Source organism: Primulina tabacum, chromosome 12 (genome assembly GCF_025594145.1).
Source record: "Primulina tabacum isolate GXHZ01 chromosome 12, ASM2559414v2, whole genome shotgun sequence".
Taxonomy (NCBI): Eukaryota; Viridiplantae; Streptophyta; class Magnoliopsida; order Lamiales; family Gesneriaceae; genus Primulina; species Primulina tabacum.
The window spans coordinates 39,401,667-39,545,845 of record NC_134561.1 but is presented as its reverse complement, the minus strand read 5'-3'; the positions used below and the strand labels follow the sequence as shown (position 1 = coordinate 39,545,845).

General features: G+C 35.9%; 1 protein-coding gene and 1 long non-coding RNA gene across 2 annotated transcripts; one reads left to right on the top strand and one right to left on the bottom strand.

Moving 5' to 3' along the window:
- Positions 1-59,236: 59,236 nt before the first annotated feature.
- On the top strand, positions 59,237-127,838 carry LOC142520732 (uncharacterized). Its single transcript, XR_012813978.1, has 3 exons — positions 59,237-59,310; positions 126,810-126,858; positions 127,580-127,838. It is a non-coding gene; the product is annotated as an uncharacterized LOC142520732 (long non-coding RNA).
- Positions 102,241-103,705, bottom strand: LOC142520777 (protein BIG GRAIN 1-like A). Its single transcript, XM_075623899.1, has one exon. It carries the CDS (start codon positions 103,480-103,482, stop codon positions 102,337-102,339), a length of 1,146 nt encoding a protein of 381 aa, XP_075480014.1. The 5' UTR covers positions 103,483-103,705; the 3' UTR covers positions 102,241-102,336.
- Positions 127,839-144,179: the final 16,341 nt, after the last annotated feature.

Sequence of the window (144,179 nt, the reverse complement as noted above, 5' to 3'; positions counted from 1 at the left end):
TATCTAATGGGAAAAAATTCTATGGACTATCATGGAGAGATATTTAACCAATAAATCATATGTATATGGTTCTTACAAACAAAGAGGATTTTATGAAAATCTTCTATTATCCACAAAAAGTGTTGAAATAACTCACTTTTATAGTAATACTCAGCAGAAAGGAAGTTATAACTTCTCAAAGTTTATTACTAAAAAGATTATATCTATTGAAGAATGAGGTATATCACCATTAGTTGAAAAAGAGTTTTATTCTCAAAGCCATCAAATAAGTTTTAAATTCAATTTTTTGGATTATGTTGAGAGTTTTAATAAAACTCTATTTTATGAAGCCAATGAATATTTGGTTAAATGTTTCTTCAAGTATTAAAAAATCCTTTTCTGAACATTGGATTGATGGAAAGACTTTATGTCTATTTTTTATGGAATTTGGAATTCCATGGATCTGGAGATGGCAACCAGAATTCGGTTACACTGATGAAGGCATTCCTTGTCTATGGAGAGTCAGTTCCACAAAATTTTGGGACAAAATATTGAGAGATGATCCAAATACTGGCAAGCCTTATGGCTATGAAACTCTTCAACAGATGGAGGAGAAAATTTCTTTATACCAGAAAGATTTTAATAATAAACAAGAACAAGAGAAAGATTTTATGAGTCCATTCAAGAGTCTGACTCAGAAATATTCTCAGATTTATTCCAAAGAAAAAATGATTGAAGTATACATTGAAGAAATGAATAAAGATCTTTATAAGAACATTGGATGTTCTGACTCCAGATCGGACAAATCAATGGCTTCCGAATCAAGTGAGAATCAATTTATTTATCTCATGCAAATGCAAGATGCACAAGACCCAGAGGATGATATTCCTAATTTTTCTCAAATTATTGATATTTTTGAAAATTTAAAAAATTCCATAAAAGATAAAATTAAAGATGATTAGAATATTCATCATTAATAAAGTTGATGGGATATCACAAGTTGGTGGAATATCACTGTAGAACTTTTGACTTTGGTAACCATGTTACTATTTACTTTTATAAAGCATTATACTGTTTATATTTTTAGTTGGAATCTGGGATTTCATGTCCGACTCTTCCCTCTATTAATAGGTTGTAGTTTGTTCTTTGTACGCACGGTTGAGTTTGCTCCCCTCTATTCTCTCTCAGCAAATAACCCTTCTGAATAAATAAAAGCTTCAAGTTTTCTGATTACAACTCTGTGAGTTTTTATTGTTTTTATTTTTTGTTTTTATTTACTATTTTAAATTTATATTTCTTAAATTAGCCTGAATGACATTCTAAACTATTCATGCTAAATTATTACCTTACTATGACATAATCTATATTTATTTGTAACTTGGAATTGAATTGAGATAATTAAAGATTTATTTAAATTTTTGGAATTTAATGTAATATAAGAGTCTTTGGTTCGAACATAATGTAAAAAGATGAACCAGAAAATGGTAAACACAAGGTTCGAGTTTAACAAGGAAATTATAAATTCATGTTGTAGTCCTTCAGCCTGCTAAGCCGAGAAATGGCGTTTATGGCGTTTATGGGTTATTTTTTTATTAATTTATGTTTTTGAGGTGGACCTCGGTAAAATCCTCTGTTGTTTAATTTCATTGGTATATCTTTAATAAATCCTTTTATGTTTTGTAAAAAGTTCCAAATAAGAACCTTATATTCATTATTATTCTGGAATTTAAATGTCTTCTTTTCTTAGCTCAGTATGAGTTGAAAATGGTATATAGGCTGGAAACCAATAACCTCAATGTGTGCAAAAGCCACTAAGGAAAAATTTGGAAAAACAACGCCACGTATCAGATTCAATTTGATTCTATTTTAGATAATAAATCAATATTTCAGATTTAGAAGAATGTGATAATTTTATACAAGGAAAATCTTGTATAAATCATATAGATGATAATAATAATAAAAATGATGATTTTTATAAACTCATGTCTCAATTTCAAGATTTAAATATTAATGTCTTAACTAACAATAATATTTTAGAATTTTTTAAAATGATTAAGGATCCAATATTGAAATCTACAATTATTGATCAAATGGAAAATACTGCTTCAACTAGTAATAATAATATTCTTGTTAAACAAGAATAAGCTTGTTCTATGTAAGAAGTAAAAAATCTTTTACAACAAAAATATAGTAAACAAAATCCAGTTATTATACAGGATTTAGTTAAAGAAATAGATAATCTTAAAGAACAATGTTAGGATCGGGAAAGAGTTTAGAGGCGGGTGAATGAACTCTTTCAAATTTTCTTATGTAAAAGATTGGTTTCAATCGTTTTTAGGCGGTTGAACAATTCTTCTCAAACGGTTGGAAATATAAACCACTATTTAGTGCGGAAGACGGTTCACAATTTCCAATAGAGACTTGAACACGTTAACAAGCTAATTTAACAATTTGAAACAAATCAAATGCTTGCGATAAGTAAAGTAACACAAGATTTTTTATGGATGTTCGGAGAATGAATACTCCTACGTCACCCCTTCTTCCTTCTTAGGAAGGTTTCCACTAAAAGGCTTTGGCTCTACAAATTTTTTGCAACAGCCCACTCCAATCAGGACTTATTACACTGCCTGTTGGAATTAGTGATCACTTTACACTTCTGGGTTTTGAGGATACTTAGTTCACCAGATACCGAAATTAAATCCAATAACCAAAAGGTTACTGATATGAACAATCAGTTTGTTTTGAGTAGCACGAAATTGATCCTTAGAAGATCGAATGTAATGATGTTTAAAGCGTGCTGAAAGAGCGATGAAGTATGTATGCTTTTGATAGCGCTTTGAGATCTTCGTGTATGCTAGCAATGAGATTTTTAGCTGTTGATCAAGAGGTAGTCTTAGCTAGCACACTCCTCCGTTAATATACGCGATCTTCTTAACGGTCGAAAAGGATGCAACAACGTTAACTTGATTCACTTATCAGATGTGTTGCTATCGTCTTTATGAGCATTAAATGATCTTTCACAAAAGCATTTAATGTTCCTTCTGCTCAGCGTAGTTCTGAAGTGCTTTTCTTGTGGAGTTGCCTTTTATAGTAACTGTCTTGTATCATCAGAACTTGAAGTTTATACTTGGTCTACATGTTCTGGGATACAGACATAAATGCAGATCATTCTTGGTCCTGATGTATGTATACGTTGACTTCAAGGCCGTGTAATACTTTGAATGTATTTAAGTCGGTCAGAGAATGTCTTTGAGCAATAAATGTTTCTCTTTAATGATCCGGTTCTGATAATCATTAATTTCCAAGCTGAATCTGCTAGCGGTCTTAAATAAGCGGTTGAGACTTCTTTGAGCTTTAGCTGGTTAGGAGGATATTCCATCTGTTGAGCCGAGCGGTTGAACTGATGCATATCTCATATACAAACCACAGCTATTTTCGGGCTGTCTTGTTTTTGTCATACACCAAAATTCTTGGGCATAATATTTTCTTAACAATTTCTCCCTTTTTGGTGATGACAAAACCTAGCTGTAAGGCTATGTAACATAATAATTTTGAAGATGATATATAAGAGCGAAAGTATTGTATTTCATTAAGTGAATGAAATTACAATATTCAAAATAACTAATTGTTGTAAGAAAATAAGCAACTAGTGTTTCGTTGGACCTTTTACTTTGTTCCATTGCTTTTGGCCTTGTCTTCTTTTTCTTTCAACTCATGCAATTCTTTCATAACAGATATTTCTGCTTCTTGAATTGCCCTTTGACGCTCTTTTTCTCCCTTTTTGATATCACCATGAACAAGGAACTCCATGATTTCTGCAAGCTGAGCACCTTGGGCATCGAGGCATTGTTCGAGATTTGTCTGAAGACGAGTCATTTGCTCCGATAGGCCAAGGCAGACATTAAGATGAGCAGAGTTATGTTTTGCTTGCGTGAGAGACATACTTGTTTCCATGGTGGAAAGATCGTTGCGGAAAGCAGTCTTGACTGAGCGAAAGTCCTCCTTAAGATCAAATTGTTTGCGATTGAGAGCCAGAATGGGTTGATCCATGGTGATTAGTCTGGTCAGAATCTGCTGTTGGCAACTCTCTTCTAGAGCTTCTTGTTCTTCAGGTACGTCGTCTTCAGATAATAACCTGTTCTTGAAAGAGACTAGTTGAGAGGAGGATAGCTTATTAGCATATTGTGATGGTTCAGGCTCATGGAGTTCATCCGTAATGCTCTGAATAATTTGATCAATGTCTTCAGTGGAAGTAGATGGTTTAGATATGGTGACATCTGTTTCATCTGGTTTTGCTGGCGGAGAACTCGGTGGAGGAGAGTGTACATACATCGAAGGATTGATCAGCTCGGTTTCATGCAATGTCTTTGGAGAAATCGATTGTTCTTGAAATGTGATAGCTTTATCAAAATCAGATAAAAACTTCTCTGCCTCATCAATAGAAATAGTTGGAGCAGCTGAAAGATGAAGTTGAGGCAGTTGTGCAGACGTATCAAGGACAGAGATTGTTGGAGACACAGATGGGATGTCGGAAGCAATCTGATGGCATTGTATTTCAGCACTTGGAAAGTCTTCTGACGTGATTTTTCCAGAAGGAGGCATAGTGTTCTCTTCATCAGTCGGTCGAGCTGTTACGGTAAGTACTAGTGAAGAAGGTTTATTGCTTGTACCGGGTGAAGTAGATGATGAATCCTTATTTGTGGGGATGGCTTGAAACTGTTCAGAGCTCAAATCTTCATGTATTTCCATCAGAGAATCAAATTTTCCATGTTCTCTAAAGGCTGGAAGATTGAGATCCTGTCGCAATAGAGCGACCCTCATAGCAAGCGACAATGCGTCCATCTCAAGTTGAGAGATGACAGCTGAATCATCTTTGGCCGTTGGACAAAAAAGATCAAAATTTTTCCTTTTCAATTGTATGATGACTCGGAGAGTGCTTTCTTTCATCTGAAGTTCTAGAAAGTCTCGTCGTCGTAGAGCGGTTTGGATATCAGATGTCACTGTCCATTCCAAAATGGACCGTTTAAGTTTAGTGGCTGCTTTTATTTTTCCGGTTTGAAGTAAGGAGTCAAAAGTTACAACAGTTCGATATTGAACCCACTTATCAAACATCTTCATTTTCTTCTGGACGGCCTCAGTGACACGCTCGTTCGTGAGTACTATGGCCGTATGAACTGAATTGCTCTGTGGCAGATTTTCAATCAGTACCTGTTTGCCCTTATCTGAAGAGAGAATAATAGGAACTCCTGAGTAAGAGGATTGAATCGCTGGTTCAGTAATTTGAATCCCTTTTAACTTTGTGGCTGAGATTGCAGGGATTGGGGCAGGAACGAGTGGTCCAAAAAGATGTTTGACCAGTCTGATCTTTGCTGGTTTTGGGTGTGCAGTTCTCTTCTTCTTAAAAACTTGAGAGGCTGGAACGTCATCCTTGGACTCATCATCGGAGCTGGATTTTAGAACCAGCTTCTTTTTGGTTTCTTTGGCTGTTGAAGCGGTCTTGGATGATTTCTTCTGTTTCACGAATTTTTCCCCGGTTTCAGTTTTAATGGGGACTAACTCCTCATCTGCCGGCTGATTCTTTTTGCTAAATTTTTCATTCGATACGCAATTGAAAAGCTTAGTTTTGCCAACTTCTATCATATCAACCAGTTGAACCCCGGCATCAATCAGCATATGGCAGATTTGAACCGTAAAACCTTGCGATTGATTTTATTTGTTGATCATGGCCACCAATATCTTGAAGAGAACGTCAGACCAATTTATCTGCAATTTAGATGAGATAGTGGCCATAACAAGAAATTTTTCCAAGGTGATTTTATCATAGGCACCAGCTTTGACAAGTAGTCCTTTTACAACGATATCTGCCAACAGTCTGAATTCAATCTTTAAGTCGCGTTTTTGACATTTTGGATGAGAAATTGGAGAAACTGTGTTTGAGAAGGCACTACGCCAAATGTCAATATTTCCGACCGGCAGTGTGGAGAAAATCAGTAATTCCTTCCGTGGGTAACTTGAACAATTCAGCAAACATCTTCTGTGTGAACAGGAGGTTCTTGCTTTGAACAACACAAAAAATTTCTCTGCTTTTCATGTACGCGGAATCAAAGAATTCCTTCAATAGTGTGTCGGAGTAACTGTAGCGGTAGCCCAGAATGTTCTATCGTGCGAAACATGGCTTTCATAGATTTGTTGGGCATGGCAAATATGGACGCAAAGTTGACAGCGACTGTGTTCTGAGCAATTGAGACAGCCATTTCCTTGATTTACCGAGAAGGTTTGAATTTAGCACCTGCAAGTTAAGTGAAAACGCGATCGAGTGTAATAGCAAGGTAATATCAACAAGGTTGCAAATGTAGAGTATATATGTGCGGTTCAGATAAACACCAGTCAGTCCATGTGGAGGACTGTTAGTGGAGAGAATTTACATAAGTTTTGAAAAAATTGGGCGGCGGTAAAATCATTAATTTGAAATTTCAAAAGTAAAAACCGTCACGTCAGTCAGACGCAGTCGAAAAGCTTGAGTAGTTTTTACGAAATGACGTGGAAGTATCGTGCCCAAGGAAAATGAACCATATGAATAATGTGATTAGGATGAGACGATTGAAAAGTCAATTTAATTAATGACTTAACCAATTTTCCCCTAAACATGTGGATTAAAGCTATTCTTGGGAGATGGACTGGCAGTAGCTTTGACAGAAAGCTTCTTCAAATCCTGGTAGAATTTATCATGAAAGAGAGACACTTCATATGGTTTTTTATCTATAAATACAGGTAGATAGGTTAGTTTTACAATTACTCGAAACATAAGGCAGATAACAGGATGGTGAAAGCAAGCAGTTCTCGTGAGCTAGACTTGGCTAAGGAATTTATAAAGTCGGTGGTGGCTACTCGCAAGATTGCTCTGGAGAACAGCGTCTCGGAGAAGACGCTGTCAACCTGGATGAAAGTCCAGGAGCTTCAGTCCTCCCTTGGGGGAGGACTAGTTGCTACCCCCAAGCACTGAAGAAATATCAGCGACGTCTTCACGTCGCTGATAGTGCAGACGTCTTCACTGATGACGGCGTCTACCTCCTCATGCTCCTAAAGGAGCAGAGGACTCTGAGAAGGATTGCCTTCTCAGAGGACTTTTTACGTACCTCCACCGGAGGGCTGACCACCTGGTTGGCCACCTGGAGGGAGGAGGTGGATGATGAAATTAGGGTTGTACGCTCCCGTCTTTTTTAATGAAATTCCTATTATGTATTTACTGATTGTCTCTTTATCTTTCTTTTCATTTCCTCCATTACAAACTGAACACACAGAAGAACTAATCATATTAAGATAAATCAATTAATCCAAGAATATTTCGGAAATGATAGAACTTAGCCTCCAGTAATGGTTTTGTGAAAATATCGGCCGTTTGTTGATCCATATGAACATATTCAAGCTGTATTTCTTTCTTCATGACGTGTTCTCGGGTGAAGTGGTGTGTGATGTCAATATGTTTTGTCCGAGAGTGCATAACTTGGTTGTATGTTATGGCTATGGCGCTGGTATTATCGCAAAAAATGGGTGATTCAGCAGCTTGGATGCCATAATCTTTTAATTGTTGTTGTATCCATAGCATCTGAGCACAACAACTTCCAGCGCAAGGTATTCTGCTTCAACGGTTGATGTAGCAATTGACGTTTGTTTCTTACTAAGCCATGATATTAGTCTTTCGCCTAAGAACTGACATGAACCGCTCGTACTTTTTCTGTCGACTTTGCATCCAGCATAATCTGCGTCTGAGTACCCTACAAGATTAAGACTTTAATCTTTGGGATACCAAAGACCCACATTAGCAGTACCTTTAAGATATTTAAGGATACGTTTAGAAGCAATAAAATTAGATTGCATAGGTTTAGCTTGAAACCGTGCGCATAAACAAACCGCAAACATAATATCCGGTCGACTTGCAGTCAAATATAGCAAAAAGCCAATTAATCCTCTGTACATTTTTGTGTCCACAGAGATTCCCCCTTCGTCTTTATCCAGTTTAATTGATGAACTCATTGGGGTGGAAGCTTGAGAGCAATTTTCCATGCCGAATTTCTTTAGCATATCTCGAGTATATTTGGCTTGATTGATAAATATACCATTTTCGGAATTCTTGACTTGCAGACCTAAAAAGTAATTTAATTCTCCAATCATGCTCATCTCAAATTGCTCTTGCATCATCTTAAAGAATCTCTCACATAGCTTAGGGTTAGTTGATCCGAAATTAATATCATCCACATATATTTGCAAAAACAGTGAATGATCATTTTTTGAGAATCTAAACAGCGTTTTAACAACCGTTCCGATTGTGAAACCGTGCTCAAGCAAGAATTTGGTTAAAGTGTCATACCATGCTCTCGGGGCCTGTTTTAGTCCATATAGAGCTTTGTCAAGTTTGTAAACATACTCAGGGAAAGTGTGATTAACAAAGCCGGGTGGTTGTTCTACATGAACTTCCTCATTTAACAATCCATTCAAGAATGCAGATTTAACATCCATTTGATATACTTTGAAATCTTTAAATGCTTCAAATGCCAAAAAAATTCTAATGGCTTCTAACCTGGCTACTGGGGCAAATGATTCATCAAAGTCTATACCCTCTTCTTGTCTATAGCCTTGAGCTACTAATCTAGCCTTGTTTCTTATAATTAATCCATTTTCATCATTTTATTCCTAAACACCCATCTTGTTCCAATCACATGAGTATTATTAGGCCGAGGGACTAGATGTCAAACCTTACTTCTTTCAAACTGATTAAGTTCCTCTTGCATGGCCTCTATCCAATTTGTGTCAAGTAGTGCATCATCGATTTTCGTAGGTTCTTTCTGAGATACAAACGCAGCATGCATAAATTCATTTATCATTTGATTTCTAGTTCTAAGAGGAGCAGTCGGGTTACCGATGACCAGTTCGAGTGGATGATCCTTTCTCCACTGGAGACATGGTCCATATGGATTTAGCTCAGTTGGTTGAATGATTTCTTCTTCTTGTTCCAGTGCTCCTTATTCTATTTGTATGTTTTGCATTTGTTGAATTTCTTCCGGTTCGTTCACCTGTGGAGTTTGTTCTTGAACGGTTGGATTTTCTTTTGCAATGTTTCCACCTGTTTTTTTCAGATCTACCTCATCATCACTGCTTGTTTCAAGGTTAGTAGCATCAAGATTATTTATTAAATCATGTATACTGCTACTACAATTGTCATGAAAAATAGAAGATTCATCAAATACAATATGTATGGATTCTTCAACAGTGAGAGTTCTTTGGTTATAAACTCTGTATGCTTTGCTCACTGCTGAATATCCTAAAAAGATACCATTGTCAGCTTTTACATCAAATGCAGTGAGATGTGTTTTGCCATTTATATGAATGAAACACTTACAACCAAAAATTCGAAAGTATCCAACTTCTGGCTGCTTGCCGGTCCAAATTTCATAAAGAGTCTTTTCATGACTTTTGTTGATCATGGACCGGTTTTGAGTGTAACAGGTTGTGTTAATAGCTTCTGCCCAAAACCTTTGTGAAATACTAGATTCGGCTAGCATAGTTCTAGCTGCTTCCTTTAATATGCGGTTTCTTCTTTCAGCAACTCCGTTTTGTTGAGGTGATCTAGCCGTTGATAGTTCATGCTTTATGCCATGATCTTCAAGATAGGATGACAGGAATTGGTTTAGAAATTCAGTTCCTCTGTCACTCCTGATTCTGTCAATGGCTTCGCTTTTCTCATTCTGAAGTCTTTTGAGCAGCTTGATTAGTTGATCGGCGGTTTGATCTTTGGAGTTTAGAAATGTTACCCATGTAAATCTGGAGAAATCATCAATTACTACGAGAGTGTATTTCTTTCCCCCTAAGCTCATTACGGGTATCGGTCCAAAGAAATCCATATGAAGAAGTTCCAGACATCTTGCTGGTGAGTTTCTTCCTCTGCTTTTGAATGTTGAGCGAACTTGTTTTCCTAATTGACAAGCATTGCAAATTCTGTCTTTGGCAAAGTCAATGTTAGGCAAACCAGATACAAGTTTAAGTCTGCTAATAGTAGCAATGGATTTAAAGTTGAGATGGTTGAGTCGTTTATGCCAAAGCCAATTTTTATTTCCATTCAAGGCAATAAAGTAGGTAGGTGAATTAAGATAATCATCATTCAATTTGACTTTATAGGTATTTTACTCTCTATGATCAGTTAACATGATATTACTAGTTGTGGTTTTAACAATGCATAAGAGTTTTTGAAACTCAACGATGTAACCTTTGTCACATAGTTGGCTTATGCTAATCAAGTTATAACATAGATTTTCTACAAGAAGTACATCTTTAATGATAACTTTACCGTGGATAATCTTACCTTTACCCACAGCTCTACCTTTAGAATTCTCACCAAATGTGATGGTTGGGCCTCTGTAGTTGACTATTTCTGATAGAAGATCTTTGTTTCCAGTCATGTGTCTAGAGCAACCACTATCCAGGAACCAAATGGATTCTTCCAACTCATTTTTCTTTGTTGCCTGTCATTATTGAAATAAGAGATTGGTACCCTTTTCTATTTGGGTCCTGAGTTTATAGTCCTTTACGAATCCACACTTGAATTATCCTGAAGGATTTTTCATGATGTGTCCTAAAGAAGTGCTGTTGTGAGCATAATCAAGTGGTGTAGGTTGTTTCGACCGTCTGTCATTGTCACTCAATCGATACCTCTTTTGAACAGGTCGGCTATTGTGGTAATGGTTAGGTCTAGTTTTGGAATGATTTTCTGTTGATCCTGACTTTCTGCTGGCCCAACCTGGACCCTTGTGAGCGGTTTATTTGGTCTGCGTCTGAGCCATTATCGGTTGGTTTTAGCATTCTCAATTTCGACGTATCCTAAACCACATCGCCTTCTATTGTTTTCAAGATTTACATTCTGAGTACCTTGATCTTTAGTCTTATTGTGGGGACCCGAACCTAATTCGTCTTCTTAATCATTATTAAAAATCAATATAACAATTACGAAATGTGGGACATAAATATTTTTTTTTTAAATGCAAATGCGGAAACGTAATGTACTCAATCTGATATACATGTCAATACAAAAGTACAAGTCTTGCACAACATTTATTCATCTCAAACTAAAGTTCAGTCACTATCTCAAGCACTGAAAATCAATCTATTCTACATCCGGATCTCCACGCTAATCGTAATCTCTCATCCTCTTCCTGATCCTGATCCTGCCCCACCTTTTGTCATGCACACATACAAACAAGACAACAGCAGGATAACTCCGGTGAGAAATACATCCCAGTATAAACAATGTAAACATGCAGTCATATAAAAACATATATAAAAGCATGAAACAGATATCAATATCATGTATCAAATCAGAAGACATGTATCGATATAAAACTGTAAATAAAACTCTGGACTCGTCATCTCAGACTCGACTCATCTCTAATCTAGGGATCCCGGTTCCTGGACATTGGTACGATATACCGAATTTCAGCGATAGGAATGAATCAACTCCTAAGCGACATCGATATAAAGCAAACATCCAGTGTCTTGGCGAATCAGCCGAAGACTTGGCACATCAGCCAATGACTAGGCACATCAGCCCCTGACTCGATACATGCTCTGCTATGAATCAATAGACTAAGCATATAAATCTCATGAATTGCCAATATCAATGCAATAACAATTCAGTATGTGATTTTGGGAAACTCAAGTTGAATCTAACTCAAGTTGTGCAATCCCGGATCAACATTAATTTATACCTTTCTTCCTGTCAATCTGACTCTATCGAAGTCTCGGATTCAATGCCTGTCAATACTCAATCTGGCAATGACAATATCGAGGAATACAATATCAATACCCCACTCAATCAATACTGGATATAATCAGAACTCAATCAAATTCTGTTTCAACTGCATAACTGTACAATCTCAATATACCCAGCAATACAAATCAACAGATATCGATTCTCACAACTCATAATCAATAACGATACAAATCTGATATCAAATCAATCTAATCATAGTCAATCAACTCTGAAAATTCATAACAATTTCATACGGTATCTGTTTCTCAATCCGGTTTCGATTATACGATGTTTGATATCACAAGAACGACATATATGAATTACATCCGATTCTGGCAATACTATAATTTCAAATCATGTCAAAAATTAGGAAAATTTACGTCCGTATGAAGTCTGCGTCGATAGGAACACAGTACTGAAGTCGGATTGAAATTCTGACGGGCGGATCTTTCACAATCACAAATCTAAAATGTAAAAAGGCGTAAGGATTTTTCGTAACTTTATCTGAAGCTTTCCTCGTTTCCTTTGCCAGCTGAAGGAATGAAATGAGTTATATATATATATATATATAAATATATATATATCTTGCATGTTAAGGGGCAAATGGCTTAATCTTTGCCCAACACGTCTCGCGCATATGCGCGACCTCAACCGGCGCATATGCGCGAGACCTACTGGTCTCGGCAATGACCTTCTCGGCAGCTCACGCATATGCGCGCACTTACTCAACGCATATGCGCGAGGTCCTTCAGAACTCTCGGGTACCCTCGCGCACATGCGCGGATACATGTCGCGCATATGCGCGAGGTTCTCTGCCTGCCTCGCGCATATGCGCCCTCTCCGGTCGCGCATATGCGCGAGAGGTCCAGTCCTCGCACATAATTCGGTCTTCTTTTCGCTTATCCCGGTCTGATCCATTCCGTCTATAATCACATCAATTTATCAACAAATCATATCAGATTACAGCAATCAAAATCTCGGGATTACACTTATCATGTTCATATACCGTACTAGATCTGACAAATTTAATTGGTTTTAAACTGTCTTTCTCTAGTAACGGTTGATTTGATCCTCCAAAGGTGCTGCATTCATTAATGCCATAACCTAGTTCGGTTCTGTCTCCGACCGGTTTCTGCATTTCATGCATCCTATTAAGAGAAACAGAAGACTTGTTCCAAGTGTTGATTGTATTTATCAACCGTTTATTTTCTTTTAACGTAGCATGGAATAATCTTCGTAGGTCATCGTTCTCAGCCGTTAACAGACTTAACTTTACTCTCAAACTATCAACCTCTTTTTGTTGTGAACAGCTAGAGAGAGTTAACTTGTTTTCCAAGTTTTGTTTTTATGTTTTGGCTTCATTGAACTGCTGTGATAGCCTCTTAAACTCATTTACCATATCGTGAAGTGCGGTGACAAGATCTTCTCGTGTGAATTCATCAGAGTTAAAGTCAAATACCATTTCATTGGTAGATTCTTGATCTTCTTTGGCCATGAGACATTTTACTTTCTCATCTTCGCTTTCACTTGAAGATTCTTCAGATATGGACTTTTCAGATTCTAATTCAGCCCATTTGCCTTTATCTTCTTCTGCAACTAAGACTCGCTGACTCTTCTTTTTGATGAATCTTTTGTTGTCTTTAACTCGTCTTCTGTCACTTTATTTCTTTTCATCTTTTCTTGGCTTGTTGCATTCTGCAATAAAGTGTCCTTTCTTTCCACAATTAAAACAAGCTTGACCATCATCAGTATGGTCCTTGTTGAAGTGAGGTTTATTTATCTGTGATTGATTCTTACGCATGAATTTACTGAATTTTTTAACAAATAAAGACATGGCTTCATTGCTTAATTTCTCGGCCGATTTCTTACTTGTGGACTCTTCGATCGGAAGAGTCACTGTGGTAGCTGACAATGCCTTCGTTTGTTGAGAGTTGGATGGTTCTTCTTCAGTTCGTATACAAAGCTCGAACACATACGCTTTAAGATCGGCGAAGAGATCATGAAGTTCCAGCTTGTTTAGATCTTTGGATTCTCGCATTGCTATAGTCTTTACGTCCCATTCTCTGGGAAGAGCTCGCATAACCTTCAGGGCAATTTCACGATTAGAATAATCTTTTCCTAATGAAATGAGTTCGATGATAATACCGCTGAACCATTCATCAAATTCTGCCAGAGTTTCTCCTGGCTTCATTTTCGCATTATCGAACTTCTAGATGGCGACAGTTAATTTGTTTTCTTTTGTTTGATCGTTGCCTTCACATTGTTGAGTGAGTTTTTCCCATATTTCCTTAGCAGTAGTGCAAGTTTTGATTTTGGCAAACATATTTTTGTCCAGAGTCTTGTAGAGGATGTCTTTTGCAACGTTATCCAGATTTGCCTTCTTTTTGTCTTCAGCTGTCCATTCGGATCTGTGCTTTTCTACCATCTGAGGAGAACCTTCGATTGTAGCGGCAGCTGTATTAACTTTCAAGATTTTCATCGGCCCATCAGTGATAATATATCACATATCATCATCTTGGGCTGCTAGATGTGCCTGCATACGAATTTTCCAATCATCATAATCTTCTTTAGAGAACATCGGAATTTTATTGAAAGAAGCCATAAGTGTCCAAAAAAGATATCTATGTTTGAGAAAACCCCGCTCTGATACCACTTGTTAGGATCGGGAAAGAGTTTAGAGAGGGGGTGAATGGACTCTTTCAAATTTTCTTATATAAAAGATTGGTTTCGACCGTTTTTAGGCGGTTGAAACAATTCTTCTCAAACGGTTAGAAATGTGAACCACTATTTAGTGCGGAAGACAGTTCACAATTTCGAATAGAGACTTGAAAACGTTAACAAGCTCATTTAACAATTTGAAACTAATCAAATGCTTGCGATAAGTAAAGTAACACAAGATTTTTTATGGATGTTCGAAGAATGAATACTCCTACGTCACCCCTTCTTCCTTCTTAAGAAGGTTTCCACTAAAAGACTTTGGCTCTACGAACTTTTTGCAACAGCCCACTCCAATCAGGACTTATCACACTGCCTGTTGGAACTCTTAGTGATCACTTTACACTTCAGGGTTTTAAGGACACTTAGTTCACCAGATACCGAAACTAAATCCAATAACCAAAATGTTACTGATATGAACAATCAGTTTGTTTTGAGTAGCAAAAAATTGATCCTTAGAAGATCGAATGTAATGATGTATAAAGCGTGCTGAAAGAGCGATGAAGTATATATGCTTTTGATAGCGCTTTGAGATCTTCGTGTATGCTAGCAATGAGATTTTTAGCTGTTGATCGAGAGGTAGTCTTAGCTAGCACACTCCTCCGTTAATAAACGCGATCTTCTTAACGGTCAGAAAGGATGCAGCAACGTTAACCTGATTCACTGATCAGATGTGTTTCTATCGTCTTTATGAGCATTAAATGATCTTTCACAAAAGCATTTAATGTTCATTTTGCTCAGTGTAGATCTGAAGTGCTTTTCCTATGGAGTTCTCTTTTATAGTAACTGTCTTTTATCATCAGAACTTGAATTCTATACTTGGTCTACTTTTTCTGGGATAGAGACGTAAATGCAGATCATTCTTCGTCTTGATATATGTAAACGTTTACTTTAAGACGGTGTAATACTTTGAATGTATTTAAGTCGGTCAGAGAATGTCTTTGAGCAATAAATGGTTCTCTTTTATGAATCCGGTTCTGATGATCATTAATGTCCAAGCTGAATATGCTAGCGGTCTGAAATAAGAGGTTGAGTCTTCTTTGAGCTTTAGCTGGTTAGGAGGATATTCCATCTGATGAGCCAAGCGGTTGAACTGATGCATATCTCATATACAAACCGCAGTTGTTTTCGGGCTGTCTTGTTTTTGTCATACACCAAAATTCTTGGGAATAATATTTTCTTACCAAACAAGTGAAATTTTTACAACATAATAAAAATAGTTTAAACTACCGTATTTCAGTTATTGAAAATAATAATAACAATTTAATTAATTCTGAGAGTTTTGATAATATTCAAGATATTTCATTTTCTGATCCAAATAAAAAATATTTATCTGTCTTAAGCATGATAATATCTCAAAAATCGTATACCAATATTACTTAATTAATTTAAAATTCTTATAAGAAAAATTTTATTGCTATGATATATAGTGGTACAGATTTAAATGTTATACAGGAAAGATTAATTCCTACCAAATATTTTCATAAAACTACTCATTCTCTTTCTCATGCAGGTGGAGAACCTTTAGAAATAAATTATAAATTACCAAAAGCATATATTTGCAAAGATAAAACTATATTCAAACCAGTTTTTTAATAGCAAATGATATTTCTATCCAACTTATACTTGGTCTTCCTTTTATTTATCAAATTTATCCTTTAACTTATGTTGATGAAACATGTATTATAGGAACTTTTCAAGGTAATCCTATTTCTTTTCAGTTTATAACTAAACATGTTCATAGAATTTTAAATCAATTACAAGAAAAGATTGAAAAAAAAACTTTTCAAATTAATTCTTTAAAAGAAGAAGTAAAAAATCTAACTATAGATGAAAATTACAAAATCTTAAATTACAGGAAAAAATTAAAATTATTTATAATAAATTTTCATTAGAAATATGTAATGATCTTCCAAATGATTTTTTGAATCGTAAGAAACATATTATTTCTCTTTCATATGAAGAGAATTTTGATGAAAAGAATATTCCTACCAAAGCTCGTCTTTGTCAGATGAATTTTGAATATTTAGAATTATATAAAAATGAAATTCATTCTTTACTAGATAAAGGTTTGATAAAGCCTTCTCAATCTCCTTGGTCTTGTACTGCCTTTTATGTTAATAAACATTATGAGCAGGAAAGAGGAGTTCCTAGATTAGTAATAAATTATAAACCTCTTAATAAGGTTTTACAATGGATTATGCATCATATTCCAAATAAAAAAGATTTATTAGATAGACTTGTAAATGCTATTATATTTTCAAAATTTGATTTAAAATCAGGATTTAGACAGATTCAAATAAAATAATCTGATAGATATAAAACTGCTTTTAATGTTCTAATATGAGATAATGAATGGACTGTAATGCCATTTGGATTAAAAAATGCCCCTTCAAAATTTCAAAAAATTATGAATGATATTTTTTAAAATTACAACAATTTTATAATTGTTTATATTGATGATATTTTAGTCTTTTCAAATTATATTGAAACACATTTTGAACATTTAGATATGTTTAAAAATATTGTCATTCAAAATGGACTTGTAATTTCAAAATCTAAAATGATTTTATTTTAAACCAATATTAGATTTCTTGGTCATATGATTGAAAAAGGAAAAATAATTTCTATACCAAGAAGTATAGAATTTGGTTCAAAATTTCCGATATTATAACTGATAAAACTCAGTTACAGAGATTTTTGGGAAGTTTAAATTATATTTCCCCTTATATTAAAGATCTTACTAAGGATTATGCTATCTTATATGATAGATTAAAGAAAAATCATTTATCTTGGTCTGAAAAACATACAGAAGCTGTTAAAAATATTAAGGAAAAGTTTAAAAATCTCGCTTGTCTTATGCTTGCTAATCCCCAATGGGATAAAATTGTTGCAATTGATGCTTTAGATATATGTTTTGGTGAAATCTTAAAACAGAAAGATCCCCAAACAAAACAAGAATATCATATTTGATTTTATTCTGGAAAATGGAATAAAGCCCAGAAAAATTACTCTACAGTAGCAAAAGAAATTTTGGCTATTGTGAAATGTATTTTAAAATTTCAAGATGATTTATATAATCAAAAGTTTATTATAAAAACTGATTGCAAATCAGCAAAATTTATGTTTACCAAATATTTTAAACATGATGTTTCTAAGCAAATGTTTTCAAGATGGTAGGCTCATTTAGCTCCTTCTGATTTTTATATCATTTATAAAAAAAGGTGAAGATAATCACCTACCAGATTTTTTAACTCGTGAATATTTATCTTAATAAACTTTTTACAGATATGAACTCTTGAGGTAGAGTAGATTCCTCTTACAGAGGAAGAGGTGGTAGGGGAAAACCCCCTAATATTATTGCACAGCATGGTAAAAAAAAGCTAATAGCTCAGAATATTTCTAGTTCATCAGCCAGTAATAGGGATGGCAATGGGTAGGGTATAGGTCGGATTTCATACATCCATCCCCATACCCATTTATTAAATTCATCCCCATACCCATCGGGTATTGAATTTCATCCTAATCCCCATACCCATCGGATTATCGGATACCCATACCCTACCCAAATACCCTATTATCATATACAATTGAATTTTTTCAAATTTAAATTGTTTCAATGAAGTTATGAATATTTAAAAAATTATTTAAATGAAAAATAAGAAAAATTATTAATGATAAAAATTTGCAAAATAAACTTTGTAGAAAAAATAACAAAACATTAAAAATAGCCCAAGTTAAAAAAAAAAAAACCAAAACCAAAACCAATAAAAAAACAAAGTCACGTACATTCCAAACTCTCAAAATTAATTGGTTAAAAAAACCCTAAAATGAATTGGGAAATATGCAAACAAAAAAGGAATACAATAAACCATAATCAAGAAATAAAATATTTTTCAATTTTTGAAGTCAAACATGGAAAAAACTTACCAGTGGAGAAGATGAGAAATTGAATGCAAAATAAAAGAGTGGTAAAACCTTGAAACGTAAAAGTGAAAGTGAAAGGGAAGATAAAAGAAAAAGTACCGATTTACTTTGATTTGAGAAGATGAATCTTTAATATAAATAAATATAATTAGTATATATATACATATATACATACATATATATCTATATATATATTTATATATATTAATTTAAACGGGTATTCGGGTCGGGTGTGGGTCGGATTATATCAAACCCGCCTCCATACCCAAACCCGAAAAGCCCCATATCCGATTACCCAATTATTTAATCGGGTCTAAAAATCCCTCCATATCCTCTTCTATTCGGGTCGGGTATCGGATCCTCCAACGGGTTCGGAGGAAATTGACATCCCTAGCCAGTAATACTGAGAAAAATGAATTATACAATGAATTTCAAGAATTCTTAAACAGAAACAGATAAATAATACATATTCTCAGTCTCAAGTATCATATGCTAACATCATTAAAGATGATGAAGGTGATTCAGCTATTTATACAGAGATAAAATATCGTGAATTAATTCTTCTCATAGAAGAGAAAGATATCCAATGGAAAAAAACTCCATGGACTATCATGGAGAGATATTTAACCAATACATCATATGTATATGGTTCTTATAAACAAAAAGGATTTTATGAAAATCTGCTATTATCCACAAAAAGTATTGAAATAACTCACTTTTATAGTAATAATCAGCATAAAGGAAGTTATAACTTCTCAAAGTTTATTATTAAAAAGATTATATCTATTGAAAAATGTGGTATATCTCCATTAATTGAAAAATAGTTTTATTCTCAAAGCCATCAAATGAGTTTTAAATTCAATTTTTGGGATTATGCTGAGAGCTTTAATAAAACTCTATTTTATGAAAATGAGAAAAGAAAACATACATGGTTTTTAAAAATCTGTGAAAATGTTTTCCATTATCCAATTCCAAATTGGTTTTTTATATGGTAGAAAATATTTAATCCATCATCAAAAATTTTCCCAGAAGCTTTTATAAAGCCAATGAATACTTAGTTAAATAATTCTCCATGTATTAAAAAATCGTTTTCTGAACATTGGATTGATGGAAAGACTTTATGTCTATTTTTTATGGAATTTTGAATTCCATGGATCTGGAGATGGCAACCAGAATTCGGTTACACTGATGAAGTCATTCCTTGTCTGTGGAGAGTCAGTTCCAAAAAATTTTGGGACAAATTATTAAGAGATGATCCAGATACTGGCAAGCCTTATGGATATGAAACTCTTCAACAGATGGAGGAGAAAATTTCTTTATACTAGAAAGATTTTAATAATAAACAAGAACAAGATAAAGATTCTATGAGTCCATTCAAGATTCTGACTCAGAAATATGCTGAGATTTATTCAAAATAAAAAATCATTGAAGTATACATTGAAGAAATAAAGAAGGGTCTTTATAAGAACATTGGATGTTCTGACTCTAAATCGGACAAATCAATGGCTTTCGAATCAAGTGAGAATAAATTTATTCATCTCATGCAAATGCAAGATGCACAAGACCCAGAGGATGATATTCCTAAAAAATTCCATAAAAGATAATATTAAAGATGATTAGGATATTCATCTTTAATAAAGTTGATGGGATATCACAAGTTGGTGGAATATCACTGTAGAACTTTTGACTTTGGTAACCATGTTACTATTTGCTTTTATAAAGCATTATAATGTTTATATTTTTATTTGGAATCCGGGGTTTCATGTCCGGCTCTTCCCTCTATTAATAGGTTGTAGTTTGTTCTTTGTAGGCACGGTCGAGTTTTCTCCCCTCTATTCTCTCTCTTTAAACAACCGTTCTGAATAAATAAAAGCTTCAAGTTTTCTGATTACAACTCTGTAAGTTTTTATTTTTTTTATTTTTTATTTTTATTTACTGTTTTAAATTTATATTTCATAAATTAGCCTGAATGACAGGCTAAACTATTCGCGCTAAATTATTATCTTACTATGACATGATCTATATTTATTTGTAACTTGTAATTAGATTGAGATAATAAAAGATTTATTTAAATTTTTGGAATTTAATGTAATATAAGAGTCTTTGGTTAGAACATAAGTTAAAAAGATGAACCATGAAATGGTAAATACAATGTTCGAGTTTAATCAGGAAATTATAAATTCATGTTGTAAACCTTCAGCCTGCTTAGCCGAGAAATGGCGTTTACGGCGTTTATGGGTGATTTTTTATGAATTTATGTTTCTGAGGTGGACCTCGGTAAAATCCTCTGTTGTTTAATTTCTTTGGTATACCTTTAATAAATCCTTTTATGTTTTGTAAAAAGTTCCAAATAAGAACCTTATATTCATTATTATTCTGGAATTTAAATGTCTTCTTTTTTTAGCTCAGTATGAGTTGAAAATGGTATATAGGCTGAAAATCAATAACCTCCATGTGTGCGAAAGCCACTAAGGAAAAATTTGGTAAAACAACGCCACGTATCAGATTCAATTTTATTCTAAGCCTCAGATCTCTGTTGTTTAATTTTTTTGGTATATCTTTAATAAATTCTTTTATGTTTTGTAAAAAGTTCCAAATAAGAACCTTATATTCATTATTATTCTGGAATTTAAATTTCTTCTTTTTTTAGCTCAGTATGAGTTGAAAATAGTATATAGACTGGAAACCAATAACCTCCATGTGAGCTAAATCAACTAAGGAAAAATTTGGTAAAATAACACCACGTATCAGATTCAATTATATTCTAAGCCTCACATTGTATCAGAGCCATGAATATAGTCAGGTTAATAATTTAGTACTTCTATTCAATGAATATTTTTGGAATGAAAGAAACTGTTCAAAACAGTTTAAATGAAGAATATGATTTACCTGAAAATTTAGATTTATTGAATAAATGGACCATTTCTAAGATAGAATCTAAAATGATATATAAATTAGGAACTTTTGAAAAAATTAGTTTCAAACAAGTAGTTAAAACTATAGAATCATCAGTACCTCTTCATAATGAAGAAATGGTTATTAAATTGTTAAACAATAAAGATATTTTAGTTTATAGGAAAAATTATAGATTTATTCATATATGTTTAATTCAAATTGCCTTTAGACTTTTAATTTTAGAAGGTTTACCAGAAAGCTTTATAGCAGCTTTAAGAGATGGTAGAAATTTGAATTGGAAACAATCCCTTATGGGAATAAATCAATCTAATCTGGCACATGGTCCAGTATATTTTGATGTTTATCCTAATTTATCTTTATCACTGTCTGACATAAATATATTAGATTCTTTAACATTAAATGTTAAAACACATGGTTATAATTATACTCCTGGAACAGAAGTTATATGTATCTGTTATCGTATTTATTATAAACCACAATTTACACTAAATCCTATGTGTAAAAGAATAGATAAAAAATTAAATGAAACTATTCTCATAGAAACTAATTTTAATAGATCTAATATTACAACCCGTAAATCTATAAAATGGTAAGAAATTGAATTTCCAGAAAATTGGATAATTGACCAAGCTGTTCCTTGAAATCCTATAATAAATAAGGATTTACAACAAGTCATACAAAATAACGAAGGATATGTTCAATAAATTTTAATAATGAACAAAGAAGATTATTACCCTATTCTGTTTATGCTAGATCAAGATCTAGTCATCCATTTATTTCACCTTTAGATTATATTGTGGATATTCCTCAAACTTCTAGAGCTTCTACTTCTCAAATAAGAGAAGAAATAGATTCTGTAAAAGATACAGTAGAATAGTTAATCATTAATCAAAATAACTATCAAAAAGTTAGAGAAACTGATACAATTTCAGAAATGAATTTTAGTATTTAATAAATAGTAAAACAAAAATTGATTTTACTAAAAGATCTCTTGCTAAAGCATAGATCAATGCAGAATTTTAGCAACCCAAATGGGAATCTTTCAGAGAATGGTATTTTAAAAGTTCTCTGAAAAAGATTTTGATTATATTGTTTCAGAATTTTATAAATATTGTGAAAATCGAAATAAATTAATAAATTTTGTTCCTTGGTTTTTTAAAACAATTATTATAAATTATATCTCAGTTCTTGAAAGAAATTATAAACTTCCTTCTAGACAGATACAAAAATCTGTTTATCCTCCTCAACAATCTTTTATTATAGAAAAAATAATAAAATTTTAAATTTTACTGCTTTTTCCAAATTATTTGATAATGAAATGTTACAAATAACTGTTAAACATATTATTCAGATAATTGAAAAACAGAATTATACAAATTTATATCTTACTATAATAGGAGAGAAAATAGTTTCTCTTAAGGATCGAATTGATAAAATAATTTTAGTCATTAATCAAATTAAATCAGATATTCATATGCAAACAAAAGAAGAAAATAACATTGTTTCTATTGCCACTTCTTCTATCCAATCCCCTCCAGAGATAAAAAATTTTAAATTTAAATCTTCTATTTCTGATATAAAAAAAATTATTAGAAGAAAAATTTAAAAATATTAATTTAAATACTCTTAATGAAGAATTTGAAAATATAAATAATCATTATGATGATGAAATAAATAAAATTAAATGGGCATATAAACCTACCCAAAATAAATATTTTATGATATACCCACTCCAATGGATGTTTTTTTTTTTTAAGAACAAGAATATATTTTCTCTAATAGTTATAACAGGAAAAGTATTTATGAGTGGAATATTGATGGTTTTAGTGATAAGCAAATTTATAATACTTCTCACAGAATGCTTATGTATAGTACTGTGTGTAAACCTTTAGGCAATAATGATAAAAATATTGCTAAAATGATTATAGTAGGATTTACTGGCCAACTTAAAGGTTGGTGGGATAATTATTTAAATCAATATCATAAAGATGAAATTCTTAACTCAATTAAAATTGAGAATCAAATTCAAATGGAGAATTCAATTTATTCTTTAATAATGACAATGATTGAACATTTTACTGGTAGATTCACATATAATGGTGAACAAATTCGTACTTTATTAAGTAATCTAAAATGTAAAACACTTACTGATTTTAGATGGTATGAAGATACCTTTTTATCTAGAATTTATGAGATATCTGACTGTAGAAAATGTAAAAAGCTATGACATTATGCTAATCAATGTTGGGCTAAAACTAAAATTAATAATTTAGATATTGATGAAAATCTAAAAGAAACATGATTTAAAATAATAATGGATCAAGATTCTAATAGTGAATCTGAGATTTCTTCAGAATCATATAATTGAGAATTATAGATAATGAATCAGTTATTTCAGATTTAGAATAATGTGATAATTATATACAAGGAAAATCTTGTATAAATCATATAGATGATAATAATGATAAAAATGATGATTTTATAAACTCATGTCTCAATTTCAAGATTTAAATATTAATGTCTTAACTAACAACAATATTTTAGAATTTCTTAAAATGATTAAGGATCCAATATTGAAATCTACAATTATTGATCAAATGGAAAATACTGCTTCAACTAGTAATAATAATATTCTTGTTAAACAAGAACAAGCTTATTCTATGAAATAAGTAAAAAATCTTTTAGAACAAAAATATAGTAAACAAAATCCAGTTACTATACAGGATTTAGTTAAAAAATAAATAATCTTAAAGAACAAGTAAAAATTTTACAACATAATAATAATAGTTTAAATTATCGTATTTCTATTATTGAAAATAATAATAACAATTTAATTAATTCTGAGAGTTTTGATAATATTCAAGATATTTCATTTCCTAATCTAAATCAAAAACATTTATCTGTTTTAAGTATGATTATATATCAAAAATGGTATACCAATATTACTTTATTAATTGATAATTATTATAAGGAAATATTTATTGTTCTGATAGATAGTAGTGCAGATTTAAATGTAATACAGGAAGGATTAATTTATACGAAATATTTTCGTAAAACTACTCATTTTTTTCTCATGCAGGAGGAGAACCAGTAGAAATAAATTATAAATCACCAAAAGTTTATATTTGCAAAGATAAAAACTGTATTCAAACCAGTTTTTTATTAGCAAAGGATATTTCTAGCCAACTTATACTTGGTCTTCCTTTCATTTATCAAATTTATCCTTTAACTTATGTTGATGAAACGGGTATTATAGGAACTTTTCAAGGTAACCATATTTCTTTTCAGTTTATAACTAAACATGATCATAGAATTTTAAATGAATTACAAGAAAAGATTGAAAGAAAAACTTTTCAAATAAATTCTTTAAAAGAAGAAGTAAAAATTTTAACTATAGATGATAAATTACAAAATACCAAATTACATGAAAAAATTAAAATTATTTATAATAAATTTTCATTAGAAATATGTAATGATCTTCCAAATGTTTTTGGAATCGTAAGAAACATATTATTTCTCTTCCATATGAAGAGAATTTTGATGAAAAGAATGTTCCTACTAAGGCTCGTCCTTGTCAGATGAATTCTGAATATTTAGAATTATGTAAAAATGAAATTCATTCTTTACTAGATAAAGGTTTGATAAAGCCTTCTCAATCTCCTTGGTCATGTACTGCTTTTTATGTTAATAAACATTCTGAACAGGAAAAAAGAGTTCCTAGATTAGTAATAAATTATAAACTTCTTAATAAGATTCTAAAATGGATTAGGCATTCTATTCATAATAAAAAAGATTTATTAGATAGACTAGTTAATGTTATTATATTTTAAAAATTTGATTTAAAATCAGGATTTTGGCAAATTCAAATAAAAGAATCTGATAGATATAAAACTGCTTTCAATGTTCCAATAGCACATTATGAATGGACTGTAATGCCATTTGGATTAAAAAATGCCCCTTCAGAATTTCAAAAAATTATGAATGATATTTGTTTACAATTACAGCAATTTTATAATTGTTTATATTGATGATATTTTAGTCTTTACAAATGATATTGAAACACATTTTAAACATTTAGTTATGTTTAAAAATGTTGTTATTCAAAATGGTCTTGTCATATCAAAATCTAAAATGATTTTATTTCAAACAAATATTAGATTTATTGGTCATATGATTGAAAAAGGAAAAATAACTCCTATACAAAGAAGTATAGAATTTGGTTCAAAATATTCTGATATTATAAATGATAAAACTCAGTTACAGAGATTTTTATGAAGTTTAAATTTTATTTTCCCTCATATTAAAGATCTTATTAAGGATTCTGCTATCTTATATGATAGATTAAATAAAAATTATTTACCTTGGTCTGAAAAACATACAGAAGCTGTTAAAAATATTAAAAAAAAATGTTAAAAATCTCCCTTTTCTTATGCTTGCTAATCCCCAATGGGATAAAATTGTTGAAACATATGCTTCAGATATAGGTTTTGGTGGAATCTTAAAACAGAAATATCATCAAACAAAACAAGAATATCTTATTCGATTTTATTCTGGAAAATGGAATAATGCCCAGAAAAATTACTCTACAGTAGCAAAAGATATTTTGGCTATTTTGAGATGTATTTTAAAATTTCAAGATGATTTATATAATCAAAAGTTTATTATAAAAACTGATTGCAAATATGCAAAATTTATGTTTAACAAAGATTTTAAATATGATGTTTGTAAGCAAATGTTTGCAAGATGTCAGGCTCATTTTAGCTCCTTTTAATTTTGATATCATTTATAAAAAAGGTGAAGATAATTACCTACCAGATTTTTTAACTCGTGAATATTTATCTTAATAATCTTTTTACAGATATGAACTCTCGAGGTAGAGGAGATTCCTCTTATAGAGGAAGAGGTGGTAGGGGTAAACCCCCTAATATTATTGCACAGTATGGTAAAAAAAGGCTAATAGCCCAGAATATTTCTAGTTCATCATCTAGTAATACTGAGCAAAATGAATTATACAATGAATTTCAAGAATTCTTGAAACAGAAACAGAGAAATAATACAGATTCTCAGTGTCAAGCATCATATGCTAACATCATTAAAGATGATGAAGGTAATTCAGCTCTTTATACAGAGAAAATTTCTTAATACCAAAAAGATTTTAATAATAAACAAGAACAAGAAAAAGATTCTATGAGTCTATTCAAGATTCGGACTCAGAAATATTCTGAGATTTATTCAAAAGAAAAAATGATTGAAGTATACATTGAAAAATGATGTAATGCCCGAATTTATTTTAAAAAAAATAAAAAAAATGTGGCAGTAGTTGTGATGGTTTATGGCTTTACGTTATGGTATGAATGGTAATGTATGTTATAGAATGGAATAAATAATGGATGGGTAGAATTTAAGGTTGAATTTGAGCTAAATAGGTAAAGGGAGTGCAGAAAAGATATGAAAAATATGGCAGTAGTTGTGGTTTTTAGCATAATGTTTTGTATATTGATCCAAATGATGTGATGCTACTTTCATTAGAAAGATAAGACATAAGGCTATAACTTTCATGTTTTGAGTTTTGGTCAAATCATTAGGGAAGACGAGACAAAAGTGACCCGAAGTGTGTCGTGTGTATCGTCGTTCCTGCACTGACACATGTTGGGAGATTTAGCATAACTCTATACTCAGACCTCCAAATGACATGAGGCTAATTGGAGATGCAAGCCAAGACATAGGGCTACAACTTTCATGTTGACCACTTTTGCAAATTCAGAAGTTAAAAATGCGTTTTTTGATAGAATGCGGCGCGCCCCTACGCCAGATCTCGCGCGATGGGGAGCCCAATCCTGAAGTTTTTTTGTTTGGGCAGAATGGGGCGTGCGGGTGCGCCGCATCATGCGCCACCGCGCCCAGGACATATTCCAAAACGTGTTTTGAGGTTGGGACTGAATAAATATAGTTTGGGAAGTGTATTTGTACCATTTTCTCTTCCTTTTTTCCTACTCCATCGGTTTAGAGCTAGGGTTCCTCATTTCTCCTTCAATCCAATTTCTTCGAAGACTTAATATTTGATTGAAGCCTTAATCTTTGCTTGGAGATTAGAAGTTCTTCTCCTCAAGAGTTTAGAAGCATGGTAAGAAAGCTTATTTTCTTGGGTTAGTGATTGAAGGGAAAACAATGGGTTGTTTGGTTTGAGTGTTGAGGTAAAGTTGTTAATATAATGATTGATGGTATTATTATTGATATTGTGTTGTAGGATTATTGTCAAGGTGTTAAGATTATTAAATCTTCAAGTGGTTGTAAGTAGATTCTTCCTTTGAATGCATTTCATGAGCTATGTTTATGATAAATGAAGATTCAATTGATTTTAGCTCCTTTAAATCACTGATTATGTATATTGTATGTATTGATATTTTGAAAAGAAATGGAATTGAAGATAAGGGCAAAGTAAAGGAGCTAACTCTTTAGCACGCACGCCACGTGTTTGATAAAATGATTCAATGAATGTTTTTATGGCATATTACGGTTGAGAAATGATACGGATTCTTTCTTTACACAATTGTTGGGATTTGAGTTTTCTTGAATATCCAATTTGCGGAACTTGATTTGAAATAGTATTGAATTAATTATGAATTTTGAACAGAAACTACTCTGCTTTGATAGATGATCAAAGTTCTTGAGTTATGGTAGAATTCAGAGGTTCAAGACTTCTCAACCATATATTTTAATCTTGTTGATAATATTTGAAAGGTATGTTACGGTCGGTAACATACGAGGTAAAAGTATCATTTTTATTTTAAATTGAAAATTCGTTGGCTTGATGAATTACTTGTGATTTGTTGATGATTGATCTTGTGAGATGAGCTTATTATGATATTGACTTGATGACATTGAAATGCATCATTACATTGCATATTGAGCCACTTATCCATTCAAATTTGATATGGCGGAGGTCGCCTTGATTTATTGATTTGTTGGACGTATGGGGCTATAGTTGAGTTGGTATAGTGTATGCGGAGGTCGCTGCTATGGCCTGAATACTCTCTATAGGCGCACCATAGTCCTGGGGATTGTAGAACACAGCACCCCTGAAACGTCTGCTATTCGTTTTTTTAAAACGTGCTAGATTTTTTTTTTAAAAAAAACTCACTTATCATCGGCCGAACCATAAAATATTTTTGACATCATTTTAAAAATAAACATACAACTGCCATTTAAAAATCCAAAGGAAAAATATTTTAAAGCATAAAATCGTCAAACATTTTACCAACCTAAAAACATTATTCGAAAAGTATAGCCCATACTATAACCTCTCAAAAATATCTCATAACATAAATAAAGACGTAAAAATATCTTTAATATTACTTAAAATCATAAATCATAACTAGTGCGGAAAACTAGCGTCGGTCCTCGGGTTATGTGCACCTTCAGTCCAGTCAGATCAACCATCAAGACCTCCACTCACATTATTATCATAATAACATGCATCAATCACACCTAGTGAGTCTAAAGACTCAACACATCATATTCTTGATAACAAGTAATACATAATACAATTAACATATAACAGTGAAAAATACTTGTACTTAAAATATCATTTTCATGAGATGCACAAACTTAAAACATAACATTTTCGTAACCATTTTCATGATGCATAAAAACATTTTCAAAAGACATAAACATATCACTTAAACATATTCATATTCATATCCATATTCGTATCCATATTCATGTTCGTGTTCGTGTTTGTTGAATTCAGATCGTGATTGTGACTCGTATTCTTGATCGTATTGGGCGATGGATCCATCTAAAGAAAACCACAGTACTGGGCGGTGGGGACTCCAGCGACACTCTCACCCGTCAACTGGGGCTTGGCCAACGTATTAACATATTCGTATTCGTATCATGTATTCGTATTCGTATCCGTATCCAAGGAAACACGATCGTCGGGCTCCCACTGGGACCATAACCCTCACGATATTTCCAACATGTGTTAGTCACAATTCCTTCACGTCCTTCAACATGTTATCATCACTTAATAAAAACATGCATAATATCATTTTTATTTTGAAACCAACATATCTTTTAAATGTCCAATTTAACCCTTAATAATCTATGACATTTAAAAATCATATTTCCACATATAAAAATTCATAAACATGTTATATAATCATATTAGCATATAAAACAGCAAATAGGGCACTGCCATGACGTTTACTAATATTCTGGTGTAAAAAGACCGTTTTACCCCTGGACGTAAAATTTCACGTTTTTGACTTTTTCTTAATTTCTTTGACTCAAACGTGTCCCAAATAATTATTTAAGCCTACATGAATTTTTTCATATTTTTATTTAGCTTATATCGAGGGCTTTTAAATTAATCTTTAAATATAACATATTAATACGTTTTAATCCCGAATTAAACCAAACCTTAATATAAAATTCCCAAATTAAAAACTTAGACTTATAATAATTATTTAAGCTTAAACCAAATTTTTCATAATTTTATAAAGCTTAAAACTAGGCGTTTCAATTAACTCGTTAATTAGCGTTTCGTGCGGCGATTAAATCCCGAATAAATCCAAAACTCGTTATTTTGAACCCAAATTTTTAACATAACCTTTTTATGATTTATTCTACCCTTCCAAGTCATGAGCCACCCCCGTGGACCCATGGATTCAATTTTAGATTTATTATTTTTGTTTATGACCCTTTATCGAACACACCGAGCCATCTCCTAATTTACTCGAGCCACGCCCGAGCCGTCTTGAACCAAAACCTAGCCAACATAGGCACCCTCCTAAACCATTAGGACCCATTGGACCTGACCCTAAGATCCAAAAACGAAGCAACACATGAGCTGCAGAAACTGCCCCAAAAACACCTAGGCACCCTTGAGCCAAACTCGTCTTTCCCTGAGCCAAGCTCGAACCCTCTTGAGCCAACCTTGACCCAGACCCCCTATGGACCCTACCGGACCCTTAGAACCTAAGGACTCGACCCCAGCCCCTGAAACCGAAGCTACACCAGTAGGTGCTAGCAGCAGCCGTGAAAACCCACATGAACATGGACCCTACGTTTCTGTTGCTAGGACCAAGCCAACCGACCCAAGCCCAGAACCATCCCCTCTAGCACCCTTCTAGGAACCTAAGGACCTAACCTAGCCCAGCCCAAGCCCCCTGGGATCTCAATTATTTCTTCTTCAAATTGTGGTGTTGGGTGCCGTGTATTTGGTGGGGTTTGGGAGATAAAATTCTGATTTGAGCCGTGTGATAGTGAGAAGGGTTTGGGGTGTTTAACATTTTAAATACTAATCAAATCTCTAAGCAAGGCTTTAGGCCCATTAGGTAGATAAATAGGTCCAATAGTGCTTGATTAGACTTTAATTAAAAATATAAAAATAGTTTTGTTAAAATAAGTTTGTGAATTTATTAGCCGGGTGGCCAAAAAGTTTGCATTTTTAATGAACACCCAACACCGATAAAATTTATGTCCCGGCGTATAAAATCACCTCAAAACTCCATATTTTTTTTAAATAAGAAAAAAACATCACCCTTAATTAAAATAATTAAAAACAATTATTTAATCAAAATATTTTCTATTTTTCAGCCATCGGTCTCCGTTCATCGATCGCAACTCGAAGAACCTTTAAAAATACATTTTAATGCAATCATGTAGAAGAATATATTTTAAACATGTAAATATGTTAAACATAATTAATTAATGCAATTAAAACATTTAATTAAAATACAAATAATTTAATAACTCAAATGCATGTGGTTCGCGTGCACCTTTAAATTTTCAGGGCGTTACAACCCCACCCCGAGCAGATGAGTCAGTGGATGTTGCTGGGGGATTTTCTTTCCTTGAGTACCCTATGACCAGATGATTCACTTGATCTTGAGATTTATTGACAGCCCACAGCTTCTGATCATACATTGCATTATATTGCATCTTTATGAGTTTATATGAACTATGTGAAATTAAATTTTCATATGTTATTGACTGTATCATACTGAGTTTATACTCACCGGCACGTCAGCTATGTGGGGCCCCGGGTCCGACATCTAATACTAATTATTAAAATTTTAACAGACCAAATGATTGAGTAAATACATAATTTATGGTTCACAAATCCACATAAACATCGTCAAAATAATTTAAATGTCTCAAATGTTTGAAATATAATTTTCAACATGCCAAAATAAAGTAGTGAACCAAAATAATACAAATATCATCAAATAGCTCCTAAGACCCGAGAATCCCACTCTAACTCGTATCTCCTCGCCTGGAGCTGGACTCTGGCATCCCAAGCCTCGCCTCACCTACCGTCAAGCACATGAAAACAAGAGGTAGCCGACGTGCCGGTGAGTATAAAACCAGTATGATACAATCAATAACATATGAGAATTAAAATTTCACATAGTTCATATAAACTCATAAAGATGCAATATAACGCAATGTACGATCAGAAGCTGTGGGCTCTCAATAAATCTCAAGATCAAGTGAATCATCTGGTCATAGGGTACCAAAGGGAATAGAATCACCCAGCAACATCCACCGACTCATCCGCTCGGGGTGGGGTGCTGTGTTCTACAATCCCCAGGACTATGGTGCGCCTATAGAGAGTGTTCAGGCCATAGCAGCGACCTCCGCATACACTATTCCAACTCAACTATAGCCCCATACGTCCAAAAAATCAATAAATCAAGGCAACCTCCGCCATATCAAATCTGAATCGAAAAATGGCTCAATATGCAATGCAATTATGCATTTTAATCTCATCAAGTCAATATCATAATAAGCTCATCTCAAAAGATCAATCATCAACAAATCACAAGTAATTCATCAAGCAATCGAATTTTCAATTTAAAAAAAAAATGATAACTTTTACCTCGTATGTTACCGACCGTAACATACCTTTCGAATATTACAAACAAGAGATCAAAATATATGGTTTAGAAGTCTTGAACCCTCGATTTCTACTCGATTCTCTATCAACCAACTTAAATTAAATAATCTTGAGGCAACCAAAGTCAATACTTCAACCGAATCTTCAATACATAAATCAAGAACTCGGATTACTTATCAACACAAAGCAATATTCGTACAAAATTCATAATTAATTCGTTACCGCTTCAAATCAAGATCTGTAAATTGGATATGCAAGAGAACTCAATGCCCAACAATTCTTCATCACAAACTTTTGTCAAATAAAGTCATTTACTCAGTCGTTCATAATCTGAAACATAGAACATAAGTTTCGAAATTCTGCATCAGTACAAATCTGGCATAGTTTAGTATTTCGAGCATAATTCCCTCAATACTCAATGAAATCAAACCCATTCTATATCATTTCGAAGACGAGACAATGTTCTATAACTTTCATTTGAACATCAAATTCAGATTCCCAACCAATAAATCCCAGAATTCGAATAAACAGAGGGCATGTACACAAACTCGGGATTCTAGACCAGGTTTAGTAAATATAGCATATCTCTTTCATTTCTTCATGGAATTGAGTGATTCTTGAACCAAATCGAAGCTAACTTGATTGTCTACAAGTTTGATGAAGACCATAACTCCAAAATCCAAACACAACTGTCCCATATACTCGAAATACAGTAGGTATAAAAACTGATCTTGGACAGAAACAAGAAACCATACTCATATCCATTTTAAATTCAAACCAACTCAAATACAACATCTTCAACATCTTAATATCTCAAATATCAACTCAAATATCAATTCTAAACTTCAACCCATTTCCAAACTTGAATAAAAATCGGAAAAACTTACATCCTTGTGAAGCCCGTGATGAGAGGATCACAAATATAACATCATTTCATAATTTTCTTGAACAAAAATCTCCCATAGATTGAAGAAAGAAATGTAGAAATTGAGAGGAGATGGAGGAGGATTTGCGTGGAGGAGAAGGAAATGATTGAGAATGAGTGGTGGAAGTCAAAGTGAGCTTAAAAAATCAATTTTCGCATCTGTTAGCGCCGCAGCGCCACTTTCTAACGCCTCCGCGCCAAATGTTCGCAAAACTAGCGCCTAGGAGCTACTATTCAGCGCCGCAACGCTTGAACAGTACTCATGAACAGTACCGTGAACAGTACTCGTGAACAGTGATTTTTTTTTTAATAATTTTTTTTTTAATTTTCAAGCATTACAGGCTACCTCTTGTTTTCATGTGCTTGAAGGTAGGTGAGGCGAGGCTTGGGATGCCAGAGTCCAGCTCCAGGCGAGGAGATACGAGGTAGAGTGGGATTCTCGGGTCTTGGGAGCTATTTTATGATGTTTGGATTACTTTGGTTCACAACTTTATTTTGGCATGTAAAATTTATATTTCAAACATTTATGACCTTTAAATTATTTTGACGATATTTATGTGGATTTGTGAACCACAAATTATGTATTTTATTCAATCATTCGGTCTGTTACAATTTTAATTATTAGTATTTGATGTCGGACCCGGGGCCCCACATTAGGTGGTATCAGAGCGTAAGATATTTGGGAACAGGGTAGATCGAGTCAGTTCGAATTTCTTGATCGTGTGATAATTTTGCTAGCATTTTCACTATGCCGTAATGTGAAATACATGATCATAATTGAGATACTATATTGTTGAGTTTTATTTGAGATTTTTGGGTCTCGAGAGCCAAAGATGATTGATACAAGATTGAGATGATTATGATATTGTGATTTTATATGTGTTGATCTATTGTATATCGGACATGGCTACTCGAGGTAGAGGTCGAGGTAGACCTAGAGAGAACATACCAGTGGCACAAGATCAAGGCAGTGCTACTCATACTCAGATGGATATAACTCCGACTCCGATGGAGATACTGTTAGCCAGATTTCAGTCTTTGCACCCACCGATATTGAAGGGTACCGAGAATGCATTAGAGTGTGAGAACTGGTTTGAGAATATAGATCAATTATTTGAATCTCTTGAGTATCCAGATGATCGTAGAATCAAATGAGTTGTTCATAAGTTATTAGATGTTTCTAAGAGTTGGTGGATCATGACAAAAAAAGCTTTAGATGGTCGAGGTACGATTGTTACCTGGGATATTTTTAAATCTGAATTTTATCAGCGTTTCTTTCCTACCTCTTACAGGAAAGATAGGGGAGCCGAGTTTGCAAATTTAAAGCAGGGAAATTTGAATATTGAGGACTATGTTTCTAAGTTCTCGAATTTACTGAGATTTGCTCCTTATGTAGCATCCGATGAAGAAGCTAAGGCCGATCACTTCATAAATGGTCTTAACCCCGATATCTTTACCTTGGTTAATACCGGAAGGATTATCACTTTTGCTGAGGCTCTTGATATAGCCAAGGGAGCTAAAATCGAGATCATTAGACAGAGAGGTACTCAGTATTCGCAACGACCCCAACAGCCACAGTATCGACATCAATTCAGACAGGGTAATAGTGGCAGTAACAGTGGCATCATAAGAGAGCAGTTTCGGGCTAGAGGCAAGCAATTTAAGAGGCATGGCAGTAATTTTTCGAGTTCTAGTGGACCGAGACAGTCTGGTTGAGTTCAGAGAACTGGTTATTCAGGCCCGACTTGTGGTCAGTGTGGTGGTAGACATTATACCGATCATTGTAGAGGAGTCTCGGGTGCTTGCCACTTGTGTAACCAAGTGGGACACTATGCTCGAGTGTGTCCTAACCGTGGCAGTGATATATCTCAGAGTGGGGGATCTTCGAGACAAAAACCTCACCAAAATCGTCAGACCCCTGCAGTTCATTCCTATCAGCAGTCAAACCGGTCATATAAAAAAAAACAGAGTGGTGACCACAGGGTAGGACAGCCACCTAGACAGCAGGACAGAGTTTTTGCACTCACTGAGGATGAGGTACATAATGCTCCAGACAATGTGCAGGTAATTGTTTTCTGTCTGGTTATCCTGCTTATGTTTTGATGGATACTGGTGCATCACATACATTCATATCTGAGGACTTTGTCACATTGCATTCGTTGCATTCTATGCCACAGGGCAAAGTGATGAGGTCAGCTGAAATGTTAAGTGGTTGTAAATTTCGTTATGAGAAAAATGTCATTGAGCTTGATTGCATTGTGTTGGAGATGTCTGATTTTGACTGCAAAGTTGTCATTGACATGTTGACAAGATACGGGGCTACTGTAGTTTGTTTTCAGAAGATTGTTAGGTTTAGGCCTTATATGACAGATCACTGGACGTTTTATGGTAAGGGTTCTCGAGCTAAGATTCCTTTGATATTTGTTTTGTCCATGACTCGTTTGTTGCAGAAAGAAGCAGAATGTTTTTTGGTTTATGCAATTGATATTTCAAGGTCAGTACCTAAATTGGCAGATATTCCAATTGTTAGTGAATTTTCAGATGTATTTCAAGATGAAATTCCGGGATTTCCTCCAATCCGAAAGATTGGTTTCAACATTGAGTTGATGCCAGGTACACATCCTATTTCTAGAGCTCCTTATAGGATGACACCAACTGAACTAAAAGAACTAAAGGAACAACTTGAGGATCTATTGGCTAAAGGATATATAAGACCAAGTGTTTCACCTTGGGGTGGTCCGATTTTATTTATGAAGAAGAAAGACGGGTCTTTGAGGCTTTGTGTTGATTATAGACAGTTGAATAAAGCCACAATAAAGAATAAATATCCTTCGCCAAGGATTAATGATCTTTTTGACCAATTGCAGGGTTCTTCAGTATATTATAAGATTGATTTAAGTTCCGGATATCATCAGTTAAGAGTTAGAGAGGCAGATGTGCCTAAGACTGCTTTTCGTACCAGGTATGGACATTTTGAATTTTTGGTTATGCCTTTTGGGTTGACCAATGCACCTGCGGTATTTATGGATTTGATGAACCGTGTGTTTCAAAGGTATATAGATCAATTTGGTGTGATATTCATTGATGATATTCTTATTTATTCAAAATCTGAATTTGAGCATGCCGAGCACTTGAGAGCTGTTTGCAAATTTTGAGAACTGAAATGTTGTATGCTAAATTATCCAAATGCGAATTTTGGCTGGATAGAGTGGTTTTCCTTGGACATGTGATATCGAGTGCTGGCATATCAGTTGATCCTAGTAAAGTTGAGGCAATCATCAATTGGTCTAGACCGACATCAGTTCCTGAGGTACGTAGTTTTATGGGTTTGGCAGGCTATTATCGCAGATTTATTGAAGGATTCTCACAGATTGCGAGGTCAATTACCCAGCTGACACAAAAGAATGTACCATTTATTTGGTCGCCGGCATGTGAGGCTAGTTTTGTTGAACTTAAGCAGAGATTGACTAGTGCTCCAGTTCTGACTATTCCATCAGGTGTAGGAGGATTTACAGTGCACACTGATGCTTCACATCAAGGACTGGGTTGTGTATTAATGCAGCATGGCCGTGTTTTTGCCTATGCTTCACGACAATTACACGAGTCTAAATACCCAGTGCATGACTTTGAACTAGCAGCTGTGGTTTTTGCCCTAAAGATTTGGCGTCACTACTTGTATGGGGAGAAATTTGAGATATTCACTGATCATAAGAGTTTGAAATACCTCTTTTCACAAGCGGAGTTGAACATAAGACAGAGGCGTTGGTTAGACTTGTTGATAGACTATGATTGCGAGATAAAATATTATCCAGGCAAGTCGAATGCAGCAGCCGATGCTTTGAGCAGAAAAGTATGCAATATGTATTTGATCACTAGCAGTGTATCTGATCCAGTAGAAGAATGTTGTCTTTCTGGTTTGGATTTTGTGGTAGATACTCAACTTTTAAGAGTATTTATGATTCAGGCAGAGCCAAAGTTGTTTGTAAAAATTAGAGAGGCCCAAAGGTTATATCAAAGCATTCAGAAATCAGTTGAACTCGTCAGATCAGGCCATCGATCAGAATTTCAGGTCAATAACGAGGGTATTTTGTTTGTGAATGATCGTATTGTAGTTCCTAATATTTTAGAATTGAGGATACAGATTTTGCGTGATGCTCATTGCAGTAAGTTCAGTGTACAACCTGGAAGTAAAAAAATGTACAATGATTTGAAGAAACAATTTTGGTGGAAAAGAATGAAATCTGACATAGAAGAATTTGTATCTCATTGTTTGAATTGTCAACAAGTGAAAGTAGAAAGAAAGCAAATAGGATGTCGAGGAAGTGAGACCATATCACCATGGACTTTGTCACGAATTTGCCGAGGTCGTCGAGGGGTTGCGATTCAATTTGGGTTATCGTTGATAGATTAACCAAGTCTTCATGTTTCATTCCTTATCAGATGACATATAGGCATGATAAAATGGCCAGATTGTACATCAGAGAAGTTTTGAGATTGCATGGTGTGCCTAAGTCCATTGTATCAGATCGTGATCCCAAATTTTCTTCTCATTTTTGGATGAGTTTACAAGAGGCCCTTGGTACTCGTTTGCATTTGGGTACAGCATATCATCCTCAGATAGACGGTAAGTCAGAACGTACTATTCAGACATTAGAGGATATGCTGAGAGCCGTAGTGATGGATTTTGGTATTGGTTGGTAGGATTCGTTACCACTTGTCGAGTTTTCTTATAACAACAGTTATCAAGCGAGCATTGGAATGTCACCATTTGAAGCATTATATGGCAGGAAGTGTCGATCTCCTCTGTATCGGAACGATTTATCTGAAGCACCAATTGTAGGACCTGATATGATAAGAGATATGATAGAGAAGGTGAAATTGATTCAGAGTCGTATGCGAGCTGCTCAGGATAGGCAGGCTAAGTATGCGAACATCAGGAGACGACCATTGATTTTTGAGAAAGGTGTAAAGGCCCGTATTTCATTTTCATAATTTTGCGGAATTATTAAAATTTTTCTAAATAAATAATTATCTTATCTTATTTAATTAAAATAAACATGTAAATAATAACAGCGGAAGCGAATATTGTTTTCAACCAACAATTTAAACATAATCCAGCGTAAACATCAACTTAAAAATAATCCAACGTATTAAAACTGAGTTTGAATAATAAAAAGTGCATAAATTAAATCATGAGGTCCTCGGGTTTACTACTGCTGTCCCAAGATCGCTCACTGGTCTCCGCCCGCGGTCTCGACCTCGTCAATACCTACAACAATCAAGTCTAGTGAGTCTAAAGACTCAACATGTATATATCGTGAATAACAAGTAAATATATCATAAAATTGCATGCAACGTAAAAATAAAGTATCGTAAAGCGTACGGTGAAAATCGTATCATGAATAATTATAACTACGTGCATATCTGAAAATTCATACGTAAAAGCTTTGCTCAATAGAGCTCTGTCATAACATATCATAATTTCTCTGGTAGAGATAATGTTTCTAAGCAAGTGGCCCATAACATAGCGTAAGCGCCTGATCAGACTAAACCACAGTATACTGGGCGGTAGAGATCAATCACAGCCCTTGGACTGGATGTCCATACCCATACATAATCATAAACCGGTCGTAAGTCACCGGGTGGAGAGGTCCTCGGTTGCGCCTACCAACTTTCAAACCCATAAGCATAAGGTGGCCACAAGACATATAGCATATATCCCAAAAATAAACATTTTATATTTTTATGCACGTAATATAATTATAACTTTATTTATTTTTCGGACAAACAACTTGATTTTTGACCATGGCTTCGTACCAACCCGAACCAACATTAAACCGACGTTTAATCATGATTAAAAATACCCCAAACATATTGAAAAATATGCATTATAACTGTAAAACACGAAAATAGGTGAAAGGAGTCCAAAAACATAAAACGCTCTTTCGAGAGTCATTTTGGCACATTTCACCGTAAATTCTCGTACGACCTCTAAACTCGACCAAATCACAAACGGCCAAAAACATGACCTTCCTAACCCATTAAGGTACTGTCCAGTCCAAGGCTATGGGCTAAAAGCCAACCAAGAACTCAAACAAGCATCAAAACCGAAGCTCACAGCTGCTGGAAAAAAAAACAGCAGTAGCAGTTTACTTGTTTGTGGTGAAAATCCTGAAATAAATGACTATGGGCTTAAACCACTGCCCAAGGACTCTTACCAACATCCTAAGGCATGGCTTGGACCATGGCTAAGGGCTAAAAGCCAACCACAAACCAAGCAAACAATTAGGACACTCACAGCTCCCTACCGAGATCCTCACTTGCTGTGTAGTGTGCTGTAATGAATTATTTTACTGTCTTGTCTCGCTCCAAGGGCCATTTTATCGACCACGGCTCGATCTAGACATGATAAAGTGTGGTATTAACCATGGGTATGGGCTGGGAGCCAACCATCATCCATACAACACACCAAAACCGAAGTGTACTCACACAGCACAAGAAGATAGCCGAATTGAACTTGTATTGTTTTGGTAAAATTTTTATGGATCTGTGAACCCAGCTTTAAAAAAATGATTTGATTACATCCTAGACATGTTAAGGAAGGGTTCTAACCATGGCTATGGTCCTAGGACAGCCAAGGTTCGAACTCCCCACTTAAACAACTCAATGACAGCAACCAAGGTTCATTTCTGCACATAAGAAGAACTTGCTGTCATTTCTTTGTTCTTGGGTGTATGAACCAAAACAATTGAGACAAAAACACTCTAACACATCCTACTTAATGCCTAGAAGCAGCCATGGAATCCTGGAACAGAACATCATCCTGTAACCAGCAAATTTACAGTAGCCGTGAAGCATCATAAAAAAAAACGAAAAGCTGTACAGCTTCCTTTCAAATGTTTTGCTGTCAAATTGTGCTGTGTCACTTGATATATGAACATATACTGATTTAAAATATCTACTATGACTTGATTGCAGAGCAAAGAAATAATATATACATGCCTGGAATTTGTTTTGAAGAAAACAAATCAAAACGACAATACGACGCGACGGAACCGAGTTGGATTTCCTTCTTTGTTTTTCGGCTGTTGTTACACGATTCTAGCTGGTATTTTTCTGATGTATTTCGAAGGTGATGGTGATGGAATGCTAGGTATTGAAAGTGAATGTTACAAGGGGATGTTAAATGGGTCTTGAATTGTATTTAGTGGAGAGTTACAAGTCAAGAATTTGAATGGGTTTGAATTGTTTCCTTCACTCCTTATTGCCGTTGGTTTTGCTCTTATTCTTGCTGCTACTCACGACTTCAGTAACTTATTTCTGATATTTTTCAAAGGTAAAAATGTGGGGTTGCTAGACAATAAAGGTGAGTGTTAAAAGGGTTGTTAAAGGTGTCATAAGATGCATTAAGGTGGGAGTTACAAGTAAAGGAGTTGAATGGAATTTGAATGGCTTCCTTCTCTCCTTGTTAGCCGATTATTTTCCTCATTTTTGCTATATGTTTTTTTTTATTTGCTAGCATGATGGGTTAAGGAAGAATTAAGATATATTTTTGTGTTTGAATTTACTATTAACTAATGAATTAAAGGTGACGAATTGTATTTACCTTAAAGACTATATGAGTGTGACTTGAATGGATTTACTATACTTTTGAATTGTCTTGACCGAAATCATTACTCTTTTGCATGGTATTTTATTATTTAAACTTTTCATTTTAATTGTTTTAAGGTTTTAAATACCCATTATACATTTTAGTGAATTTAGGATAAACTCTTGCATGGTATTTACAATTTAAATATTTATATGCTATAATTAATTTCTTGAATATATATTATGCTTAGATTAATTCATCCTCATTTGTTTACATATTTTAATTTAAGCTTTAACTAAATATTGAACCTAAAAGAATTTATTTACCAGCTTAGCTCTAATTAATTTATTAAATCCCAAGGACATTCTTTTTCTTTAATTTAAATTATTCTTTGATTTAAATTAAATCTAAGAATATTTTCTTATTATTAATCTTATTAATCTTATCTTTAATCTCCAAACTCCGGTCCGACCTCGCGTATTTATCCTGAAAAGATAAAACTAAACATCTACTTTTAAAATAAATAAAACACTTCATACTTTCTTAAAATTCATTTTTAATTTAAATAATGGAAATTATGCATGACTTATACGTAATCTGATTTTCGGGTTCTACAACTCTACCCCCCTTAAAGGAATTTCGTCCTCGAAATTAAAACTTACCGAATAACTCGGGATAACGACTCCTCATTTCTGGCTCAGGTTCCCACGTAGCGTCTTCTTCCGAATGATTGAGCCATTTGACTTTCACTAGCTTGATCATTTTGTTCCGAAGCTTTTTCTCCTACCTGTCTAAAATTTGCACCGGTCTTTCCTCATAAGACAAGTTCGGAGTGAGCTGCAACGGCTCAAAATTCAAGACATGCGATGGATTCGCCATGTACTTCCGCAACATAGAGACATGAAACACGTTGTGTACTCCGGCCAGATTCGGCGGAAGAGCAACACGATAGGCTAATGTTCCAACTCTGTCGAGGATCTCAAATGGTCCAATGAATCTCGGACTGAGCTTTTCTTTCTTTCCGAACCGCATGACACCTTTCATCGGTGCAATCTTCATGAAAACATGGTCACCAACAGCAAACTCTAAATCCCTCCTCCTCTGATCCGCATAACTCTTTTGTCTACTCTGAGCAGTCCTCATCCTATCACGAATCTTGACTACTACATCAACAGCTTGCTGCACAATCTACGGACCCAACTCTGATCTCTCCCCCACTTCATCCCAATGAATAGGAGATCTACACTTGCGACCGTACAGTGCTTCGTATGGAGCCATACCGATAGACGACTGAAAACTGTTGTTATAGGTAAACTCCACCAATGGTAGCTTTGATTCCCAACTCCCAGAGAAATCAAGAACACATGCACGAAGAAGATCCTCCAAAATCTGGATAACTCTCTCGGATTGACCATCTGTCTGTGGATGAAAAGCTGTGCTAAACAACAACTTCGTACCCATAGCTGAGTGTAGACTCTTCCAAAATGATGAAGTGAATCTAGGATCTCGGTCAGACACTATAGAAACGGGAATGCCATGAAGTCTAACGATCTCCCGGATATATAACTCTGCATACTGGATCATGGAGAAAGTAGTCTTAATAGGCAAGAAATGAGCTGATTTCGTAAGACGATCAACAATCACCCATATAGCATTCGACCCTCTGACTGACTTCGGCAGACCGACAACGAAATCCATGGTGAAATTCTCCCACTTCCACTCGGAAATAGGAAGAGGCTTGAGCATACCCGCTGGTCTCTGATGTTCCGCTTTCACTAACTGACACGTCAGACACTCGGAAACAAATCGTCTGATATCCCTCTTCATCCCTGGCCACCAATATAATAACTGCAGGTCTTTGTACATCTTCGTACTCCCAGGATGAATAGAGTACGACGACATATGGGCCTCAGATAAGACATCCTCTCGAATAGAATCATTGTTCGGAACCCACATTCTGTCCCGATAACTGACAATACCGTCTCTAACTGTGTACAAGATACTGCCCTTGGCTTCATCTCTCTGTCTCCATTTAGCCAATTGCTCATCTGCTAACTGCCCACTGCGAATACGGTCTAAGAGAGAAGACTGGATCGTCAAAGTAGATAGATGAGGAACTCTACCTCGAGGATATGTCTCTAAATCAAACCTCTGTGTCTCAAACTGAAGAGGTCTCGAAACCACCAAATGAGCCATCCCTGCAACTTTCCTGCTCAACGCGTCTGCAACTACATTAGCTTTGCCAGGATGATAGCTAATGTCACAGTCGTAGTCCTTTACTAGCTCCAACCAACGCCTCTGCCGCATATTCAACTCTTTCTGTGTAAAGAAGTATTTGAGACTTTTGTGGTCGGTGAAGATCTGACACTTCTCTCCGTACAAATAATGCCTCCAAATCTTCAATGCAAATACTACGGCTGCCAACTCTAGATCATGGGTAGGATAATTCTTCTCATGAGTCTTCAACTGACGAGAAGCATATGCTATCACCTTCCCATGCTGCATCAATACTGCGCCTAACCCGAGTTTCGAAGCATCGGTATACAGAACAAAATCTCCAGGTCCTGAAGGCATGGCCAATACTGGCGCTGAAATAAGAGCTTGCTTCAATGTATCGAAGCTTTTCTGACATTCCTCGCTCCACACATACTTAACATTCTTCTTTGTCAATGATGTGAGTGGGACTGCGATGGAGGAGAATCCTCGAATAAACTTCCGATAGTATCCTGCTAGTCCAAGGAAACTACGGATCTCGGATGCATTTTGAGGCACAACCCAATCTCTGACTGCTGCAACTTTCGCCGGGTCTACCTCGATCCCACTGCTAGAAATGACGTGGCCTAAGAACGCCACTTTCTCTAACCAGAACTCGCATTTGCTGAACTTCGCGAATAGTTTGTGCTTTTGTAAGGTCTGCAGTACTATGGTCAGATGTCTGCTGTGATCCTCTTGATTCTTTGAGTAGATGAGAATATCATTTATGAATACTATCACGAACTGATCAAGATATGGCTGGAATACGCGATTCATGAGATCCATGAAGATCGCTGGCGCATTCGTTAAACCGAACGGCATCACAAGAAACTCGAAGTGGCCATAACGAGTCCTGAAAGCACTTTTGAGAATGTCGGCGTCTTTCACTCTCAGCTGATGATAACCAGAACGCAGATCAATCTTGGAGAATACCGAAGCTCCCTCCAATTGATCAAATAAATCCTCTATCCTCGGGAGTGGGTATTTGTTCTTCACTGTAACGTTGTTCAACTCCCGGTAATCAATGCAGAGCCTCATAGAACCATCTTTCTTTTTCACAAACAATACCGGTGCGCCCCATGGCGAAAAGCTCGGGCGAATGAACTCCTTGTCAAGAAGTTCCTGAATCTGTTTCTTGAGTTCTGCCATCTCCGTCGGTGCTAATCTGTACGGCGCCTTTGAGATCGGTGTCGTACCGGGCATAAGCTCAATAGAAAATTCCACCTCTCGCACAGGTGGTAATCCAGAGACGTCATCAGGAAAAACGTCTAGAAAATCCCGGACAACTGGAACATCGGATGCTGACTGTTTGGGCGTCTCGGGAACGGATACAAGAGTAGCTAAAAATGCTCGGCATCCTCTACGAATGAGCTTCCTAGCCTGGACACAAGATATCATACGCGGTAAATTAAAATACCTGTCTGGCTCGAATAAGAATTGTTCCATCCCCGGCGGTCGGACGAGAACAGATCTCTGCTGGAAGTCAATCAAAACTCTGTTCTTCAATAGCCAGTCCATCCCTAGAATGATATCAAATTCTGGCATCGGCAGAACGATAAGATCCGCATACACAAGATTACCATGAAGTTCGAGGTCTATATCTCGGATCACAGTAGTGGCTGTCATCTCCTCTCCAGAAGGCAATGTTACGGAATACGCTATGTCTAGCCCAATTGATTTGATCTTGAGAGAATTTGCAAAGGTTTCTGAAATGAACGAATGAGTAGCCCCTGAATCTATCAAGGCTTTCGTAGCGGAACCGGCTATAAAGATTCTCCCTGAAAGATTTGAATATTATGCTAAACCCAATAGTTTTACAAGAACTATGCTTATAGTCATGCAAAGGTCAAAGTTCTTCTAACCTACGTTCCCGTAAATAACACTGATTAGAGCATGCAATCCTATCATAAATTATAAGTTTAAAATATTAACCCAAAACATTAAACTTCAAATACAACTTAAGGATTTATGATACCTGTCATGAGCATCGTCTCCGGGTTAGTCTCCGCAGCATGGAGAGCAAAAACTCTGCCTTGGGTAGGTAGATTCTTCTGTGGGCAATTCTTCAATATGTGGTCAGTGCTACCACATTTGTAACACTTTCCCGAACCATACATACATGGCCCAGCATGAAGACGTGAGCACCTGGCACAGACTGGATACTCCACTGTCCTCGGGACTGCTCGTCCCTGCGGTTGCTGCTGCGGCCCTCTGTTCTTGGGTGGACCGTGGAAAGGTCTCTTATTCTGATGCTGTGACTGAGGAGGACGGTGTGGTGCCTGAAATGGTCGTTTTCCAAGGCGGTCGCGCTCAATATCATTCTGGTCTTGCTCTGCCACTAGAGCTCTGGAAACAGCAACATCATAGGTAGTAGGGCCAGCCACCCTAACATTACGGCGTATGATCGGCCGTAGACCATTCAGAAAATGCCTCAATTTAGCTCCAGCATCATTAGCAATTAGGGGTACAAAGTGACACCCCCTCTCGAACTTACGGATGAACTCCGTAACAGTCAAGTCTCCCTGCCTCAGGGTCATGAACTCCGTGGTCAACCTCGAACGCACCTTCTCAGTAAAATATTTAGAATAGAATACCTCTGTGAAGTGCTCCCAGCTCAAAGTAGTCAAATCCAAAGCCACTGATGCTCCTTCCCACCATAGGCGAGCGTCTCCTCCGAATAGGTAGGTCGCACATCGAACCCTATCTCCATCTTCAAGCCCCATAAACTCGAAAATAACCTCAAGGGACTTAATCCAACCCTCGGCTGCCATAGGATCGGATGTCCCTAAGAATTCCTTTGGTCGCATCTTCATGAAGCACTCATAGATAGCCTTCGGTCCCGGCTGTCTGGCTCCCACTGCATTGTTCCCCGCAAACTGTGCGAAGAACTGAGTCATCCCAGCTAGCATCTGGGCATTCATGTCTGGTGGAGGAGGTGGTGGTAGATCTCTCTCCTCGTTCTCCCTTTGCCTCTGATCTTCGCCGTTCTCGTGACGGCGCTCATCATCACCTCTCGGGCGTCCAACACGGCGTCTAGGAGGCATGCTGTTCCATAATTATAACCCATACGTAATCAACATGCATAATCCCACTATTTTCTTTAAATTTAAGTAAACATTGCATAATCATAATCTTGACATAAAACAGTTCATGCAATCAGGATGTAAAAATATTTCATGCTTTAAAATAAATGCGTAATCGTAAAACTTACAGACCGAAGACGTGACTTCATGAGTTTCTTGCGAGCAGTAGTAGTACAACCCTTTACAAGATCATAGGCTCTGATACCAACTGTAAAGGCCCGTATTTCATTTTCATAATTTTGCGGAATTATTAAAATTTTTCTAAATAAATAATTATCTTATCTTATTTAATTAAAATAAACATGTAAATAATAACAGCGGAAGCGAATATTGTTTTCAACCAACAATTTAAACATAATCCAGCGCAAACATCAACTTAAAAATAATCCAACGTATTAAAACTGAGTTTGAATAATAAAAAGTGCATAAATTAAATCATGAGGTCCTCGGGTTTACTACTGCTGTCCCAAGATCGCTCACTGGTCTCCGCCCGCGGTCTCGACCTCGTCAATACCTACAACAATCAAGTCTAGTGAGTCTAAAGACTCAACATGTATATATCGTGAATAACAAGTAAATATATCATAAAATCGCATGCAACGTAAAAATAAAGTATCGTATAGCGTACGGTGAAAATCGTATCATGAATAATTATAACTACGTGCATATCTGAAAATTCATACGTAAAAGCTTTGCTCAATAGAGCTCTGTCATAACATATCATAATTTTTCTGGTAGAGATAATGTTTCTAAGCAAGTGGCCCATAACATAGCGTAAGCGCCTGATCAGACTAAACCACAATATACTGGGCGGTAGAGATCAATCACAGCCCTTGGATTGGATGTCCATACCCATACATAATCATAAACCGGTCGTAAGTCACCGGGTGGAGAGGTCCTCGGTTGCGCCTACCGACTTTCAAACCCATAAGCATAAGGTGACCACAAGACATATAGCATATATCCCAAAAATAATTTATATTTTTATGCACGTAATATAATTATAACTTTATTTATTTTTCGGACAAACAACTTGATTTTTGACCATGGCTTCGTACCAACTCGAACCAACATTAAACCGACGTTTAATCATGACTAAAAATACCCCAAACATACTGAAAAATATGCATTATAACTGTAAAACACGAAAATAGGTGAAAGGAGTCCAAAAACATAAAACGCTCTTTCGAGAGTCATTTTGGCACCTTTCACCGTAAATTCTCGTACGATCTCTAAAATCGACCAAATCACAAACGGCCAAAAACATGACCTTCCTAACCCATTAAGGTACTGTCCAGTCCAAGGCTATGGGCTAAAAGCCAACCAAGAACTCAAACAAGCATCAAAACCGAAGCTCACAGCTGCTGGAAAAAAAAACAGCAGTAGCAGTTTACTTGTTTGTGGTGAAAATCCTGAAATAAATGACTATGGGCTTAAACTACCGCCCAAGGACTCTTACCAACATCCTAAGGCATGGCTTGGACCTTGGCTAAGGGCTAAAAGCCAACCACAAACCAAGCAAACAATTAGGACACTCACAGTTCCCTATCGAGATCCTCACTTGCTGTATAGTGTGCTGTAATGAATTATTTTACTGTCTTGTCTCGCTCCAAGGGCCATTTTATCGACCACGGCTCGATCTAGACAGGATAAAGTGTGGTATGAACCATGGGTATGGGCTGGGAGCGAACCATCATCCATACAACACACCAAAACCGAAGTGTACTCACACAGCACAAGAAGATAGCCGAATTGAACTTGTATTGTTTTGGTAAAATTTTTATGGATCTATGAACCCAGCTTTAAAAAAATGATTTGATTACATCCTAGACATGTTAAGGAAGGGTTTTAACCATGGCTATGGTCCTAGGACAGCCAAGGTTCGAACTCCCCACTTAAACAACTCAATGACAGCAACCAAGGTTCATTTCTGCACATAAGAAGAACTTGCTGTCATTTCTTTGTTCTTGGGTGTATGAACCGAAACAATTGAGCCAAAAACACTCTAACACATCCTACTTAATGCCTAGAAGCAGCCATGGAATCCTGGAACCGAACATCATCTTGTAACCAACAAATTTACAGTAGCCGTGAAGCATCATAAAAAAAAACCGAAAAGCTGTACAGCTTCCTTTCAAATGTTTTGCTGTCAAATTGTGCTGTGTCACTTGATATATGAACATATACTGATTTAAAATATCTACTATGACTTGATTGCAGAGCAAAGGAATAATATATACATGCCTGGAATTTGTTTTGAAGAAAACAAATCAAAATGACAATACGACGCGACGGAACCGAGTTGGATTTCCTTCTTTGTTTTTCGGCTGTTGTTACACGATTCTAGCTGGTATTTTTTTGATGTATTTCGAAGGTGATGGTGATGGAATGCTAGGTATTGAAAGTGAATGTTACAAGGGGATGTTAAATGGGTCTTGAATTGTATTTAGTGGAGAGTTACAAGTCAAGAATTTGAATGGGTTTGAATTGTTTCCTTCACTCCTTATTGCCGTTGGTTTTGCTCTTATTCTTGCTGCTACTCACGACTTCAGTAACTTATTTCTGATATTTTTCAAAGGTAAAAATTTGGGGTTGCAAGACAATAAAGGTGAGTGTTAAAAGGGTTGTTAAAGGTGTCATAAGATGCATTAAGGTGGGAGTTACAAGTAAAGGAGTTGAATGGAATTTGAATGGCTTCCTTCTCTCCTTGTTAGCCGATTATTTTCCTCATTTTTGCTATATGTTTTTTTTATTTACTAGCATGATGGGTTAAGGAAGAATTAAGATATATTTTTGTGTTTGAATTTACTATTAACTAATGAATTAAAGGTGACGAATTGTATTTACCTTAAAGGCTATATGAGTGTGACTTGAATGGATTTACCATACTTTTGAATTGTCTTGACCGAAATCATTACTATTTTGCATGGTATTTTATTATTTAAACTTTTCATTTTAATTGTTTTAAGGTTTTAAATACCCATTATACATTTTAGTGAATTTAGGATAAACTCTTGCATGGTATTTAAAATTTAAATATTTATATGCTATAATTAATTTCTTGAATATATATTATGCTTAGATTAATTCATCCTCATTTGTTTACATATTTTAATTTAAGCTTTAACTAAATATTGAACCTAAAAGAATTTATTTACCAGCTTAGCTCTAATTAATTTATTAAATCCCAAGGACATTCTTTTTCTTTAATTTAAATTATTCTTTGATTTAAATTAAATTTAAGAATATTTTCTTATTATTAATCTTATTAATCTTATCTTTAATCTCCAAACTCCGGTCCGACCTCGCGTATTTATCCTGAAAAGATAAAACTAAACATCTACTTTTAAAATAAATAAAACACTTCATACTTTCTTAAAATTCATTTTTAATTTAAATAATGGAAATTATGCATGACTTATACGTAATCTGATTTTCGGGTTCTACAAAAGGTGACAGAGTTTTTCTGAAAATATCTCCTTTCCGTGGTACAGTTAGATTTGGAAAGAAAGAAAAATTATCACCGAGATTTGTAGGTCCGTATGAGATTTTGGAACATGTTGGTGATTTGTCTTATAGATTAGCTCTTCCTCCTGCATTATCAGGTGTTCATAATGTTTTTCATGTGTCCATGTTGAGGAAATATTATCCAGATCCTTCTCATGTACTTCCACCCGAAGAGGTTGAGTTAGATCAGACTTTGAGCTATATTGAGAGACCGATTCAGATTCTTGACAGAAAAGATAAGTAACTCAGAAATAAATTGATACCGTTGATTAAAGTACAGTGGAATAGACATGGTGTCGAGGAGGCAACTTGGGAATTAGAAGACAAAATGAGACAGAAATATCCAGAGTTATTCAAATGAAGTATGCTTCTATTCTCGGTTTTATTTTCAGTATTGATCATTACATCGTAGACTTGAAATTTATAATTTGATTTCGAGGGCGAAATCTATTTTTAGAGGGGAGGAATTGTAATGCCCGAACTTTTTTTAAAAAAAATAAAATAAATAAATAAATAAATAAAAATACTGTTCATCGGGTTACTATTCAAGCGCTGCGGCGCTAGAATAGTAGCGCCTAGGCGCTAGTTTTGCGAACATTTGGCGCTGAGGTGCTTGAAAGTGGCGCTGCGGTGCTAACAGATGCGAAAATTGATTTTTTAAGCTCACTTTGACTTCCACCACTCATTTTCAATCATTTCCTTCTCCTCCACGCAAATCCTCCTCCATGTCCTCTCCATTTCTACATTTCTTTCTTCAATCTACGGTAGATTTGTTCAATAAAATTAGGAAATGAAGTTAGATTTGTGATCCTCTTATCACGGGCTTCACAAGGATGTAAGTTTTTCCAATTTTTATTCAAGTTTGGAAATGGGTTGAAGTTTAGAATTGATATTTGAGTTGATATTTGAGATATTAAGATGTTGAAGATGTTGTATTTGAGTTGGTTTGAATTTAAAATGGACATGAGCATGGTTTCTTGTTTCTGTGCAAGTTCAGTTTTTATACCTTCTGTATTTCGAGTATATGGGACAGTTGTGTTTAGATTTTGGATTTATGGTCTTCATTAAACTTGTATACAATCGAGTTAGCTTCGATTTGGTTCAAGAATCACTCAGTTCCATGAAGAAATGAAAGAGATATGCTATATTTACTAAACCTGGTCTAGAATCCCGAGTTTGTATACATGCCTTCTGTTTATTAGAAATCTGGTATTAATCGGTTGGGATTCTGGATTTGATGTTCAAATGAAAGTTATAGAACATTGTCTTGTCTTCAAAATGATATAGAATGGGTTTGATTCCATTGAGTATTGTGGGAGTTATGCTCGAAATACTAAACTATGCCAGATTTGTACTGTTGCAAAATTTCGAAACTTATGTTCTTTGTTTCAGATTATGAACGACTGAGTAAATGACTTTATTTGACAAAAGTTTGTGAAGAATAATTGTTGGGAATTTAGTTTTCTTGCATATCAAATTTACAGATCTTGATTTGAAGCTGTAACGAATTAATTATGAATTTTGTACGAATATTGCTCTGTGTTGATAAGTAATCTGAGTTCTTGATTTATGTATTGAAGATTCGGTTGAAGTATTGACTTGGGTTGGCTCAAGATTTTTTAATTTAAGTTGGTTGATAGAGAATCGAGTAGAAAACGAGGGTTCAAGACTTCTCAACCATATATTTTGATCTCTTGTTTGTAATATTCGGAAGGTATGTTACGGTCGGTAACATACGAGGTAAAATTATCATTTCTATTTTAAATTGAAAATTAGATGGCTTGATGAATTACTTGTAATTTGTTGATGATTGATCTTTTGAGATGAGCTTATTATGAAATTGACTTGATGAGATTAAAATGCATCATTGCATTGCATATTGAGCCATTTTTCGATTCAGATTTGATATGGCGAAGGTCGCCTTGATTTATTGATTTGTTGGACGTATGGGGCTATAGTTGAGTTGGCATAGTGTATGCGGAGGTCGCTGCTATGGCCTGAACACTCTCTATATGCGCACCATAGTCATGGGGATTGTAGAACACAGCACTCCACCCCGAGCGGATGAGTCGGTGGATGTTGCTGGGTGATTCAATTCCCTTGGGTACCCTATGACCAGATGGTTCACTTGATCTTGAGATTTATTGATATCCCACAGCTTCTGATCATACATTGCATTATATTGCATCTTTATGAGATTATATGAAATATGTGAAATTTTAATTCTCATATGTTATTGATTGTATCATACTGGGTTTATACTCACCGACACGTCGGCTAACTCTTGTTTTCATGTGCTTGACGGTAGGTGAGGCGAGGCTTGGGATGCCAGAGTCCAGCTCCAGGCGAGGAGATACGAGTTAGAGTGGGATTCTCGGGTCTCAGGAGCTATTTTATGATGTTGGGATTATTTTTGCTTACAAGTTCATTTTGTCATGTTGAAAATTATATTTCAAAAATTTGAAACCTTTAAATTATTTTGACGATGTTTATGTTGGTTTGTGAAACAGAGATTATTTGTTTTACTAAATCGTTTATTTTGTTACAATTATAACTATTAGTATTAGATGTCGGACCCGAGGCCCCACATTAGGTGGTATTAGAGCGTAAGATATTTGGGAAGACGGTAGATTGAGTCCGTTCGTTAGCTTTCTATAGCCGCTGGAATCATCGAATTTGGATAAGAAACGGATTTGATATGATTTTTCTACCAAAACGTGTCAAAATGGAATTTTGTATTGGAGCTGTGTACAACACCTACAGTAATTCGGGTTTATGGCATGTTTGCACTCGGATTTTGGGTTTTTGGTTAAAAAGAAAGTTGTAGAGCTATGTGTTGTCTTCGTAATGATATAATATTCGTTAAATTCCATTATGAATTGAGCAAGTTATGCTTGTTTTTCTGGAACTGCTCAGTGTGTGAGATTCTGTCCGCGAATTCGTAAGTAACAGTGTGTTCTTGGAAATTCTGAGAATAATCTACTGAGATTCTGAAGATGGTTTCAACTGAAGAAACTTAGATAATTGAGTTATCTTTCATTTCCAATTGGCGGATATTGATTTGAGTTAATATTGAGCGATATGAATTTTATGCTGTTTTGTGCCAAATCGGACATTGGTGTGGAATGTAGTTTTCATGATCGGCTTATTGTGGTTTTGTTTAGGCCGAGAGTCTTGAAGAGAAGTTGATATTGGAGTTTCAAGTTGGTATAGGTATGTTACAGCTCGGTAACATACGACGGTAAAACATAAATTATGTTTAATTGTCATTCTGTGTTACATTGATCGGGTGTATGACTTGTTGGCTGTTGGAAATTGTTAAATGCCTTTGTTGTGATCTATGTTTATTATTGTGACATATTATTGGCATTTAGCATCGGGCATACTGTTATGACATTCATGTTGAGCCCTATCGTTTTTGTTAGCCCATTGTTGATATCCGTTGTTATCTGGCACTGTTGTTTATCTCGGGATCATTGTGTGGCTGATAGGCCTATACACATGAGACCGTAGATGTGATTGAAAAATCCCGTGGTTAGTGCAACCTTTTGAGGTGAGCGCTGGGATTGTGTCATCTAGTTCGTTTTTTTGTGCCATCCTGTTATATCGTATAAGCTGTATGGGGGCCGACTCAGGGGTGTTATTCAGCACAGCTTGGCATACCTCGCATACTTGGCAGGGCGGTTTAGTTGCATGACGATGTAGCTCCCCTGTGTTGTTGCTCGAGCATTATTCCAGTTGTTATCGTACCGTTTGTTGGCTCCTGTTATCCCGATTATTCGTTGAGCCTTTCATGCATTGCATATCACATTTTATTATATGATTATGCATGATTTCTGTTATTGTTGTTATTGTTGGACTGCTTCATACCAGAATCCTAACCTCAGTTGTTTACTGGGGGGGCTGCTGTGGTTGCTATTGGGCACCATGGTAGATCTCCCGAGTCGTTTTGCAGCATCAGGCCGAGGTTCCGCCAGTGGAGCTCGGGATTGAGGTTGGATTGCTTGGTTCTGTTCAGTGGAGTCTCCCAGTTGGTCTATATGAATGTCTTGAGTTTGTTCATTCTTGTATTGTAGTTTCTTTTTCGGGGAGATGCCCCGTGTAACTGTATTGATATTTGGTTGTTCTGGTTATGTTCTGAGGCGACTCTGTGATTTTAATGATCTGGCGAGTATTTGGTAAGTTTTAAATTCTGTTTAGTCCTGGCCAGTGCGGCTATAGGTTGTTGACTTTGGTTTTGTTTTAATGACTCTAGTTGGAGTATATTTTGATATAAAATGCTGCTTGAGTTTTCGGGATGTCCTACTTACGGGGAGGTAATGCCGAAATTTTTCTAGGCCCTGAGGTCCGTTTTAAAGTATTTTAAACCTTTTTCCGCTGCAGTTTTAAATCAACCCATTATTGTTTGATCATTAATTGTCGTTAGAGTAAATGAGCCTCACATCATGGTATCAGAGCGTAAACTGGGATACGCTCGAACTAGAGTCTAGGACACTCGAGTCTTGGCACTAAAATGGTTATTGCGCCTGTGTATGCTACTTGACAGCATGTTTATGTAATTATATGATTTGCTGGCTTCCATTCTAATTTTTTTGATGTTTTATCGTATAGAATGGAGGGAGGTGGAGAAATTCCTGCTGATGAGATTCCTTTAGCTCAAGGTCGAGGTCGTGGACGTGGTAGACCTCGTGTCCGTGTTGTTGATGATACTTTTGTTGAGCAAGATGCTGATCATCTAGACCAGCTTAGGATGGATGAATTGGTTGCGCGTTTCCATTCTATGCATCCACCTCGATTCAGTGGTTCGGAGGGAGCCGAGAAAGCTGAATTATGGATTTCTGAGATTGAGGAATTGTTTGATTTTATCGAGTATCCTCCAGAGTGTCGATTGAGATTAGCTGTGCATCAGTTGAAAGATCGTGCTAAAATGTGGTGGTCTACTACATTGATGACTTTAGATGCTCAGAGGATTGTTCCATCGTGGGATATATTCAAGCTGAAGTTTAAGGAGAGTTATTGTCCTCCATCATTCTACAGTTCTAAGGCTTCTGAGTTTCATAACCTGAAACAAATCGATATGTCATTTGCGGAGTATGTAGATTCTTTTTATGCTATGTTGAGATATGCTCCTCACGTTGCTGCAAGTCAGGTTGCGGTTGTCGAAAGTTTCATTGAAGGATTGAATGATCATCTGCATCCTTTTGTTTCTACCGGTAAGCCATTGAATTATCTTGAAGCAGTGGAAATAGCAAAAAGGGCTGAAGCTAGTCTTAAGAGGAGTGGCAATCGAGTTCCTACCCAACATCATCAGTCGGGGAGGCAACAATTCAGTTCATCTGGTTCTGCATCTCTTCGTCCACGTGGGAAGCAATTTAAGAAGCCTGGTTCTAGTTCTTCGAGTTCAGGGAGTTCAGGGAACCGTGGTGGATATCGTTATAGTGGACCTTATTGTGATCACTGTGGGGGCAAGCATTCCAGTAATCAGTGTGTTGGAGTTCAAGAGGTTTGTAATAATTGTGGTCGGCCGGGTCATTTTGCTAGAGTCTGTCCTAGTAAGACGGGGAAATCAGCTCAGGCAAATAGTGGAGCCCAAAGTAATAGAATCCAGCAGCGTCCCAGTCTTCCCATCAGCCTATTCGCCCTTCGCATTAGAGAATAGGGCAAGGTGATCAACAGAATCAGTCATCTGTTCATGTATTTGCCTTGACTAAGGATGAGGCTCAGGCAGCTCCAGGTACTGTCATTACTGGTAACTGTAATCTATGTGGTTTTATAGCGTGAGTGTTATTTGATACTGGAGCATCTCATTCCTTTATTTCTCATGCATTCGTTGTTTCGCATGATTTTCGCACCACTAGTATGAATTCCAATCTATCTGTTGCTACTCCGATGGGCAAAATGATTATCACTGATAATGTGGTGTTCAATGCGGTTTTGTTTCACGATGAAAATGTTCTGTATCTGAATCTCATAGTCCTACCTATGCATTACTTTGATTGTATCGTTGGTATGGATGTTTTGACTGCAAATCGTGCCGCTGTTGACTGTTATCGAGGAATAATTCGTTTCAGACCTAACTTTGCTCCTAAATGGAATTTCTATGGTCGTGGTTCTCAAGCCAAGATTCCTCTAGTTTCTGCCATTGAGATGAATCGATTGTTAGATTCTGGTCATGAAGGTTTTCTGGTTTATGCTGTGGACCTATCACTAGATGAGCGACGGATTTTTTATATTCCTGGAGTCTGTGAGTTTCCTGATGTGTTTCCAGAAGAGATTCCTGGTTTTCCACCAGAACGAGAAGTTGAGTTCAGTATCGACGTAATGCCAGGAACGGAACTCATATCTCGAGCACCATATCGTTTAGCCCCTCTTGAGCTGAAAGAACTGAAAGAACAATTAAAAGATTTATTGAGTAAAGGTTATATTCGTCCGAGTTCTTCACCGTGGGGTGCACCGATTCTATTTGTCAAGAAGAAAGATGGAACGATGCGGATGTGTATTGATTATCGGCAACTGAATAAGTTTACTGTCAAGAATAAATATCCACTCCCTAGGATTGATGACTTATTTGATCAGTTGCAAGGTACTTCGGTGTACTCTAAGATTGATCTCCGTTCTGGGTACCACCAAGTGCGAGTTAGACAAGAAGATGTGCCGAAAACAGCTTTTCGCACGAGATACGGACACTTTGAATTTTTGGTTATCCCTTTTGGTTTGACCAATGCTCCTGCTATGTTTATGGACTTGATGAATCGAGTATTTCGTAAATATCTCGATCGTTTTGTGATTGTATTCATCGATGATATTCTTGTTTATTCCAAGTCCGAGGAAGAGCATGCCAAACACATGAGGATAGTTCTTCGAATTCTTCAAAAGAAGCAGTTGTACGCCAAGCTATCCAAGTGTGAGTTTTGGTTGGATAGAGTTGTGTTTCTGGGCCATGTCATATCTCAACATGGTATTTCTGTCGATCCAAGTAAAGTGGAAGCAGTTCTGAACTGGGCACGACCGACCAATGTGCCAGAGATTCGTAGTTTCATGGGTTTAGCTGGTTATTACCGGAGATTTATCGAAAATTTCTCAAAGATTGCTAGACCTATCACTTAACTGACTCATAAAAATCAGAGATTCATTTGGTCTGATGAATGTGAGTCAAGTTTTGTCGAGTTGAAGAAGAGATTGACTTCTGCACCAGTTCTTACCATTCCAAGTGGTTCTGGAGGATTCGTTGTTTGTACCGACGCATCTAATAGAGGATTAGGTTGTGTTCTGATGCAGCATGGCAGAGTTGTGGCAAATGGTTCTCGTCAGTTGAAACCGCATGAGTCTAAGTCTCCTGTTCATGACTTGGAGTTAGCTGCTATCGTTTTTGCTCTCAAGATTTAAGGACATTATTTGTTTGGGGAGCAATTTGTAATCTATTCTGATCACAAAAGCTTGAAGTATATGTTCTCTCAGTCAGATCTGAATATGAGACAGAGACGTTGGATGGATCTTTTGAAAGATTATGATTGTGAGATCCAATATCAACCGAGAAAAGTGAATGTCATTGCCGATGCTTTGAGTCGTAAGGTTGTTGATATTAGTTTATCCTCGATTCATGTTTCTAAGTTACGAAAGGATATTTGCACTTTTGGGTTGGATTTTCAAATCCAAGTTAATGCTGTTTGTGTATCTCAGATTTCTGTTGAGCCAGAGTTGATTCAGATTGTAAAGTCAGCTCAGAAAACTGATGATCAAGTTCTGAAATCTTATGAGTTAGTATCTCAAGGACACCAATCTGGTTTCTAAATTCACTCTGATGATTCTCTTCGATTGAATGGTAGATTGGTTGTCCCAGATATTCCTGAATTGTGTACAACCATCCTTAAAGAAGCTCATTGTACTCGATATAGTATCCACCCAGGAGGAAGAAAAATGTATCATATTCTACGGCCTCAGTTTTGGTGGAAGAATATGAAAAAGGATGTGGCTGAGTTTGTGTCTCGTTGTATGATCTGTCAGCAAGTCAAAGCGGAACGAATGAGACAGGGAGGATTACTGCATAGTCTTGAGGTTCCTCAGTGGAACTGGGAGCACGTAGCTATGGATTTTGTCACGCATTTGCCACGTACTTCTCGTCATTTCGATGCCATTTGGGTGATTGTCTACAGATTATCTAAATCGGCACACTTTATTCCGTATGAGAGGACATATTCGTATAAGAAAATGGCTCGTATGTATATTGAAAATGTTCTGAGACTTCATGGAGTTCCAGTTGCAATAGTCTCAGATCGTGACCCTATATTCACATCAAAGTTTTGGACTAGTTTCCAAAAAGAAATGGGTACACGACTTGCGATGAGTACTGCGTACCATCCTCAGACAGATGGTCAGACAGAGCGTATGATCCAGACACTCGAGGATCTGCTTCGTGCAGCGGTCATGGATTTTAAAGACAGTTGGCAGGAAGCTTTATCACTAGTAGAATTTTCATATAACAACAGTTTCCAGGTGACTATTGGTATGGCTCCTTTTGAAGCTTTGTACGGCAGACGGTGTCGATCACCTCTTTGTTGGGATGAATTTGGTGAGAAGCAATTGACTGGACCTGATATTGTTCAGGAAATGCATGATAAAGTCCAGTTGATTCGTCAAAGAATGAAAGCTGCTCAAGATCGGCAAGCTAGTTATGCTAACAGACGTCGTCGACCTCTAGAATTTCAAGTTGGAGATTTTGTGTTTCTGAGAATCTCTCCGTTTAGAGGTGTTGTTCGTTTTGGTATGAGAGGTAAGTTGTCACCTCGTTTCGTTGGTCCCTACGAGATTGTTGAGCGTATTGGGACTTGCGCTTATCGTTTGGATTTGCCTCAGTCTTTGTCTGGCATCCACGATGTTTTCCATGTTTCTATGTTGCGTAAGTATGAGTCCGATCCATCTCATGTGATTCAGCCTGATGAGGTTCAACTTGATCCATCTCTATCGTATACTGAGCATCCTGTTTGTATTTTGGATCGTAAAGACAAAGTTTTACGCAATAAAGTTATACCACTTGTACGTGTTCAGTGGTCGAGGCATGGGGTAGAAGAATCAACATGGGAAACAGAAGAGAAGATGAGAGCATCTTATTCATATCTGTTTGATTCATAGTAATGTATTGTAGGTTTTGTATCGTGTGTAAGATGTATGTGTATAAACAGAAATTTCGAGGACGAAATTTGTTTTAAGGGGTGGAGAAGTGTAAGGCCCTGTAATTAATTATCCGGTAATTTTGGCATAATTAGAATAATTATTGAGTTGTAAATTAAAATAATTAATTATGCCAAATAAATTCAAAAAGTGTGTTAAAAATATGTATTTTAGAATATCGGAGAATTTAACGATATAAAATATATATTGAGTTTAAATAACACACGAGAGCAAAATAATTACAGACCGGGATAAATGGGCTTGAGTTACTATTTTAGTAGCCAAATACACAAAATATAAAAATACATAAACATACACACAACTTACCAAATAAGAGAAGGAAAGATAGAAGAAAGAAGCTTTCCCCAACTCCATTCTCGTCACTTGTGTAGCGGCTGCGGGAAAATCGCGATAACTCCTCCGTCCGGCGTCCAAATCTCGATCGGTCTGAAGGGGTATCTTCCTAACATTTTAGCAAGGATTCGAGTAGATCGAAGCTGCTGTTCCGGTGCTCTGTTTCTGCGAGAATTTTTCCAGTTTTGGGTGAGAGTTTTTGGGTTGCTGCGATTTTTGTATTTTGAGTTTGTAGAAATGACACAAATAGAACTTGTAGATCTGTTTGTTAGCTTTCTGTAGCCGTTAGAATCATAAAATTTGGATAAGAAACGGATTTGATATGATTTTTCTACCAAAACGTGTCAAAATGGAATTTTGTGTTGGAGTTGTGTACAACACCTTCTGTAATTCGGGTTTATTGCATGTTTGCACTCGGATTCTGGGTTTTTGGTTATAACAAAGTTGTAGAGCTATGTGTTGTCTTCGTAATGATATAAGATTCGTTAAATTCCATCAAGAATTGAGCAAGTTATGCTTGTTTTCTGGAACGGCTCAGTTTGTGAGATTCTGTCCGCGAATTCGTAAGTAGCAGTGTGTTCTTGGAAATTCTGAGAATAATATATTGAGATTCTGAGGATGGTTTCAACTGGAAAACTTAGATAATTGAGTTATCTTTCATTTCCAATTGGCGGATATTGATTTGAGTTAATATTGAGCGAGATATGAATTTTATGCTGTTTTGTACCAAATCGGACATTGGTGTGGAATGTAGTTTTCATGATCGGCTTATTGTGGTTTTGTTTAGGCCGCGAGTCTTGAAGAGAAGTTGATATTGGAGTTTCAAGTTGGTATAGGTATGTTACAGCTCGGTAACATACGACGGTAAAACATAAATTATGTTTAATTGCCATTCTGTGTTACATTGATCGGGTGTATGACTTGTTGGCTGTTGGAAATTGTTAAATGCCTTTGTTGTGATCTATATTTATTATTGTGACATATTATTGGCATTTAGCATCGGGCATATTGTTATGACATTCATGTTGAGCCCTATCGTTCTTGTTAACCCATTGTTGATATCCATTGTTATCTGGCACTGTTGTTTATCTCGGGATCATTGTGTGGCTGATAGGCCTATACACATGAGACCGTAGATGTGATTGAAAAATCCCGTGGTTAGTGCAACCTTTTGAGGTGAGCGCTGGGATTGTGTCATCTAGTTCGTTTTTTTGTGCCATCCTGTTATATCGTATAAGCTGTATGGGGGCCGAGTCAGGGGTGTTATTCAGCACAGCTTGGCAAACCTCGCATACTTGGCAGGGCGGTTTAGCTGCATGACGATGTAGCTCCCCTGTGTTGTTGCTCGATCATTATTCCAGTTGTTATCGTACCGTTTGTTGGCTCCTGTTATCCCGATTATTCGTTGAGCCTTTCAGGCATTGCATATCACATTTTATTATATGATTATGCATGATTTCTGTTATTGTTGTTATTGTTGGACTGTTTCATACCAGAATCATAACCTTAGTTGTTTACTGGGGGGGCTGCTGTGGTTGCTATTGGGCACCATGGTAGATCTCCCGAGTCGTTTTGCAGCATCAGGCCGAGGTTCCGCCATTGGAGCTCGGAATTGAGGTTGGATTGCTTGGTTCTGTTTAGTGGAGTCTCCCAGTTGGTCTATATGAATGTCTTGAGTTTGTTCAGTCTTGTATTGTAGTTTATTTGCTGGGGAGATGCCCCGTGTATCTGTATTGATATTTGGTTGTTCTGGTTATGTTCTGAGGCGACTCTGTGATTTTAATGATCTGGCGAGTATTTGGTAAGTTTTAAATTCTGTTTAGTCCTGGCCAGTGCGGCTATAGGTTATTGACTTTGGTTTTGTTTTAATGACTCTAGTTGAAGTATATTTTGATATAAAATGCTGCTTGAGTTTTCGGGATGTCCTACTTACGGAGAGGTCATGCCGAAATTTTTCTAGGCCCTGAGGTCCGTTTTAAAGTATTTTAAACCTTTTTCCGCTGCAGTTTTAAATCAAACCATTATTGTTTGATCATTAATTGTCGTTAGAGTAAATGGGCCTCACATACGTCACCCCTTCTACCACCTCGGGTTGGATTCACTAGAAGACTTTGATCGATACAAATACTTGTACAAACCCACCCAGCTAGGACTTACCCACTGTGTGGGGCCCCGGGTCCGATATCTAACACTAATAATTATAATTGTAACAAACCAAATGATTGAGAAAAATACATAATTTGTGGTTCACAAATCCACATAAACATTGTCAAAATAATTTTAAGGTCACAAATGTTTGAATTATAAATTTTAATATGCCAAAATAAAGTAGTGAACCAAAGTGATCCCAACATCATAAAATAGCTCCAAAGACCCGAGAATCCCACTCTAACTCGTTTCTCCTCGCCTGGAGCTGGACTCTGGCATCCCAAGCCTCGCCTCACCTACCGTCAAGCACATGAAAACAAGAGGTAGCCGACGTGCCGGTGAGTATAAACCCAGTATGATACAATCAATTACATATGAGAATTTAATTTTCAAAATAGTTCATATAAATTCATAAAGATGCAATATAATACAATGCATGATCAGAAGCTGTGGGCTATCAATAAATCTCAAGATCAAGTGAATCATCTGGTCATAGGGTACCCAAGGGAATAGAATCACCCAACAACATCCACCGACTCATCCGCTCGGGGTGGGGTGCTGTGTTCTACAATCCCAGGACTATGCTGCACCTATAGATAGTGTTCAGGCCATAGCAGCGACCTCCGCATACACTATGCCAACTCAACTATAGCCTCATACGTCCAACAAATCAATAAATCAAGGCAACCTCCGTCATATCAAATCGGAATCGAAAAGTGGCTCAATATGCAATGCAATGATGCATTTCAATCTCATCAAGTCAATATCATAAGCTCATCTCAAGATAACAATCATCATCAAATCATAAGTAATTCATTGAACCATAGAATTTTCAGTTTAAAATAAAAATGATACTTTTACCTCGTATGTTACCGACCGTAACATACTTTTCAAATATTACCAAATGAAGATCGAAATGTGTAGTTGAGAAGTCTTGAACCTCTTAATTCTACTATAACTCAAGAACTCGTATCATTTATCAAAACAGAGCAGTTTCTGTACAAAATTCATAATTAATACAATGCTGCTTCAAATCAAGATCTGCAAATTGGATATGCAAGAAAATCAAATCCCAACAATTTTTCTTCACAAACTTTTGTCAAATAAAGTCATTAACTTAGTCGTTCATAATCTGAAACATACAACATAATTTTCGAAATCCTGCATTAGTACATATCTGGCATAGTTTAGTATTTGGAGCATAACTCCCTCAATACTCAATGAAATCAAGCCCATTTTATATCATTTCGAAGACAAGACAATTTTCTATAACTTTCATTGGAACATCAAATCCAGATTCCCAACCAATAAATCCCAGAATTCGAATAAACAGAAGGCATGTACACAAACTCGGGATTATAGACCAGGTATAGTAAATATAGCATATCTCTTTCATTGCTTCATGGAACTGAGTGATACTTGAACCAAATCGAAGATAACTTGATGCTCTACAAGTTTGATGAAGGCCATAACATAAAAATCCAAATAGAACCATCCCATATACCCGAAATACAGTAGGCATAAAAACTGATCTTGCACAGAAACAAGAAACCATGCTCATATCAATTTTAAATTCAAACCAACTCAAATACAACATTTTCAACATCTTAATATCTCAAATATCAACTCAAATATCAATTCTAAACTTCAACCCATTTCCAAACTTGAATAAAAATGAGAAATACTTACATCCTCGTGAAGCCCGTGATGAGAGGATCACAACTCTAACTTCATTTCATAATTTTCTTGAACAAATCTCCCATAGATTGAAGAAATAAATTTATAAAATGGAAGGAAAGAGGGTTTCGGTGGAGAAGAAGGAGGAGAAATGATTGAAGGAGGTGAAGGTGAGCTTATAATGTCAATTTTCGCGTCTGTAGCGCCACAGCGCTACTTTTCAGCGCCTCAACGCCAAATTTACGCAACTCTAGCGTCTAGATGCTACTATTATAGCGCCGCAGCGCTTGAATAGTGCTGATGAACAGTAACTTTTTTTTTCAAAAAAATATTTTTTTTTTAATTCGGGCATTACACATTGCCTAACTGAACTCCTAGACTAGACTGAAGACAGCACCTTTCGGTCAACACTTCTTTAATTTCTCTGTGAGAAAGACTACATACACATGTTTAACGTCTTTGTGCAAGATTTTTTTTGAGTGGTGGCGCGTGTGTGTGTGTGTGTGAGAACTGATCTTTGAAAGCTACCCGAAAGTGTTCTCACACACTGATGGAAATATGCTTCTAATCTAAAGCTGATAACATGTTTAAGTGTTCCCTCGACTGGGCTGAATGATTCTCTCTTAAGCTGATGTGACTTCTAAGCGTGCCCTTTTCTTTTCTCTCTTGTATTGTATTTCTCTTTATTGATCTTCACCCTCTATTTATAGGCGCGAAGTTTGATCGTACAGTGAGACTCAGTTATTGTATCCGTTGCATTTTGAATCTGTTCCTAGATATTTGTCTTGTTCTTTCTGGAATACTTTTGTCTTTAAGCTCTGATGCAACGTCCATTATTGTCCTTTGACTGGACAAAAGTTTTTGTACCTTTGCGCACGGCTGGATTCCACTTAGTTCGGCTTGTCTTGATCTGCAACTGATTGCTCCAAACTTATGTTCTGAACTAGTCAGTTGAACTGGTCTTCAGTTAGGGTGATGAAATCAGTTGACTCGTCAGTTGAACTGATTTCATTCTTGTTCAGTTGAACTGATCTTCAGTTGGGCTCTTCATCAGTTGAACACTCCTTCAGCTGGTCGGGCTTCTGAGGTTCTGCTGCTGAACCACCTATCAACTGAACAATTAGTTGAACTCATTTACGACACATCAGTTGAACTGGTCTAGTTTGGTTGATCAGTTGATGCTTTCAGTTGGCATCTTCGACAGTTTCAATTTTGGATCGTAACTGATTATTTTCAGTTTCAGTTATCTGCGCACTAAGGTAGATTATTAAAAACAGGCAAACAAGTTTTGTTCACATCAAAATTAAGATTGTGAACATTAAATGTTCCAACAGGAATATCATCATCTGGGTCTTGTGCTTCTTGCATAAACATGAGATGAATAAATTAATTCTCACTTGATTCGTAAGCCATTGATTTGTTCGATTTGGAGTCAGAACATCCAATGTTCTTATAAATATCTTTCTTCATTTCTTCAATGTATACTTCAATCATTTTTTCTTTTGAATAAATCTAAGAATTTTTCTGAGTCAGAATATTGAATGGACTCATAGAATCTTTTTCTTGTTCTTGTTTATTATTAAAATCTTTTTGGTATAAAGAAATTTTTTTCCTCCATCTGTTGAAGAGTTTCATAGCCATAAGGCTTGCCAGTATCTTGATCATCTCTTAATAATTTGTCCCAAAATTTTGTGGAACTGACTCTCCATAGACAAGGAATGCCTTCATCAATGTAACCGAATTCTGGTTGCCATCTCCAGATCCATGGAATTCCAAATTCCATAAAAAAATAGACATAAAGTCTTTCAATCAATCCTATGTTCAGAAAAGGATTTTTTAATACTTGGAAAAACATTTAACCAAATATTCATTGGCTTTATAAAAGCTTCTGGTAAATTTTTTTAAGATGGACCAAATATTTTTCACCATATAAAAAACCAATTTGGAATTGGATAATGAAAAACATTTTCACAACTTTTTAAAAACAATGTATGTTTTCTTTTCTCATTTTCATAAAATAGTGTTTTATTAAAACTCTCAACATAATCCCAAAAATTGAATTTATAACTCATTTGATGGCTTTGAGAATAAAATTCTTTTTCAAATAGTGGAGATATACCCCATTATTCGATAGATATAATCTTTTTTATAATTAACTTTGAGAAGTTATAACTTTCTTTCTGCTGAGTATTACTATAAAAGTGAGTTATTTCAACATTTTTTGTGGATAATAGAATATTTTCATAAAATCCTCTTTGTTTGTAAGAACCATATACATATGATGTATTGGTTAAATATCTCTCCATGATAGTACATGGAGTTTTTTCCAGTTGGATATCTTTCTCTTCTATGAGAAGAATTAATTCACGATATTTTGTCTCTGTATAAAGAGCCGAATCACCTTCATCATCTTTAATGATGTTAGCATATGATGCTTGAGACTGAGAATCTGTATTATTTCTATGTTTCTGTTTCAAGTATTCTTGAAATTCATTGTATAATTCATTTTGCTCAGTATTACTGGCTGATGAAATAGAAATGTTCTGGGCTATTAACCTTTGTTTACCATGCTGTGCAATAATGTTAGGGGGTTTTCCCTTACCACCTCTTCCTCTATAAGAGGAATCTTCTCTACCTCGAGAGTTTATATCTGTAAAAAGATTATTAAGATAAATATTCACGAGTTAAAAAATCTGGTAGGTGATTATCTTCACTTTTTTTATAAATGATATCAAAATCAAAAGGAGCTAAATGAGCCTGCCATTTTTCAAACATTTTGGTTAGAAACATCATGTTTATAATCTTTGTTAAACATAAATTTTGCAGATTTGCAATTAGTTTTTATAATAAACTTTTGATTATCTCTAGAGGGGATTGGATAGAAGAAGTAGCAATAGAAACAATATTATTTTCTTCTTTTGTTTGTATATGAATATCTGGTTTAATTTGATTAATTGCTAAAATTATTTTATTAATTCGATCCTTAAGAGAAAATATTTCCTCTCCTATTATTGTAAGATATAAATTTGTATAATTCTGTTTTCAATTATTTGATTAATATGTTTAACAGTTATTTGTAACATTTCATTATCAAATAATTTGGAAAAAACAGTAAAATTTAAAATTTTATTATTTTTTCTATAATAAAATACTGTTGAAGAGGATAAATAGATTTTTGAATCTGTACCGAAGGAAGTTTATAATTTCTTTCAAAAATAGAACTATAATCTATAATAAATGTTTTAAAAAACCAAGAAACAAAATGTATTAATTTATTTTTGTTTTCACAATTTTTATAAAATTCTGTAACAATATAATCAAGTTCTTCTTCAAATAAACTTTTAAAATATCATTCTCGGAAAGATTCCCATTTGGGTTGGTAAAATTCTTCATTGATCTTTGCTCTAGCAAGAGATCCTTTAGTAAAATCAATTTTTGTTTTACTATTCATTAAATATTAAAATTCATTTCTGAAACTGTATCAGTTTCTCTAACTTTTTAAAAGTTACTTTGATGAACTATATTATTTTGATTAAAGATTAACTCTTCTACTGTATCTTTTACAGAATCTATTTCTTCTCTTATTTGAGAAGTAGAAGCGCTAGAAGTTTGAAGAATATCCACCATATAATCTAAAGGTGAAATAAACGAATGACTAGATCTTGATCCAGCATAAACAGAAGAGGGTAATAATCTTCTTTGTTCATTATTAAATTGTATTTGAACAGATTCTTCATTAATTTATATAACTTGTTGTAAATCCTTATTTATTATAGAATTTCTAGGAACAACTTGTTCAATTATCCAATTTTTTGAAAATTAAATTTCTTCCCATTTTATAGATCTACGGGTTGTAATATTAGATCTATTAAAATTAGTTTCTATAAGAATAATTTCATTTAATTTTTTATCTATTCTTTTACACATAGGATTTAGTTTAAATAATGGTTTAAAATAAATACGATAACAAATATATTTAACTTATGTTCCATGAGTATAATTATAACCATGTATTTTAACATTTAATATTAAATAATCTAATATATTTATGTCAAACAGTGATAAAGATAAATTAGGATAAACATCAAAATATACTGGACCATATGCCAGACTAGATTGAATTATTCCCTTAAGGGATTGTTTCCAATTCAAATTTCTACAATCTCTTAAAGCTGCTATAAAGCTTTCTGGTAAACCTTCTAAAGTTAAATGTCTGAAGGCAATTTGAATTAAACATATATGAATAAATCTATAATTTTTCGTATAAGGTAAAATATCTTTGTTGTTTAACAATCTAATAATCATTTCTTCATTATGAAGAGGTACTGATGATTATGTAGTTTTAACTACTCGTTTGAAACCAATTTTTTTAAAAGTTCCTAATTTATATATCATTTTAGATTCTATCTTAGGAATAGTCCATTTATTCAATAAATCCAAATTTTCAGGTAAGTCATATTCTTCGTTTAAACTGTTTTGAACAGTTCTTTCATTCCAAAAATATTCATTGAATAAAAGTGCTAAATTATTAACCAGACTATTTCCATGGCTTTTATACCATCTGAGACTTGGAATCAAATTGAATCTAATACGTGGCGTTGTTTTACCAAAATGTTCCTTAGTGGCTTTTGCACACATGAAGGTTATTGATTTCCTACCAAGGCTCGTCCTTGTCAGATGAATTCTAAATATTTAGAATTATGTAAAAATGAAATTCATTCTTTACTATATAAAGGTTTGATAAAGCCTTCTCAATCTCCTTGGTCTTGTACTGCCTTTTATGTTAATAAACATTCTGAGCAGGAAAGATGAGTTCCTAGATTAGTAATAAATTATAAACCTCTTAATAAGGTTTTATTATGGATTAAGCATCCTATTCCTAATAAAAAGATTTATTAGATAGACTTGTAAATGCTATTATATTTTCAAATTTTGATTTAAAATCAGGATTTTGGCAGATTCAAATAAAAGAATCTGATAGATATAAAACTGTTTTTAATGTTCCAATAGAACATTATGAATGGAGTGTAATGCCATTTGGATTAAAAAAATGCCCCTTCAGAATTTCAACAAATTATGAATGATATTTTTTACAATTACAGCAATTTTATAATTGTTTATATTGATGATATTTTAATCTTTTCAAATGATATTGAAACACATTTTAAACATTTAGATATGTTTAAAAATATTGTCATTCAAAATGGACTTGTAATTTCAAAATCTAAAATGATTTTATTTCAAACAAATATTAGATTTCTTGGTCATATGATTGAAAAATGAAAAATAATTCCTATACAAAGAAATATAGAATTTGGTTCAAAGTTTCCTGATATTTTAACTGATAAAACTCAGTTACAGAGATTTTTAGGAAGTTTAAATTATATTTCCCCTTATATTAAAGATTTTACTAAGGATTCTGCTATTTTATATGATAGATTAAAGAAAAATAATTTACCTTGGTCTGAAACACATATAGAAGCTGTTATAAATATTAAAAAAAAGGTTAAAAATCTCCCTTGTCTTATGCTTGCTAATCTCCAATGGGATAAAATTGTTAAAACAGATACTTCAGATATAGGTTTTGGTGGATTCTTAAAACAGAAAGATCATCAAACAAAACAAGAATATCTTATTCGATTTTATTCTTGAAAATGGAATAATGCCCACAAAGGAAGTTATAACTTCTCAAAGTTTATTATTAAAAAGATTATATATATTGAAGAATGGGGTATATCTCCATTAGTTGAAAAAGAGTTTTATTCTCAAAGCCATCAAATGAGTTTTAAATTCAAATTTTGGGATTATGTTGAGAGTTTTAATAAAACTCTATTTTATGAAAATGAGAAAAGAAAACACACATGGTTTTTAAAAATCTTTGAAAAAGTTTTCCAATATCCAATTCCAAATTGGTTTTTTATATGGTGAAAAATATTTGGTCCATCATCAAAAAATTTACCTGAAGCTTTTATTAAGCAATGAATACTTGGTTAAATGTTTCTCCAAGTATTAAAAAATTATTTTTTGAATATTGAATGGATGGAAAGACTTTATGTCTATTTTTTATGGAATTTAGAATTCCATGGATTTGGAGATGGCAACCAGAATTCACTTTCACTGATGAAGGCATTTCTTGTCTATGGAGAGTCAGTTCCACAAAATTTTGGGACAAATTATTAAGAGATGATCCAGATACTGGCAAACCTTATGGCTATGAAACTCTTCAACAGATGGAGGATAAAATTTCTTTATACTAGAAAGATTTTAATAATAAACAAAAACAAGAGAAAAATTCAATGAGTTCATTTAAGATTCTGACTCAGAAATATTCTGAGATTTATTCAAAAGAAAAAATGATTGAAGTATATATTGAAGAAATGAAGAAGGATCTTTATAAGAACATTGGATGTTCTGACTCCAAATCGGACAAATCAATGGCTTCAGAATCAAGTGAGAATCAATTTATTCATCTCATGCAAATTCAAGATGCACAAGACCCAGAGGATGATATTCCTAATTTTTCTCAGATTAGTGATATTTTTGAAAATTTAAAAAATTCCATAAAAGATAATATTAAAGATGATTAGGATATCCATCTTTAATAAAGTTGATGAGATATCACAAGTTGGTGGAATATCGTTGTAGAACTTTTGACATTGGTAACCATGTTATTATTTGATTTTATAATGCATTATATTGTTTATATTTTTAGTTGGAATCCGGGGTTTCATGTTCGGCTCTTCCCTCTATTAATAGGTTGTAGTTTGTTCTTTGTAGACACGGTCGAGTTTGCTCCCCTCTATTCTCTCTGTGTAAACAACCCTTCTGAATAAATAAAAGCTTCAAATTCTCTGATTACAACTTTGTACGTTTATATTATTGTTTTTATTAACTATTTTAAATTTTTATTTCATAAATTAGCCTGAATGACAGGCTAAATTATTCGTGTTAAATTATTATCTTACTATGACATGATGTATATTTATTTGTAACTTGGAATTAAATAGAGATAATAAAAAATTTATTTAAATTTTTGGAATTTAATGTAATATAAGAGTCTTTGAGTAGAACATAAGGTACAAAGATGAACCAGGAAATGGTAAACACAAGGTACAAGCTTCGAGTTTAACCAAGAAATTATAAATTCATGTTGTAGCCCTTCAGCTTGCTTAGCCGAGAAATAATGGCGTTTAAGATGTTATGGGTGATTTTTTATGAATTTATGTTTCTGAGGTGGACATAGGTAAAATCCTCTGTTGTTTAATTTCTTTGGTATATCTTTAATAAATCCTTTTATGTTTTGTAAAAAGTTTCAAATAAGAATCTTATATTCATTATTATTCTGGAATTTAAATGTCTCGAGTATAGAGGGGAGCAAACTCGACCGTGCCTAAAAAGAACAAACTACAACCTATTAATAGAGGGAAGAGCCGGACATGAGACTCCGGATTCCAACTAAAAATATAAACAGTATAATGCTTTATAAAAGCAAATAGTAACATGGTTACCAAAGTCAAAAGTTCTACAGTGATATTTCACCAACTTGTGATATCCCATCAATTTTATTAAAGATGAATATCCTAATCATCTTTAATATTATCTTTTCTGGAATTTTTTAAATTTTCAAAAATATCACTAATCTGAGAAAAATTAGGAATATCATCCTCTGGGTCTTGTGCATCTTGCATTTGCATGAGAAGAATAAATTTATTCTCACTTGATTCGGAAGCCATTGATTTGTCCGATTTGGAGTCAGAACGTCCAATGTTCTTATAAAGATCCTTCTTCATTTCTTCAATGTATACTTCAATCATTTTTTCTTTTGAATAAATCTCAGAATTTTTCTGAGTCAGAATCTTGAATGGACTCATAGAATCTTTCTCTTGTTCTTGTTTATTATTAAAATCTTTCTGGTATAAAGAAATTTTCTCCTCCATCTGTTGAAGAGTTTCATAGCCATAAGGCTTGCCAGTATCTGGATCATCTCTTAATAATTTGTCCCAAAATTTTGTGCAACTGACACTCCATAGACAAGGAATGCCTTCATCAGTGTAACAGAATTCTGGTTGCCATCTCTAGATCCATGGAATTCCAAATTCCATAAAAAATAGACATAAAGTCTTTCCATCAATCCAATGTTCAGAAAAAGATTTTTTAATACTTGGAGAAACATTTAACCAAGTATTCATTGGCTTTATAAAAGCTTCAGGTAAAATTTTTGATGATGGACCAAATATTTTCCTCCATATAAAAAACCAATTTGGAATTGGATAATGAAAAATATTTTCACAGATTTTTAAAAACCATGTATGTTTTCTTTTCTCATTTTCTTAAAAAAGAGTTTTATTAAAACTCTCAACATAATCCCAAAAATTGAATTTAAAACCCATTTGATGGCTTTGAGAATAAAACTCTTTTTCAACTAATGGAGATATATCCCATTCTTCAATAGATATAATCTTTTTAACAATAAACTTTGTGAAGTTATAACTTTGTTTTTGCTGAGTATTACTATAAAAGTGAGTTATTTCAACAATTTTTGTGGATAATAAAAAATTTTCATAAAATCCTCTTTGTTTGTAAGAACCATATATATATATGATGTATTGGTTAAATATCTCTCCATGATAGTCCGTGGAGTTTTTTCCCCTACCACCTCTTCCTCTACCTCGAGAGTTCATATCTGTAAAAAGATTATTAAGATAAATATTCACGAGTTAAAAAATCTGGTAGATGATTATCTTCACTTTTTTTATAAATTATATCAAAATCAAAAGGAGCTAAATGAGCCTGCCATCTTGCAAACATTTGCTTAGAAACATCATGTTTAAAATCTTTGTTAAACATAAATTTTGCAGATTTGAAATCAGTTTTTATAATAAACTTTTGATTATATAAATTATCTTGAAATTTTAAAATACATCTCACAATAGCCAAAATTTTTTTTGCTACAGTAGAGTAATTTTTCTGGGCATTATTCCATTTTCCAGAATAAAATCGAATAAGATATTCTTGTTTTGTTTGAGGATCTTTCTGTTTTAAGATTCTACCAAAACCTATATCTCAAGCATCTGTTTCAACAACTTTATCCCATTGGTGATTAACAAGCATAAGATAAAGGAGATTTTTAACTTTTTCTCTAATATTTTTAACATGTTCTGTATGTTTTTCAGACCAAGATAAATGATTTTTCTTTAATATATCATATAAGATAGCAGAATCCTTAGTAAGATCTTTAATATAAGGGGAAATATAATTTAAAATTCCTAAAAATCTCTGTAACTGAGTTTTATCAGTTATAATATCATGAAATTTTGAACCAAATTCTATACTTCTTTGTATAGGAATTATTTTTTCTTTTTCAATCAAATGACCAAGAAATCTAATATTGGTTTGAAATAAAATCAGTTTAGATTTTGATATGACAAAACCATTTTGAATAACAATATTTTTAAACATATCTAAATGTTTAAAATGTGTTTCAATATCATTTGAAAAGACTAAAATATCATCAATATAAACAATTATAAAATTGTTGTAATTGTAAAAAATATCATTCATAATTTGTTGAAATTCTGAAGGGGCATTTTTAAGCCAAATGGCATTACTGTTCATTCATAATGTCCTATTGGAACATTAAAAGCAGTTTTATATCTATCAGAATTCATTCACGATATTTTTTCTCTGTATAAAGAAAATATATATTTATAACGTTCTTTTGTTATTAATTGAATATAAATTGAAATTTTTTACTTATGATAATATTTTTTTGTTTCTGACTTGAATATTATTAATATAAAATTCGAAATTAATCACGATATTTTGTTTCTGTATAAAGAAAATACATATTTATAACTTTCTTTTGTTATTAATTGAATATATATTGAAATTTTTTACTTATGATAATATTTTTTTGTTTCTGACTTGAATATTATTAATATAAAATTCGAAATTAATCACGATATTTTGTTTCTGTATAAAGAAAATACATATTTATAACTTTCTTTTGTTATTAATTGAATATATATTGAAATTTTTTACTTATGATAATATTTTTTTGTTTCTGACTTGAATATTATTAATATAAAGTTCGAAATTAACTTTAATAATTTATTAATTTTTAAACTTTTTTTATTGTGTATTGAAAATATTTAAAAACTATTCAATTTTTTGCAGGTCCAACCTAGATTGCACCAGAGGGTTTTGTTGCAAGATATATCGAATGGTTTAGTACAGAAACATTTTGACCAAGAAAACCAACGAAAAGTATAGTGAAGAAAAACAGTAGAGAAAGGCTTAAAATAAAGCAAAGTGAGGCCTGTATGAAATACAGTGTCCTTTAAACAGATTTGTCCCCTCTGGTATGTGCTTCGAGGATGTACTTGGATGTCTGTTTCCTAAGATACAACGGAACAACTAGCAGTAACCTAGCACGAGGCACCACTACATCGAAATGAAAACGTACCTTTACTTTATCACCGAGATTTAACGGAGGCCAAATGGAAAGATAACAATATGAAATGCAAGAAAGTGCTTGAAAGAGATTAGATTTTCATATATTTGAAATGAGAAAATGAACTCACTATTTATAAGCCCCAAAATACATACCAAGAGTCATGCAAGATTAATTAACTCAATTAATCTTCCCATTAACTCAAGAATATGAAGAGTCAAAACTCTTCAACTAACTCAAGAATATGGAGAGCCAAAAGACACTCCCACATTCATGAGACATAATTTTTATTCAAACTCTAAATTTGATTAAATTTTCAACAATCCCCCACATGAATGAAAATTGATACAAATCTTGGTGACAAAATTCTACAGTTGAATCCTGCATAGGATAGATAGGTGTTACCCTTTGAAACTTCCCTTATGAAATATATTTGCTTTACTAGCTGACCAGTAGACATGATGTCTTTGAACTGTTCTGTCGTTTATGTAAATTAAGATATACTTCACACAAGACTCTCCCTGATACTATTCAGTTCTCATGATTGTGCTCGTTTTGGCCATGAACACACGCCTAGTTCTGCGAGAGGATCTAGAATTGAGCCTTACAATTCCTTCGAAGCGGCCCCACTTCTCTCTCACATAGGTGATTATATATTCTTATCATCAGAATCATTAAAAGACGTAAACTTATCTTCAACATTCACTGTTTCATAATAAGAATGGGCTAGGAATAACCCCCACAGTGATATACAAAATCAGTGCGATTAGGTTGTCACATTGAACCTAGTTCTTGGGATCTCCAGTCAGAAAAGGTTGGGTTTTCCTTCACACCAATTTATTTTATAGGCTTGAGCCCTATTCCCCTAGACATTTTCGCAAATAACTCTCTGTTTAATCCCTTGGTTAGCAGATCCGTTATATTATCATTTGACTTTACATAGTCAACAGAGATAACTCCAGTTTAGAGTAGTTGTCTAATGGTATTGTGTCTACGACGTATATGCCTTGACTTACTATTATACATTTTATTTTGTGCCATTCCAATCGCAGACTGGCTATCACAATATATGCATATAGCTGTCACTAGTTTTTCTCATCCTGGAACATCTTCTAAGAAATGACGCAGCCATTCAGCCTCTTCAGCACACACGTCAAGAGCTATAAACTCATATTCCATCGTGGATCTGGCTATTACAGTTTGTTTAGAAGATTTTCACTCAATTACTGCACCTCCCAAAGTGAATACAAATCCATTTGTAAATTTTGAGTTTTTCATATCAGATATCCAATTTGCATCACTGTATCCTTCAATAATAGCAGGATATCTGGTATAGTGTGGCCCATGATCACGAGTGTACCTTAAGTATCTTAGCAATCTGATAATTGCTTTCAAGTGTTAAACTCCTGGATTACTCGTGAATCTACTCAACTTGCTCATTGCATAAGCTATGTCTGGTCTTGTACAACTCATTAAGTACATCAGACTTCCAATGACTCAAGAGTATTCTAATTGAGACATACTATCACCTCGATTCTTTGATAGATTTTGACTGATATCTATCAGGGTTCTAGCCAATGCAGAGTCATCCTTATTGAATTTCTCAAGTATTTTGTCAACATAATGTGACTGACTTAGAACTAGCCCTTCTGATGTTCTATGAATTTTAATTCCAAGGATTACATCGGCTAAGCCCAAATATTTCATGTCAAATCTTGAGTTCAATAACTTCTTGGTAGATTTGATCATCTTATCATTACTACCAATGATAAGTATGTCATCTACGTAAAGACATAAAATGACATATCCATTTTCAGTGGTTTTTATGTATACACATTTGTCACATTCACTGAATTTAAATCCATTTTCTATCATGGATTTATCAAATTTTTTTTTCGTGCCATTGCTTTGGTGCTTGTTTTAAGCCATATAGATTTCATGTTGTTCCATGTAAATTTTCTCTTTAATCGCAGACAGTCGCAGCCAGGACATTGAGAAGGAGCTCCCCGAGTGGTCCGCTATGTGAAAGAGTCTTGGACAAGGAATTCTATTTCACTCAAATTCTGACTTTCATCTCTATGCATGGTGTGATTAAGAATGGGCGAGCTGTCCACTGATTCATCGCTCTTTGACATTGGTTTGTCCTACTAGAGAGTTAACCACTCTCTAGGACGACTGAGAAGCAACACACAATGACTCGTTCATCTGCTAAGAGTCTATGGTAGCAACCACTTAAATTTTTTGAAAGATTTGTTGGTGGCACTCGAGGTGTATCACCCGAATCCAATAAGACTATATTGTGATAGTCACACAACCCTACGTATTGCTGTAAACCCAGTGTTCCATGAACGGACCAAACATATTGAGATCGACTGTCACTCCGTTCATGATGCGATTCATAAAAATTGTGCCATATGTCCCAACCTATGAATGGTTGGCCGATATCTTCACCAAAGTTTTGGGAAAAAACAGTTTGAACATTTACTTCGTAAGCTGGACATCCCGAATATGCATTCTCCAACTTAAGAGGGAGTATTGGGATATAATATTGGAATGTAAATATTGTAAAATATAGTATTATTGAGCGTGTCCTTTAAATTAAGAAAATTCTAGAGGGGGTGATACTTTGGTCAATTATGTAGATGGTTCATTGTGAATAAGCCATCACTTTTCCATCTCGAAGTTCTTGTTCTTTACAATATCTTAAGAAAAAAGCACAATGTGGATGTATATCATGTATGTGAGAGAAAAATAGTGAAGGAGACAGAGCTTTTCAAGATGAACATGTTGGTAAGGATTTCTTTATAACACCTTCATCATATTTACAACTTGAAGATAACAGAACTCATAAAATTATGTTAGAAATTTTGAAGTAGAGTCAAAAGAGATTTTTTTGCCCTTCAAACAAATTTTCTCCGCACATGGTGCTCACGGGATATGACAATCGACTTTAAAGATACATTTACTTACAACTTATGATAGTAGAATTACAAATTACAAGTTTCATAATCAGAAAATGTAGAGCACTCTCTTTTATAAGAAAATGTTGTTAAGAGATTAAAATTTGACAGGAAAGTAAGAAGAAAATAAAGAAATTGGCTTGTAGAGGTAAGTGTTGAACACTTTCTCCTTAAGAATAATTTGCCCCTCACAATGTGCTAGAGGTTTGTGGCAATCTTCTCCCAAGATACAACTACAACTCTCGGATAATGAGCACTCAAATATCCAAGTTCTATAACAAGAAAATGAATGTAACTCTCTCTTGAAGAAAAGAAGAAGAACAATATGCAAAAAGAAAGAATTATGTATGTTTGATTTTCAATAAATCAAGCATTTAATGTTTTCATGTGAAAAGACATGATCTTTCATTCATAGGGATGTCCCTTGGCCATTGTAACTGACCACAAGTATCAAACAATGCCAAGGAAATGAAAAAATACCAGAAAAATACGAAGGGAGGCGAAAAAACAAAGGGGAGGAGCTAAGGCGCTCCCTGCGCGCGCCCAGGCGCGTCGTGCACGCAGGCACTCCGAAGGAGAGCCGCTCGGGCGCTGCGCGCTCACCTGCTACTGTTCACCGATTTTTTTTCCCGGTTTCCGTCCCTTACATGTTTCGACTACTCGTTTGAAGTTCTTTCAACATTAGATAAACTCTTTTCGAGTTTAATTCAGAACCACCGAACTTAATATTCGTTCATTAAGCTTCGTTCTTCGTTTCGAATTTTTTCAATCAAACACATTGATTAATTTGCTTAATTTTTATTCATTATGCATCAAAATTATCCAACAGAAATAAGAAGTGTAAATACAAGATGGATGCAAATGTCTTCAGAAATTTGATTAGTATATCAAAAAAAATATTTGATCTTGTATATTTAATATTGTTAAACTAAAGAGACATGTTTTTCCATCATATAGGTGTCTGTTGATTAACAAAACTTATGAGAACCATAAGAGGATATCATTAGGATTAAATGATATTAGAAAAAATCAAAAACGCATGCACCCAAACACTGGGCCGCCACTTTTTCGGGCCCCACAGTGCTTCCCAACACTACCTGGAAAAACTGGGTAGAAGATTGGTCGCTAGGGCGGCAAAAAAGGCTCCACTAGTTCAGAACTTGCTGCCAGTTCTTGGGGTGCTAGGGAGCCCTTTTTTGGTCATCCTAGCCCATCTCCTACTGTCTGGGCACTTTCCAGGCAACTCAGACAACAATATATACACAATAACTTTCCATTCATTTTTATTTGGTTTTATCGATTCTGTCCGTTTTGACCATAGATATAATGGCCCAAAAATTCGCGTTTGAAAATTTGCGGAAAAATTAAAAATTTTCTTTTTAAATAATTAAAATGTCTCATTCATAAGTTAAACTGATAAATAAAGTTTAATATTCAAAATGGCAGCGGAAGAATTTAATGTTTGCGACACAACCGTTTAAAAATAGTCCAACGACAAATAAAAATGTTTGATCATAAAATAATAAATGCTGAAAAATGAGGTCCTCGGGTTCCACTACTGCCGGCCCAAGCTAGCTCACTGGTCCCTGCCCTCGGTCCCGACATCATCAGCACCTACAACAACCAAGTCTAATGAATCTAAAGACTCAGCATGCATATATCGTAAATAACGAGTAAATAAATAATAAAATCCCATGCAAGTGAAAATATCATGTCATGAGGCATAACGTAAAATATCGTGTCATGATTAATTATAATACGTGCATAACTGAACTGAAAGCCATAGTGAAAATGTTTGCTCCATGGAGCCCTGTAATGAAGTAACATGTAATAATTTTCTGGTGAGATTATGGTCTACGCAAATGGCCCCTGCACTGAACTGACCGGTAAGTGACCACCGGGTGAAGTAATAATCGTCTGATCAGACTAATGCCACAGTATACTGGGTGGGACCGGTAAGTTACAACCGGGATGAACTGAACTGAACCGGTAAGTGACCACCGGGCGAAACCATGGTAGTGAAGTAGCCACAAGCAATATCGCATAAATCTCAAAAAAGAATATTTTATATTTTTGCATGTAATATAATTAAATACGTAATTAAATATCCTGTATAAATTTTACCAATTTATTTGGATCGTTCCCAGGCTCGCTGCGACTTAAATCTAGCATGAAAAATATGCAAATGATTTATTTGACCAAACTATGTAATTAAATCCGAAAACGCGACAACTACGCCCAACGACTTCATATTTAATCATGACTTCGTACCAACCCGGACCAACACCGAACCATCATATAGTCATGATTAAAATAAGCCTAAAATGATGAAATAATGCTCCTAAATTTACAGTACTCGAAATTTAGTGAATGGAGGCCAAAAATGTGAAATGCTCTTTCGAGAGTCATTTTGGCACATTGCACCGTAAATTCTCGTACGACCTCGAAAATGATCCGAATCACAAACGGCCAAAAACATGACCTTCCTAACTTGATGAGGTACTGTCCAGTCCAAGGTCATAGGCTAAAAGCCAACCGAGAACCCGGAACATGCATCTGGACCGCGACGTCACTTGCTGTCAAAAATACAGCAGTAGCGCCTTTGATTCCTTGCATCGTTTTCGAGACTACCGGCCATTGGGGCTTGAACCACTAAACAGAACCTATTACCAACGTCCTCAGGAATCATTTGAACCATGGCTAAGGGCCCTAGGCCAGCCACAATTCGAACCACACCAGAAACAAACCATACGTCCCCACCGAGCACTTAATTCTGCGTGTTGGGTGTTGCAACGGTTCTTGCTGTCATGGACCATTTCATTGGCCATTTGGTTGACCATGGCACGATCTAGACATCAAGGGGTATGGTATGAACCGTGGCTATGGGCCACAGGCTAGCCAAGATTCACACCATACCACTAAAATCAAAACTACACATGCAGTAGGGGAAGGGGCCGAGGGGCTGTTCTTGTATTTTGATTTAAAACCGATTCCATCGTGGACCAAGCCTCAAAAGGGTGACTTGGTCACGTCTTAGACATGATAGGGAGGTGTTCTAACCATGAATATAGGCCCCTAGGGCAGCCAAGATCAGAACTTCCTCCCTTGACAGCAACCAACAAAACCGAGAACCCAAAAGGGCATGAAGGGAGAGTTGCTGTCCTTCTTCGTAATTCCAGCGTGCATGGGACTCGACTATTGAACCAACGTGATCCTAATACATCCTATTGCATGCCTAAGAACAGCCTTGGGAGCCTGGACACGAGCCAACACCTGAAACAAGCACAACAAGCCAACCCGTGAAGAATGAAGTGGAATAGAAACCGTGCAGAATTTTTTTACCAAAAAAACTGCTGTCATATTTCGGTTTTGGATGGGATTTCATGATCAAATAACGTTTAAAAAACTGTTAATATGACTTGATTGAAGAGCAAGGGGAATATACACATGCCTGGATAATTTTTTTTTTGTTTTGAAGAAAACAAAAGAAATGCAACGACGCGGGGCGGAGGAGACGGAGCGCTTTTCTTTCTTGCTTGCTACTCGATTTGTTCTCCTATTTTTCTCACGATTTCTCTCTGGTTTTTCCTCTGAATATTTGAGTATGGTGATGGAGAGATGGTTAGGGGAAAAATAATATGGGAGGTTGCAAGATTGTGGGAGTTTAAATGGCAAGATAATTCTTTACTATCTTAGAGTTATTTAAATGATTGATATCAAAAGATTTTGAGGGATGATAGAGGGTGCATTAGGTCGAAAATTGAGTCTAGGTTCAAGAAGAAAATTGCCTAATTAATTTATTTGTTAGTGATTTAAAAGTTGGGAGAACATCTTCCTAGAAAAAATTAAGGGAATGATAATTAAAGAATGAGTTGTTAAGTTAATTTAAATCTTTTAAATTATGGGATGGCCGATTTTTAGCTAGTAAAATGGGGTGGAAGATTTCTTAAATATTAATTAGTGGAGATTAAATTTTTTTTAGGGAATTATCTAACAAGGAAAAGATATGGAAAAAGAATTAAGGTTGAGTTGTCAAAGAAAATTTTAAATATTTTAAATTTTGATGACCGAAAATTATCATCTAAAATTTGGGTAGGAATATTGTTTAAATATTAATTAGTGTTGAATAAAATCTTAGGAATTAACTATCATGAAATGGATAGGGAAAGATATTAAATAAATGGGTTGACAACTAATTTTAAGTTAATTAAAGAGGGGCCGAAAATTGCGTCTAAAATGGAGGGAAAATATTTCTTAAATATTATGTTTTAAATCTTTAGTGTTTTATCTAGTCATTAAATATTTTAGAGAATTAAGGAATTAATTATTGAACTATATTTACTACTTATCTCAACTTATTTAAATAATTCCTTAAACTTTCTTTTACAATAAATTAACTTATTATTTATCTTAAATAATTTTTAGGAATATTTTCTTAATATTAAAATTTATCTCTTTACTCCAACTTCGGTCCGGCCTCACTTAATTAACTGAAAAGCTAGCACTTAAACTACTGAATAAAATAAATAGATTTAAAGAAAAGAATTTAAATAGTCATGCAATAAAATCATTTTAATTTAAATACTAGGAATTATGCATGGCTTATACGTAGTCTAATTTACGGGTTCTACAATCCTCCCCCCCTTAAAAGAAATTTCGTCCTCGAAATTAAGGCTCGCCGAATAGTTCGGGATAACGACTCATCATCTCTGGCTCAGACTCCCACGTAGCTTCCTCTTCTGAATGGTTGAGCCATTTGACCTTCACTCGCTTAACCAGCTTGTTCCGAAGCTTCTTCTCCTGTCTGTCTAATATCTGCACTGGTCTCTCCTCATAAGACAGGTTCGGAGTAAGCTGCAACGGCTCGAAATTTAGGACATGCGAAGGATTTGCCATATACTTCCTCAGCATAGAGACGTGGAACACATTGTGTACTCTGGCCAGATTCGGCGGAAGAGCAACACGATAAGCTAACGTCCCAACCCTGACGAGGATCTCAAACGGTCCAATGAATCTCGGACTGAGCTTTCCTTTCTTCCCAAATCTCATAACACCTTTCATAGGTGCTATCTTCACAAAGACATGGTCGCCGACGGCAAACTCTAGATCTCTCCTCCTCTGATCTGCATAACTCTTCTGTCGACTCTGAGCAGTCCTCATCCTATCACGGATCTTGACTACTACATCGGCAGCCTGCTTAATAATCTCTGGACCCAACTCTGATCTCTCTCCTACTTCATCCCAATGAACAGGAGATCTACACTTGCGACCATACAGTGCTTCATACGGAGCCATACCTATAGACGACTGAAAACTGTTGTTATAGGTGAACTCCACTAATGGAAAGTTCGATTCCCAACTCCCTGAGAAATCAATAACACAAGCACGGAGAAGATCCTCTAAAATCTGAATAACTCGCTCTGACTGCCCATCTGTCTGCGGATGGAAAGCTGTGCTAAACAGCAACTTCGTACCCATAGTCGAATGCAAACTCTTCCAAAATGAGGAAGTGAATCTGGGGTATCTGTCAGATACGATAGAAACTAGAATACCATGAAGTCGGACTATCTCTCGGATATACAACTCTGCATACTGAATCATGGTGAAAGTCGTCTTAATAGGCAAAAAGTGAGCTGATTTGGTAAGACGATCTACAATCACCCAGATGGCATTTGATCCTCTAACTGACTTCGGCAAACCGGTCACGAAGTCCATGGTAACATTCTCCCACTTCCACTCGGGAATGGGAAGAGGCTTGAGCAAACCTGCTGGTCTTTGATACTCCGCCTTCACTAATTGACAGGTCATACACTCGGAAACAACCCGTCTGATGTCCTTCTTCATTCCCGGCCACCAATACAATAACTGCAGATCTTTGTACATCTTTGTACTCCCTGGATGGATAGAGTACGGCAACATGTGGGCCTCTGATAGAATATCTGCTTGGAGTTAATCACTGCTAGGAACCCACACCCTGTCTCGATATCTTACTATACCGTCGCTCATTGTATACAAGACACTTCCCTTGGCCTCATCTCTCTGCTTCCACTTTGCCAACTGCTCATCTGCTGACTGACCACTGCGAATACGGTCTAAAAGAGAGGGCTGAATAGTCAAGGTAGATAGACGGGGAACTCTACCTCGAGGATAAGTCTCTAGACCAAACCTCTGCATCTCAGTCTGAAGGGGTCTCGAAACTGTCAAATGAGCCGTCACTGCAACTTTTCTGCCCAATGCATCCGCAACTACATTAGCTTTACCCGGGTGGTAGCTAATGTCACAGTCATAATCCTTCACTAACTCCAACCAAAGCCTCTGACGCATGTTCAGCTCTTTATGCGTAAAGAAGTACATGAGGCTCTTGTGGTCGGTAAAGATCTGGCACTTCTCTCCATAAAGATAATGCCTCCAAATCTTCAAGGCAAAAACTACGGCGGCCAACTCTAGATCATGTGTAGGGTAATTTTTCTCATAGATTTTCAGCTGACGAGAAGCATACGCTATCACCTTCCCATGCTGCATCAATACTGCGCCCAAACCGAGCTTCAAAGCATCGGTATACAACACAAAATCTCCGGGCCCTAACGGCATGGCCAACACTGGTGCTGAGATAAGAGCTTGCTTCAAAGTATCGAAGCTCTTCTAGCACTCATCGCTCCACACAAATTTCACATTCTTCTTGGTCAATGATGTGAGTGGAACGTCAATAGAGGAGAATCCCTTAATGAACTTCCGATAATATCCTGCTAGCCAAAGAAAACTGCGAATCTCTGATGCATTCTGCGGCACAACCCAATCTCTGACTGCTGCAACCTTCGCCGGGTCTACCTCAATACCGCTGCAAGAAAAAATATGGCCTAAGAATGCCACCTTCTCTAACCAGAATTCGCACTTACTGAACTTTGCGAATAACTTATGCTTCTGCAAGGTCTGCAACATTGTGGTCAGATGTCTACTGTGATCCTCTCGATTCTTGGAGTAGACGAGAATATCGTCTATGAATACTATCACAAACTGATCAAGATACGGCTGAAATACGCGATTAATGAGATCCATGAAGATCGCTGGCGCATTCGTCAGACCGAACGGCATCACAAGGAACTCATAGTGGACATAACGAGTCCTGAAAATAGTCTTAGAAACATCAGTATCTTTCACCCTCAACTGGTGATATCCTGAACGCAGATCAATCTTGGAGAAAATCGAAGCTCCCTGCAACTGGTCAAATAAGTCCTCAATCTGCGGAAGTGGATACTTGTTCTTCACTGTCACCCTGTTCAACTCCCGGTAATCAATGCAAACCCTCATAGAGCCATCCTTCTTCTTCACAAACAAGACTGGCGCGCCCCATGGAGAAAAACTCGGGCGAATGAACTCCTTGTCAAGAAGTTCCTGAATCTGCTTCTTAAGCTCTGCCTTCTCTGTTGGTGCTAGTCGGTACGGTGCTTTTGAGATCGGAACCGTACCTAGCATAAGCTCTATAGAAAACTCCACCTCTCTCTCGGGTGGCTTACCGGAGACGTCCTCAGGAAAAACGTCTAGGAAATCTCTAACAATAGGAACATATGTGGCTGACTGACTGGGTGCCTCGGGGACAGATATAAAAGTCGCTAGAAATGCTCGACACCCTCTACGCAAAAGTTTCCTAGCCTGGACATAAGGTATAATGCGCGGTAAAAGAAAGTACCTGTCCGGCTCAAATAAGAACTGTGCCATCCCCGGCGGTCGGACTAGAACAGATCTCTGCTGGAAGTCGATCAAAACTCTGTTCCTTATAAGCCAGTCCATTCCCAGAATGATGTCAAACTCTGGCATCGGCAACACGATCAGATCCGCATAATTGAGGTTGCCATGGAGCTCAAGATCTATGTCTCGGATCACATTGGTAGCTGCCATCTCCTCACCAGAAGGCAATACTACTGAATAGGCTACATCTAGCCCAACGGTCTTGACCTTGAGGAAATTAGCAAAGACCTCCGAAATAAATGAGTGAGTGGTCCCTGAATCTATCAAGGCTTTCGTAGCGAAACCAGATATAAAAATTCTCCCCGAAAGATTAGAACACTAAGCTAAACCCAATATCACAAGTACTAAGCTTATAGACATGCAAAGGTCAATGTTCTTCTATTTTAAATTCCCAAAATAATACTGAGTAGTGCATGCAATCCTACTGAAATTCTATGTTCAAAATCTTAATCCAATACATTAAATCCCAAATATAAACTTAAAGCGTAAAGGTACCTGTCATGAGCTTCGTATCTGGGTTCGTCTCTGTAGCATGGAGAGCGAAAACTCTGCCTTGGGTCGGCAGGTTCCTCTGAGGGCACTGCGGCAGCACGTGGTCTAGGCTACCACACTTGTAACACTTCCCTGAGCCATACATACATGCTCCAGGATGGCGGCGTGAGCATTTAGGAAAGACTGGATGCTCAAAAGTCTTAGGTACTGCGCGTCCCTGCGGCTGCTGTGGTCCTCCTCTATTTCTGGGTGGGCCGTGATAAGACCTCTTGTTCTGGTCCTGCTGCTGCTGAGGAGGAGGGCGGTGCGGTACCTGGATTGGGCGCTTGCCCTGGCGATCCCTCTCAATATCATACTGATCCTGCTCTGCGGCTAGAGCTCTGGAGACGGCGACCTCATAAGTAGTAGGGTCAGCCACCCTAACATCACGGCGCAAGATCGGCCGTAGACCCACTAGAAAATGAATTAACTTGGCTTTATCATCATCGCAATAAGGGGCACAAAATGACAACCCCTCTCAAACTTACGGATGAACTCCATAACTGTCAGATCTCCCTATCTCAGGCTCATGAATTCCGTGGTCAACCTGGTGCGCACCTCCTCAGTAAAATACTTGGAGTAGAATACCTACGTGAAGCGTGTCTAGCTCAACGTAGCCAAGTTCAGGGCTACTGACGCCCCTTCCCACCATAAGCGGGCATCTCCTCCGAATAAATAGGTAGCACAACGAACTCTGTCTGCATCTCCAAGCTCCATGAACTCGAAGATAACCTCAAGGGACTTGATCCAGCCCTCGGCAAGCATGGGATCAGACGTCCCTGAAAACTCCTTCGGCCTCATCTTCATGAAGCGCTCATAAGTAGCCTCGGACCCTGTCAGCCTGGCTGCCACAGCATTGTTCCCCGCAAACTGTGCGAAGAACTGTGTCATCCCAGCTAGCATCTGGGCATTCATGTCAGGTGGAGGGGGTGGAGGTCCCTGCCTCTCTTGTCTCTGCTCCTCACCATCCTCTTGGCGAGGCTCATCATCACCTCTCGGGCGTCCAACAAGGCGTCTAGGGGGCATACTGTTCCATACATAACCCATACGTAACCAACATGCATAATTCCATAATTTATTTTAAGTTTGAATAAATACTGAACAATTAAAATCTGAACGTAAAAACATTTCACGAAAACATTCTGATAAAATAATTCATGCTTTAAATAAAATGCATAAATGTAAAACTTACAGACCGAAGACGTGACTTCGTGAGCTTCTCATAGTCAGTAGTAGTACAACCCTATACAGAATCATTGCTCTGATACCAGCTATGAAGGCCCGAAAATTCGCATTTGAAAATTTGCGGAAAAATTAAAAATTTTCTTTTTAAATAATTAAAATATCTCATTCATAAGTTAAACTGATAAATAAAATTTAATATTCAAAATGGCAGCGGAAGAATTTAATTTTTGCGACACAACCGTTTAAAAATAGTCCAACGACAAATAAAAATGTTTGATCATAAAATAATAAATGCTGAAAAATTAGGTCATCGGGTTCCACTACTGCCGACCCAAGCTAGCTCACTGGTCCCCGCCCTCGATCCCGACATCATCAGCACCTACAACAACAAAGTCTAGTGAATCTAAAGACTCAGCATGCATATATCGTAAATAACGAGTAAATAAATAATAAAATCCCATGCAAGTAAAAATATCATGTCATGAGGCATAACGTAAAATATCGTGTCATGATTAATTATAATACGTGCATAACTGAACTGAAAGCCATAGTGAAAATGTTTGCTCCATGGAGCCCTGTAATGAAGTAACATGTAATAATTTTCTGGTGAGATTATGGTCTACGCAAATGGCCCCTGCACTGAACTGACCGGTAAGTGACCACCGGGTGAAGTAATAATCGTCTGATCAGAATAATGCCACAGTATACTGGGTGGGACCGGTAAGTTACCACCGGGATGAACTGAACTGAACCGGTAAGTGACCACCGGGCGAAACCATGGTAGTGAAGTAGCCACAAGCAATATCGCATAAATCTCAAAAAAGAATATTTTTTATTTTTGCACGTAATATAATTAACTACGTAATTAAATATCCTGTATAAATTTTACCAATTGAGTTGGATCGTTCCCAGGCTTGTTGTGACTTAAATCTAGCATGAAAAATATGCAAATGATTTATTTGACCAAACTATGTAATTAAATCCGAAAACGCGACAACTACGCCCAATGACTTCATATTTAATCATGACTCTGTACCAACACCGAACCATCATATAGACATGATTAAAATACGCCTAAAATGATGAAATAATGCTCCCAAATTTACAGTACTCGAAATTTAGTGAATGGAGGCCAAAAACGTGAAACGCTCTTTCGAGAGTCATTTTGGCACATTGCACCGTAAATTCTTGTACGACTTCTAAAATGATCCGAATCACAAACGGCCAAAAACATGACCTTCCTAACTTGATGAGGTACTGTCCAGTCCAAGTCCATAGGCTAAAATCCAACCAAGAACCCGGAACACGCCTCTGGACCGCGACGTCTCTTGCTGTAAAAAATACAACAGCAGCGCCTTTGATTCCTTGCGTCGTTTTCGAGACTACAGGTCATTGGGGCTTAAACCACCGACCCTAACCTCTTACCAATGTTCTAAGGAATGATTTGAACCATGGCTAAGGGCCCTAGGCCAGCCACAATTCGAACCACACCAGAAACAAACCATACGTCCCCACCGAGCACTTAATTCTGCGCGTGGGGTGTTGCAACGGTTCTTGTTGTCATGGACCATTCCATTGGCCATTTGGTTGACCATGGCACGATCTAGACATCAAGGGGTATGGTATGAACCGTGGCTATGGGCAAGAGGCCAGCCAAGATTCACACCACACCACTAAAATCGAAACTACACATGCAGTAGGGGAAGGGGCCGAGGGGCTGTTCTTGTATTTTGATTTAAAACCGATTCCATCGTGGACCAAGCCTCAAAAGGGTGACTTGGTCACGTCTTAAACATGATAGGGAGGTGTTCTAACCATGGCTATAGGCCCCTAGGGCAGCCAATGTAATGCGAGATTTAATATCGTGTTAAATTACGATTATTGATTTTAAACGAGACGATTATGAAAGGGATAACCGAGACACCAAATGAGATCGCGTTAATGTGCGAGGGCAGTAGCATCGGCGCACATGCGCGACCGGATGCGCGCACATGCGCCAATCAGGTAGAAAACCCCGCGCATATACGCGGAAGATGTCGTGCATATGCGCGAGCTGTGCGGAAGCCATCATGAGAGACCGAGCATTGGGCGCACATGCGCGGTCTCAATACGCGCACATGCGCGAGAGGTCCAGAGAGTTGGGCGCACATGCGCGATATCAATACGCGCACATGCACGAGAGGTCCAGAGAGTTGGGCGCACATGCGCGACTTAGATTCGCGCATATGCGCGAGGTGATGTGCATGATGCGCGCGGAGACAGAGTGTCTCGCGCATATGCGCCGAGTGATGTCGTGCATATGCGCGAGACGTGTTTTACGAAGGAAAGGGCCACGTCGCTTAATGCATGCAAGGTATATATATATATATGTATATCATTGCTTCAGAAACGGGAAGGAGAGAGAAAATCGAGAAATTGAAGCCAACTTCACATTTTGATTTTAAAGTGGGTTTTTGCGAGAATCCGTCACTCTGATTTTGAATCTGACTACGGTACTGTGTTCCTAACGACGTAGGCTACAACTGGACGTAAGTTTTACTACGTTTTGACATGTTTTGAAATTATGATGTTGTCAGAATTGAATGGAATTCATATATGATGTTCTTGACATGTTAGACATCATAGAATCGAAGTCAGATTAAGAAACGGACTGATTATGGATGGATTATAGATTGTATCGGATATGAGTTATGATTTGTAATTGATGTCTGTTGAGATGGTATTAACGGGGATACTGAAATTGTGCCGTTATGCCGTGATTTGAATTAGATCCAGATTAATCAGATTCAATGTTGAATTGAGAATGGAATATTGATATTATGATTCTCAATATGTCGTTTCAGATTTACAGAGACAGTCTTGAGTTCAGAATTGATATTGCTTCAGACCGAGACTACAAACGAAAGGTATAAGTCAATGTGGTATCGGGAGATCAACTTAAGTCGGTTTAGACTTGAGTTTCCCTAAATCACATACTTTACTTTATTGCATTGATATTTGTATTGATTTGATTGATGTACTTGTTCTCTTGATTTATAGATAGCAGGTATTAGACGAGTAATCTTGTGACAGAAGTGCCTTATAGTGGCGGGATCGCCACGGGCACATTGAACGATGTCACAAGATACTGTATTGGCGATAGTACCAAAGTCTGTCACCGGATGATTGGCTATCGATGTGGATAGAAATGTGGATTCTTCTATTACTGGTGATCGGTACTGTATCGATGTGGATAAAATCGTAACTCTTCTATTACTGATGATCGATATCATATCGATGTGGATAGAATAGGAGTTTCTTCTATTACTGGTGATCGATACTATGTCGATGTGGATAGAATCATAGCTTCTTCTATTACTGATGATCGATACCCTATCAACGTGGATAGAACTGGAGTCTTTTCTATTACTGTTGGTCGATATGGGAATGCCAAATTCTGGAAACCGGGATCCCTAGACTAGGATTGAGTCTAGTCTGAATTGTAGAGTTACGAGTATTGTCGACAGTCTGATATTGATTATGTTTCAGATTTTGATACATATTGCTGTTATTTGTTACATGCTTTATATTTGTTTATATGATTGCATGTTTCGTTGATTTATACTGGGATTATATTTTCACCGGAATTATCCGGCTGTTGTCTTGTTTGTATGTGTACATGACAACAGGTGGGACAGGATCAGGGTCCAGGAGATGAGGAGAGATCGTGATAGAGTGGAGACTTCGGACTTTGATGTATATAGGGTTTTGGCACTTGATAATTAGATGTTGAACATTAGTTTTTACTGATTTGTAGACGGTACAGGACTTGTACTTTATTTTATACTGAGTTGTATATTAGTTTGATTTCACTACATTCCGCATTAAAAAGAAAAAAATTTTATGACCTTAATTACTTGATTAGTAAATTGATCCTGATGACGATTAAGAACTGATTAGCGTCCGGGTCCCCACAACAGGTGGTATCAGAGTGATAAATCCTTGAGACTGAGATAGGAGCTAGTGAGCGGGGTAGATTGAGGTTTTCTTTCCTGCTTTTGATTGCTAGCATGATTTATTGTTTTAATGCATGTTTACCTGAAATATCTGATTTTGATATGGTATTGTGTATTATCTGGAATGGATCAGCTGTAAGATGATCCAAGGAGGATTGAAACTGATCTGCTGTAAATGGGGATTACTCATCCTTTTGATTATCAGATATGCCTCCGAGAAGAGTACCTGAATAGGGTATTACTTCAAATCCTCCAATGGACGTTACAGTCACTCCAATGGAGACCTTGTTAAAAAGATTTCAGTCGTTCCATCCACCAACTCTGAAAGGGTACGGAGAATTCAGTGGAATGTGAGAGTTGGTTGGACGATATTGAGATGATGTTCGAATCTTTAGAGTATACTGATGAGAAGAGGGTAAAACTGATAGGGCACCAGTTACATGATGTGGAAAAGAACTGGCGGATTACCACAAAGCGGGCCTTGGAACAAAGAAGTACGACGATCACCTGGAATGTCTTTAGAACTGAATTTTATCAAAGGTTCTTTCCAGTGTCGTATAGAAAGGACAAGGGAGCCGAGTTTGCAAACTTGAGGCATGGCCAGCTAAACATTGGGGAATATGTGGCAAAATTCTCTACACTGCTCCGATTTGCTCCCCACGTAGCTGAACATGATGAGGCCATTGCGGACCAGTTCATAAATGGCCTAAATCCTGAAATCTTTACCTTGGTGAATACCGGGAGGCCAAACAACTTTACTAATGCCTTGAACCGAGCCAAGGGAGCCGAAGCCGGTCTGATGAGACAGAAAGAGGCTTCGTTTGTGCCTGCAGCACCAAGATCACAGATGTCTCCACCATCGTCTCGATATGAAAGCGGCAGTGGTAGTGGGAAGAAAGATTTCCTGAAAGCTAAGAGAAAGCAACTCAAGAAATCTGGAAATAGCTCATCCAGTTCGAGTGGCTCGAGACAGACTGGTCAAGGCCAGAGTTATACAGGACCTTACTGTAGCACGTGTGGAGGGAAGCATTCCACAGAACAGTGCCGAGGAGTGTTCGGCAACTGCCGCATTTGTAAACAGCATGGACACTTTGCCCGAGTGTGTCCACAGCGAAGTGCCCAGGGATCCCAGGCCGCTGAGTCATCTAGATCAATGGCTCAGACAAGGAGACGATCTGCTGCTGTGCATTCCTTCCAGCCAGCACCGCCTACTCAGTCACAGCCGAGGCCAGGAGGGAGCCAGATAGCGAGCCAGCCTTCTAGGCAGCAGGCCCGAGTGTTCGCTTTGACTGAGGATCAGGCACAGGATGCACCTGATGATGTTGTTGCAGGTAACTGTTTTATTTCTAGTTATCCTACTTATGTATTGATTGATACTGGTGCATCCCATACATTTATATCTCAGCGATTTGCTTTGATGCATTCTTTGCCTATTGAGTCATTATCTGCGGTAGTGTCTGTCTCTTCTCCTTTGGGGACGGGTTTGATATCAGTGAAATCTGTTAGATCGTGTATACTGCAGTATGATGGGCATGAAATTGAGTTAGACTGTATTGTGCTTGGGATATCTGACTTTGATTGTATTATCGGTATCGATACGTTGACCAAGTACAGGGCTACAGTCGATTGTTTCCACAAGATTGTTCGATTCAGACCTGAAATGGCTGAGGAGTGAAAATTTTACGGTAAGGGTTCTCGAGCTAGAATTCCTTTGATATCTGCAATAAATATGACTCGATTATTGCAGAAAGGAGCGGATGGATTCCTGGTATATTCAGTTGATTTACTGAAGTCGAGCCCATCATTGGCGGACTTGCCAGTGGTGTGTGAGTTTGCTGATGTCTTTCCAGATGAGATTCCTGGATTGCCTCCGATTCGAGAGATAGATTTTAGCATTGAGTTGATGCCGGGAACAGTTCCGATTTTGAGGGCTCCGTACCGGATGGCACCTATCGAGTTGAAAGAGTTGAAAGAACAGCTGGAGGATTTACTGGCCAAGGGATATATCAGACCGAGTGTTTCTCCTTGGGGCGTTCCAGTACTGTTCGTGAAGAAGAAGTATGGGTCGATGAGACTTTGTATCGACTACCGGCAACTGAACAAGGCAACGGTAAAGAATAAATATCCATTGCCTCGTATTGATGATTTATTTGATCAGTTGAAGGGTTCTTCGGTGTATTCCAAGATCGATCTGAGATCTGGATACCATCAACTGAGAGTCAGGGATTCTGATATCTCAAAGACAGCATTCAGAACCAGGTATGGACACTATGAATTTATTGTCATTCCATTTGGTTTGACGAATGCACCGACGGTATTTATGGAATTAATGAACCGTGTCTTTCAGAAATATCTCGATGATTTTGTAATTATTTTCATCGATGATATTTTGATCTATTCAAAGAATGTGATGGAGCATGCTGAGCATTTAAGAACTGTGTTGAGAATTTTAAGGGCAGAGAAACTGTATGCTAAACTGTCAAAATGCGAGTTCTGGTTGAAACAGGTGGTGTTTCTGGGGTATATTATATCCGGAGACGGTATATCAGTTGATCCCAGTAAGGTTGAGGCAGTGATTTTCTTGGCCGAGACCGACATCTGTACCAGAGATACGCAGCTTTATGGGTTTAGCAGGATATTATCGCCGATTTATTAAAGATTTTTTTTCCAGTATTGCCAAACCGATTACACAGTTGACTCAGAAGAATGCTCCATTTGTTTGGTCTGAGGAATGTGAGACCAGTTTTCTTGAATTGAAGAAAAGATTGACCAGTGCTCCAGTGTTGACTATTCCGTCAGGTACTAGTGATTTTGTTGTTTATTGTGATGCATCTCACCGCGGATTGGGTTGTGTTTTGATGCAGCGGGGGCATGTGATTGCTTATGCCTCGAGACAGCTGAAACCCCATGAATCTCGTTATCCAATTCATGATCTTGAATTGGCAGCCATCGTCTTTGCATTGAAGATATGGCGACATTATCTGTACGGTGAAAAGTTTGAGATCTATTCTGATCACAAAAGCTTGAAATATCTGTTTTCACAGTCCGAATTGAATATGAGGCAGCGAAGATGGCTTGATTTGCTAAAAGATTTCGATTGTGAAATCAAATATTATCCAGGAAAGTCTAATGCAGCGGCTGATGCACTGAGTCGAAAGGTATGTTCTCTATCCTTATCGACTAGGGGTGTTTCGAATTTGATTGAAGACTGCTGTTTGTCTGGATTAGCCTTTGAAACAGATTGTCAGCCTCTAAGATTATATGCGATTCAAGCTGAATCAGAGCTGATTTTGAGAATTAAAGCAGCTCAGAAAGTTGATCAGAATATACAGAAGTAGATTGCTATGGTCAGAGCTGGACATCAATCGGAATATCAAGTTCAAAATGGTATTTTGTGTGTGAATAATCATCTGGTTGTGCCAAATGTTTCAGATTTAAGACTACGAATACTAGCAGAAGCGCACAACAGTCATTTTAGCATTCATCCTGGTGGCAGAAAAATGTATAATGATTTGAAGACACAATATTGGTGGAAGCAAATGAAATCAGATGTTACTGAATTTGTAGCCAAGTGTCTGAATTGCCAACAGGTGAAAGCGGAGAGGAAGAAACCAGGAGGATTGTTGCAGAATTTGTCTATTCCTGAATGAAAATGGGATCACATTTCCATGGATTTTGTGACACAATTACCGAGGTCCTCCCGAGGTTGTGATGCGATTTGGGTTGTGATTGATTGATTGACCAAATCTGCATGTTTTATTCCATACAAAATGACATATAGATATGACCAGATGGCCGATATTTATGTTAAGGAAGTGGTCAGATTGCACGGAGTGCCGAAGTCGATTGTTTCAGACCATGATCCTCGGTTAACTTCGCACTTCTGGCAGAGCCTGCAGCAAGCTCTCGGTACGAAGTTACATCTAAGTACCGCATATCATCCTCAGACTGACGGACAGTCAGAACGAACGATTCAGACATTGGAAGATATGTTGAGAGCTGTAGTGCTTTATTTTAGCACTAACTGGCAAGATGCATTGTCTCTTTGTGAATTTTCGTACAACAATAGCTATCAAACGAGTATTGAGATGGCTCCATTCGAAGCGTTGTACGGAAAAAAATGTCGATCCCCTCTGTATTGGGATGATATCTCTGAAGTTCTTGAGACTGGACCTGATATGATCAGAGATATGACAGAAAAAGTGAAGTTGATCCAGAAGAAAATGAAGGCAGCCCAGGACAAACAAGCCAAATATGCCAACCTTCGGCGTAGACCGTTGGTATTTGAGACTGGAGATCGAGTATTTTTGAGGATTTCTCCATTCAGAGGTGTGGTTAGATTTGGGAAGAAAGGGAAGTTGTCTCCACGATATGTCGGTCCTTATGAGATTCTTGAAAAGATAGGAGATCGTGCCTATCGACTAGCATTGCCGCCTTCATTATCTGGAATACATGATGTCTTTCATGTATCAATGCTGCAGAAGTATCTCCCTGATGATTCACATGTTATTCAACCCGACGAGACCGAGCTGGATGAGACATTGAGTTATGTTGAGAAACCGATTCGGATTATCGATCGTAAGGAAAAACAGCTCAGAACGAAGATGATTCCGTTCGTGAAAGTACAATGGACTCGTCATGGCATTGAAGAAACCACTTGGGAGACTGAATCAGATATGAGACAAGAATTCCCACCATTATTTTACTAATGTAAATTTTTATTCGACTATAATTACATTCCTTCTTAATGATATGATTTGACAATCTGTGATTTCGAGGACGAAATCGTATCTTAGAGGGGGAGAAATGTAATGTCTTAGATTTAATATCGTGTTAAATTACGATTATTGATTTTAATCGAGACGATTATAAAAGGGATAACCGAGACACCAAATGAGATCGCGTGTGAAAATTAATGTGCGAGGGCAGTAGCATCGGCGCACATGCGCGACCGGATGCGCGCACATGCGCGAGAGGTCCAGAGAGTTAAACTGATAAATAAAGTTTAATATTCAAAATGGCAGCGGAAGAATTTAATTTTTGCGACACAACCGTTTAAAAATAGTCCAACGACAAATAAAAATGTTTGATCATAAAATAATAAATGCTGAAAAATGAGGTCATCGGGTTCCACTACTGCCGACCCAAACTAGCTCACTGGTCCCCGCCCTCGATCCCGACATCATCAGCATCTACAACAACCAAGTCTAGTGAATCTAAAGACTCAGCATGCATATATCGTAAATAACGAGTAAATAAATAATAAAATCCCATGCAAGTAAAAATATCATGTCCTGAGGCATAACGTAAAATATCGTGTCATGATTAATTATAATACGTGCATAACTGAACTGAAAGACATAGTGAAAATGTTTGCTCCATGGAGCCCTGTAATGAAGTAACATGTAATAATTTTCTGGTGAGATTATGGTCTACGCAAATGGCCCCTGCACTGAACTGACCGGTAAGTGACCACCGGGTGAAGTAATAATCGTCTGATCAGAATAATGCCACAGTATACTGGGTGGGACCGGTAAGTTACCACCGGGATGAACTGAACTGAACCAGTAAGTGACCACCGGGCGAAACCATGGTAGTGAAGTAGCCACAAGCAATATCGCATAAATCTCAAAAAAGAATATTTTTTATTTTTGCACGTAATATAATTAACTACGTAATTAAATATCCTGTATAAATTTTACCAATTGAGTTGGATCGTTCCCAGGCTCGTTGTGACTTAAATCTTGCATGAAAAATATGCAAATGATTTATTTGACCAAACTATGTAATTAAATCCGAAAACGCGACAACTACGCCCAATGACTTCATATTTAATCATGACTCCGTACCAACCCGGACCAACACCGAACCATCATATAGTCATGATTAAAATACGCCTAAAATGATGAAATAATGCTCCTAAATTTACAGTACTCGAAATTTAGTGAATTGAGGCCAAAAACGTGAAACGCTCTTTCGAGAGTCATTTTGGCACATTGCACCGTAAATTCTTGTACGACCTCTAAAATGATCCGAATCACAAACGGCCAAAAACATGACCTTCCTAACTTGATGAGGTACTGTCCAGTCCAAGTCCATAGGCTAAAATCCAACCAAGAACCCGGAACACGCCTCTGGACCGCGACGTCTCTTGCTGTCAAAAATACAGCAGCAGCGCCTTTGATTCCTTGCGTCGTTTTCGAGACTACCGGACATTGGGGCTTAAACCACCGACCATAACCTCTTACCAATGTCCTAAGGAATGATTTGAACCATGGCTAAGGGCCCTTGGCCAGCCACAATTCGAACCACACCAGAAACAAACCATACGTCCCCACCGAGCACTTAATTCTGCGCGTGGGGTGTTGCAACGGTTCTTGCTGTCATGGACCATTCCATTGGCCATTTGGTTGACCATGGCACGATCTAGACATCAAGGGGTATGGTATGAACCGTGGCTATGGGCAAGAGGCCAGCCAAGATTCACACCACACCACTAAAATCGAAACTACACATGCAGTAGGGGAAGGGGCCGAGGGGTTGTTCTTGTATTTTGATTTAAAACCGATTCCATCGTGGACCAAGCCTCAAAAGGGTGACTTGGTCACGTCTTAAACATGATAGGGAGGTGTTCTAACCATGGCTATAGGCCCCTAGGGCAGCCAATGTAATGCCCGAGATTTAATATCTTGTTAAATTACAATTATTGATTTTAATCGAGACGATTATGAAAGGGATAACCGAGACACCAAATGAGATCGCATGTGAAAATTAATGTGCGAGGGCAGTAGCATCGGCGCACATGCGCGACCGGATGCGCGCACATGCGCCAATCAGGCAGAAGACCCCGCGCATATGCGCGGAAGATGTCGTGCATATGCGCGAGCTGTGCGGAAGCCATCATGAGAGACCGAGCATTGGGCGCACATGCGCGGTCTCAATACGCGCACATGCGCGAGAGGTCCAGAGAGTTGGGCGCACATGCGCGATCTCAATACGGGCACATGCGCGAGAGGTCCAAAGAGTTGGGCGCACATGCGCGATCTCAATACGCGCACATGCGCGAGAGGTCCAGAGAGTTGGGCGCACATGCGCGACTTAGATTCGCGCATTTGCGCGAGGTGATGTGCATGATACGCGCGGAGACAGAGTGTCTCGCGCATATGCGCCGAGTGATGTCGCGCATATGCGCGAGACGTGTTTTGCGAAGGAAAGGGCCACGTCGCTTAATGCATGCAAGGTATATATATGTATATCATTTCTTCAGAAACGGGAAGGAGAGAGAAAATCGAGAAATTGAAGCCAACTTCACATTTTGATTTTAAAGTGGGATTTTGCGAGAATCAGTCCGTCTGATTTTGAATCTGACTACGGGACTGTGTTCCTAACGACGTAGGCTACAACTGGACGTAAGTTTTACTACGTTTTGACATGTTTTGAAATTATGATGTTGTCGGAATTGAATGGAATTCATATATGATGTTCTTGACATGTTAGATATCATAGAATCGAAGTCAGATTAAGAAACGGACTGATTATGGATGGATTATAGATTGTATCGGATATGAGTTATGATTTGTAATTGATGTCTGTTGAGATGGTATTAACGGGGATACTGAAATTGTGCCGTTATGCCGTGATTTGAATTAGATCCAGATTAATCAGACTCAATGTTGAATTGAGAATGGAATATTGATATTATGATTCTCAATATGTCGTTTCAGATTTACAGAGATAGACTTGAGTTCAGAATTGATATTGCTTCAGACCGAGACTACAAACGAAAGGTATAAGTCAATGTGGTATCGGGAGATCGACTTAAGTCGGTTTAGACTTGAGTTTCCCTAAATCACATACTTTACTTTATTGCATTGATATTTGCATTGATTTGATTGATGTACTTGTTCTCTTGATTTATAGATAGCAGGTATTAGATGAGTAACCTTGTGACAGAAGTGCCTGATAGTGGCGGAATCACCACGGGCACATTGCACGATGTCACAAGATAGTGTATTGGCGATAGTGCCAAAGTCTGTCACCGGATGATTGGCTATCGATGTGGATAGAAATGTGGCTTTTTCTATTACTGGTGATCGGTACTGTATCGATGTGGATAGAATCGTAACTCTTCTATTACTGATGATCGATATCATATCGATGTGGATAGAATCGGAGTTTCTTCTATTACTGGTGATCGATACTATGTCGATGTGGATAGAATCAGAGCTTTTTCTATTACTGGTGATCGATACCCTATCGACGTGGATAGAACTGGAGTCTTTTCTATTACTGTTGGTCGATATGGGAATGCCAACTTCTGGAAACCGGGATCCCTAGACTAGGATTGAGTCTAGTCTGAATTGTAGAGTTACGAGTATTGTCGACAGTCTGATATTGATTATGTTTCAGATTTCGATACATATTGCTGTTATCTGTTACATGCTTTATATTTGTTTATATGATTGCATGTTTCGTTGATTTATACTGGGATTATATTTTCACCGGAATTATCCGGTTGTTGTCTTGTTTGTATGTGTATATGACAACAGGTGGGACAGGATCAGGGTCCAGGAGATGAGGAGAGATCGTGATAGAGTGGAGACTTCGGACTTTGATGTATATAGGGTTTTGACACTTGATAATTAGATGTTGAACCTTAGTTTTTACTGATTTGTAGACGGTACAGGACTTGTACTTTATTTTATACTGAGTTGTATATTAGTTTGATTTCACTACATTCCGCATTAAAAAGAAAAATTTTTATGACCCTAATTACTTGATTAGGAAATTGATCCTGATGACGATTAAGAACTGATTAGCGTATGGGTCCCCACAGCCAAGATCAGAACTTCCTCCCTTGACAGCAACCAACAAAACCGAGAACCCAAAAGGGCATGAAGGGAGAGTTGTTGTCCTTCTTCGTAATTCCAGCGTGCATGGGACTCGACTATTGGACCAACGTGATCCTAATACATCCTAGTGCATGCCTAAGAACAGCCTTGGGAGCCTGGACACGAGCCAACACCTGAAACAAGCACAACAAGCCAACCCGTGAAGAATGAAGTGGAATAGAAACCGTGCAGAATTTTTTTACCAACAAAACTGCTGTCATATTTCGGTTTTGGATGGGATTTCATGATCAAATAACGTTTAAAAAAATGTTAATATGACTTGATTGAAGAGCAAGGGGAATATACACATGCCTGGATATCTTTTTTTTTGTTTTGAAGAAAACAAAAGAAACGCAACGACGCGGCGCGGAGGAGACGGAGCGCTTTTCTTTCTTGCTTGCTACTCGATTTGTTCTCCTATTTTTCTCACGATTTCTCTCTGGTTTTCTCTGAATATTTGAGTATGGTGATGGAGAGATGGTTAGGGGAAAAATAATATGGGAGGTTGCAAGATTGTGGGAGTTTAAATGGCAAGATAATTCTTTACTATCTTAGAGTTTGTTAAATGATTGATATCAAAAGATTTTGAGGGCTGATAGAGGGTGCATTAGGTCAAAAATTGGGTCTAGGTTCAAGAAGAAAATTGCTTAATTAATTTATTTGTTAGTGATTTAAAAGTTGGGAGAATATCTTCCTAGAAAAGATTAAGGGAATGATAATTAAAGAATGAGTTGTTAAGTTAATTTAAATCTTTTAGATTAGGGGATGGCCGATTTTTAGCTAGTAAAATGGGGTGGAAGATTTCTTAAATATTAATTAGTGGAGATTAAATTTTTTTTTTAGGGAATTATCTAACAAGGAAAAGATATGGAAAAAAGATTAAGGTTGAGTTGTCAAAGAAAATTTTAAATATTTTAAATTGTGATGACCGAAAATTATCATCTAAAATTTGGGTAGGAATATTGTTCAAATATTAATTAGTGTTGAATAAAATTTTTGGGAATTAACTATCATGAAATGGAAAAGGAAAGATATTAAATAAATGGGTTGACAACTAATTTTAAGTGAATTAAAGAGGGGCCAAAAATTACATCTAAAATGGAGGAAAAATATTTCTTAAATATTGTGTTTTAAATCTTTAGTGTTTTATCTACTCATTAAATATTTTAGAGAATTAAGGAATTAATTATTGAACTATATTTACTACTTATCTCAACTTATTCAAATAATTCCTTAAACCTTCTTTTACAATAAATTAACTTATTATTTATCTTAAATAAATTTTAGGAATGTTTTCTTAATATTAAAGTTTATCTCTTTACTCCAACTCAGGTCCGACCTCACTTAATTAACTGAAAAGCTAGCACTTAAACTACTGAATAAAATAAATAGATTTAAAGAAAAGAATTTAAATACTCATGCAATAAAATCATTTTAATTTAAGTACTAGGAATTATGCATGGCTTATACGTAGTCTAATTTACGGGTTCTACAATAGAACACATATTGCTTTTTTAAGTGTTTCTTTGAGACGGTCTGTCCTCACACACACATAGATGACCTCCCTTTAAGGAGTATCCTACCATACTCCATCTTTTTAGAGGTAAAATAATCATTAAAAGCACAATAACCTCACTACATTTGCAGAAAACATTACTTATCGTCCTAGAACTGAGTAGAGAATAATTCCCAAGTGCTAGTGCAAGTCCTCATAATTTAGTTTACTCAAATATAAACGTATATATTCATTATCTCTTATATTAAATCTTTATCTGGTATTTTATTTCCCAAATTTTAAATTATATACCCAAAATTTCAAAATACACATGTACATAATTGTATATATCCAATATCTCCTCATAATTGTATATATTCAATGTCTCCTCATAATTGTATATATCCAATGTCTCCTCATTTAAATTAAGTATATTTATCACTTGAAATTTGAACTAGTCTTTGGAAGTCTTTGAACACAAAAAATTAATTATCACAAATCACTTTAGATAATCTGGATAATTATTAAATATAATCTTTCATAATCTAGTACAAAATTTTGAGTAAATATATAATACATTAAATTTGAAATTTGTGGGTTTTACACAATAGATTCTGATACACGTTTACTGTTATTTATATTTTCTGATATTTTAACATGAATTCTTGGTATGTTGTGATATATGAATTCAATCATATGATTTATAATTTTTTTTTAAATCTCGGACACCCACCCCCGAAAAAAATCACTTATTTTATGCATGTATATATATATATATATATATATATATATATATATATATATGAACGCATCTGCATCCACAAACCCATGAAATCATTTTAATATTGATTACAACTAGCTACTTGTGTGTATCGATCTTCTAAATATAACAAGCTAGCATTTAATTGCACATAAAATGATGAGTAATAAGCTGAGCTAGGTCAACCTTTACGGCCGTCAAAAGATTACACTTTCTTAAAACAAGAAAACTTGATAAATATACATTTTTTTTATTTAATTACTACTACCCTTTCGATAGTGCATAGATGCAATTCCCATTAAGTGCGTCTGATTTTAAATTATCGATGACATTTGGGCAATGATTAGAGATAGATACAAGCTAGGACATACTATATAATTAATAAATTCGATTAACTTCCCAGTATGCCTAACTTCACAAAAGACTATTCATTAGCTAGTAGTTAGTCTAAGTATTCATATATATATGTATATATATGTCTTACCTTGATGAATTTAGAAATTTCAAAATAAACGTGTGACTTTTCAAATATATACTAATTATACTCAAGATATATGTTTACTGGTTAGTAAAATGCAAAGTTGCACGCATGCATTTGGGATACTATGATTACTAGCTACAGTTATACGAGTGGGTGGCTTCATTGATTATATGATTAAACAATATCGTACGTACTTTGATATAATACCAGTATAGGACATATATAGGTCAGCCATTGGTGTATAAATGATGTGTTTTTCTAATTAGGTTAAAACTTACAAATTCATTTAAGCTTTTGGACTAATTTGGTCATCCAACAAAAAATCTAACCACAGATTTCATGTCCGAAGCTTTTGGGGACCAAAGTCCATCATTGATTTTCTTTTTTGGCTTATATTATCTTCATACATGTCTGATAAGAACTGAATATATAGTAGCTCCAAATAAGAATATAAATAAATAATTAATGATGTATATTAAGGAAAAGGGAAAGGCAATTGAGATGAGAAGAAGAGTTTATCATCCAATATCTATCTGACCCCCCTTCTGTCACTCGATCATTTTTCAAATATACATATATCCACCCAACACGTGCAATATTGCATTTCTCTTGCACTTCCCTATTCGATCATTTTAGCCAGAAAGTGGAAGACTAAAAATTAATCAACAGCTTAAATTTTTTTTTTTAAAAAAAAATCTGAGATGGATGAAGATGCTAGAAAACAACACACATTCATTTGTTCAAACATGGAAGTTTACTATCTAGTTTGAATCAACACAAGTCTTAACACCAGCATCAACAAATAAAGAAAAAATCCATTTCTCTTAATAAAAAACAAAAACAAACACCCCAACCAAATGATATATAACTTATTGCTAGTAAAATGATTACAATTAGTCATCTTTGAATTGCATAATCAATCCACTTGAAATCGCTCGATTTGTATGGAGATGAGTGGTTTCATACACAGGCAATTCTTCTCTATACCTTTCCATTCCAATGGCCGAAAGATTATCTAATTCGAATAAATCAGAACTTGCATAACTTGCTGCGTCGTCATCTTCGTCATCATATTCTTGATCCAAGTCGTGGGATTTTGTGCGATGATCAAAACGGAACTCATTTTTCTGATAGTTTCTCAGAAAATCTCGTACAGCTTCCTCCACTCTTCGATTATTCTCTATTACATTTACATGCACCATCATCTCTTCGTTGATGGCTTCCAAATTCTGTTTCTTGCAGTTGACGTTGATTTCTTCTTGCAGGGATTTGTGCCCGCCTGGTTGAAAATCCTCATTGACGATCACCGGGGAGAACCTGACCGATCTTTTCTCACTGCCTGCTAATTTTCCTCTAGACGAAGGCGTTTTGCTGAGGCAGGATCTGGAGAAAGAAGAAGCTGATGAACAAGTTGAGGCGTTAGCCGATTTCAAGATTGGAGAATTGGTTTCGGAATTGCTCATTTTGGGTTTCTTAGTGTTTCCAGCAGCTGTGAATAAGGAGTTCAAGAAACCAGCGAGACGGGCGCCGGGGGAAATCGGCTGCTTCACTTTCTTCAGGTCGGCGTATAATTTCAGTGCTCGAGATTTCGTCTTCATGAATCCATCCTTATTTTTGCTAGCCGATTTCTCCTTGTTAAGGCTCGAATCACAGACCCGGATGGACTTCGGCCTCTTCTCGTAGAAAGATTCAGATAAGAATCCAGCTCCGCCACCTCCTCCGCTGGAGTCCCAAGAACTCGACCTGAGAATCGACTCAGCCGCTGTTGATTTCCTCCGAGCGGCATCCTTTTCACGAACCTTCTTTTCCATCCATTTCTCGATCATACAAGCCCGCTGGAAATTTGCGATTTCTTCTTCAGTTCGAAACATGGCAGCACTAGTCTGCTGCTTCTTCCTCATTATGACATTAATATTCTCGATTTCCTCTTGATCGAATGAACGGTAAATTTCATCAAGAAGTGTGGAAGAAAAAGAAGGATGATTTGTGTTTGAATTGTCGCTTATCTCTCTTCTGTGGTATCCACACTTATCCACCATGTCTTTTAATTTTATAGTCGAGATGAATTGTCGCTTATCTCTCTTCTGTGGTATCCACACTTATCCACCATGTCTTGTAATTTTATAGTCGAGAAAACCTTAGTCTGTTGAAGGGGAATCAAGAACTGAACCAGTGTACTCCACAGACTTTAATGAGCAGGAAATAAAATCATGTATTAATCGACAGGTAAAAAGAAACATAAAGAATATATATATATGTATATATATAATCACACAGTCACACAGAGCTGATGGCGTTGAGGAGCTAGCTAGGAACAGGAAATTAGCGAAGTGGTGAGACTAATGGGAATATTGGGATATCAACGGTTGAAATTACAAGCTAGACCACTATATATATCTATTATATATATATAAATATATTACTTTATACGTGAATTTTCATTTATCTCCTTATTAATTATTTGTTTTACATTAATTTCTTAATTTAAATGTGTTTTTTTGTTATCTCCTTATTAATTACTTGTTTTACATTAATTTCTTACTTTAAATGTGTATTTTTTTTAATAAATATGTGACTTTATATGTGCATTTCCATTTATCTCCTTATTAATTGTTAATTGCTTGCTTTAGGTTAATTGCTTACTTTAAATGTATCTTTTTTTCATTCTTATTCATATTTTAAATATGTTTGACTAATATAAATATGTGACTTTATATGTGAATTTTTATTTATCTCCTTATTAATTGCTTGCTTTACATTAATTTCTTACTTTAAATGTGTTTTTTTTTCCTCTTTATTCATATTTTAAATATGTTTGATTATTAGTATTTAATTTTCTATGTCTACACACATTATAATATGTTATTTTTTAATTATGTAAATTAGTATTTTGTTTTTTTGTGCCTATCCACATTATAATATGTTATTTTTAATCCAATGATTTATATTTTTTTTATCTTTTCATTATGTAAATTAAATTTATTAAAGTTTAGAAATAACTCATTATCGAATTGAGAATTTTCTTTGGTGTCTTATTAATTTTTTTCATGTCCTTGTTAATTTGTCTTTGTGACGTGAACTATAACTTATGCGTTTAAAAAAATATTTTTTGGAAAGGTTTATAATTAAAAAATACTTTAATAAAATATGGTCAAAAAATTTATTGTGATATAATTTTTTTACAAAAATATTTTTAAATTTTTAAATCTATTTACTTGTGACCGTTTGTTAGAATATATGTGTTTAAATTAAAGTTTTTTGCAACCTGAAATTTTTTTGCGGTTTATAATTATAAATTATTTAAATAAAACACGGTAAAAGATCGTTGTGATTTGAGCCGTCGATTTGGGTCGGATCTGTCGGTTTGGCCTGCACCGCCAAAATTTTTAAGTGAGTTGGATTGAAATTTTGTCGACTCATTTAAAGGTTAGCCTAAATGAACTCGCACGAGTTTATATTAAATATTTATATATCTAATATTATCGATTTTCAATCATGAATTCTTGATATAAAATGGAAAATATCATTTTGATTTTAAAATTGTGATGTTACTGTGTTGTCCAAAAATTGTGGGTTGTTGAGACATTTTGGCAGTCACTCAAAATTGAGTGCCAAAGTAGGCATTTGAATTGTATTTTTGGATTTCTAACAATAAGTTCGTCAACATATTATTTTTAAGTTAGTTTTATTAGTATCGTGATGTGATAGACATAAATTAGTTGTGGCGATGAAAATAAAAACCAACAGCATTCTTTAAGAAAACAGTAGACAATAAGAAAAGCAGAAGCTACTGTGTTAGTAAAACAAAAGCAGTAGAAAGGATAGAAAAACAGAAACAGAAGAAGATGTTTCCTAACGGAACTAATCTTGAATGTTACCGTTAAGGTTACCTAGTACTAGTATTAATTGCAGCATTAAATATTGTATGAAGTCATTTAATTCGCTTTACCGATTTTAGTATGAAATATGACTGATTGTTTTATAGCTTTTCTGCAATAACCTTTTTAGGTAATAAAATTGATTCAATCAGAATTCAGAAGACATCTTCTGATCATAGACGTTGAACTCAGTCACCTATATATATGGAACAAACCCATATAGGAGACATGGTAGTACGAAAAATATCTTTCAAGGATCAACTCAATTTCACTCAACGAGAAAACCTCAAAATTCCTTGAGTCCAACATAAAGAAAAGCAGCACACGTTTCATAGCAAATATCTGATCTTTTGAGATCATCTTGTGCTACTGTTTCTTACACTCTTTATAATTATTCACAGCACTCATATTTTATCAAGAAGAGTTTGTAATCTGAAAAGAGTCTTTTCAGAACTTTGTGTATCACATTTTCACTGTGTTGAGTAACTAAGAGTTTCAGTAGGCAAAGTGTAAGCCCTGCTGAAGTGGGTATGTACAAGAGTTTTACTGTAAAAACCAAAGTCTTATAGTGATATCTTCTGGAAACAGAAGAAGGGGAGACGTAGAAGATTTCATCTTCGAACTTCCATAAACAACTACTGCCTACTGTTATTACTGTTTTTCACTTACTCTATCAGATTGTTTCCGCACCTTTTATTGTAATCTAGTGAAAGTATACGCAACAAGATAAACTACTATCTCTAACAGGATTTTAGTACCCCCTTGTAGAAGAACGAGTAGAGTTTATTCGCCTCCCCCCTCTAAACTCAACTTCAATCCACAACAATTGGTATCAGAGCGGGTTATTCTTGTTCGAGAAAAACTACAACAGACATGGCTCACTTCAGCAAAATTCCAATGTTCTCAAAAGAAGACTTCGATGACTGGAAAATCAGAATGCAAGCCCATCTTGCAGCTCAAGATGATGACATGTGGTATGTCATCACAGATGGTCCATTAAAGATCTTAAAGCCAAATCCAGCTATTGCTATCACCGAAGGTGCACCTCAGATGCTGGAAAAACCAAGATATGAATGGACAAGCGAGGACAAGAAGAAAGCAAATCTTGACAACTTTGCAAAGGACATTCTGTACAAGACACTCGACAAAAATACCTTCCGCAAAATCAAGATGTGTCCTACTGCAAAGGAAATCTGGGAAAAATTGATTCAGATCTGTGAAGGAAACGAAGAAACTAAGTAAAACAAACTTTCTGTAGCCATGCAGAAGTTTGAGAATATGAAGATGAAGGCTGGAGAAACTATGAATGAGTTAGATGAACGCTTCAGCAGCCTTGTCAATGAACTCACAGCTCTTGGGAAAGATTTTGGCAACAGGGAAGTTGCATTAAAGGTAATGAGAGCCCTACCCAGAGAATGGGATGTCAAAACGATGGCAATGAGAGCTTCCAGGGATCTAAACAAGTTGGAACTGCATGACTTGTTCTCAGATCTGAAGGCATATGAGTTTGAACTTGAAGTTCGAAGTGGAGAAGAGCCCTTAGCAATTCCACCAACCAAAGCTCTCGCAGCTACGGTTAACTCTATTGCTACAGTTGCCCCAAGTTCATCTTCTGCTGCTGCTATAGAGAATACTTCTGAGAGAAGCGCTGAACAGATAAGCAATGACGCAATGTCATTATTTGTTAAGAAGTTTTCCAGATTCATGAAAAAGAATCACATAACATTTCAAAGTCCCAACCGCAATTTCAAAAAGGAATCACCCTCTGGTGATATGGCATGCTTTAACTGCGGAAATGTTGGACATTTCATTGCTGACTGTCCAAAACCAAAGAAGGATGACCAGAAGAAGAAGGGTGTCAAACGCTATGATAAAAAGACCAGAAAAGACAGAAAGGCAATGATTGCAGAAGAAAGTAAGTCCAAATGGGCAGACTTAAGTTCCGAATCTTCTGGTTCTGAAAGCCATTCAAGTGACAGTGATGAAGATGAGATCAAATGTCTGATGGCAAATACGGAATCAATCTCGACATCCGGAGAGGTATTTGACTTTGACTCTGATGAATTTACACGCACTGAGTTAGTCAAAGCATTACACGACATGGTAGAAGAGTATTCGAGACTTTCTCAATCATTCGAGGAAGTTAAGATTGAAAATCAGAACTTAAGAGATCAGAACTGTAAGTTAACTTGCTTGCAAGTAAACAATTGTACTGATTTACAAGTTGAGATGAGTAAATTAAAAACTGAGAATGAAAGAGTAAAAGCAGATTACCAGACGATGCTTTCTGAAAACCAGAGGTTATCACTACTGGTGAATGCTTGGAATAAGTCCTCTATTTCACTCGAAAAGATGCAAGAGTTACAAAAACAATCTGGAGACAGAAGTGGTCTCGGATTTTGTAATGATGAAGGCATTTCTGAAACGAATACTAAGCCAAAACTGGATATGTGCAAAGGAAAGTACATTCATTTTCTGAAATCCAGTGTGGTACAGAAACCAGAAGTACCTACTGCTTCAGTTGAAAGGAATGTAAATCAGATGAACAAAAGGATGCATTATGGTCTGGGTTATGTTGAACCTAAGGAAAGAGTCCACCAGAGTTCTGGATCCAGTAGAGGATTCAACTCAGGAGGACAAATCTCTATGAAGGTTAAAAACTGCCAACACTATAATTCTACACCTGTTCAAAAGAGATACAGACCAGACAACAAAAACAGAAGAGAAGAGCAATATTTTAATATGCATACTGTTAGAAATAACAGACCTTCTGTTGCACACACATCTTTGGATACCCGAAGCACAAGGTCACCAAAAATTGTTCAAATGTGGGTCCCCAAAGGACTGATAAGGCTTGGACCCAAATAGATTTGGGTACCAGATACTAAAATTTGTGTCTGCAGGAACAGAAGAAGAAAACAAAAATCAGTAACTCTACATGGTATCTGGACAGTGGATGTTCCAGACACATGACAGGACAGAAAAACCTACTTTCCGAGATATTGAGTTGTACTGGACCAAAGATAACCTTTGAAGACAACTCAAAAGGTAAAACCGTGGGTAAGTGTAAGATTATCCACGGCAACATAACCATTAATGATGTGCTACTAGTTGAGAACCTTTGCTACAATTTGATTAGCATTAGTCAATTTATGTGATAATGGTTATTCTGTAGCTTTTCAGAAGCACTCGTGTATAGTTAAAGATTCTGCTGAGTCTACTGTATTAACTGGAAAAAGAGAAGGCAATACCTACAGAGTCTCTTGGAACTCAAATCATGTCAATGTTCCTACATGCTTAGTTGCCTCTCTTAGTGATAAACACTGGCTCTGGCACAAGAGATTGAATCATCTGAATTTCAAGTCAATCAACAATCTCAAAAAGCATAATATAATTAATGGTTTGCCTGATATTAATTTTGTTAAGAGTCATGTTTGTTCTGCCTGTCAGCTTGGGAAACAGATAAGATCCAGCTTCAAGAACAAAGATAGCAAATCAACTTCAAGATGTTTGGAATTGCTGCATATGGACTTATTTGGTACAATCCCTATTATGAGCTTAGGGGGAATGAAATATACCCTTGTTGTTATTGATGATTTTTCTAGATTTACTTGGATAATATTTCTTGCAGGAAAAGATCAAACCAGTAGCCTCCTGATCAAGCTTCTGAAGAAGATTCAAAATGAAAAATCCTCTTCTATGATTAAAATCAGAAGTGATCGGGGTACTGAGTTCACTAACAAAATTCTTGAGTTATACTTAGATGAACAAGGAATTCATCATGAATACTCAGCTGCCAGAACGCCTCAACAAAATGGAGTAGCTGAGAGGAGAAACAGAACACTTAAAGAAGCTGCTAGAACAATGCTAGCAGATGCAGACATTTCTCAGCGCTTCTGGGCAGAAGCAATTAACACTGCATGTTATACGCAAAACAGAATTATGATCAACAAAAGGCATAATCAGACTCCTTATGAAATATGGATAGGGAGTAAACCTAACGTATCTTATTTCCATGTATTCGGCTGCAAATGCTTTGTACTTAACAATAGCAAAAACACTTAACTGCATTTGATTCAAAATCAGATGCTGGATTATTTCTTGGTTACTCTGCTGTGAGCAAAGCTTTCAGAATCTTCAACAATAGAACTCTTAATGTTGAAGAATCTAATCATGTTGTCTTTGATGAAGACAGCAGTGCTCCCGAGATTACTAACATATCTAATCTAAGTAACAGGTTAGACAGGGTTCATCTGGAACTAGACAGTGAAGATGATGCAGAAGCAAGTGTTAAGGATATTCAAAATCCAGAACCAGAACCAGCAGCTGACACTCCAGAACCAGTAGCTGACACTCCAGAACCAGCAGCTGACATTCCAGAACCAGCAACTGACCTTCCAGAACCAGCAGCTGATATTCCAAAACAATCTACTACTTTGTATGAAGATAATCTAAATCCTTTTATTTGGAGAAAATCTCATCCTCCATCTCTGGTGATTGGAAATCCAGCAGCTCCGCTAAGGACCAGAAGACAGATGATGAATGAATACATGCATGCTGCTTTTATTTCTCAAGATGAACCAAAGAAGATTGAAGAAGCTCTTCTGGATCCCAACTGGATAGAAACTATGCAAGAAGAGCTAAATCAATTTGAGAGGAATAAAGTGTGGTTTCTAGTACCTAGACCATCTCACCAAGCTGTCATTGGAACTCGGTGGGTATTCAGAAACAAACTAAATGAAGAAGGCACAATGATCAGAAATAAAGCAAGACTGGTGGCTCAAGGTTTTAGACAAGAAGAAGGGATAGACTATGATGAGACCTACGCACCAGTAGGAAGGCTCGAAGCTATTAGAATATTTTTGGCCTTTGCTGCTTTTAAGAACTTCAAAGTCTATCAAATGGATGTGAAGAGTGCTTTCTTAAATGGTCTACTACAAGAAGAGGTCTACGTCGAACAACCTCCAGGTTTTATCGATCATTTCTCACCTCATCATGTATTCAAATTACACAAAGCTTTGTATGATCTAAAACAGGCACCTAGAGCGTGGCATTTATATAGAGTTTCGAGGAAACTAAAGAGACGGCGATCTGACTACACGTATTCCAAGATTCATCCATCCTGTTCTCAGATATCATATCCCTGCATTTATTAGTTGCATTTATCGAGGGGGAACAGTATCTGAGTCAGACTAAGATCTTCTTATCTTTTTCAGAAAACAGATAGAATGTCTGTCTTTTTGATAAAACAACAAGTCTACTGGTTTTAGCAGTAAACGTTATCATAAAACGACAAACTCTCTTCTGATTTTTTAGTAACCGCTTGGACAGCCCGCTCTTTTCACCAAGATTCAAATTTCCAAAATCATTAGTCTAGTCTGACACGATCTGGATATTTTTTCAAATACTCAACCGTAAACATACTGACACGTGTCCTTGTGTTTACTTGACGGCTGTACATTTGTTTTAAAATATCAAGTTTCTTACTCTTCATTGTTACCGTTCCAAAAATCTCTACTACTCGGCTACTGCTTTCTCTTAAACATTTCCTCTCTACTACAAAATCTATCTGATTCATTTCTACTTACAAAAATGGCCGGAGCATACACTCTTAATGCCTATCAAGTCAACTTTGCTTCGGTTCTCAATATCAAAGATGAGAACCTTGTCAAAATGTTCCAAGCCCTTGAAAAATCAGGACTTCGAAAATTCTTGGAAACACCCGCTGTGATATACAAAACTGCCCTTTTAGACTTCTATGCTAAGGCAACCGTTCATGAAGGAAAGATCATTCATTCTCAAGGAGACGCATCCATCGCTATTGATGCCGCACTATTGGGATCAACCTTTTTCCTTCCATACTCAGGTATGTCTGAACTCTCTGATATTTCTAAACTAGAAATGTCTACTGCTCTCAGCATTTTCTCAGCTTCTGGAGAAGAACTGTCTCCCTCTTTCTACAAAAAGTTTCTCAAAATGGAATATCAAGTTCTTGATGATATTGTGGCGAAGGCTTTGTTGGTCAAAGCTGGCACGTTCGATAAACTAACCAAGGAGAATGTTCAAGTGATGGCTGCCATCATTTTAGGAACTGAAGTGGATTGGAGTCGTTTTCTGTTTGGAATGATGAAAGAAATGGTTACAAGGAAAAGCTCTGGATTTGCTGTTCAGATCAGCACAATGTTAAAGAATGCTGGTTTTTCTCTTACAAGTGAACAGGATGCTGCTTCTGTAACAATGATTGACGCTGACAATGTACTCGCTTTAAGGCGCAAGCCAACTGTGGCTGAATTTGTTGCTTTAAAAAGGGAGATTAAAGAAACTCTTTATGAGGATCAAAGACCTCAAAGAAAGATTAAAAGGAAGAGAGTGATTATCTCTACTGATTCTGACAAAACAGTATCCGAGGAGTCTGCTGCTCCTATTCAACCATCTCTGCCACCAACTCCCAGCAAAAAGAAAGCTCGTATTGTTCTTAAGATCAAGAAGACAGCAGCAATTTCTGAAATAGAGAGTGTTCCGATCAGACAAGTGTTTCCAGAAGTTGTTTCTTATGCAAGACCCACTGCTCCTGTTTCACTACCAGCTGCTACCGCTGCTCCAACAACATCTACTGCTTCAATCTTCAGACCTGTGTCTGGAATTGTAATTCGAGAACCAACTACGGGGTCTTCTGCTTTTCGACCCGTCTTGCCTATCTCATCATCTGATAAAGCAAAGGAAAACTGAATGAAGAACCACAAATTCTTGGACCCAAGACATTTGTGACCACTGGTGTTGATCTTCACTTGGCAGAAATAGAAAACTCTGCCAATGACGACATAAATTTCTTTGATGAATGGCACAAAGTTCGAGTCTTTCATTCCTTCGCATACTTCAAGAAGAAAGGCTTTTATGGAAAATGATGAACACTGAGAAGAACGTTTTTCAGCTTGCCAAAACTGAAAATGTAATCGAGGCCATGCATAGACGAAGCTACATCCTCGAACAGCTGAAATGTCAGAAGTTAGAATCTGTTCTGAAAACTCTCGAGTCAAATTTTGATCCTACGATTCCTACTGCTGTTTAGGATCAAAACGTCATTCATATTCTAACTGACAGATTGAAACAGATGAGTGAGCAACTTCTTGCTCAAGAACAGGACTTTGGAAAGCCAATTCAATATCATGTCGGCTTTGTTCCAGACTTTACACAGATTCAGACAGTTGAGGAACGGACTTCAGCTTCACCAAAAGCTCCTGCTCTCAGTACTCCTGCATCACCAAAGAGGCCTCTTCAGTCATCATCTCTCCTGTCTGTGCGTGAACTGGTTTCGGTGGAAGAAGTCATTGAATCAATTGTTCCTACCGCTCAGGAAACTGATCTAGCTACTTCGTTAGTCCCATCATCTTCTCCAACAGCAGACCAACCCATGTCAGAATCAGATGCTGCACCATTATTGCCAAATCTAGAGAACTTTTCTGCTGAACATCAAGCAGAAATGGAAGTTCTCTTGAATCAGCAATCTGAACCTATGTCTAAAGAACAATCAGTTGTACCTGCTGAAATTGCTCCATCAGAAGAGAACTTGGTGTCTGCATCTGTTGCTCCTGATGAAGAGATTGTTCCTACGAACACTGCTGCAGAACCAACTGTCACTACTGTTCTAGATGAAATCTCTGCTGACCCTGGCCCCTCTACTGATTTGATGGATGCCATTTCTCATACCAAAATTCAAGTATCCACTGCTTTGATTGTCACTAATCCTGTACAAACTAACACGGATATTAGCCTTGCTAGAATAAGGCAACGCTTGCTTGAGCGAACTCCATCACCAGAATCAGAACCATTTAATTTAGAGTTTCAGACTGATACTCTACAAAAAGAGCTCAATAATCTCTCTGATTTGGTCAAGCGGATGTCTCGTGAAAGTGTCGCAGAATTCAGTGGTGCTCAATTCTTTAGAGACCGAATGTCCACGGAAATACATAAAATGGCGGAATCTATGCATAAAATGTATGCTGAAATCATTGTTTTCAGACAAGCTACATCCAGAAGTCATAGTCAAATTGTGCTTGCTTAATCTGACATGCTTGATCGACTCACCGAGCATGATAACCTTATTCGGTCAATTTCCACCATCATGGAATTAATGGATGCCAAAATTGACTCTCAAACTCAATCTCTCTCCACTCAGGCTCCATATCTGGAAATGTTAATCAATGACATTCAAAACTTGATTGGAAGAATGGATGATTTCATGACCCGTATTATTGCTGCTGATGCAAAAAAGGGGGAAGAACAACAAAGAGGAGGAAGAGATCAAGCAGAACAAAGGAGAACAGAAGACCAGGCCAAACCTTCAGTCAGAAGAGATCTAGATCCTCTGAATGAAGAGATCATATACAGGGACATTGGAACTAATGATTGAATTTTTTAAAAATTCATGACCCGTATCCTTTTGCTAACTGTTATCTGTTTTTAACACTTTCATATTGTTTAGGTTTTGGCATCACCACAAAGGGGGAAATTGATAGACATAAATTAGTTGTGGCGATGAAAATAAAAACCAGCAGCATTCTTTAAGAAAACAGTAGACAATAAGAAAAGCAGAAGCTACTGTGTTAGTAAAACAAAAGCAGTAGAAAGGATAGAAAAACAGAAACAAAAGAAGATGTTTCCTAATGGAACTAATCTTGAATGTTGCCGTTAAGGTTACCTAGTACGAGTATTAATTGCAGCATTAAATACTGTACAAAGTCATTTAATTCGCTTTACCGATTTTAGTATGAAACATGACTGATTGTTTTATAGCTTTTCTGCAGGAACCTTTTTAGGTAATAAAGCTGATTTAATCAGAAGTCAGAAGACATCTTCTGATCATAGACGTTGAACTCAGTCACCTATATATATGGAACAAACCCATATAGGAGACATGGTAGTACGAAAAATATCTTTCAAGGATCAACTCAATTTCACTCAACGAGAAAACCTCAAAATTCCTTGAGTTCAACATAAAGAAAAGTAGCACACGCTTCATAGCAAATATCTGATCTTTTGAGATCATCTTGTGCTACTGTTTCTTACACTCTTCATAATTATTCACAGCACTCATATTTTATCAAGAAGAGTTTGTAATCTGAAAAGAGTCTTTTCAGAACTTTGTGTATCACATTTTCACTGTGTTGAGTAACTAAGAGTTTCAGTAGGCAAAGTGTAAGCCCTGCTGAAGTGGGTATGTACAAGAGTTGTACAGTAAAAACCAAAGTCTTTTAGTGATACCTTCTGGAAACAGAAGAAGGGGAGACGTAGAAGATTTCATCTTCGAACTTCCATAAACAACTACTGCCTACTGTTATTACTGTTTTTCACTTACTCCATGAGATTGTTTCCGCACCTATTATTGTAATCTTGTGAAAGTATACGCAACAAGATAAACTACTATCTCTAACAGGATTTTAGTACCCCCTTGTAGAAGAACTAGTAGAGTTTATTCACCCCCCCTCTAAACTCAACTTCGATCCACAACATGATGGGTAAATTTTTTTATTACAATATATAAATATTATCATATTTGAATTGATTTTTTGATTCCTAACAATATGTTCGTCAATATGTTATTTTTAAGTTAGTTTTATCAGTATCGTGATGGGTAAATTTGTTTATTACAATATATAAATATTATCATCTCTTTAAATTAATATTCACTTTCATGTTTGATATGTTATGAGTCTTGATAAAATGAGGAACAATAAATTCAAGCAAACGAATATACAAAAGTCGGGGCGAAATCAGAATTATATGGTAGCGAGAATTAATATATAATTTTTTTGTGAATTTATCGATGTTAAGATACATAACAAATCTTATATCATAATATATAAAATTTCAACCTTATAAATGAAATAAATCAAACATATATGAAATATACAAAATTTCATTACATATACAATCAAGTAATTTATTATAATTGTATTTTATTCTACAATAATTCTTGTCAAACTCAATGATTGTGGATCTAACATCTATTAAATCAGCAAACTAAAGAGCGTGTTAATTAAACTAATTGAGTAACCATATATTCTTGAATTTACTAATTAATTTTTTTATCTTGATAATTTGTTTCATTTAATATTTTAAATTATAATATACCGTTACTATAACTAAAGACATATTTTTTTTAAATGTTCACAAGGACTCAATCACTAAATCATATGGAAAAACATTTATCTACATGCTATATTGAAAATATTCTAATTAATTCAACGCATGTGCTGAAAATTTTATAATTAATTAAGAAAAATTCATTTACGATAATCATATTTAATTTTTTAGGATTAACATCATTTATTTCATAAGATATTCATCGCAATTATATATTTGTATGTTAATCTTTAAATCTGAATTATGATGTATATTGTTTTTCTAAAAGTTCTTAAATAATTATTTAATACATTTATTCAACACTTCAATATTAACATTTTAAGATATAATAATTTTATATTGTATGTGTGCAAAACTTCTGATCATGATTATAAAAATTTTAAAAATGAATTAGGTAGAAAATAAAAAATTACACAATTAATCAAAAGACAGAAAATAAAAACTAAATAATTGTCTATTACATATAAACTACTAATACAGACTTCTAAATATAGAAGTCGGTGAGAGTGAATGCCACTATGTACTAAAAAAATAAAAATCTAATGCTTGAATGAGTTATACTGCAAACTTAGTGAAGTAAAAACGAAGGAAAAAATGGGTTAATAAAAATATTATAACGGGCTAAGTTGAATAAGGCTCATACATATAAGTATCTCACTTGGTCTCACCTTATGTTTTGTCACTGTACAAAGCGAAAGTTCATGCTGTGGGGCCCTTAGCTCCTAATCGTTATTACAATGCACTTTGATTAGGGTTAACTAATTACAGCGGAAAACGAGTTTAAAATTTCTTTACCATGAGCCCAAAATATATCTTCTATAATTTAAATACTAAAAATAGTATTTAATCTCACATCATAAACATGCCCACACGTAATCAAAATCAATCATATACAAACAACTCATATCCTCGGGACATGCTCCGGTATATAAATACATATACATATATACCGAGAACAAAATATAAACCTCAACTCAAACTGTGACTCCCTCCAGAAGTACCCTCTCCGGTCTTCTGATATCCTGGAGTACCTGTCATTGTTCACACACAAAGACAACAACAGCCCCCCTTGGGGGTGAGCAAAGCTCCGTATGGAACAACCATCATATATACCACAAGTATCTAAACAATGATATATGGTATGCAATGCATGTATGTCATGGAGGTATCAGGTCAAATGCCCATGCACTGAGCACATGTCAGAATCAAACGAATCGCTATCAAATCAATGCTCGAGCTGGCACACCGGCCTCAATAAGGGATACTCGTATGATAGCGTCGACGAAGCACCATCAAATCCCAAATCTCATATCAATCGTCGGGGCCACAAATGTCTATGTTTTAAGGGTCATATAATACCAAACATAGCATTGAGTTCACAAACCCCAGAATCCAATTAAATTATATCAGGGTATCCAAAGATCATAGCTCAACGTGCATGTCATGTATCGATGTATGCATCAACCGATGTTTGTTAACAAAACATTTATTTTATACATCGATATCCAAATCTCAATGTCATGTATGCCACATAAACTCAACAAATAAGGCATATAGACATGTATCCTCATTCCAATCAATCAAATCAATCCAACATATATCATATAATACAGATACCTGTCGTATGTTATCCGGTCGCAACATACCTCAATTCTTCATTTCCAGTTGATGTAGCCTGAAGATATCGGTATAATACTTTATCTACATCAATAACATACTCGTTCCAATCAATAACATTATCCAAAATCATTAATATGAGTTTCAAATATCATTTGAAACTTCAAAAATTCATATCAAATCCAAATCATATCATAATTCAATTCCAACTTCGAATATGAGTTTATTGTCGGTTATTCTACTACATACAGGAAATTCAACTTCAAATACATGTTATTCCAGCACTTTGATATTTAGAGCTGCTGGAACCAGAAGAAAATTACCTCAGTCAGAAGCCCTCGACGCGAAGATCACAAATATATAATTTGTTTCTCGTTTAGACAGCGTTTCGAAGTCGATTTGGACGAAAGAAAATCGAAATCTCGAACTTTCCTCTCGAAACTACGGTGAAGAAATGAAGAAAGAATAAAACAGAAGTCTCGTTCTTATCACCACCGTTCTCGCGCTCGGGCGGTAGAATTCTCGCGCCCGAGTGCGAGACATTCTGTCCCCGAGTTTCAATGCACCGCGCTCGGGCGGTCACAAATTACCGCTCGGGCGCGCCACACATTCTGTACCAAATGTTGGTTTTTGTATTATGTTGGCGTCCGGCTTCTCCACTCGAGCTCTTACAACGTCAATTCATATTCATTATTCATTTTCTCAATTTCATTGTCATAATATACATCAAATGCATAATCACATATCAAATTCATGAATTATCGATAATCACATAAGATTTACGATAATACGATACACGGTCTTTACATTCAAACATATATATGTCACCAGTTATAGTACATATCAAAACTAAAATCAGTAAACGGATTAATATATATTGAATACAATGGAACAGATGACATAGAATCAAACAAATGCGGATATGAATCTCGCATCTTGCTCTCCAATTCCCACGTCGACTCTTCCACACCATGTCGTGTCCATTGTACTCGAACCAACGGAATCGATTTATTTCGCAATATCTTCTCCTTTCGATCCATAATGCGAACAGGTTGTTCAACATGGGAAAGAGAAGGATCCAGTTCAACCTCATCAGGTGCAAGCACATGCGATGGATCTGGTTCATATTTCCTCAACATTGAAACATGAAACACATCGTGAATAGCAGATAACTTCCCTCGCATGCCAAATCGAACAGTGCCAATCGATACGCAATAGCAGATAACTTCCCTCGATATGCCAAATCGAACAGTGCCAAATCGAACAGTGCCAATCGATAGCAGATAACTTCGTGAATAGCTGGTGGCAATGCCAATCGATACGCAATATCACCAACTCGATCAAGAATCTCGTATGGACCAACATATCGAGGAGATAATTTCCCTCGCATGCCAAATCGAACAGTGCCTCTAAAGGGAGATATTTTCAAAAACACTCTGTCACCTTTCTGGAATTCCAAGGGTCGTCTTCGTTTGTTCGCATAACTCGTTTGACGATCCTGAGCAGCTTTCATCCTCTGCTAAATCAACTGAACCTTATCGTTCATTTCCTGTATCATTTCAGGTCCAGTCAATTGTCTCTCACCAATTTCATCCCAGAATAACGGTGATCTACATCATCTCCCATATAGAGCTTCAAACAGGGCCATACCGATACTCGTCTGAAAGCTATTATTATAAGAAAATTCAACCAATGGTAAGGCATCTTGCCATCCCATTCTGAAGTCCATCACAACAGCACGCAACATATCCTCCAATGTTTGAATCGTACGCTCGGTCTGGCCATCAGTTTGAGGATGATAGGCAGTACTCATAGCCAAACGCGTACCCATCGCTTCTTGGAAACTACACTAGAATTTAGAAGCAAACCTGGGATCACGATCAGATACAATTGAGACTGGCACACCATGCAGTCTCACAACATTCTCAATGTATAAACGGGTCATTTTCTTATAAGGATAAGTCCGTTCATACGGAATAAAATGTGCAGATTTTGAAAGCCGATCAATAATAACCCAAATAGCATCACTGCCCTTGGGCAAACGAGGTAAATGAGTCACAAAATCCATAGCAATATGTTCCCAATTCCATTTCGGGATTTCAAGACTATGGAATAATCCTCCAGGTTTCATTCTCTCGGCTTTCACTTGCTGGCAGACAAAACATTTAGAAATAAACTCAGCAATGTCCTTCTTCATATGTTTCCACCAAAATTGAGGTCTTAATGTCAAATACATCTTTCGACCTCCAGGGTGAATACTGTATTTGCTACAATACGCTTCTCGAAGAAGAGCAGATTTCAAATCAGAATCATCAGAAACTACCAGCCGACCATTAAGTCGTAAAGAACCATCAGAAGAGATTTGGAATCCAGACTGATGTCCTACAGATACAAGTTCTTTCGACTTTTGGATCTGAGCATCGCTTCGTTGGGCCTTTCATATTTTCGATATCAAGTTCGGCTCAATTTGCAATGCTGAGAGAGTGACAGAATTCCAATTCGAGTAAAAAGTACAGCAAGAAGTACATATATCCTCGTGTACTTTGGCGACACAAACAGAAGCTAGAACAGAATCGTGAACTTTTCGACTGAGGGCATCCGCAGTGACATTCACCGATCCAGGGTGATATTGAATCTCACAATCAAAATCCTTCAGGAGATCCATCCACCTATGTTGCCTCATATTCAAATCAGATTGAGAAAAGAGATATTTCAGACTTTTATGGTCCGAATATATAACAAACTTTTCTCCGTACAAGTAATGGCGCCAAATCTTCAAAGAAAACACAATGGCGGCCAATTCAAGATCATGAACAAGATAATGTGTTTCATGAGATTTCAATTGACGAGACGCATAAGCAACCACTTTGCCATGTTGCATCAGAACACAGCCCAAACCTTTACCAGACGCATCTGTACACACCACAAATCCTCCGGTACCTGAGGGAATAGTAAGCACAGGTGCTGTGGTCAATCTCGTCTTCAATTCAAGAAAACTAGCTTCACATTCATCTGACCAAATGAATCGTTGATTCTTCTGTGTCAGTTGAGTAATAGGTTTAGCTATTTTCGAAAATCATTCAACAACGACGATAATATCCAGCTAAACCCATGAAGCTACGGATCTCAGGAACATTCGTAGGTCTTGGCCAATTAAATACAGCTTCGACCTTCGCAGGATCAACAGATATGCCATGTCTCGAAATGACGTGGCCCAAAAATACCACCTTGTCCATCCAGAATTCACATTTGGACAATTTGGCATATAAATGACTAGTACGAAGAGTTTGAAGTACCAGTCTCAAATGTTCAACATGCTCCTTTTTAGATTTCGAATATACAAGAATATCATCAATAAAGACGATAACGAATCAGTCAAGATAATCTCGGAAGAAACGATTCATTAAGTCCATAAAAACAGCAGGAGCATTCGTAAGACCAAAAGACATAACCAAGAATTCATAGTGGCCATACCTCGTACGAAAAGCAGTTTTGGGCACATCTTCATCTTGAACTCGTACTTGATGATACCCAGAACGAAGATCAATCTTCGAGTATACAGAAGTACCCTGAAGCTGATCAAACAAATCATCAATACAAGGAAGTGGGTACTTATTTTTCACAGTAGCCCGATTCAATTGTCTATAGTCGATACACATTCGCATGGTACCATCTTTCTTTCTAACAAATAAGACCGGAGCTCCCCAAGGTGATACACTCGGTCGAATATATCCCTTATCGAGAAGATCCTGTAATTCTTCTTTCAATTCTTTCAATTCCAGATGTGCCATGCGATAAGGAGCTTTAGAAATAGGCGCAGTTCCCGGGACAAGATCAATACTAAACTCAACTTCTCGATGAGGAGGAAACTCAGGAATCTCATCGGGAAATACATCTGGAAATTCTTTCGCAACAGGAATCTCAGATAGAGAAGGCTCCTTCTTAGAGATATCAATAGCGTAGATAAGATAACCCTCATCTCCGCTAGTCAAAAGTCGAGACATTTCCAAGGAAGATACCAATGAAATTTTGGCTTGGGAACCCTTGCCATAAAAATTCCACTTGGGTTCATCAATCGGTCGAAATCGAACCACTCCATGACAATAATCAACAGTAGCTCGGTTTGTCATCAAGATATCCATGCCAACAATACAATCAAAGTCGTGCATCGGGAGGACAATCAAATTCAGAATTACCACATTATCCTCATATATCAATACACAATTATGCACAACTTTCTCAGACAAAATAATCTTCACTGCTGGCGTGGCTATCGAAAAAGTATCATACAACGGGGTACACTCAATATCGTGAGATGCAACAAATGCATAAGGTATGAATGAATGAGATGCTCCTGTATCAAATAAAACACGTGCAGGATAATCGCAAAGCGTGCAAATACCTACAATCACGCCACCAGGAGCTTCTCTCGCCTGATCCTCGGTCATGGCATACACTCGAACTTGAGGAAGAACTTGGGCACTCTGACCACCTGGTCCTCGATATCGTGGGACACTCGACTGCTGAAAGGATGGAACAGGAACAATAGGTCTCATCATACTGGGTCCACCTCTAAATCCTGGCTGGGGTTGGGAAGAAGTCGTACCCCTGTTCGGACATACTCGAGAGAAATGGCCTTCCTGCCCACACTGATAACAAGTACCAAACATACCTCGACACTGCTCGATAGTATGTTTACCCCCACAATGGCTACAATAAGGAGCAATCACAGGACTCCCTCTCTGGGATCCAATCGAACTCGAAGAAGACGAAGAAACAGTACCAGTCTTCGTGAACTTTTTACCTCTCGGGAGCAATGTAGGCTGCTGAGCTGACACTGGTGGTGGAGGAGTATAATGTGGACCTCCTCGCTTGAGTCCAGCCTCGGCTGCCTTGGCTCGTTCAACTGCCTCCGCATAGCTGGTAGGCAATCCAGAAACAACAAAAGTATATATAGCATGATGCAATCCATTCACAAACCTGTTATATTTTGCTTTTGTATTCCCAACTACGTGAGGTGCATACTTCAACAGAGTAGAAAATTTCGAAACATATTCTGCAACAGTCATCTTTCCCTGCTGCAGATTATAGAATTCATTCTCCTGAGCAGTATAATAGGATGGAGGGGAATACTGCTCCAAAAACTGGGCCTTGAAGACATCCCATGTGACTTCAATCCCGACCTCTTTCAATCCAATCTCAGCGGCTTCCCACAAAGATTTAGCTCGGTCTTTCAATTGATACAAAGCAAGTTTCAGTCTCCGAGCCTTGGAATATTCAACAATATTAAACAAATGCTCAATATCCTTCAAATTGTCCAACTATCCTCTAAGTGCTGCTACTCGCAGTTTCATTTGTGGGATCCATCTACAATCAAAAGATGAATATCACAAATCCATATCAATTTCACATCATCATCATCTCATATCATCAATCTCATCAGATACTGACTCGAATCAAATCAAGTAAGAGCAAATAATACAAATAGATCAAACACAAGCGCACAATTCATTTGTGCCTATTCAAGTGTACACAAAACTCAATCGAGCATTCCCAGCTATGCTCTAATACCACTCTGTGTGGGGCCCTTAGCTCTTAATCGTTATTACAATGCACTTTGATTAGGGTTAACTAATTACAGCGAAAAACGAGTTTAAAATTTCTTTACCATGAGCCCAAAATATTTCTTCTATAATTTAAATACTAAAAATAGTATTTAATCTCACATCATAAACATGCCCACACGTAATCAAAACCAATCATATACAAACAACTCATATCCTCGGGACATGCCCCGGTATATAAATACATATACATATATACTGGGAACAAATTATAAACCTCAACTCAAATTGTGACTCCCTCCAGAAGTACCCTCTCCGGTCTCCTGATATCCCGGAGTACCTGCCATTTTCCACACACAAAGACAACAACAGCCCCCCTTGGGGGTGAGCAAGCTCCGTACGGAACAACCATCATATATACCACAAGTATCTAAACAATGATATATGGTATGCAATGCATGTATGTCGTGGATGTATCAGGTCAAATGCTCATCCACTGAGCACATGTCAGAATCAAACGAATCGCTATCAAATCAATGCTCGAGCTGGCACACCGGCCTCAATAAGGGATACTCGTATGATAGCGTCGACGAAGCGCCATCAAATCCCAAATCTCATATCAATCGTCGGGGCCACAAATGTTTATGTTTTAAGGGTCATATAATACCAAACATAGCATTGTGTTCACAAACCCCAGAATCCAATCAAATCATATCAGGGTATCCAAGGATCATAGCTCAACGTGCATGTCATGTATCGATGTATGTATCAACCGATGTGTGTTAACAAAACATTTATTTTATACATCGATATCCAAATCTCAATGTCATGTATGCACATAAACTCAACAAATAAGGCATATAGACATGTATCCTCATTCCAATCAATCAAATCAATCCAACATATATCATATAATACAGATACCTGTCGTATGTTACCCGGTCGCAACATACCTCAATTCTTCATTTCCAGTTGATGTAGCCTGAAGATATCGGTATAATACTTTATCTACATCAATAACATACTCATTCCAATCAATAACATTATCCAAAATCATTAATATGAGTTTCAAATATAATTTGAAACTTCAAAAATTCATATCAAATCCAAATCATATCATAATTCAATTCCGACTTCGAATATGAGTTTATTGTCGGTTATTCTACTACATACAGGAAATTCAACTTCAAATACATGCTATTCCAGCACTTTGATATTTAGAGCTGCTGGAACCAGAAGAGAATTACCTCAGTCAGAAGCCCTCGACGCGAAGATCACAAATATATAATTTGTTTCGCGTTTAGACAGCGTTTCAAAGTCGATTTGGACGAAAGAAAATCGAAATCTCGAACTTTTCTCTCGAAACTACGGTGAAGAAATGAAGAAAGAATAAAACAGAAGTCTCGTTCTTATCACCACCGTTCTCGCGCTCGGGCGGTAGAATTCTCGCGTCCGAGCGCGAGACATTCTGTCCCCGAGTTTCAAATGCACCGCGCTCGGGCGGTCACAAATTACCGCTCGGGCGCGGCATGTTCTGTCCGAGAACATACCTTATTCCACACTGGCGCTCGGGCGGTCATTTTCTACCGCCCGGGCGCCACATGTTCTGTACCAAATGTTGGTTTTTGTATTATGTTGGCGTCCGGCTTCTCCACTCGAGCTCTTACAACGTCAATTCATATTCATTATTCATTTTCTCAATTTCATTGTCATAATATACATCAAATGCATAATCACATATTAAATTCATGAATTATCGATAATCACATAAGATTTACGATAATACGACACACGGTCCTTACACATGCACTGTAGTGTTCTACATTTTCTTAATTTTTCTCTTGATTTCAAATTTAATTTCATCATCTATTGATATTTAAAGATATATTAGAATTTTTTATAAACATCTAATCTTAAATTTGATCGATTAAACAAATAATTATTATACTTTGTATACAAAAATAAATAGATTAATATATTTGAAAATAGAAAAAGTAATGTATTGAGAAGAATAAAAAAAGATTGTTAGAATTAGTACTATAATTATCTAATGTCAATATTAAATTTAACATCCTACATTCAAAAATGTGTTTATTGCGGTAAAGACTATGATCATAAACTAAAAATAATAGTTTATTTATCAATGTAACGTAATCATAATGTGATCGTTATTTGGAATCATAAACTGATGTACTTTGACTTTTTAATTAAATTGTATAAACAAATTTTTTCATTATTTTTAGTGGATAAACATGTTAAATTTATTAAAATTATATAGTAGAATTTAATGATGAATATGAATGTATTAATTCAACTTTCAATTTGGGTTTCGGGATTTTGTCAACATGCTATATATTTTTTTCTGATTTTTCTTTTATTTTAAAATATAGATTTTCAAATAGATGAAAAATGATTTTTTTATCTACTACTTATGTAGAATATCAAGTATATATTCTACTCAAATGTCTTATAAATTCATATGATTTAGTAAAAGGTTATTTGCATAAACTTATTTGTTGGGTACAATAATTGATCATGTTGGGTAGAGTTATTGAAATGTTGCGCTTGAGCTGGTGTACTATTTAAATGATTTGATTAGCACCGTTACCATAATCTATAGGTTTTGATAAAACGATAAACGCTTGAGCCTACAATTGATATCAGAGCCAAGATCCGACTTTGATTTTCGTTGATTGCAATTGGAGCAATTATTAGGAGATAGATTGTTGGGTACAATAATTGTCAACGATGGATAGGCGCTTGAGCTGTTGTACGATTTAAAGATTTGACTTGCATCGTTAGTATCAGTTATAGCTTTTGGTAAAGCGACAAACACTCGATCCTACATTATTCGATTGTAAAGCTAGAAGAAACATGTTGCATTAACTTTTAGTTTTGAATTGGTCCCTTACATGTTACTCGATTTTTAAATTTAGAAGCATTCTACAGTTTTCAAATATTATTATAGATTGAATTATAATTGTTCCTTTTCAAATTGAATAAATATAGAATAAAACTCATGTAAATTGTAAGACACTGTAATTAATTATCCGGTAATTTGGCATAATTAGAATAATTATTGAGTTGTAAATTAAAATAATTATTTATGCCAAATAAATTCTATAAGTGTGTTAAAAAAATGTATTTTAGAATATCGGAGTTAAAACGATATAAAACAAATACATATAGAGTTTAAATAACACACGAGAGCAAAATAAATTCAGACCGGGATAAAAGGGCTTGAGTTACTATTTGAGTAACCAAATATACAATATATATATATACATATACATACACACAACTTACCTTTAAAAGAAGGAAAAAGGAAAGAGAGAAGAAGAAAACCCATTTCCCTCAACCCAATTTTCGCAACACATGTAGCAGCTGCGGGAAAGTTGCGATATCTCCTCCGTCCGGTGTCCAAATCTCAATCGGTCTGAAGGGGTGTCTTCCTAACATCCTAGGCTTCAATTCAAGTCTGAAATCGCGAAGTTCAAGCAAGGATTCGGGTAGATCAAAGCTGCCCTTCCGGTGCTCTGTTTCTGCGCGAATTCTTCCGGTTTTGGGGTGAGAGTTTTGGTGTTGCTGCGATTTTTACAATTTGAATTTGTAGAAATGATTTAAAAAGAACTTGTAGCTCTATTTGTTAGCTTTCTCTAGCCACTAGAATCATTGAATTTGGATAAGAAACGGAATTGATATGATTTTTCTACCAAAATGTGTCAAATCGAATTCTGAAATGGTGCTGTGCAAGACACCTTCTGTAATTCGAGTTTTTGTCAATTAAGCGCTCGGATTCTGGACTTGTGATTCAAAACAAAGCTGTAGAGCTATGTGTTATCTTCGTAATGATATAAGGTTTGTTAAATTCCATTAATAATTGAGCAAGTTATGCTCATTTTGCCAAAACTGCTCCGTGGGAGAATTCTGTCCAAAAATCTGTTGAGTGGCAGTGTGTTCTTGAAAATTCTGGGATTAATTTACTGAGATTTGGAAGATGGTTTCTTCTAGAAAAAGTTAGATATTCAATTATCTTTCATTTTCAATTGGCGGATATTGATTTGAGTTAATATTGAACGAGATACGAATTTTATGCTCTTTTGTGCCAAATTGGACATTGGTATGGAATGTAGTTCATGCTCGGTTTATTGTTGCTTTGTTTAGGTCAAGGGTCTTGAAGTGAAGTTGTTATTGGATTGTCAAGTTGGTATAGGTATGTTACAGCTCGGTAACATACGACGGTAGAACATAAATTATGTTTAATTGCCATTCTGTGTTACATTGATCGGGTGTATGACTTGTTGGCTGTTGGAAATTGTTAAATGCCTTTGTTGTGATCTATATTTATTATTGTGACATATTATTGGCATTAAGCATCGGGCATACTATTATGACATTCATGTTGAGCCCTATCGTTCTTGTTAGCCCATTGTTGATATCCGTTGTTATCTGGCACTGTTGTTTATCTCGGGATCATTGTGTGGCTGATAGGCCTATACACATGAGACCGTAGATGTGATTGAACAATCCCGTGGTTAGTGCAGCCTTTTGAGGTGAGCGTTGGGATTGTGTCATCTAGTTCGTTTTGTTGTGCCATCCTCTTATATCGTATCAGCTGTATGGAGGCCGAGTCAGGGGTGTTATTCAGCACAGCTTGGCATACCTCGCATACTTGGCAGGGCGGTTTAGCTGCATGACGATGTAGCTCCCCTGTGTTGTTGCTCGAGCATTATTCCAGTTGTTATCGTACCGTTTGTTGGCTCCTGTTATCCCGATTATTCGTTGAGCCTTTCATGCATTGCATATTACGTTTCATTATATGATTATGCATGATTTATGTTATTGTTGTTATTGTTGAACTGTTTCATACCAGAATCCTAACCTCAGTTGTTTACTGGGGGGCTGCTGTGGTTGCTTTTTGGGCACCATGGTAGATCTCCCGAGTCGTTTTGCAGCATCAGGCCGAGGTTCCGCCAGTGGAGCTCGGGATTGAGGTTGGATTGCTTGGTTCTGTTCAGTGGAGTCTCTCAGATAGTCTATATGTATGTCTTGAGTTTGTTTCAGACTTGTATTGTACTTTATTTGCCGGGGAGATGCCCCGTGTATCTGTAGTAGTATTTGATTGCTTTGTGATGTTCTGAGTCGACTCTGTGATATTTATGATCTGGTGAGTATTTGGTAAGTTTTAATTTCTGTAGTCCTGGCCAGTGCGGCTATAGGTTGTTGTATATTTTGATATAAATTGCTGCTTGAGTTTTTCGGGATGTCCTATTTGCGGGGAGGTCATGCCGAAATTTTTCTAGGCCCTGAGGTCCGTGTTAAAGTATTTTAAACCTTTTTTCCGCTGCAATTTTAAGTCAAACCATTATTGTTTGATCATTAATTATCATTAGAGTAAATGGCCTCACATAAATATTATTAACAAAAACATTTAAATGAAATATTGGATTCGTCGATAATCAAATAAGAAATAAACAAATTTTGATCATTGAGTGAAAAATAAGATATTTAAAGAAAGTTATAATTGACACAATGAAATAGTGCACCTACACGCATTTATCACTGTATTTTGCAACTAAAATGTCAAAAAATATTTCCACATATTATTTTTATATCATATTTAAAATAATTATGAATCCTAATTTTTATTATTTTGAGTTGGAATTTGTTATGAAAAATCATTGTGAATAAATTGAATTTGAAAATTCTTATATCTATGTATATCACATCACATATTAATATGTCAACCTAAGTCCAGATAATAAAAAACTACAAAATGAACTTATTCACCTTCAATGTACCCAAATTATATAGTAAATATATATGGCAATTAAGACAATGAAGTAGAATATAAGTTCACATATAACAAAATATATAGGCAAAAAAAATAGTAAATAAAAATATTTTTTTAATAACTTTTTACATTGAGTTGGAAAAGATAAAAGAGAAAAAATATTAACTCTTTTGGGTTACAAAAAAAATAGAAATGAAAGAAATGTTTGTCATACAATGAATTCATTTTTCAAATTAAATGTATACTATAAAGTTATATTGACTATTCAAACTTTATAAATGCAATGAATTTTTTTCAATATAAGGGTACACAAATGATCCCATGAAGATATTTAAACAATTAGAAAAATTAAATATATTATTTTTCTGTGGTAATACCAATATGACATTAGTAATTTAATTGTGCTAATTATACTTACGAGTTAATATGAAATATTAATATAAATATAATAAGAGTCAGTAAAAAGATGATTTATTGTCAAAAATATTATTATTATAAATTACAAATAAATGACAACATTTAATCAATATTTTTTTAAATCAGTCAATCAGTACTTTTTATGTGATGATAGATTATTATAATAATGTGCAGTTTATATGTTATCAAGGATAAGTGTCTAATAAATTAAAGGTAACTAGGAAAGTAAAAGCATCCATTTAAAATTATTGTCAGTTTACATGAAAGATAATAATAATCAAATAACATTGTAAATAAAAAAATTGCAGATCATTGATTGTCAAAAAAGATTATAATAATTGAATATTGTAATAAAATATATGTATTATTGAGAGAATAGACAAATAACAAAAGAAAACAATATAATAAAAAATATATGAGAAAAATTTTAGTAGTCTAGATCTTTTTTAAAATTAAAAAAAATATGTTTTTTTCCTAATTAGTTGCATATGCTAATTAACACAAATTGTCAAAATTTACAATACTATTATCATTATCTTTTGTTGAGTTAACTAATTTTATTTCAAATTCTAATTACTTCAACAAATGTTTCTCACGTGCAACGCACGTACATTATTTCTAGTATATATATATATATATATATATATATATATATATATATAATATATATAATATATATATATATATATATATATATATATATGAGTTTGAATTGTGAGCTTACATTTTTACCCCTTTATTTATTTTATAATTTGTCTTGTTCATTTGGTTCTTTAAATAATTTTCTATGTTAGTTTAATATGTTAATTAATAGTGTACTTAACTTTCATTTGTGAGTTTTCTTTTTTACCTTTTCATTTGTGAGTTTTCTTTTTCTTCCCTTTCATTTGTTTTATATTTTGTCATGTTCATGAGGTTCTTTAAGTCATTTTTCATGTTAGTTTAATATGATAATTAATAGTGTACTTAACTCAATCAAATTAATTATTATTTTGTTTTTACTTATAAATTTATCATAATGTTATACATTTAAAAATCTATTACTATTATAAATATATAAGTTTGAATTGTGAGCTTACATTTTTACCCTTTTATTTATTTTATAATTTGTCTTGTTCATTTGGTTCTTTAAGTAATTTTCTATGTTAGTTTAATATGTTAATTAATAGTGTACTTAACTTTCATTTGTGAGTTTTCTTTTTTATCATTTCATTTGTTTTATATTTTGTCATTTTCATGGGGTTCTTTAAGTCATTTTTCATGTTAATTTAATATGATAATTAATAGTGTACTTAACTCAATCAAATTAATTATTATTTTGATTTTACTTATAAATTTATCATAATGTTATACATTTAAAAATCTATTACTATTATAAATATATGAGTTTGAATTGTGAGCTTGCATTTTTACTCTTTTATTTATTTTGTAATTTGTTTTGTTCATTTGGTTCTTTAAGCAATTTTCTATGTTAATTAATAATGTACTTAACTTTCATTTGTGAGTTTTTTTTTTACCCTTTCATTTGTTTTATATTTTGTCATTTTCATGGGGTTCTTTAAATCATTTTTCATGTTAGTTTAATATGATAATTAATAGTGTACTTAACTCAATCAAATAATTATTATTTTGATTTTACTTATAAATTTATCATAATGTTATACATTTAAAAAATTTGCTAATATTACTAACATCTATTTTATTTTACTTTATTATTATAAATATGTGACTTTTATTTGTAAACTTACTATTTTACTGTTTTGTTTATTGTCATTTTTCGTATTAGTTTAATATGATAATTAATAATATAATTAACTCAATTAAATTAATTATTATTTTGATTTTACTTTGTAAACTTACTATTTTACCATTTTTTATTTTATAATTTGTACAATGTTCATGATGTTCTTTAAGTAATTTTCTACGTTAGTTTAATTTGATTATTAATAGAGCACTTAACCCAATCAAGCTATTTATTATTTTAAAATTACTTTTATTTTTAAATTTAAATTTACTTTTATTTTTAAATTTAAATTTAATTAGTTTAATTTATAAAATGACATCAAACTAATAGTAAATCACTCTCATAATGTTATACATTAAAAACAATTATTAATATTACGAACATTAAAGTAATAATAGGAAGACGAATGTAGATGAGTGACATTGAAAAAAATTAAATAATTAAAAAATATTAAGGTCATATAAAAAATATTCTTCTCATTTACAATAGAGATATTTTAAGACTATTTATGTATCAACAAATATATGTGATTGAGAGAAAAAATTTGTATGTAGGTGATTTCAATATAAACATTTAAGCTATTTAATCAATTTTCGATATATGATGTTAAATAAATATTATATATTAAATATATGATTTTCATTTGTAACCTTACCATTTTACCATTTTTTGTTTTACAATTTGTCATGTTCATGATGTTATTTAAACCATTTTTTATGTTATTTTAATAAGATCATTAATAGTGTACTTAACTCAATCAAACTAATTACTGTTTTAATTTACTTTTAAGTTTAATTTTAATTACTAAATTTATACATTTCCATCAAATTCATGAAAAATATCTATCATATTGATGATAGGTAATAATGGGCAGATGAAGGAAGATGAGTCGGATTGAATAAAAATAAATTATTAATAAATATTAAGGTTATATAAAACTTCTTTATCCCATTTAGAAAATAGATATTTTCAAACTCTTTATGTGTAAATAGAGATACATGATTGAGAGAAATGTTTGTATGTAAGTTATTCCAAACATTTTTTTTAAGCTATTTAGTCAATTTTTTATATATGCTGTTGAATAAATATTACTAAATAATATGCTTTATTTGATCATTTTGTGTTCTTGCAATGAGATGAGTTTTTTAATATGTCATTACATGTTTTGGTGTTACATGTCGTTTGTATTGATCATGTTGTGTTTAGATTCCTTATGTGATTTGTTTGTTCATCGAAAGAAAATATAAAACAAAACCATATATCCCACAAAAATGATTATTTTTAATTTTTTTTCCTAGAGATATTTTGTTAATTCTTAAACACATAATGCATGTTTTCAAGTTTGTTTAGATTACTTAGTTTGAAGCGACTTAGAAAATTATTAAAAATGATGAAATGTTTCTTCGTTTTTAGCTTATATATCAGAATATAAAGAGATAATATTTTTTTATTTATTGAGACAAATGTATTTCCAGACTTGTGTCTATAAATCAGCATTCAAAATTTTTACAACATTATTAAATTCTCTATTCAATTTTTTTATTTAAATTGATTGAAGATATTTGAATTTGATTTTTATGTGCTTGATTATATTATTTTTGTAGTATTATTTATTGTGAAATTAATAGGTGGACTAAAAAAATTAGTGGATCTATGAGTCCTCTGGTGGACGCCAAACATGGATAAATTGTTAAAAGAGATGATATCAAGTAGATTTTTGGCATACGATTTTGTTCTAATTAAATGATTATGCATGATTCTAAATTTTAATTGTATCACAAGTTAATGTATGTTTTTTCGTTGTCAGATATATTTTGTCAACGGTCTAATATTTTTCTTTGATTTAAGGAAAATTGTGTGACTTCGTATTATATTTTTATTTCTTAAGGTTTTATTAAAGGATTTTTCACTATGATTTTGAGGCACCATTTTTTTCTTTATGTGTTTTTTTAAAAAGTAAAATATTTATGAAACCATGATGTTAATAAGGCGCCTTCTCTTTATTTGAAAAAAAAATTATTGAAAAAGTTATAAAAATTTTGAATAATATGAGTTAGTATTTAATTTGAGAGTGTTTTATGCTTTTTGTTGCTCGTATATACTTCAATGTCTTTGTTATTGTACTAAATAAATTATTTTTGAACTTGGTGTTGAGGATCGGGTTGAGTTTAGAAGGGGGGGTTGAATAAACTCAACGGCAAACTTAACTGATTTTTCGGAATGATGTGCTAGAGTCCTGTTAAAGATACTAGCAGATTCTTGTTCAAGTTTAAAGACCAGCAGAGCACAAGATAATGTGCGGAAACGATCTGTTGGTTAGTAGGTGAAAAATAGTGAAACAGAAAAACAGTAGATGGCACAAGGTTTGTTTCTGAAAGTTCGAAGATGAATTTTCTACGTCTCCCCTTCTTCTGTTTCAAGAAGGTATCATTAAAGACTTTGGTGAATACAATACAACAGTTGTACACACCCACTTCAACAGGACTTACCATTCGCCTATCGATACTCTTAGTTTTACAACTCAACTTCTTGAATGATCTTAAGTTCTGGAAAAGACTCTTTTCCAGTTACAAATTCTTCTATCAATGAAATAGTGAAGTGAATTGCTTGAGAAGATATAACGAAAATAGCTAGCACAATATGATCTCAATGATCAAGAGTATGCAATGAAGCGTGTGCTGCTTTTTCAGTGTTGAGCTTTTGGGATGACTGAAAGTTCTAGCGATGCTCAAATGATATTCTTTTATTTAGATTCGTTCCACTTCTTTTTTCTCGAAAAGTGCTTCGTCTCCATATATATAGACTTTATCCAACGTTAAAATCTGAACGGCTCTTTTGACTTTTCAGTGGTTCACCTTTATTGCCGAAAATAGACCCTGTAGAATACATTAAAGCAATCAGTCTCAGTTCATACTAAAAATGGTAAACCGTCTTAAATGTTTTCGTACAACATTTAATGGCATTTAATGAAGCAATAAATGCTAGTATCACGTTAATAGATCAACGGTAATATTTAAAGACTTTGAGATACGCAAAATTCTGTTAGTGTATATTTCGAGTTTTGTATCCCTTCTAGTTATGATTTTAGCTAAGAAGCAGTACTTGACAAGTGCTGCTACTGGTCTTTAGTTCGATACAAGTGCTTCTGGTTTTCTGCTATTTTACATCTACTGGTTTTGTACTAAGCCAGCATCTACTGGTTTTTACTAGCATCTCCACTTTTACTAGCATCTCCACAACAAATTTAAGTCTAACAATTTCCCCCTTTGTGGTGATGCCAAAACCTAGATGTTCCTTAGATGTTAAGATGAATAGATAAAACAGATTACGAAGCAGATAAAAACAGTTATTATCCAGAAAAATCACGTAAAGCACAAATTAGTTAAGACAAGAAAATAAAACTAATTTGTTCCAATATCTCTGAAAGTAGCTTCATCTGGATTTTGATCCCTTCCAGAAGAATGAGGTCTGCTGCTACTCGCTCCAGTTCTATCTCCAGTTCTATCTTCTTCCCCCTTTTTGGCATCATCAGCAATGACCCTAGCAATTAAGTCATCCATTCGCTCAGATAAGTTGTGAATGCCATTAGTCAACATCTCCAGATATGGAGCCAGATTAGAAACTCGATCATTTAGAGCAGTGAGAGATTGAGATTGAGAATCGATCTTGGCATCCATTAGGTTCATGGTGGTGGAGATTGAGCGAAAAAGGCCATCATGCTCGGTGAGCCGGGTAAGTATGTCAGATTGAGCAATCATGAGCTGACTGGAACTTCTGGATATAGCTTGTCGAAAAACAATGGTTTCAGCATTCATTTTATACACAGATTACGCCGTTTTATGTATTTCCTTGGACATGCGATCTCGGAAAAACTGAGCACCACTGATTTCTACGGCATTCTCACGAGATAGCCGCTTGACTATATCAGAAAGATTCTGTAGCTCCTTTTGTATATTATCAATCTGAAACTCTAAATCAAATGGTTCCACAACTGGTGAAGGGGTTCATGCAAGCAATCATTGTTTAATGTCTTTCATTCTGGCGATGCGCACAGGAGACTGCAGAGAAGGAATAATAAGAGCAGTAGAGTGTGCAACTTCTGCTTGAGTGATAACAGTTGGTTCTGGTTCAGCAAAAGGTCCTTCTGAAACAGTAGATTGATTTGTTGGCCTTTCTTCTGGTTGCTGCAAATCAGCAGCAGGTTCAGGTATGGCTTGTGGCTCAACAGTAGACGGTGAAGTATGCAACAAAGTTGCCATTTCATCTTGATGAGCTTCTAAAAAATGCTCAAGCTCTGGAAGAGATGAAGAAGCAGTAGCCGTAACAGTAGCAGTGGCAGTAGCAGTTGCAGATTCTGGAATGGATTGGACTGGAGGATGATCAGCAGAGGTAGAAGTAACGGGTACTGTGTCATCCTGTGCTGCTTGAGTCTGCACTATCGATTCGATCACCTCATCAACCGATGCCAGATCATGAACAGAAATCAGAGAGGATGATTGAGTAGGAACTTCTTGAGGTGCAGGAGTACTAGAGACCTTGACTTCAGAAGAAGCTTTGGCCAGTTCCTCAACTGACTGAGTCTTCAAAATGGTGGGGACAGTGGTGACACTGAATTTTGGAGGCTGAGAAAAAGCCTTTTCCTTAGTAACAATTTGCTCAGATAGAATTGTCAGTTGCTCCGACAAAATTTGAATGACATTCTGATCATGAAAAGCAGTAGGACCAGTAGAGTAAAAATTTGACTTCAACGTTGTTAGAATAGTGTCTATCTTCTGATGTTTGATTTTATCCAGAATGTAGCTTCGGCGATTGATGGCTTCTATCACATTTTGTGTGTTGGTAGCAGCAAAAACCTTTTTCTCATTTTCCACAGTTTGAGTATAAACACCAGTAGTTTTCAAAAAAGTGATTGGATGGTAGACTCTTACCTTGAGCCAATCGTCAAAGAATTTCATGTCTTCTCTGGTTGAATTATCAATTTCTTCCAGATGAAGATCAATTGCTGTTTGAATGGTTGATGTTGCCACCGGTGACTGAGACAACTCAGTAATCTTTTCTTTCCCTTTTTCAGAAGTAGCAGGGACTACTGGTTTAAAAGCAGAAGAAACAATAACAGATTCTCTAATGACCACACCAGAAGTTTGTCTGAAACTTGGAGCAGTTGAAGGCCCTGATTCAACGGCTATATCTTTGGTGGATGAGACAACTGGTGGAAAAACTTGTCGAAGAGGAACATTCTCTAATTCAGCAAGAGCTGCTGTTTTCTTGATGCGGATGGTGGTGCGAGGCTTCTTCTTGGATGGGGTGGGAGGCAGTGAAGCTTGTTGAGTGGGTTCTGCTGATTCTCCAGATTCCGTTTTGTCAGAATCAGACAAAACCACAGCTCTTTTTCTTTTGATTTTCTTCTGCCCCTCAGTCTGAGATTCCCCAGTCTCCTTCTTTATGGCCACAAATTCACCAACTGTTGGCTTTGGCCTTAAGGCAAGCACATTATCAGCACAAGTCATGGTGACCGAAGAGCCATCCTCTTCTGTTGTGCCAGGAAAGCCAGCATCTTTCAACATCTTACTGATTTGCACAGCAAATCCAGTACCTTTCCTTAGAATCATATCCTTCATAATTCGAAATAGAAAGCGACCCCAATCCACTTTCTTTTCTGAAGTGATGGCCACCATTACTTGAACCTTTTCTTTGGTCAGTTTGTCGAATGTTCCAGCCTTAACCAACAAGGCTTTTGCCACGATATCAGCGAGTACTTGGTACTCAATTTTCAGTAGCTTCTTGAGGCAGGAAGGTGAGAGCTCTTCAACAGTAGCTGAAAAGATGGTTAAAGCAGTAGACATTTATTCCTTTGTGATATCCGAAAGCTCGGAAGGTCCAGAAATCGGTAGAAAGAACGTGGAACCGAGAAATACAGCATCAATGGAGATTGATGCATCTCCCTGTGTATAGTTAATCTTTCCTTCGACAACTTCTGCTTTGGCATAGAAATCTAGAAGAGCAGACTTGTAGATAACAGCAGGCGATTCCAAGAATTGGCGAAGTCTAGATTTTTCCAATGATTTGAACATCTTAACAAGGTTCTCATCCTTAATGGTGAGAACAGATGCAAAATTCACCTGATAAGCATTCAAAGTATAAGCTGCGGCCATTTCTAAGTTTGAAAGAGATTAGAGGTATATTTGGCAGTGGATGCGAGAAAGCAGTAGATGCAAGGAAATAATCTGAGTTCGTAAAGGGCAATGAAAGAAAATGAACGGTTAAAAACAAAATGTACATCCGTCAGTAAACATAGGGACACGTGTCGATATGTTTAAGGTTGATATAGAGAGAGAAACAGGTGTGTCAGTTACTCTACTTTTTTAAAAAAAAAAAGTGGCAGGCAGTCCGAGGCGGTTGCTAAAAGAAAAGCAGAAGAGAGTTTGTCGTTTTATGGTAACGTTACTGCTAAAACCAGTAGACTTGTTGTTTTATCAAAAAGACAGACATTCTATCTGTTTTCTAAAAAGGATAAGAAAATCTTAATCTGACTCAGATACTGTTCCCCCTCGATATATGCAACTAATAAATGTAGGGATATGATATCTGAATCGCCGTCTCTTTAGTTTCCTCGAAACTCTATATAAATGCCTGCACATTCACAAACTAAGTCATTCATTTACTAAATTAATTCAAATGATAGGTGTGGATGATCTCTCGGAGTCTTCTCCAGAGTCAGAATCAGCAGAGGAATTCCAAAGACAACTTGAAGTCTTTTGTAAGCAGATGTTTGAAGAAATCTTTTTCCAATACATTGGTGCTGGCAAGACCCAAGCTTGCTGGATTCTTTTCGAAGAAGACCATCCTTTTCCAAGTTATAAGGATTAGGAAGAAAATCCTCAGTTTAGAAATCCTTATAGTCTTTAGATAGGTTTCTGCTGAGGTACTTTGCAACAAGAAAAATACTTCAAGCTGCTGATATCCACAAATGTAGTAGATAAACTCAATGTAATACTTCTAGTTTTATGAAAGAATGTTCTTATTTTTGACATATTTTGTTTATCTACTGCTTTTAATGAATGTTAGACAATAATAATGAAAATAATAAAGGATAAAAAAAACTTAGTCTGTTTAAATCAGAAGACGGTTCTGTAGACTTGAGATTTTTCACTTCTGCATCGTTCAATGTACTGGAATGGTTTCTAATAAAATTTCAGTTGAAGTACTTGGTGTTCCTTTATTCCTTTCTGCAAATAACTCAATGTTAACTGAATAAAATAAATAACTGATAGATAATGAGATAAATTCAGAAGGAAGTTGGTCGTCCTATGATAGCTTCTACTGGAAGATAAAGAATGCCTTGTTTTGTTAAAAAGACAAATCACCTTCTGCATCTGACAAAAATCACATATAATCGGAATAAAGTTCCCCCTAAATTAATGTAATTATTAAATGTCACATCTTGGTAAGTGAACCGTCGATGGCTTGATTCAGAACGCTTCGCATTTCACGCTAAAGTTATGATTACCTCGATCTCTGGAACCTGGTTTATCATCTATAAATACAGGCATAGAGGTTAGCCATACAGTCACTTTTAAACAAAATGGCAAGAGAGAATAGTCCTGATTTGGCCGAGGAGTTCATGAAAGAGGTGACCGCTGCAAGAAAGCAAGCGATTGAAAACAAGGTGCTGGAAAAAGTACTTGCCACCTGGACTAAGGTTTAGGAGCTTCAATCCGCCTTTGAAGATGGGTTGTTGGCTACTACCAAACAGCTGGTAGCAATGGAGAAGTATTATCGACGTCTCCATAGTGCTGACAGCGAAGAAGTCTTCTCTGATGATGGTGTCTACCTCCTCATGCTCTTAAAGGAGCAAAAGACTCTGAAAAAGATTGCTTTTTCGAGGAGTTTCTACGTACCTCCACCGGAGAGCTGACCACTTGGTTGGCATTCTGGAGGGAGTACGTTAAAAAAGAAGTAAAGAATGTACGCCCCCGCTTTTATTATTTATGAAACTTTATATTTTGTCTACTGATTGTCTCTTTCCCTCAGCTTTTATTTTCTACAAACTAAGACTGAACAACCAAACAAAATTAAGCCACAATATATATAACTGAGATGAAGATAACAAATAATTAAGTTAAGTCTATCAATCCAAGTGTATTTCGAAAATAAGAAAACTTATTCTCAGGCAGAGGTTTCGTAAATATGTCTGCTGCTTGCTAATCAGTAAGAACGTATTCCAGACGAATGTTCTTCTTTTGCACATGATCTCTAATGAAATAATGTTTGATATCAATGTGCTTAGTTCTGGAATGGAGTACTGGATTATGCAATATAGCAATTGCACTGGTATTGTTACAAAATATAGGTGATTCAGAGGCTTGAACTTCATAGTCTTTAAGTTGTTGTTGTATCCAAAGTATTTGAGAACAACAGCTTCCAGCAGCAAGATATTCTGCTTTTGCAGTAGACGTGGCTATGGAAGTCTGCTTTTTGCTAAACCAGGAGATCAACCTATCACCAAGAAATTGACAAAAACCACTGGTGCTTTTCCTATCCAGTTTACATCCTGCATAATAAGCATTTGAGTATCCAATAAGATTAAACGACGAGTCCTTGGGATACCAGAGGCCTACATTTTGAGTTCCTTTCATGTACTTCAAAATAAGTTTAGCAGCAATATAATGAGATTGTTTGGGGTTAGATTGAAATCTCTCACTGATACAAACAGCAAACATAATATCGGGTCTACTGGCAGTAAGATATAACAACGAGCCAATAAGACCTCGATACTAAGTTACCTCTACTGGAGTTCCCCCTTCATCTTTATCAAGTTTGGTAGACGAACTCATATGTGGGGGCCTGTGCTCCTGATTAATCTTTAATGACAAAACAATCAGGATTTATTAATGTAAACAGCGAAAGCGATTAAAAATTTTCCTTTTGGGCCAATAGAAATTTCGACATGACCTTCCCGTAAGTAGGACATCCCAAAAATTTTCAAACAACACAAACAACATTTATATATTCGAAATAAAGTCATAACATCAATTCACAACCCTATAGCCGCACTGGCCAGGACTAAACACATATAGAGCCGGCAAGGCTCGATCACACAACTATCAATACAAAACATCGTAAAAATAACAGTACAGCTACTCGGGGCATCTCCCCGGTAAATCTATAACTCCATAATATAGTATATATATATCTGGGAACTCTCAAACGTGACTCGACGACTGGACACCACTACCTGACGCTCCACCAGACGCGTCAAATCCCCCTGGATAACCTGCTATGGCATCAAAAACAACCACAACATAAAAAGAAACGAGGGGTCGGGCCCCAGTACGACGAACCAGTAATATTACGACAAATATAACTGACATGAAATAAAATCAAGTAAAATGCAATAAAATGCAATGCAATGCGTGTCGGTAACAACAAAATAATGGATACCAAAGCGGAGTCCAAATGAAACGCATCAGCAACAGTAACAGTGGCCACCCGTGCCAGGACTGCAGCAACGTAATATCATGCCGCCGCTCATCCATGCACGTAGCATCGAGGGTACGGGAGCGACCCGCTCAGCCCTCATGCAAGTCACCAGGAGTGTTAATCCTACCCACCCACTCCATCGATGACGCAACAACTCGATAGATCAATATCAATAGCAATCAAAGGAGTCAAGGCTCGAAATGCTATGCCACAATAGTATCAACTCAAATAAATGCGTGAATGCAATCACATATTCACAGAAACACATAAGGCACGCCACAACTCATTACAAAGTACTTAACGTCATTTCACATCATATAGACGTCATAATAAAACAGTTCATGCGTACCTCAACTGACTTTAATTTACCACAAAATATCTTAAATCCTCAAGAAAGTCCGGTAAATGTCAACTCAGACAAATCATCTGAATATTAATTTAAATGGTCTTATCATCATATAAAAATTTCAGAACCATTTAAATTCACTAAAAATTCAATTTCAACAATTTAGGCATTTTAAATTTCTAAATTCTCAATATTCGACTAAAATACCTAAAATCAATTATTTCTATTTTATCGTCGCAAAATATTCTTTTTTAGCTTTAAATGACGCTAAACTAATATTTATGCGACTGCGATAAATTCTAGGTTCACCAGATTATACCTCCAACTTGCACAATTCCGGAACCTACAACAATAACCCAATAATTAATTGTTGGAACTCAAATAAATCAAAATACCCAAAATTCGAAACCCTAAAATCTGAATTATACCTCTGAAAGTTTCAAATCTTGTTCTACGCTTCGAATTCGAGCTTTAAACAACAGAATCTAATGTTTCCTCCCGATTTTCCGGCGAAATTAGGCGGCGGTCTCCGACGGGTTTACGGGAATCGCGATTTTTCTTAGCAAGGGTGGTATCAATGGATAGCTCTCATCGAGAGGATTCCGAAACTATGCTTATTTTCGAAAATCGATGACCGACGGTGGAGTTACGGGCGGTCAAAGGCGGAAGAAAATTGTTTGACAAAGAATGAAATGTTTCGGCAGAGGGGAGAGAGAAAACGAAGATTCTCGTTTTTTTTAACTTAATTATATATTATTTTAACTTAATCCAATTGGGCTGGTAGGGGCCTTGAGACTTTTGGGCTCTCACATTCTCCCCTACTAATGTAAGATTTCGTCCTCGAAATCTAGTATACACAGCAATTATACAAAAGTGTTTTACAAACATTTACCACTGATAGTACATAGGGAAATCAGAATACATGGAATAATTTATTACATTTTCAAACAAATGAGGCCAATCCTGACGCATCTTAGCCTCTAATTCCCATGTAGCTTCTTCTCTCCCATGTCTACTCCACTGCACCATAACCAGTGGAATCGTCTTATTCCTAAGTTGCTTTTCTTTACGATCAAGAATTTGAACTGGATGCTCAACATAGCTAAGGGAACTATCCAACTCCACCTCATCAGTCCTCAAGACATGAGAAGGATCCGGCTCATACTTTCGTAACATAGATACATGAAACACATCATGTATCGCAGACAAACTCTGTGGTAAGTCCAAACGATAAGCCAAAGTGCCAATCCTCTCAACAATCGCATATGGACCAATATAACGCGGAGCTAGCTTCCCTTTGCGCCCAAATCTCATAGTACCACGAAATGGTGATACTTTCAAGAAAACCTGATTGCCAACCTGAAATTCTAAAGGCCTACGCCTTTTATTAGCATAGCTGGCTTGACGATCCTGTGCTGCTTTCATTCTTTTTCTAATCATTTCAATCTTCTCTTTCATTTCTTGTATAAATTCTGGCATTGACATCTGTCTTTCTCCTACATCTTCCCAGCATATCGGAGATCTACATTTTCTACCGTACAAGGCTTCAAATGGTGCCATTCCGATGGTTGCTTGGAAGCTGTTATTGTAAGAGAACTCAACAAGTGACAATGATTCCTGCCAACCACCCCTGAAATCCATCACGACTGCTCGCAACATGTCCTCGAGTGTCTGAATGGTCCTCTCGGACTTACCATCTGTCTGTGGGTGATATGCAGTACTCATCGCCAACTTTGAACCCAATGCTGATTGCAAACTACCCCAAAACTTCGAAGAAAACCTGGGATCACGATCTGACACTATGGTTACAGGCACACCATGCAATCTCACCACATGATCGATGTACATTTTTGCCATTTTCTTATAAGTACAAGTACGATCATAAGGAATAAAATGGGCTGATTTAGACAATCTATCAACAATCACCCAAATCGCATCACAACCACGATTAGAACGAGGTAGGTGTGTCACAAAATCCATAGCAATGTGCTCCCAATTCCACTGTGGCACTTCAAGACTATGTAACATACCACCAGGTCTCATTCTCTCAGCTTTAACCTGTTGGCACGTCAAACATCTAGCCACAAAGTCAGAAATCTCTTTCTTCATACCTTCCCACCAGTAATGGGATTTCAAGATATGATACATCTTTCTGATTCCAGGATGAACATTGTGTCGACTACAATGAGCTTCTCGAAGTATAGCTTCTTTTAAGTCTTATCAAATTTGGAACCACAAGTCTACCATTATAGCGTAGACATCCATCAGAAGCAACACTGAACTTGTCTGATTGACCTGTCTGAGTCAATTCTTTCAATCTATGAACATGTGGATCAGTTCTCTGTGCTGCTTTGATTTTAGAAACAATCTGTGGTTCAACTTGTATAGATGAAACTATAAAGTAGTCGCCCTTAGACTGATAAGTCCATCCTGAAGTTCCCAAATGCTCATGAACCTTTGAAATAGTCAAAGATGCCAACATTTTAGGCTGAACATTTCTGCTCAAAGCATCTGCAACTTGATTCATTCGCCCTGATTGGTACTGAATCTCACAATCAAATTCCTTAAGTAATTCCAACCATCGACGCTGTCTCATATTCAAGTCGGACTGTGTGAAAAGATACTTCAGACTCTTGTGATCAGAATAAATCACAAACTGTTCTCCGTACAGATAATGACGCCATATCTTCAATGCAAACACAATGGCAGCTAACTCCAAATCATGAACTGGATATCGAGTCTCATGTGGCTTCAACTGACGAGATGCATACGCAATCACTCGTCCATTTTGCATCAAAACACAACCCAGTCCATTTAAGGAAGCATCTGTACAGACAACAAATCCACCTGAGCCTGAAGGCAAAGCTATCACTGGAGATGTGGTCAATTTTTCTTTCAAAGTCCTAAAACTAGACTCACATTCTGCAGTCCATACAAAACGTCGATCTTTCTGTGTCAACTGGGTCATAGGCCTAGCTATTCTAGAAAATCCCTCAATGAAACGCCTATACTACCCAGCTAATCCCAAAAAGCTTCGAATCTCAGACACATTGGTTGGTTTAGGCCAATTGATAACAGCTTCAACTTTACTAGGATCAACAGATACTCCTTGTGCAGATATAACATGGCCTAAAAATAAAACTCTGACCAACCAAAACTCACACTTAGAAAATTTGGCATACAATTGCGCTTCTCTGAGTGTTTGGAGAACTAATTTCAAATGTTCTTCATGTTGTTTCTTTGATCTGGAATAAATCAAGATGTCATTAATAAAGAAGATAACAAATTTATCTATGAATTCCCGGAACACACGATTCATTAAATCCATAAAAACCGCTGGAGCATTAGTCAAACCAAACGGCACGACTAGGAATTCATAGTGTCCATAACGTGTCCGAAATACCGTCTTAGGAACATCTTCCTCTCGGACTCTAAGCTGATGGTATCCGGAACGAAGATCAATCTTGGAATACACAGAACTACCCTGCAACTGATCAAATAAGTCGTCAATACGCGGCAAAGGATACTTATTCTTCACAGTAGCCCGGTTTAACTGCCGATAATCGACGAACATTCTCATCGTTCCGTCTTTCTTCTTTACAAACAATACTGGAGCTCCCCAGGGCGACATACTGGGCCTGATATAGCCTTTCTCCAGTAAATCCTGTAGCTGTTCCTTGAGTTCTTTCAACTCTGTTGGAGCTAAACGATACGGTGCTCTAGAAATAGGATTTGTCCCTGGCATTAATTCAA

What these genes read in the sequence shown, in the direction of transcription:
- LOC142520777 (XM_075623899.1), bottom strand. Translation starts at nt 103,482, where the DNA reads ATGGTGGATAAGTGTGGATACCACAGAAGAGAGATAAGCGACAATTCA.